The sequence below is a fragment of the Natrix helvetica genome, assembly GCF_964273705.1.
Source record: "Natrix helvetica genome assembly, chromosome: 9".
Classification (NCBI taxonomy): Eukaryota; Metazoa; Chordata; class Lepidosauria; order Squamata; family Natricidae; genus Natrix; species Natrix helvetica.
In genome coordinates, this window is record NC_138560.1 from 6,767,367 (window position 1) to 6,890,350 (window position 122,984).

At 44.9% G+C, this 122,984-nt stretch overlaps 1 protein-coding gene across 1 annotated transcript; it reads left to right on the plus strand.

Annotated features, from left to right (window-relative positions):
- Positions 1 to 12,657: 12,657 nt before the first annotated feature.
- On the plus strand, positions 12,658 to 98,809 carry IGLON5 (IgLON family member 5; the record flags this gene model as incomplete). The annotated part of the gene is made up of 8 exons (XM_081962266.1): positions 12,658 to 12,718; positions 74,873 to 74,951; positions 82,575 to 82,807; positions 86,804 to 86,923; positions 89,039 to 89,170; positions 90,269 to 90,389; positions 95,983 to 96,134; positions 97,455 to 98,809. 8 exons carry the CDS (start codon positions 12,658 to 12,660, stop codon positions 97,553 to 97,555), a joined length of 999 nt encoding a protein of 332 aa, XP_081818392.1. The 3' UTR covers positions 97,556 to 98,809.
- Between the last annotated feature and the right edge of the window lie 24,175 nt (positions 98,810 to 122,984).

Genomic DNA, 122,984 nt, shown 5'->3' on the forward strand with positions numbered 1-122,984 from the left:
GAGCAGGTTAGAAGTTTTATCGCTTAGGGCTTTTAGCTGACGTGTGTGTGTGTGTGTGTGTGTGTGTGTGTGTGTGTACCAAAGATGAGTTCTCATTCCCAACTCCAGAAAGGAGTCGGAGATGATAGAGGAAGGGGTGGAGAAGAGGCACCACCAGACTTATATCTGTCTTCTCTTGAAAGCATCAAAATGTTTTGAGTGATCTCCCAACCTCTTGCTCAACTCCTGTTGGTGATCCTCAAATCAGGTAGACTTCAACAGGATGATTTCAAGATTTAAGAGAAGATTGGACATCAACTTGTGAAACCCAGGTTGATTGCATTAATTAATTTGATGATGATTTTCTATTTGGACCACACCCATCAATATGTCCATCTTGAAGCTACCTGGTGATCCTCCATCCTGAAAAGGTACCTGTGTTTCAGAGAAAAATGCATCTGTGGCTTTCCAGGTGTACTAGGTTATATTTCTCTGCATACTTTTAAGAGTGGTGCGGTGGTGAGAATGCAGTATTGCAGGCTAATTCTGCTGACTGCCTGTACTCTGATTCTCACCAGACTCAAGGTTGACTCAGCTTTCCATCCTTTCAAGGTTGGTAAAAAAGAGGACCCAGATTGTTGGGGGCAATATGCTAACTTAGAGAGGGTTGCAAAGCACCAAGAAGCGGCATAAAAGTCTAAGTGCTATTGCTATTTCTATACTTCAGCTGACTGGAGAATTCTGAGAGTGGATGTCCAGGTGTCTTTAGTTGCTAAGATTGGAAAAATCTTATTTTAGAGAGATGTTTTCCCCAGGGGAAATGGGAGAGAGGTGTTCAGTGGATGAGACCAGCAGCATAAGCTAGTGTTTCTCAACCTTGGCAGCTTATAGGTGACCTCAACGTCCAGAATTCTTTAGCCACAATTATTTTATCATTCTTTTCCCCCTATAAGCTACCTTGATGCTGTTGGATTGAGCAGCATATAAATAAAAATAAATAAGCTGGAATTGCTAGCTAGCACAGCCAAAGGGAATTCTGGAGCATTTTCAGCGCAACGCATCTAGAAGGTTAGAGAGCCAGTGTGGTGTGGTGGTTAAGGTGCTGGCTTAGAAGCCAGTAAGTTCTAGTCCCGTTTTGGCCATGAAAGCCACCTGGGTGTCTTTGAACCAGTCAGCCCAGCCCACCTGGCATGGTTGTTGTTTTGGGAAAAATAGGAAGAAGGAGGATTGGGTAAATTCGCTAACAGATTAACAGAGTTGGAAGGGACCTTATAGGTCATCTAGTCCAACCCCCCTCTCAAACAGGAGACCCTACACCAGGGGTGTCCAAACTTGGGAACTTTAAGACTTGTGGACTTCAACTCCCAGAATTCCCCAGGCTGGGGAATTCTGGGAGTTGAAGTCCACAAGTCTTAAAGTTCCCAAGTTTGGACACCCCTGCCCTACACCATTTCTGACAAATGGCAGTCCAGTCTCTTCTTGAAAGCCTCAAGTGATGAAGTTCCCACAACTTCTGAAGGCAACTTCTGTGCCATTGGTTGATTGCTGTCACTTGCAGAAAATTCCTCCTTATTTCTAAGTTGAATCTCTCCTTGGTTAGTTTGCATTCACTATTCCTTATCTGGTCTTCAAGTGCTTTGGAAAATAGCTTGACCCCCTCTCTTCTCTGTGCCAGCCCCTCAAATATTAGAACACTGCTATCATGTCATCCCTGGTCCTTCTCTTGACTAGAGTAGCCATGCCCAGTTCCTGCAAGCGTTCATCCTATGTTTTAGCCTCCAGTCCCCTAATCATCTTTGTTGCTCTTCTCCGCACTCTTTCTAGAGTCTCCACATCTTTTTTATAGTGTGGTGACCAAAACTGGATGCAATACTCTAGGCTACCTTGAGTTATTTATAAAAATAATAAAGGCTGGCTTTTTCAACAAATAAACAAACGCAAACCCCACTTGTTTCGTACATGCACCGACTTGCATTGGGATACTGGTCTTGCCTCCTTGCTCGTTTCCTTTTTCCCCAGACGCCTCTGCTGCCTTATAACTCAGTCACAGTTCTCCATCCAGAGAATTTCTCCCAAACGCTCCTTTCCCTGGAGAACAATTCTGAAAGCCAATTCTCTTCCCCTCCGATTGAACGAGAAGGTTGGGGGAGGGCGAGAGAGAGAGAGAGAGAGAGAGAGAGAGAGAGAGAGAGAGAGAGAGAGAGAGAGAGAGAGAGGGAAAGGCAGAATAGCTTTGCAGAGCCCTGCTGGGCCAGTGGGCCAGGCCAAAGCAGGGAAAGACTTCAGGGTGCACGGCTTGCACTTTAAAATGCCTTTCAGAAGAATAAGTTCTTTATTCTATTTATACAGATGCCGGGGCTGCCTAACTCCTAACAATTCTGGGCAGTATACAATTTTTTTAAAATAATAAAATTACAAAAAAAAAAAAAAAACCAGAAAGAAATCACAGGAGTCCCAAAGAATATCAGTGTAACCTCAAACCCTTGTCCACAGGAGGATTCTGTAGATCCAGCCATCGCCTTGCTGGCTTGGGGGGATATTATTCCACAGGGAAGGTGCCACAAATCAGAAGGTTCTTCTCCTGGATCCTGTTGGATTTGAACCCCTGCCTAACCTCAAACCAGTTTGCCTACCTTACAGGTTGTCCTCGGCTTACAACCACAATTGCAACCAGGATTTGCATTGCCAAGAAGGGCCATTGTTAAGTGAGTTTGGAGCAGTCTTATGATGATGATCTTTTTTGCCACGGTTGTTAAGTGAATCACGTGGTCGCTAAAAGAATCTGGCTTTCCCCATTGACTTGACTGATTGGAAGCTGGTTGGGAGGGTCTCATACGGTGATCCCATGATCTCGGAACACGTCAACTGTAGTAAATACATGCCAGTTGCCAAGAGCCCAAATTCTGACCCCATGAATGAGGATGTTGCAATGGTTGGAAGTGCAAGGACCAGTTAGAATCATTTTATTTCCCAGTCGCTTAAATGAAGGGTTGCATGTTGAGGACTCTCCGCACTGTTCTCAGGTTGCTCTCAGAGATAGCAACTGAAGGAACGAATGTTTCCCAGGGAAATCCTTATTATTTATTGGTGTCAGGTTGATCCTACATGCTTTTAATGCAGGAGTGGGCAAACGCTCCGTTCCCCAAAGGCCGCCTGGAGTGTCAAATCCTGGTCTGCTCACTCATGCATTTATACATGCATGCAACTCAAGCACATGATCAGCGCCTGCAGCAGGGACATCCTTCTATATTATTCCCCACAACCTGGTCTCAAATGAAGCAGATTCCCCATTATGACCGAGAGCTATGCTTAGCCCAGCCCTCTGAAAATTCAAACCAAACCAATAGCAATAGCACTTAGACTTATATACCACTTCACAGTGCTATTTAGACAGTGTCTAAATAGTTTACAGAGTCAGCATATTTGCCCCCAAAAATCTAGGACCTCTTTTTACCCGGCCTCGGAAGGATGGAAGGCTGAGTCAACTTTGAACTGGTGAAAATTGAACTGCTGACAGCTGGCAGTCAGCAGAAGTAGCCTGCAGTACTGCATTCTAACCACTACGCCACTACGGTTTCCTTCCTTCCTTCTCATTTCCCTTCCTTCTCTTTTCCCTTCCTTCTCATTTCCATTCTTTCCTTCCTTCCTTCTCATCTCCCTCCCTCCCTCCCTTCCAAAGCAGTGGCTCGTAGATTTATATACCGCTTCACAGTGCTTTACAGCTCTCCCTAAGCAATTTACAGAGTCAGCCTATTGCCCTCAACAATCTGGGTCCTCATTTTACCTGACCTCAGAAGGATGGAAGGTTGAGTCTCCCTTGAGCCAGGGTGAATCGAACTGCCAAACAGCTGGCAGCCGACAGTCAGCAGAAGTAGCCTGCAGTACTGCATTCAAGCCACTACGCTACCACTTTGATAATCTCCTTTCCAACTCTCTGAAGTGGTTGACCATCTCACAGAATAAAAGGAAATTCTTGACTGAGCTATGATTGTAAGAAGGAGTTTAGGCTAGATGATTTCTGGAGTCCCTTTTAACTCTACTATTCAACAATATTAATTGTCCTCAATGGGTGCCTTATGGATGCTGACTCTTTGGCCCACTGCTGTACCTTATCCAGGTAGTGCCTTAGACTATGGGGAGTGAGATGTGTCTCCAGCCACTGTGTGAAAAGGCCTCCTTTCTAGCATTGTAATACAATGCATTCTTAAAGTCTTTTAACACTAATCTCATTGTTTTGTATTTGTTGAATTTCTTTAAAAAATGTTCTTTATGGTTTGTTGTTTGCTGCCCATTCCTGTCTCACCAGATGGGTAGCCATACAATGATGATTTGTAAATAAATATAGGTAGTCCTCGACTTACAACTGGTCACTTAGGGATGGACCCCCCAAAAGCTACTTAGGACCTGATTTCAAGTTATGATATGGTGTACACACACACACACACACACACACACACACACACACTTCCCCATAGTCATGTGATTGCATTTTGGGTGCTTGGAAACCTTTAGAGTCACATGACTGCCAATTTTGAATGTCATTTTCTAGTTTCTGACATTTACTTCTGGTTTCTGACAAAAAAAAAAAAACCCCAGCCATTGTGTAAAACGGGTACTTTTAAACAACTGTGGCGTTCGCTTAATGACAGCGGTGTTTGCTTAACGACCTTAGCATTTGCTTAATTACTGCACAAAAGGCTAAAAAAATTGGTCGTACAATGCTTCAATGTACAAGTGCAATGACTTACAACCTAAATTCCGGCCCCATTATTTTCATAGGTGCAGGACCACCTGCAAATAAAATTGCGCCATTCAAGCAGTTGTGAAAGGTAGACTATCAGAAGCCCCCTCTCTTTGTATCTGTGTCTTGCTCATTTAACAGGATGTGCACAGATGGATTTTCTTTGAACGATGGCGCTTTTCTTGCCTTTTAATATCTTGCTATCCTTGCTTCCTTTTTTTAAAAAAATGCTATAAACATCTGTCTTTCTGGGTCTCTCTCTCTCTCTCTCTCTCACACACACACACACACACACACACACACTTCATTCTCCTCTTCCGGAAGATGAGAGGAATGGGAAGGGAAGCTGCTGATGGAACCGCAGGGCACGCCCTCGGTGACAAGGGAGGTGTCAGATCTTTTATAAACCATGCCCTCTGACCTAATTTCAAAATTAAAGGAGGGGGTTTGGAGAATATTTGCCAGCTGCTGCAGACAAAAAAAAAAGCACTCTTCTGTGCATGCTCAAAGATACAATTGTCTTTGCTGGCAGCACCTCTGGGGCGCTGTTTGCCAATTTGAATCAGGTTGCCACCTCTTCACAAGGTTTTTAACTCATGTGCCTTTAGGAGCAAGGCAAGCCTATCAGCTGGGATTGTCAGGTTGGTGCGTTTATCACTGTGTACCAGGAACCGTGCCTACTGCTCTTTCTCTGCATATTCTTAAATGGTTAAAAGGCAGATCAGAGCGATAATCTCACCTCTCCTTAAGTTTCAATTCAAGATCTGGATTCACACAACAGGCTGGGTCTGGAACAACACAGGACAACAGCAGAGGTGGCCTATGATGCTCACAGAAATAAATCATTCTATGTCTGATGGAGACCTCATGCTAAGGCAATGGCTAGAGTATCAGAAGTTATCCAACCAGGAACTGGGCATGGCTAGTCTAGTGAAGAGAAGGACCAGGGGAGACATGATAGCGGTGCTCCAATATTTGAGGGGCTGCCACAAAAAGGGGGTGGGGGTCAAGCTGTTTTCCAGAGCACCTGAAGGCCAGACAAAGAAGAATGGATGGAAGCTGATCAAGGAGAAATTCAACCTGGAAATAAGGAGGAACTTTCTGACAGTGAGAACAATCAACCAAGGGAACAGAAGTTGCCTTAGGAAGTTGTGGGAACTTCATCACTTGAGGCTTTCAAGAAGAGAAATAGTGCCAGAAATAGTGTAGGGACTCCTGCTTGTGGGGTGGGGGTGGGGGTTGAACTAGATGACCTATAAGGTCCCTTCCAACTCTGTTAATCTGTCATTCGATCCCTTTGGAGACTAATCCAGCATATTTGTGTCGAACGGCCACTCTTTTATTTATTTTTTTAAGCAGCATTTGGAAATGGAGATAAGTTTCCGTCTGTTCCGTGATATTTCATTATTGTTTTTAAATACATTTGAAGGCACAGCTGCTGTAATTATCCTAACAGTATGGATTCTGGTCAAAGTGAGGGAAAAGTCATATTTGGGATTACGAAGGAGATGGAGGCCTTTGAGACGGCCACTAAAAACAGAGTTGCGTTTAAAGGAAGCCCTTGATACATGACCAATGCTAAGCAACTATTTGGAGTTATGACGGGCCCCTCTAGGGCTACTTAGAAACTGGAGTTGAAGTTCTGGTGGCTACATCCCATACCACTGTGGTCAGGTGATATTTTGTGCCCATATTCAATGGTCTCATGGTCAACCGTTTTATAACAGGTTTTGCTGAAAACAGGTATTTATTTCCATTTCCATCAAAAAAAATGTCATGATTTGCTTAATGATGGTGGTACAGGTAGTCCTCAACTTCTGACCACAATAGAGCCCCACATTTCTGTGGCTAAGCAAGACAGTTGTTAATTTTGCCCCGTTTTATGACCTTTCTCGCCACCATTGTTAAAGGAATCACTGCAGTTGTTAAGTTAGTCACATGGTTGTTAAGTGAATCTGGCTTCCCCCGGTGACTTTGGTGGTCAGATGGTCACCAAGGAGGATCCCGTGACCCCCGAGACACTGCAACAGTCCTAAATACATACCGGCTGCCATCCCAATTTTGATCATGTGATCATGGGGGGGCTGCAAGGGTCGTGTCACTTTTTTGGGTGCCATTGTAAGTTTGAATGGCCGCTAAACAAATGGTTACATGTCAAGGACGACCTGTGCTAGTCGTTCCAGACTCTAGGGGGCGGTGCTCATCTCCATTTCAAACCCGAAGAGCCAGCGCTGTCCGAAGACATCTCCGTGGTCATGTGGCCGGCATGACTAAATGCTGAAGGAGCACAGAACGCTGTTATCTTCCCACCAAAGGTGGTTCCTATTTTTCTACTTGCATTTTTACATGGTTTCGGACTGCTACGTTGGCAGAAGCTGGGACAAGTAACGGGAGCTCACTCCATTATGCGGTGCTAGGGATTTAAACCGCTGAACTGCCGACCTTCTGATCGACAAGCTCAGCATCTTAGCCACTGAGCCACTGAGTCCCCTTTATTTCATTTAAAGACCATTGCAAACAGGTAGTAAAATCGGTGCAGTCATGTGGTGACCCATTTGACTCTGGGCATGACTTAGGATAGTAATTCTGGGTTCAATTACGCTCGTACGTCCACAGGGCTACCTATGCATTGTAATCCTTCTGCACTCTGATTTGAGACCGTGGCCAGCTGAAATATGAGGCCGGTGGAGTGAACTTGTGTAAGAGAGCCTTCTCTGTACAGCTGGCCACAAATCGGCTGGGAAATGCTCCTGAAATTTTGGGAGACACAGAAGCAAAAGGTGGCATGCTTCTCCCAAATTTCTACAGGGAAAGGAGAAATTCCCCCCATCATTTCTCAAGGGAAAGCTCCCCTTCCCCTTAATGACGACGGTGGTTCTGCTTCCTTGCAAAGCGCCACGGGAGGCATTTCCTCCTAATGAATTCTCTTGGGGTTTAATGGAAATCTAGGAAGCTGCAAACAGCTGGAATGTTTGCATGTGCTATGCAAGGCAGGCCACAGATCACTCCAGGGGACCAGCCTCATGGATCTGGGCTGTAGAAATCGGGACCAAGAAATACACTCTTTGGTATTGCTTAGCAGTCATCTGGATTCTTGCAGTCCCAATCTGGTCACCCTAACGTAGGTGAATTGAGCCAGCGTGGCAGTAAACCACAAACTACAGCAGAGTATTGTGTAAAACCTGAGCAGTTATGCACTATACTTGCGATGGCGAACCTATGGCACGCATGCCAGAGGTGGCACGCAGAGTCCTCTCTTTAGGCACATGCGCCATTGCCAGCTGCTCTTTTGGGCTCTGTCGTGCACATGGATGCCAGACAGCTGGTCCATCGTGCATGCACACTGGCCAGCCGCTCTCCTCTGTGTTCCAGCACACGCATGCATGCTGTCTGGCTGGTCTTCACGCATGCACATGCCAGAACCCAGCAGAGAGGAGCTAGCCAGTGCGCATGGTGGTGACAGAATCCGGAAGAGCAGCTGTCCACCACACACATGTGCACTGGCCAGCTGCTCTCTTCCGGGCTCTGGCGCACATGTGCATGCTTGCGCACACTCTCCAGTTTCGTCATTGGGTGCTGAAAAGGTTAACCATCACCGCACTATACTATGCTAAGCCAAACCTTCATTTCTTAAAAATGTGTGAATTCAGTGAGCCAGATTGGGTCTCTCTAGCATCTTGGACATTAGAAGTGGGGAACATGTCCAACTATTCTCAAAGCTCCGTTCTACTCACAGCGAAGGATGCTGGGACTTGTAGTTCAGCAACCCTATGAAAAGGGACTAAGCTCCTTCCAAGTCAAGAGAGTTTCAGGCAGTTTTACGGTCCTGCTTGGAGATGGTGGGGACTGAAATGGAGGTCTTCTGTTAGCCGACACGTGCCCCTTAGCACTGAGCCGTGGGCCCCTCCTCTTGGCTGGTTAAGGAGCAGCAAGGTATGAAATGGGCATCAGGCATCCTGGAGAGAGATGAAGTCAACAGAGCAGAGCGAAGAGACGGAGGAGAAGCTGAGGACTCCCTCCCTCTTGCAATTCAATTCCTTGGGAATAGCTCATATTAATGACTCTCTCCCTATCCCAGAAGCTGAGTGCTTCACCGTTAATGGTGTAAAGAGGAACAATTAAATCCTTGGTAATTAGCATCCATCACCACCTCACCAGCATCAGGGGGGCTGCAACTATGCTCTCATGTTTCTGGAGAGCCAGCCTTGCTAGGGGGCACCCTTGACACGGCTACCCTTACCCCCGACAACCACTAGGCAGCTCTCTCTGGAAGGGAGAGCTTGCAATGGGGCAATTGCTGGTGGGAAATACAGTAGGTTTTGGGCGGGGAGCAAAAGTAAGGTTTGCCATGAGCCATGCAACAATGTTTGGATATTGTTCTCCATTGGCAGGAATGGAAATGGTTAGCTAGGCAGCTTCAGGGCTGAGGAAAGGGCTGAGGCTGGTGTCCTGGAAGACGGAGTTTGGTCTATTCTCACATTCACAGAGGGTATGTTTAGATGGCTGCATAACGTATGAATTTCTTCATATGTAGGCAACCGTTAGGCATGGTCAAGAGTCCCTGTGGATCATAGATAGATAGATAGATAGATAGATAGATAGATAGATAGATAGATAGATAGATAGATAGATGGATGGATGGATGGATGGATGGATGGATGGATGGATGGATGGATGGTAGGTAGGGATAGAGATAGATAGATAGATAGATAGACAGACAGACAGACAGACAGACAGATGATAGAGATAGAGATAGGTAGGTGGGTGTGTGGGTAGGTAGGTAGGTAGGCAGACAGACAGACAGACAGACAGACAGACAGACAGACAAACAGATATAGAGACAGACAAACAGATGGACAGATATAATGTAAAGCTGATATTCTACCAAATGCCAGACTCTAACATTATTAATTGTTGTTCCTATTGATTGATCCTCTGCCTTTTCTCCAGGAGCAAAATGAGGCTTTGCAAGACAGATTGAGCTGTGAGAGAATGATTAGCCCCAAAGCCCCAGGTTGTCCCAAGTCCTAGTCCAATAACTCAACCATTGCCCCACGCCGGCATCATATTTCTTTCCCTCTGGGCCTATTTTGTATTATTCAGTCAACGGATTTACTGCGTTTTTCTGTCTTTTTTATTTTTCCAGCAGGAATGAAAGGGCTGTATAAAATATGGGCATCTTTTATTTCCCTCCATCACAACAACTTTGCGAGGTAGGTTGGGCTTCCACGGTTGAGGATGAATTTGAATCCAGGGCGCAGTATCCTCTGATGTCAACACAGTGACATGACTCGATGCTGTCTTCACCAAATCCCACAATTGTATCATTGTACTACGAGGTTTTAGGGGGACGTGGTGGCTCAGTGGCTAAGACGCTGAGCTTGTCGAACAGAAAGGTCGGCAGTTTGGCGGTTCCAATCCCTAGCGCCGCATAATGGTGTGAGCTCCCGTTACTTGTCCCAGCTTCTGCCAATCTAGCATGTAAAAATGCAAGTAGAAAAATAGCGACCCCTTTGGTGGGAAGGTAACAGCACTCCATGCGCCTTTGGCATTTAGTCAGGCTGGCCACATGACCACAGAGACGTCTTCGGACAGGGCTGGCTCTTCGGCTTGGAAACGGAAATGAGCACCACTCCTAGAGCCAAAAACAACTAGCACGTATGTGTGGGGGAACTTTTACTTTACTACAAGGTTTAAGCATATGAATTATAGCATCTGTGTGATGATGTCATCCTACTTGTGTCATCCTTGGCCCCGCCTTCTCCGCCCCCGCCCCCCTCCTCAGGGGCCATGAATCTATCTTGTTTTTCTTCCCATCATAAACCTGATGCCAGGGTCGATGGGCCACCTAGATAGATAAAAATTCTGCCATGGAAATAGGAGGTACTGATGGCAAAGACTGGAGAACATGCTATGGCACTGACTTTCTCACCTTCTTCAGGTAAATCCTGAGTGGCTTCAATTAGCTTTTTCTTGATAGATCTTTTATGAATAAAAAAGCCTCACCAGAAAGGCTTTTTTAGGTTTGAAAAATGAGTTTTCTGGAGTAGTGAAATAGAATGGTCAAGGAATCCCCAAAAGGTACATTACACTGTACTTATGTAAAACCAGTTTTGCAGACAAAGCTGCTATATTTTGGGGGAGATCTCTTATTCTCAGAACTTCCAGGTATGCATTTTGGAAGGTTATGGGGGGGGGGTGAGGGGGGGCAACTGAAGATTTGGGTGATTATTCAACAAAAGCACCAACTTTTGGAAGCCGGATCTCCAAAACAATCTGAAAAGGACAGATTATGATTCTGTAAAAGTGGGATGCAGAGATTGGCCTTCTCTTGCTGCATCTGCATTTAAACCTTCTGCTGTACCCCAGTTGGGATAACATGGTTTGTTCAAACTACATTTGTGAAACCTGCTGAAGCATACTATGGTTGGTTGGAAGCCTTGTGTGGCACATGAAGCTGGTTACAGGCTTGGCTAAGACCAACCAATAGTAGCTTAGCCAATAAACTATGTTTAAGCTAACCACTGCTTGTGGACAGAACGCCACCAAGACAGTGCACGGGTCAGCTTTCCTTCCGAAGTTGTGGGTGCTTCATCACTGGAGGTTTTTAAGAAGAGACTGGAACAGCACTTGTCTGAAATGGTAGAGGGTCTCCTGCCTGAGCAGGGGGTTGGACTAGAAGACCTCTAAGGTCCCTTCCAGCTGTTTTCTGACATATAGCTGGTCAAACAGAAGCCTCACCAGCTTCCTGATCAGAGCATGAAACCTGGTTCTTTAAGCTGAAATCTGTGGTTTGTTCCTGCCATGAATTTTACTCACTGTAGGGAATCTGTTAGGAAAGTAGCAGCACATATTGGACATATGACAAGGCTTCGGAAGGATTGCATCATTGCAGAAACTTAGCTTGAGTGAGAGAGAGAATTCAGAGATGCTGCTTAGTTGAGTACCATGCTAGAACTGGGTTGAGTAAGCAGGCAATGTTGGAAGAAGAACATCTAGCTTCAGCTCTATCTTGGGGCCCCCAGTGGCCCACTGCCTTTCCTTCTCTTGCGTTCCCTTCCCCGGTCCAGCGGTGACATCCAGAGCCTCACCCAGAACGAACATGTGCAGAGTGCTTTCCACCTCAGCGCAGAGCAGAGAAGGCAGCCCAATCCCGCTCTCCCCCTCCCAGCTCCCTCTTCTGAGCAGGACGCAGAGTCGATGGGTGGGATGGCGGAGGGACGGGGGGGGGGGAGAGAAAAGGAATCGCTGGCGAGGGCTTAGAAAGCGACCACGTTTGGGGAGGGGGCGGAGGAGACCCCCTTGGAGGCGACCCGGCTGGGGAAAGTAAAGAGGGCGGAACTGAGGCTAGGAATGCAAAGATTCCCCCTCCCCTCTCTCTCTTTTTCTTACGGAAGACCCCCTCCCCTCTCTCTCCCGGAGGCAGTTTTTGAGGGGGGGGGGCCTTCGGGAAAAGGGCGGCAGGGGGGATCGCTCTGGGTTTCCCCAGCCGTTTGCGAGGAGGGGGTTAGGGGGCGCCCCTTCTCCCCCCCACAGCCCTGCTGCAGTAACAAAGAGCCCCTCGTAAATCAGCAGCGCACCCCTTCCCTCCCCCCACCAGACCTTCCCATCATCCCTCCCACCCATTGGTGGTCCCCCATCGACCTCATTTGCATGCCCCGCCCTTTTCCAAGCCAGCCCATCTCTCGATTGGTCCACTCGGGGGCGTCCCTCATCTCTGCCCAACTGTCTGTCAAAATTTTCAAGCCCTTCGGTGGCTTTCTCTCTGTCCCCCCCCTCCTCCTCCCCCCCCCTTATGAGATGCAGCAAGGCTGGCGGGTTGAATGCGAGAGCCAGCCCGTACCTTCCTCCGCCGTCCCCCCCTCCCCTCTTTTCTGCCGCTCCTCCTGCCGCGGCTGCAGAATCCCCTTCATCTCCATCCAGGACCAGCCGGAGAGATGAACCACGTCCTGCTGGGCGCGCTGCTCTTCAAGATGAGCTGCCTTTTGCTCTCGCAAGGTACCGCCATCTCCATCGGCGCCGGGGCGGGAGGGGGGGACTGGGGGTGGGGTGGGGGATAAAGGAAGGACCCGTGGGTTGGGGGGGACCCGGCCGGGTGTTTGTGTGCTTGTGTATATACGTGTGGTGCGGGGTGAGGAGAAGAGGGTCCAGCCGAGCTGGGGAAGTGAGCGAAGTCGTGCGCGGACGGAATACCCAATGCGTCTCTGGGCACACGCGTGGGGTTCGTGGGGGGAAACATACGCGCGCGCCGCCGCCGCCGCCGGGAATCACAACAGGGTTGCGTGCCATGAAGGTAGCGCAACCGTACCTATGCACCTGGGAAGACGGGTTGCGCGGGAGGCGGGGGGGGGGAGTTGAGTCCCGGCGAGGCACCCTAGATATATACCCCTTTGCCCGCTGCGCTCTGGGGTCTGCTGCGCCTTTCCTTGAGGTCTCGCTCCCCGCTCTGCAGATTTGTGTCACGTTGGGTGTCACGGCTGCATGCCTTTGGAAACCCCCCCCCCTTTCCCCCTTCTCCCTCCCTCCCTCCCTCGGCGGAGATGTCACAACAACTGCAGGCGTGCTGTAGGAATGCACAATTGTGCCCCCCCTCCCATGAATATTCATGGGGAGGGAAGAGGGGGAGCCTCTTTCGTGGAAAGCGCAACGTGCCTGTCAACCTCACTCAGGCGCTTGGATGTGGCTCCCCCCCCCCCGCCCTCCCTGCCGTGGGCGGCGGTGGAAAGATCAGAACCCGGCTTGGGAGCGAAAGACCCGCAAATAAAAGGGAAGAGAAACGGGAAAAGGGCGCGCTTGCCGGGAGGAGAGAGAGAGAGAGAGCGCTAAGCGGAGCGCTTTGCCGTTGGTCTTGGTTAGACTCCCTGCTGGATGGAGTCGTCGGTTTGGGGGGAAAATCCAGAGCAAAAAAAAAAAAAAAAGGCAGTTGTGTAATGTGCGCAGGACTCAGGACTGAGAGTTGCAGGGAGGAAGCAGTGGAAGGAGGGAAGGGTATAGATAAGGCTTCTGATGCTTGGAGGATGTCGAGAAACAGACTGGAACCCAAAAGGGAGAATGGAAGATGGAAGAGGAGAAATCCAGCAATATGTTGCAAAGGGACATGGAAGATAGAGAGGGAGAGATCCAGTTATATGTTGCAAAGGGACTTCAAGGTCTGCAGAGCTCCCAGGAGAAGTGCTACACATGCTTACCTGGAAGTTAGGCCTGTAGTAGTAGTAGTGCCATCAGTAACGGTATTCACACAACACATTTAACCAAAACAATTGCAAACTTCCCAGCCGCAGTTGCACAATACCCGGCCCTGCTGTGGTTTTAACCTTGATGGGATTTGAAGGTTTGGGGGGCAGATGTGGTGTAGGTTAGTGTCTTGTGTGAACTCAGACCCTGGTGTCTCATGGAGTGTTGTGCAAAACCAGAAAATGAGTTATTCCGGGAACCAGGAAAAGTTTGCTATGTGAACTCAAGCCCTGGATTTCCTATCTCCTGCCCTTCAAGCTCCACATTTCCCTGGGTAAATCTCAAAACCAAGCATCCCCAAGGCCTTGGGAACCTGAGAGATCTGTTATCCTTACAGGCATGACAACAACACAAGGGTTGGCATGAACAATGGTGTGCCATGTATTGGTGCAGGTTCTGGGATTGCCTTACTGGCGTTGATAAGGCTGATTAGTTCCTTGCATTTGCTGAGGTACAGATCTCCCCAATTCTAAGGTCAGCTTTTTAAAATGCCAGGAGTGGCTTTCCTAATTTCCTAATTTCAACAGCAAAAGAAATCTGCTGGATCTGACCAAAGATCTATTTTTTTTTCTACCACTAAACAATCGTAGTGAGACATCTCCTGTTCTTTCCCCTGACATTTGTCATTTGAAGATAGAGCATCCCTGAATGGAGAGGTTCCATGGAGTTTTAAAAATCCAGCAGCTTTCAACTGATCTGCCTTTTCTTGAATCTCCCTAATCGTTTCCTAAAGCCCATTTAACCAAGTGGTAATCTTAGTCTTCTGCAATAATAATAATACCCTGTAGTAACGGATTTGAAGGAGTAATTCTGGATGATTCATCTTTGCTTTCTGGAGGCAACTGCCAAGCCATTTAACTCCGAGCATCTGAGATCTGGTCCTGGGAGAAAAAAATAAATAAAAAGGGGGAGGGGGAGAAAACAGAATGCTCTCTCTTTCCAGATTTACAAGTGGCGTGACAGCAAGTGTTGATATTGGTAATGTTTTTTCCTGAGCCTCCTTTTGACGATTGCTCAGCTTTGCCTGGGCCTCTGTTGATGCTGAAGTTCTGTTTTTAGCATTGCTCAGTTTTGAGCACCCTTGCAGATGGTTGATTGGCATTCTTGGCATGCACGAGCAAGAGTCTTGTGGAACCTTGAAGATGAGCAAAATTCTTCTTGGCATCTGCTTTCCTTGGCTGGCTCTTATGCCACCAGCTGTCAGATCCATCTGATGGTGGAGTTGCTTGCCTTTAAGAGGCCACTGGGATGTTTGCTGCTGCTCTAACTCTTTTCTGGAAAGTTTAGACCAGAACAGAAACGTAGAAGGTCTCCTTCAATAGTTTCCTTGTTGAGCCAGAGAAGCTCCAAGGGGCTTCGTTCATGGACAGAATGAGTTCTAAAGCCCACCTCCTTTGGAGAGCCGAGGGCTCTCAATTGGCTGGTTGGGTGGCAGGCCTTTTTGTTGGTGTCACATCAGTGGTGTCATCACACTGAGCAGTTCTATTGGCAGAGCTGGATCTGGGGAGCTTGGATCTCAGTATGATTGGCAGCGCAGGGAGCTGGTAAACCTGGAAGTGTTGTGGTTGAGTGCGGAGGACTGGCATCATTGGGCTGAGACAAGGTAACGAGAAGTCCAGGTGTGGGATGACCAACCCTGTTCTGCCTACTGGAGCAGCAGATGATTCTCTAGCACAATTTCAATTCAAAAGCCAGAATTGAAAGGCTGCAGGTCTTGGAGACGGAGAGGTCAGAAGGATGTCAGCATGGGCCTCAAGGAAGGCTTGAGGGTCAGTTTTGGGCTTCAGTAGAGGGCTACTTTACAGAGGGGGCCTTGAAGAAGGAATGTAGGAACGGCAATGGGAAAATAAGGAGGATCTTGGTTTTAGGAAAGGGCCGGGAATGATAAAGGAACTCAGATTTGTTTAATAGCCAGGTAGTTTTTGATTTACGTCTGAAGTTCAATGGAGCCCCCCCAAAAGATACTTATGACATGACTTCAAAGTTATGATCTACACACACACACACACACACACACACACACACACACCATGGTCACGTGATTGTATTTGGGGCGTTTGGCAATCTGATCAACTTTGTGGCTATATTTGCAGCATCCTAAGATCACTACCCCACACATCCCTGCGGCCAATCCGCTCTCACAGAGAGGGACTCCTCCGGGTACCATCCGCTAAACAATGTGGGCGGGCGGTGCCCAGGAGTAGGGCCTTCTCTGTGATGGGCCCAACCCTCTGGAACGACCTCCCCCCCCCCCCCCCCGATATTAGAACTACTGTTGATCTCCGCTCCTTCCGCAAGAAACTCAAGACCCACTTGTTCAAATTAGCTGGCCTGGCACAATTGAAATTGTAAATCAGAAATATAATATAATCTAATCCTGACCCTCCTGGATGGCATTTTAAATTTTTAAATTTTGGGGTTTTTAATTGGTTTTAATTGGAACTATTTTAACTATCGTTAGTTTGGTTATTGTACGGACTGTTTGTTTAAGTTGCTTTGTCTGGGTTTGGTGTTTTGCTTTGTTGTTTTATTGTATATTTATTGTCTGTACACCGTCCCGAGTCCCTTCGGGGAGAGGGGCGGCTTATAAATTTAATAAACTAAACTAAACTAAACAACCAATTCTGGGCTCAGTTAGGAATCGTAAGTTGAGGACTACCTGCGAGAGGAGGCAGAATAAAACTGGTAGGCTTTCAAGATTCTGTTATTTAAGTCTCCAACAATTAAGCAGTTTCTGTCCATCTTTGCATTGTCTTGTTTCCTAACCTGCCCTGCCCCAAAAGGTTGACAGTTTCTTGAATGGAAAAGGTCAAATTGGAGGCGGGGAATGCTATTGTCACTTAGGAGAGGGGTCTCCAACCTTACCAACTTTAAGACTTGTGGACTTCAACTCCCAGAATTCCACGAGTCATAAAGTTGCCAAGATTGGAGACTCCTGACTTAGGAAGACTTCTTACGGGTTGGAGGGAACAAATAGGAGGATCCAATAACATTCTATTTGCGAATGTTAAGAAGTGAAGCCTAACGTTCACCTATTCCAGGAGCTCCTTAACCTTTTGACATGACAACACCCCCCCCTCCATCCTTGAATCTAATCTTAAAATATACACCTTCTCTAAAACTCCCAAACTCCAAAATCAGGGGAGTCTCCAAATTTGGCAACTTTATGACATGGGGACTTCAACAGAATTCCTCATCCAGTTGGAAGTTGAAATCCACAAGTTGCCAAGTTTGGAGATCCCCGATGTCCAAACTGTATACAAATAAGCAACGGAAAACGATGCAATGAAAGGGAAAGGTTCTTCATCCCTCCCCTAGTCTGTCTCCCACTCCCCAAGGGAGATTCCTACCTCGTAGGCTGGGAACTGCTGTGCAAAATCCAAATTTTAAGTCTTGGCGATATTGCTGCTGTTAGAATAAAGAAAGCCATTCGAAACACGCGGGTTCCACCGAATAGGCAAGCATGTGATTGGGACAGGCTGCTTACAAAACAGCCAGCAGGATTTCTAAGCTGTGCTTTCAACCCTGATTTGGTCAAGAAGGGAATCCAGGGGTGGGATTCAGCCGGTTCGGACGAACCGATAGCTCTGACCATCAGTTGAGAGCGAACCGGTTCGCCCCAATGATCAGGTGGGCCCGTCTGCCTGCCCCTGCGCTAGACTGACCTATGTTCCCTTTTCTGAAGCCCCGTGTTTTGTACCAGGGCTGCAGTAGAAGGTAAGTGTTTAAAGGGATGCGCAAAGTGGATGCTCAGCAAGCCAGTTGTTACACCGGTTGAATCCCACCCCTGGACTAGCCAGTTCCATGCCACCCAGGGCACGAAACGCAGAAACGCTTGAAACCAATTCAGATTCAATTTGGTGACAGGATCTGAGCCCAGGTTTGCAGATGAGGGATCCCTTGATCAGAAGATGTGGAGACTCTAGAAAGAGTGCAGAGAAGAGCAACAAAGATGATTAGGGGACTGGAGACTAAAACATATGAAGAACGGTTGCAGGAACTGGGTATGTTTAGCTTAAGAGAAAGAAGGACTAGGGGAGACATGATAGCATTATTCCAATATCTCAGGGGTTGCCACAAAGAAGAGGGAGTCAAGCTATTCTCCAAGGCACCTGAGGGTAGAACAAGAAGCAATGGGTGGAAACTAATCAAGGAGAGAAGCAACTTAGAACTGAAGAGAAATTTCCTGACAGTTAGAACAATTAATCAGTGGAACAACCCCCCCCACCCCTCCCACACACGGACACATCCGTCAATCATGTCCTAATTTTACATTTACAATTTACCGCGTTTTTGAGCTCCACGTTTTGGAGATGGCATTTCACCACCATTCATAAACTGAAAGGAAATATGAAATGTGTCCATAAATGAAATGACACTAAACTTGCAAACTTAAATAAATAAGTAGTGAAATTAAAATTCAATAAATTAGGTAAATAACTGTTCGCTGTTTCAGATTAAGGAAGGTGATGTCTAACAAGGCTGCAAGGCGGTTTTGTGCTATATACACAAAGTATAGAGAGTATGAAGTATATATCCCATATTGGTTTGTTTGTTTTTTTTAAATGGTTTTGTAATTTTTTAAAAAAAATTCCCCTTCATGGGCCATGAGTTCCTTGGGCCCTGGAATAATGTAGGGGCTGCACCTCATTCTCCTCAGGCCTTCAAAACAGGTTCCTTGAGAAGACTTTGCTTTAACTCCAAGGTTACCCTGTTCTGACAAGAGGCAACAACAACACACCGGAGAGGAAAAATGTCTTTTCAAATAGTTTAGGTCACGAGAATATTTCTTAAATCTCTCCAGAGAAAGCAGAAAGTACATTGCCCAACATTTAGTTCCTAATAGAGCCTGGGCAGATGTTTTGGGGAAGTAAATAGGACCAAAAGTTGAGAGCATTCCTCTGTTATTGTCAGGTAACCCCAGATGGGCATTCGGCATCCGGCATGAACTTAACAATGGTTGAGATGTCTTGGGGGCCGTGGGGTGTGTGTGTGTGTGTGTGTCACAATTTGTGACCTTCCCAGCTGGCTTCTGAGAAGTAAAGTCAATGGGGAAAAGCTGAATTCGCTTAACGCTCAGGTGTTTCACATAACAACTGCAGGGATTCATTTAACAACTGTGGCAAGAAAAAAAAGGTGATAAAATCGGGCATGACTATTGTGGTTGCAATTTGAAGGTAGGGAGGAGGAGAGAGGGGGATAGAGGAAAAAGAGAGAGAGAAGGAAAAAAAGAAAGGAAAAACAGAGAGGGGAAAAACAAAGAGGAAAAGCAGAGAGAGAGGAAAAAGAGAGGGGGGAAAGAGAGAGAGGAAAGAGAGAGGGGGGAAAGAGAGAGAGAGGAAAGAGAGAGGGGGTGAAAGAGAAAGAGAAAAAAGAGAGAAGGGAAAGAGAGAGGGAGGGGGAAAAGAAAGAGATTTTGTTCATTTCATCACTATAAATAAGTATAAGAATCTCACCTTCCAAACATGAAAATTTCTCCAAAACTGCCTTGTTCCTTAAACAAATTCCGCAACTTGATGCCTTTTGGACACACTAGCACTCCCAGCTCCCAGAATTCTCAGTCATCCTGGCTAATCCTAGCTGAGAACCTGGAAGTTCTGCTCCCAGCATTTCTGAATGGCATGAGATTGGAAAAATTAACTTGTTAGGACCAGCTGGGGATATTCACCTGGTAGCTATACGAAACAACATCTTGTAATTAATTAAGATATAATATATAAATATGTAAAGGTAATATATATATATATCAGGGACATGGTGGCTCAGTGGCTTAGATGCTGAGCTTGTTCATCAGAAAGCTCAGCAGTTTGGCGGTTCGAATTCCTAGTGCTGCATAATGGAGTGAGCTCCCGTTACTTGTCCCAGCTTCTGCCAACCTAGCAGTTCAAAAGCACGTAAAAATGCAAGTAAAAACATAGGAACCATCTTTGGTGGGATGGTAACAGCGTTTCAGCGTTTAGTCTTGCCGGCCATATGACCACAGAGATGTCTCCGGACACTGCTGGCTCTTTGGCTTTGAAACGGACATGAGCAGTGCCCCCTAGAGTTGGGAACGACTAGCACTTATGTGCGAGGGGAACCTTTACCTTTACCTATATATACTGTATATTTGAGAGCTGAATAAATACTAGAACATCCAACTCATGAGACTGCAACAACATTCTCTTTTCCTTGCAAATAAATTTGGGTAGCCAGTTGTCTTCACGGTACTAAATGAGAACTGCTTGGGTAGGAGGAGGGGAGAAAGGGTCAAGAGAATTTTTCTGCAGTGCACTAATCTCACCAACCAATATTTGTTTGAGCGGTGGGAAATGAATAGCAGAGCTGAGCAGGACGTCCGTATGGCAGAAGGTGGAGAGAGAAAGAGAGAGAGAAAGAGAGAGAGAGAGAGACGTCTCGTTGCTTTATTTGTTGAAGTGGAATAAATTACACGTTGCAAACATGTTGTTGTTTAAGCTGGCGAAGAGTTTGGGGAGTCCAACCTAGCCGGGTGGATTCAATGCATTCCCATGATTCAGTTTTAGGGCCTTAGGATATTGCAAGCTACAGAAACCCACGATGAAAATAACCAGATAAGCTGATCAGCACAATTTAGATCGCCAAGTGGAACAAATGGGACTCCTTGCAATTAATCAGATTGCCTGGTACAGATTTGTGATGATACCGATCAACAGCACTTTCTCAGAGAGATCCCAGGTTGTTGGCTAATTTAATTACAAAGCCTGTGTGGGTTTTTTTCCCCCTGCCTCTCTCTCTCTCTCCCTCTCGCTCTCCATTCTCTCTCTCCCTCTCTCTTTCTCTCCATCCTCTCTCTTTCTCTTCCTTTCTCTTTCTCTTCCTCTCTCCTCTCTCTCTTCTCTGTCTCTCCTTTGTCTCTCCCTCCCTCTCCTCTCTCTCCTCCTCCCTCCCTCTCTCCCTCTCCCCCTCTCTCTGCCCCTCCCTCTCCGTCATCTCTTTCTCTCACTTTCTTTCTTTCCCTCTCCATCCTCTCTCTCTCCCTCTCTCTCTCCCTCTCTCTCCCCCTCCTCCCCTCTTCCCTCCCCCTCTCTCCTCTCTCCCTCCCTCTCTCTTTCTCTCCCTCTTCCTCCCTCTCCCCTCCCTCCCTCCCCCTCTCCTCTCTTACCCCTCCCTCCCTCCCTCCCTCTCCCTCTCTGTTCTGTATTGGCTCTCGTGATTAAAGGCTAGAAATCTGGAGACTGTGAGGTTTAGTCCTGCTTTAGGCACGAAGCCAGCTGGGTGACCTTGGGCCAGTCACTTTCTCTCACCTCCTGGAAGGAAACAATGGCAGCCTCCTTCCAAAACTCTTGCCAAGAAAATTGCCGGGATTTGTCTATACAGCCACTAGAAGGCAAGATTGATTTGTAGGCATTAGAAAAAGAAAAGAAAAGAAAATCCATAAAATTAATACATTGAAATGCTGCTGTGCTTGAGAATCCAAAAGTCGAGTATGAATTAAAAAGCTGTATTCAAAGACTTTGGGTTTGTTTTTTTAAGGCCAGGTTTGAGCAAGTTTTCCTCATTGGTGATACGTTCTGCCTAATGAATGGATGCTGTTTCTGTGGACGGGGCACAAATGTATGTTTTGATCCCATTTCTTGACCTTTTGGCCTTTTTTTGTGTGAAGTTTGAGGGAACAGTTCCAAGCTCCTCTGGCCAAGAGTGTTTAGAAACTCTTTTCAGACTTTCCCAATGAACAAAGGAAGATCAGAGATAACCCAGGAGGGTCCTGAGAATGTTGGGTGTTAAATTTGCAGATGGCCCTGCTCCAAGACTTATATGATTCAGTTCTGACTCCTGGGATCAAGTTCCACCTTAGGAATGAATCTTCCGTTTCAAATAGGGGGGGAAATCACTTTTCTGAGATGACTTCTGGAAGAGAAATCTTGTCAAAGAGAAAAAGATCCTTTGGGAGGTTTAATATATTTTTGTAGGATATCCTCCAACATAAAAAGGGACGCGGTGGCTCAGTGGCTAAGACGCTGAGCTTGTCGATCAGAAAGGTTGGAAGTTGGGCAGTTCGAATTGACACTCGTTAAGTGAATCATGTGGTCATTAAGCGGATCTAGCTTCTCCTATTGAAGCTGGTGCTCATCGGAAGTCAGCAGGAAAGGTCGCAAATGATGATGAAATGACCCCAGGATGCTACAATTGTCTTAAATACATGCCAGTTGAAAGGGACTCAGTAGCTCAGTGGCTAAGACGCTGAGCTTGTCGATCAGAAAGTTCGGCAGTTCATATCCCTAGCGCTGTGTAACAGAGTGAGCTCCTGTTACTTGTCCCAGCTTCTGCCAACCTAGCAGTTCGAAAGCATGTAAAAATGCAAGTAGAAAAATAGGAACCACCTTTGATGGGAAGGGAACAGCATTCCGTGCACCTTCGGCGTTTAGTCATGCCGGCCACATGACCACGGAGACATCTTCGGACAGTGCTGTCTCTCCGGCTTTGAAAAGGAGATGAGCACCGCCCCCTAGAGTCAGAAATGACTAGCACATATGTGCAAGGGGAACCTTTACCTTTACCTCCAACATAGTATGAACTAGTATTTTGTGAATGGGTACCATCAAGAAAATAATTATCATTGTTTGTATCCTCTATCCTGGTTTAACCCGCCTCATCCATGCTACTATGCATGTACTCAAGATGGTATAGTCAATGAAGGGATTAGAGTCCATGAAGGTGATTGATTGATTTGATTGATTGATTGATTGATTGATTGATTGATGATGTGTCATCAAGTAGGAGTCAGCCCTCAGCAATTCATCAGCATGAATGCCACCATGAAATATAGGTAGGTCTTAACTTGCAACCATTCATTTAGTGTTTACTGTTCGAAGTTACAATGGCACTGAAAAAGAATGACTTATGACCTGTTCCTGCTCTTAGGACGGTGGCAGCATTTCCATAGTTACAAAATTTGGGCACTTGGCAACTGGCATGTAAGGTAAAAGTAAAGGTTCCCCTCGCACATACTGTATGTGCTAGTCATTCCTGACTCTAGGGGGCGGTGCTCCTCTCCATTTCAAAGCCGAAGAGCCAGCGCTGTCCAAAGATGTCTCCGTGGTCATGTGGACAGCATGACTAAACGCCGAAGGTGCACAGAATGCTGTTTCCTTCCCACCAAAGGTGGTTCCTATTTTTCTACTTGCATTTTTACATGCTTTCGAACTGCTAGGTTAGCAGAAGCTGGGACAAGTAGCGGGAGCTCACTCTGTTACACGGCGCTAGGGATTTGAACTGCCGAACTTTCTGATCGACCAGCTCAGCGTCTTAGCCACTGAGTCCCTTTCAACTGGCATGTATTTAAGACAATTGTAGCATCCCCGGGTCATTTGATCATCATTTGCGACCTTTCTTGCTGACTTCTGATGAGCACCGGCTTCAATGGGGGAAGGCAGATCCTCTTAATGAGCACATGATTCACTTAAGGAGTGTCGTGGTTTTTGCTTAATGTAACAGGTTGTAAAATTGGGCGTGCCTCACTGAACAATTGCCTTATTTAGCAATGAAAATTGTGGTCATAAGTTGGGGATTGCATGTAGTCATTTTAATAGGCTGTTGAAACTCTGCAGTGTTAGTGAGATGACTGCTAGAGGTGTGGTTAGAGGGCAGGAGAAGGGAGGTCAAAGGTCAGGATGGTCACCATCTTGACCTCCATGGGAGCTGCTGTCATTCATCAACTTGCAAATATAGGAAGGAGATTTATGCCTCGCCTTTCTCATCATAGGTTCTCCTGCTTGAGCAGGGGGCTGGATTAGAAGACCTCCAAGGTCCCTTCTCTTCTCTCTTCTCTTCTCTCCTATCCTATCCTATCCAGCTGTGGTTGTGCAGTGGTTAGAATGTAGTACTGCGGGCTACTTCTGCTGACTGCCAGCTTCTTGCAATTTGGTAGTTCAAAATCTCACCAGGCTCAAGGTTGACTCATCCTTCCATCCTTCTGAGGGGGCTAAAATGAGGACCCAGATTGTATAGGGCAAGAAGCTGACCCTGTAAACTACTTAGAGGGGGCTGTAAAGCACCGTGAAGCGGTATATAAGTCTAACTGCTATTGCTGTTATCTCTTGTCTCTTTTGTGTATCTTTTTCATCAGTAGATCGCTGATTTAAACAGGCATTGCAACAAGTTAAGATGACTTCAATTTAGTAACAATCCCAAAGGCCAAAGTTAATTAGCACTAAAGCTTGGCTATGGGGTTTTTTTATTATTTTGAGGAACGAGTCTTATTTAATAATCCAGGCATGGAGGGAGTCTTATGGATTGCTGTCCATGCCTTGGGAACGCTGAGCAAATAGGGAAGGATTGCCAGATTCAAAGAATTCACAAAACGTGCTTAAATGAGGGGGCATCCTGATCTTGGGGGGGGGGGGGGGGGCTCATTACAGAGAGCCAATACATCTACAAATAAGGCATGATTTCGGGATTCTAGTAGATGACATTGCTAATTGAAGGAACCCAGAGTGTGCCATTTCTGCAAGACTGAAATGCCCAGGCAGATGTTTTGGGAATGGAATGCATTGTTTTGACCGAGGCTTCCCAAGAGCATGAAGAAAGCTCCTTATCCTGATAAAAACCCCTTCTATTAATTTACTGTGAATTCTGCTCATTCACATACGGCAAAGTCGGATTGACAGTCACAGACCTTATCTGGCTTGGAGAGCTGCCAGGCCGATATCTGCAAAACCTGGCAAGGAGAATTAAGGGAACTAATTGTCTCCTGCAAACTCCACTCCCCTTTTACTCCTCTTTTATTTTCTCTGGGAAGGGCCATTCATTGTTCACCTGTGGCCTTACTCCCAAGCCGACCCCTCTTCTTTAGCTGCTCCCTTCTTCTGGCAACTCTGCGCATGTGCACACTGGGAACAGGCTCCAGCTGTTCTTCTGCCTCACTGATGTCTGACTCTGACAACAGCTGATAACTGGCATACGGCCATGGCCCCCTCTCTGCCTCCGACACAGAGCCCTCATCCGAGCCTTCCCCAGACTCCAGGACTGGCCCATGTTCCTCCCCAGCCTCCTCACTGTTCGAATCTGATGCCGGCTCTGCTGGCGGGCCACAACATGCAGGTAGTCCATGATTTATGATCGCAATTCAGCAGAATTTTTGTTGCTAAGCAAGGCGGGTTGTTCAGTGAGTTTCAGCCCTATGACATTTTTACTGCGGTTGTTAAGCGAATCTCTGCACTTGCTAAGTGAATTACAGGGCCGTTATGGCAATGTGGCCTTCCCGTGACTTTGCTTGCTGGAAGCTGATCCAGGAAGGTCGCAAAAGAGGAATCACGTATGGCTGGAATGCAGCGACCATCCTGAATGCACAACATTTGATCATGTGGATGCTACGATGGCGGTAAGCGTGAGAAGCAGCCATAAGCCACTTTTTTCAGCGCTGTCGCAACTTCTAACGGTCTCTAAATAAATCAAAGACTACCTGTAACCTCTAAGGCAGGGGTGTCCAAACTTGGCAACTTTAAGACTTGTGGACTTCAACTCCCAGAATTCCCCAGCCAGCTATGCTGGCTGGGGAATTCTGGGAGTTGAAGTCCACAAGTCTTAAAGTTGCCAAGTTTGGACACCCCTGCTTTAAGGCCTTGTTGACCAACCAACCCTGAAGGTCACTGCAGTCCATTTCAGGAGGAGTCAAATACCATAATCAATCAATTCAACTGTTTTTGTTTGTTTCTGGAAAAAAAAGATCTATCATATTCTTGGCTCCTTCTCTCCTTTTGTCCCCTAGGGGGAAAATAAATAAGGACACTGAAGATCTCAAAACGTTGCACTTGAGCCATAGACTGCAGTTAACCATTCTTGGTTTAATCAGGGCTTATTGAAATGAAAACAAAGTTACTGGCTTCGCAGGATAGGCGAAACAAAGAAACTGGGGCTTAAGGGGCTGGGTGAAGTTTGCATTTGTGACCTGAATGACTCCTTGGTCTGACCCATTTATTTTTTGCCCATCTATTGCTATTTGTGTGCAGTGGTGGGTTGCAGGTGGTACGCCCCGGTACGGGCATAGTGGAGCCTGCCCGGAGCACCGGATACCGTTCCGGTACGGTGCTCCGGAGGGCCCAGCCGCCCGCCTGAGCTCCTTACCTGTGTTTTAAAGCTTTCGATGCTTCCACGCATGTGCATGGCGTGTACAGCGCCTGCGCAAATGCTCCGCCGAGCAGCTGGAGCATCGCGGAGGCTTGCGGAAGCGTTGTTTGCAGCTACAATGCATGCGTGCGCCGTGGGCAACACCGGGCCCATGTAGGCAACACCGGGCCCATTCCAACCGTACCAGTTGGAACGAGATCCGGAACCCACCGCTGCCTGGGCAGAGTTCTCATATCTTGGTATGGCTTTTGTCCCTCACCTGGAGTATGTGGCCATAATAGTAATTCCTGCTAAATCGACCTGTTTCCATTTCTTTGTCCCTCACTTCAAGCCTGTCTTGCTTGCAAGGAGTGATTCGGAGATCAACTCTTGCAGGATGCTCTCTTCTTATTCTTATCCCCGCAAGAAATATCACTCTGCTTGCTTCTGACTTTGGAGGCATCGTCAGATGCGATAGAGTTCAAACATGTCTCTAAGCCATCATGTCGTTTCCTTGCTCCTGTTTCAGCATAATCTACAAAACCCGCGCCCGGGTTCTAGGATTTATGGCGAAATGCAATGTGTGAACCAGAAAAGTTGCGGCTGACTTAATTGGGCTAATATGATGAACAAGAACTGTGGTTAGCACCTTGGGGAAACTCAACTCGGCTGCTCGTGACCTTTCAAACCATTAAGCCTTGGAGGGAAAAGCTGGGCTCCCAAAGCTGCGTTTGTACAAAAACACTCATTTGAGGCTGCGTAGCTTGCGGTTCAGTGCGTTGTGTCTGTAGATCATGTTCCAAAAAGACAACTCCTCAGCCGCTTTGCAGTCGCCTCAGCCACTTCTGCATGCTGCTAAGTAGGTGCTACACAGGACTCTTAACTGCTAAAGAAAGCTTAGAGGAGGCTTGTCTTCATTTAGTACTCACAACACCTACGGAGCGCTCTGATAACACGCTCTGAATGGGCCAAAAACTTAGGAGCCAGTGCCAAAGGTGCTTTTCCAAGACAAAGTCGACTTCCTGGTTTTTCTTTGAAGACGTTTCGCTTCTCCTCCAAGAAGCTTCTTCAGCTCTGACTGGATGGTAGAACCAAGGAGTATAAATCTTTCCATTCCCCATTTCCATCCCGTCAGAGCTGAAGAAGCTTCTTAGAGGAGAAGCGAAATGTCTTCAAAGAAAAACCAGAAAGTCCAGTTGCCTCTTGAAAAAGCATCATGGGGACAACGGTGACCTGGATGACTGAGAAACTTCAGAGATGTTTAGGAGCCGGTTTTGTCTAGTCGGTGAAGGCACCGAGCTTGAAACTGGGGGATGGTGAGTTCTAGTCCCGTTTTAGGCATGAAAGCTGGCTGGGTGACTCTGGGCTAGTTCCCCCCTCTCAGCCCAGCCCAGCCCACCTCACAAGGTTGTTGTGGGGAGAATAGAAGGATGAAGGTGAGTTGGATAGATTTGCCTCCCCCCTTCCCGGTGTTATTTGTCAAAAATAATAAAGGTGGGATAAAAATAAATAAATGCATAAACTTAAAAATATGCAGCAAACACAGGTAGTCAGGCAGAAGCTCTTGAGGTGCTAACCTTGCTGAAATGAAGATCTCAAACGACAATGTACAGGTCAACCTTGGCTTGCAACTATTTGTTTAGCAACAGATCGAAGTTAGAACAACATTGAAAAAAGTGACTGAAGACCAATCGTCACATGACCATCACAGCATGACCCCAGAGTCACATAAACTTGGGGACTTGCCAACTGGCATGTATTTTCAGATGGTTACAGTACATCATCTTTTAACCACCCCATAATCCCTTTTTGGGGTGGAGTCTGGGCAACTGAATGGAGCTAGCCGAGTGTTTGAATGGCCGGATACCCTTCCTGTTGCCCATGCGGAGTTTTGTTCAGCAGATATATTCTCAGTGTGCCAATGTTACAGTACTCCTGGATCATTTGATCCCCATTTGCAACCTTCCAATCAGCTAAGTCAATGTGGGAAGCTAGTTTTGCCTGCGTATTTCCCTTAACAACTGCTGTTAAAAGTTGCTCAACTGTGGCAAAAAATATGGTAAAATTGGGCACGACAAACTTAACAATCACCTTGCATGGCAAAGGAAATTCTGGTCTCCATTCTGGTCATAAGTACTACCTGTAGTTTGGTTGGTGTAGAAGGAATGCAGAGTCCAAAGAGGGATCAGCTTAGAATTCTGTGATAGCCACAAATATACTAAATTCTACAAACCGTGAACTCAGTTGACGTCTAACTTCTAATCTTAACTCTTAGTTGAGAATATTTCTGTGCATAAGCGTGTTTCACTGGAATTTCACATGTGGCGCTAGTGTTTCTATAGGTTGTGAAATCCCAGTTAAACAGCCCGATGTGTTATGAGTACGGTAAGGCAATTGTGTTTTCTGAACCTGGTTTCTAGTGTGTTGTGCGAATCGATGGCTGTGCGAGTCTCTGTTGCACTCGGATAACAGGATGACATAATGCACGAGTCCGATCTGTCACTGCATTGCAACTAGGTCTGAAGTCAGTTACAAATGTGGAAGGCAGATGACATAGCTGAAACCAGACAAGTTAAAACGGCCAGCCCCAGGCACAAAACCCGAGTTGTCTGCTCTTGTTCCCTTCATTTTTGGAAGTTCCCCTGTCAGAATGTCAGCCTTGTGTGTTCCACGCGCCCCTGATTAAATCCGTGGAGAGCCAGCCAGCCTCCAGACTGAAGGCAGAACAATTGTGGGCTAGGAATGAAAGACATTTGCCATCTACAGCTTTATTCATGGATGCCCCTGATTAGCTGGTTAGGCTCACCGTGGTCCAGAACTAACAGACCACACAGCTTGGGTTCCCACAATGCACTAGCCCAAACCAAAGAAATAACTATGATTGAGCCTAATGTTCGAATGCTTTTAGTGAATCCTAGAAGGCTGCAGGTACCTTTGGAGAATGCATGATTTCAGGATGGGCGAAAACCCACGGATTACCTAGCTGGGAGCCTGCTGTGTTTTCTAGTTGGCATTACAACTTTGATAGGCAGCATAAATGTGCCTTCCCTACTTGTCTCTCTGTGCCCCATAATCCTCATCCAGTATGGAATTGTCCTATATGTGAAGGGCGCGAAGCCAGAGATGAAAAGAAAGGCCCGTCCCATTTACATTTTTAATCATCTCTGCATCCCGCCATTGATAAAATTTGACCCATAATTATTCTGTTCCATTTTGAATGAAAATAAGCTAAGAAGACCTGCATTATGCAGAGAACCTAATATTTTGATGGAAATTGTTTCTTCCTGTATGGGGGATAATGGTTGCTTTGTTTCTTCGTGCAGCTCATTAACGCCATTCTGATACGGGGGGGGGGGGGGGGATGAAAATAAACAAAAGAGGGAGGGAATTAAGTTTCTAGCCCTTAGGAATCACGAGAGAAAACAGGCCTGCTGCAAAAGACGCAGGGAAACTGTGAGCTACTTGTCAGCAATCCATGATTTGAATGTTCACATCACTGACTTGCGTGGCAAGTTAATATCAGCTTGGACAAACCGGATTGGCGTCCTCTAATTTTTGATTTGTCACTTGAGTAGCCTTCCTTTGAAGGAAAAAGAAAGAAAACCGTGTGTTTGGAAAACTTGTTTGCAGCATTTTGAACATTGGTAGGTACATGAAACAAGGCACTTTGTTATGCTTTGAGGCAAGAGAGTGTGTAAATGGGAGACCTTGGAGTCTTGCAGCTCTCCTTGATTGACAACAGGTTGCTGGGATATCAGACAGGCTTTTTCCAGCCTTGGTGTCTGAGAAATCCCTTTAAAACAACAAAAAAGAGACACACAAAGAGAGAGAGAGAGAGAGAGAGAGAGAGAGAGAGAGAGAAAACACTGGAGATCTTACTGTGTAAAACATGATCTCTCTTGTTCGGCGATAAAGCAGAGAAGATCTTGCAATGAGCCTTGGGATTGCTCATATTTTCTGATCAGTTGTTTTTCCTTCAACAGTTGCTCTCCATGGAGTGGCTCCTAAGAGATTCATATTTTGCCAATTCCACTTTTTGGAAAATCCAGTTAAACTACAATTCTGACAGATTGGTGTTATTCTCTCTCCTCCCCCCGCCTGCTTCCAGGGTGTTTTGAATGGTGCGTCTAGGCCCCAGCTCCTTCAAGTGGATAGAGCCAAGACAGAAACAAAATTTGATTTAATGGAAACCTACATGTAATTAAAACCCAAATCAATTAATTAGAGTTAAGAAGATTACACCGTGAGCATTGGATTGTTTCCCCCCCCCCTTCTGCTACATTAGGAAGGGGGTGAGAGGGCAAATTTGGGAGAGATCTCCTTTAGAGGCGCTCCTTTTCCATTTCATCTCCCTGCGCCTAGGTGTCAGGTCTTTTAAGGAGAAGGGTGGCTGTGATGGGTCTGCAGCGCTTCCTCTGGAAATGATGTGTGGGTGTGGGTGTGCATGACCAAATAATGCACACTGCAAAGGGCATGGATCAATCTCGTTCTCTTTTATGTGGTGGAGATGAGAGGAGTTTTGTTACTGCAGAACAAAATGTGCTCTTTGATGGCAAGTTTGAAGATGATTGCACATGATCTGCAAAGTACTTTGGAGGGCCTGGGGAATGGAAAACAGTAGCAACATGGGACTACCTTTAGTTGTAGCTTTGCCTTGGTTTTCTTCCAGCTCCCCTTTTAATTTGCCAAGTCTCCTCTTGCTCTTCCCCCTTCCCTCTCTTCCTCCTCCTCCTCTTCCATTTCTGAATTTCATTACCAGCAATGCTATCCTGCAAACCATGGTGTCTATCTCTGCTCTTTTGGAGACCACCTGTTGTTGTTCTATGACAGTGGTTCTCAATCTGTGGGTCGGGACCCCTTTGGGGATCAAACGATCCTTTCACAGGGGGTCGCCTAAGACCATTGGAAAACACATATTTTCGATGGTCTTAGGAATCGAGACACCAATTTTATGGCTGGGGGTGACCACAACATGAGGAACTGTATCAAAGGGTCGGGGCATTGGAAAGGTTGAGAACCACTGTTCTATGGTCATTCCAATGTTTGTCCTTGATTAACTATGGCACGTTGTCCTGCAAGAGACTGCATAACCTCTCTACTCAAGCTGTCTATGGAGATTCTCAGTCATCCCAGTCCCAAAGGGGCTTTTTCAAGAGGCAGCTGGACTTCCTGTTTTCTTCTTTTTGCTCCTCCTCCAAGAAGCTTCTTCAGCTCTGATTGGATGGTAGTGGGGAACGGAAGGATTTACACTCCTTGGTTCCACCATCCAGTCGGAGCTGAAGAAGCTTCTTGGATGAGACGCAAAACGTCTTCAAAGAAAAAACCAGAAAGTCCTCTTGCCTCTTGAAAAAAGCCCCTTTGGGATACCTAATCTGGCTCTCATCCACTGATGATCCATGGATCACCCCCTCCCTTCGCTGACCCTCCAAAAGCCCTCTAATGCCCCTCAGCTGCTGTGGCTTCCTATTTGCCTGTTCTGCCCTGTGATGCAGATGGTAACAACACCAAGGAGAAAGATCAATGGCTCCTTGAGGACACATACTACCCCCTCCCCCTCTCTTGAACACAAGCCTGGAGCTGCTGATCCTGTTCAAACACCCCCTCCCTCCCCTTTGGGGTGTTGCCGCCTTAGGTGTAAGACTGCTCTGACCAGCCTGGGTTCGCTCCAGTGTTGAGATGAGCTTTGGGTTGGGAATGCAAGGCAGATATAAAATGTCTTGGCATGAGCCCTGGGGATGTTGGAGTTGGCTTAGTTAGGTTAGTGCCGAGTCAGGATTCCTTAAACAGACTGCAGGAGAGAATCAATAGGAAAGGTGGAGGGGGGAAGGTAGAGGGGCTTTTGAGGGGGAAGGGGAGAGGGAGGAATAATTTGATGAGCTCTGAGAAACAGCAATGTAAGTTGGCTGGTTTTAAAGTAGCAAGATTGGCAAAAAAAAAAAAAAATGCCAGCTTCCAACTGCACTTTAAAAACAATAAGCACAGACTTTAGGGTTCTAAAAGCTTCCTCAGCAGGAAGGGCATTTGGATCGTATTTTGCAGCCCCCTCTCTCCCCCCGCAGTGCAAAGTTTATGCAGGCTTTCACCATATAATTCCTCCAGAGCTCCCAGCCTGACACAGGTTTGCTTGAAAGAAAGACCCGTGGTTTTTCCATGGAGTTGGCAGAAGGATGCAAGTATTGGGGGAGGGAGTCAGGTGTGTTTGTGTGTGTGTGTGTGTGTGTGTTGTTTTTAAATGCACAAGTTAGGATGAAATAGGTGGATTCCAACGAAGCAAACATTATTAGCCTGAAGAGGGTTATAATGTGGCGGGAACCTATATACTTTGCATACGAAGTGGCCCAGGGAAGGAAGTGATTGAAAAGGCAGAAAATTGCTGTTGTGTTATCAATTCGTAGCCTTGCAGCTCATGTATTTGTCACGTCCCTTTTTAAAAACCATCTCAATTTGTAGCCAGTAAATTCTCAGCCGTACAGAAACTGGCTGGCATACTCTGCACCTGAAGTACAGCATGCAGGCTGGAGAAAAGTACCATGGACAGATCATAGAAGTTACAGCTACCGTATTTTTCAGAGTATAAGACGCACTTTTCACCCCTTAAAAGAGGGTGAAAATTTGGCTGCGTCTTACACACAGAATGTAGCCCCGCTGAGCCACCGGCTCCCACCCTTTGGCCTCTGCCTCCCAACACGTTGCCTTCTTACAGCAAACAGCCTGTTTCAGTTTCAGCTTCAGCACAGCCTGATTAACACAAACAGCTGATTGTCATTTGGATCAGCCTCCCGACCACCAGCTATTTCAGGCTGCACTACGTGTCCCATTTTCGGCCTCCACGTCCCATTTTTGGCCTCTGCGCATCCCGTTTTCAGCCTCTTTGTGCCCCATTTTCTGCCCATTCCGATTCCCGCCGCCTGGAACAGGAAGAAAATGGGCGTGCAGAGGCGAAAAACGGGGAAGCTGAAAATGGGATGAGAGGTGGCAATAGGCTATGGCAAGCCCTGCAGCCTGAAACAGCTGATCATTGGGAGGCCCAACAATCAGTTGCTTGTGCTAATCAAGCTAAACTGAAACTGAAATGGGCTGTTTGCTGCAAGGAGGCAAATTTCTGGGAGGCAGAGGCAGATTTCCCCCCCTTGTTTTCCTCCCCAAAAGCTATGTGCGTCTTATATTTCGGAGCATCTTATACTCCAAAAAATAGGGTAGTTACCTTCAGCCATTCGTTCAGCTGCCCTTCAGAGTTACAATGGCATTGAAAATAGTGACATACAACCAGTCCTCACACTTACAACTGTTGCAGCATTCCTCCTGCATCTCAAAAATAATAAGACCTCCCCAAAAATAAGGCTAAGCGCTTATTTCGGGGGGGGGGAGTGTCAAAAGAAAATAAGACCCCTGTCTTATTTTCAGGGAAACACGGTAGCAACTTTACAGCGTGTGGCCTTCAACTCAGTTTGTTGGCTGGGGAATTCTGGGAGTGCAAGTCCACACATCTTAAAATTGCCAAGGTTGAGAAATACTGATCTAGAATCTTGGGATTTCCTCTTTGCTTTTTTTTTTTTTTAAAGAAGTAAAAATATGTTTCTACTTCACAGCTGCAAAGGTGATACAGCTGATAAACTCAACGGACATGGCAGTTTTATTTCAGGTACATGCTCTTTGGCTTAGTTACAATCCGGTATGAGGAGCCAAAAGTTTCTGGGAAAAGATGGGTCTAAGGACAGATGAAACAGAATATTGAGGAAACGCTTTGGAATAATAATAATTAAAAAAAGGTCTACTGAAAACATATCAAAGAACAGATCGTTGGCTGGGGAAGAGCAGAGAGGATTAATGAGAGCTCACAGGATGATCATAAGCATAGAAAGGAGTGTGAGAAAGGGCCATAAAAATGTTAAGCCAGGTAAGGAATTCACATGTCAGAATAGATTTGGAAGAGACCTTGGAGGTCTTCTAGTCCAGTTTCCTGCTCAAGCAGGAGACCCTATACCGTTTCAGACAGATGGCTATCCAACATCTTCTTAAAGACTTCCAGTGTTGGGGCATTCACAACTTCTGGAGGCAAGCTGTTCCACTGATTCATTGTTCTAACTGTCAGGAAGTTTCTCCTGAGTTCTAAGTTGTTTCTCTCCTTGATTAGTTTCCACCCATTGCTTCTAGTTCTACCCTCAGGTGCCTTGGAGAATAGCTTGACTCCCTTTTCTTTGTGGCAACCCCTGAGATATTGGAACACTGTTATCATGTCTCCCCTGGTCCTTCTTTCTATTAAACTAGACATACCCAGTTCCTGCAACCGTTCTTCATATGTTTTGGTCTCCAGTCCCCTAATCATCTTTGTTGCTCTTCTCTGCACTCTTTCTAGAGTCTCCACATCTTTTCTACATAGTGGTGACCAAAACTGAATGCAGTATTCCAAGTGTGGCCTTACCAAGGCATTATAAGGTGGTATTTCCCAAACAGAAGCTTGTAGAACAAGGGGAACATGTTTCTCAGCTGTACTTCTGGCATCTGTTCCATTCAGTAGGATATACGGAGCATGCTAATGGCCTGCAAGTGAATATGCAAGTGGGTGGGGACATGCCATCTCACACGGGCTTCGGTGTGCAACAGTTTCTTCCAATTCTGGAATGCAGTCAGGGGCACTGCGGGCAGGGGGTTGGGTGGGCAGATGACCGTCAGACAGTGGTGGTATTCAGCCAGTTCGAACCAGTTCAGGTGAGCTGGTAGTGGTGACCTGCACGTCCTCTTCCAGCCTTTATTCTGACGGATCGAACCTTTGGGACTTGAAAGCGAAGCTTTGCACCAGCCTTAATACCAAATCGTGAGGACGGCTGGACAAATAACGCAGCGTGGGTGATTTATGTCTTATTTTGACTGCAGCCTGCTGCTTTCCAGACATGCTAGGAGCTGATCTGTGAAAAACAAATCCAAAACAACACACACACACACACACACACACACACAGGTACAGCTGGCTCTGAGAAACGATTTTCTCAGATCTGGAAGCTTTTTCGTAAGAACGTTGGCTCTTTTCCCAAGAGATGAAGGTGGTTTTGTGCAATGGCTCACTAATGGGGCAGGAGAGCATCCAAACAGTTAGTGGTAGGAAAGCGCATTGCAAGCATTCCACATTTGAAGCCCCAAGAAACCATATACAGATAGTCCTCGACTTACAACGGTTCACTTAGTGACCGCTCAAAGTTACAGCCGCACTGAAAAAAGTGACTTGTGATTGTTTTTCACACTTAATGGCCACTGCAGCTTCCCCGTGGTCATGGGATCAAAATCCAGACCCTTGGCAATTGATTTGCATTTATGACCGCTGCTGTGTCTTTTGATCCTTTTTGCGACCTCCTGACAAGCAAAATCAATGGGGAAGCCAGATTTACTTAACAACCGTGTTACTAACTTAACAACTACAGGGTTTCGCTTAACAAGGGTTTGCAAGACAGGTCGTAAAATGGAGCAAAACTCACTTAACAACTGTCTCGCTTAGCAACAGGAATTTAATAATAATAATAATAATAAATTGAATTTATTAGCCGCTCCCTTTCCAAGTAGGACTCGGGGCGGCGTACAATGGAGCATATAAAACATAGAAAATGTATAAAAAACAAATAGACATACATACATACCAAACACATATACACATACACGGACACGGACACGGAGGAGGTAACAAATTACATCATATAGACAGTTAAAATTAGCATTAAAATACCCCAATTGTAAGAACTCAATATGTAATTAAAAATTTAACGTTTAAAAACAATTTAAAAAACAGTTAGGAGGAATAAGAGAAAAATTACGATTGAGCCAGGCCAGATAATTGAAAGAGGTGGGTCTTCAGCTGTACACGGAAGGAGCGGAGATCGGACGTAATCCTGATGTCACGGGGGAGGTCATTCCACAGGGCTGGGCCCATCACAGAGAAGGCTCTGCTCCTGGGTGTCGCCCCCCGACACTGTTTGGCGGACGGCACCCGGAGAAGTCCCTCTCTGTGTGAGCGAATCGGTCGTAGGGATGTGTGGGGCAGGATGCGATCCTGCATGTAACTAGGCCCTATGCCATGAAGCGCTTTAAAGATCATAATCAAAACCTTGGGGCTCAATTGTGGTCGTATGTCAAGGACTGCTTGTAAATCCCCTGAACCCTTGATCGCTGCCCCACAATTTCTCCCCCCAAAAATTTATCCCCAAGTTGGAATTCGCCCTGTGGAAAACATAGACTACCCAGGAAACAATCCTATGAAATGTATTTAATTGAGCCTAATTTTTAACTGCAGTTCAATGTAAATTAAATCTCTCCTTTTTTTCCCTCCTGGCTTCGTCCCCTTAAAAATGCAGCTCTTGGTTTGCTACTCAAAGACGGCCTCATGTCCTAAAAGAAAGAGGATGTTATAAAACCCCTACTTTAAAGATAAGGTAGAGAGAGAAAAAAAAGGATTGACTCTCTGTGCAGCTTTTCTGTGGCAAATACTTTTAGTTTTTTGTTCTGGCCTAAGCCATTTCTTTGTCATTGCTCCCTTTGGTTTTATAGAATCCAGTCCCTGGCTGATCTTGAAAAGCTCAGAGTTTGTCCTTGGCCCTGAAAAAAACACCACACACTTCACACATCCCTTGTGTTTAGTTGAGGGACAGAAACAGGATAACAGCAAGAACGATCTATTTGTGGAAGTTACAGGAGAGCCGTGTTCATCTATGGGAACAAAAAGAAAGAGAAAGAAAGAAAGAAAGAAAAAGAAAGAAAGAAAGAAAGAAAGAAAGAAAGAAAGAAAGAAAGAAAATCTGCTAGTACTTTTTCCGCCTAATGAATTTTATTAAAAGGCTGCAGCTCGTTTCACAAGTTGCACAAAAAGCTCCTGCTTTTGAATGAAATCTGTAAGTTGCAAAAGATGCTGCCAGGCTCTGGGTATTTTTTTATTTGTTTTTTGTCAGTTCGGAGTTGGTGGTTAGAAAAAACAAAATCTTGCATTTGTTTCCTCGCGGGTCTCATTCATTTTTAGATGAAAGAGAATTGGATTTGGGAAGGCTTTCAGAGGAGAACTTCAGAGAATACAATGCATGGGGTACTGTAATATTTTTAGTTACACAATGGCCAAGGGACGTATGTATGTGTAAATGTACAGTTTTTTCATTGCACAGTCTATTCTGGTTTATAGACTCGCATTCAATCCCGAGGGAAAATATCAGGAATTAATTTTATATCCTGCTTTCATTATTATTTTTTATAAAAAAACTCAAAAGTGGTGCACATATCTAATACTCGTCCTCCCTCCTCCTATTTTCTCCACAACAACAACCCTGTGAGGTGGGTTAGGCTGAGAGAGAGAGAGAGAGAGGGACTGGCCCAAAGTCACACAGTTGGCTTTCATGCCTAAAGTAGGACTAGAATTCAGGGTCACCTGGTAAATTCTGGGGAGCTGTTTTCTTTATTTGGGAAAGTCTGGATCAAGATGTCCTTTATCCATGAATTGAATTTGTAGGGGGGGAAAGCAGCTAATATTTCCTATCTAGTAAAAAATTAAGACGTTCTTGTAAGCATTGTTTTCAGGTAAAGGCGTCTAAAATAAAATCTCTTTTGAGATTTTATTTTGAGTAGGATTTTTGAGGACTTCCTGACATGTAATCGTGTAGTTTCATTAGTAGATAGATGTGATTTATGCCCCCTTGATGCAAGGATGTCTCCAGGAAGGGAGCTAATCCAGTTAAGGTCATCTAGCTGCTCCCATCGGCTGTTTGAGCAAGTGCAACCATGGTTTCCTTTAGCTTTTGAAATGCTCTTGACAATCTCCTTTATAACTCCATTCAGGTCTAGTAAACAGAACTGAGGAGAAAAAATGTGAGGCAAACCAACATTATTGAAAACAAAGGTTCTGGCAGTTGCTTCCCAGACCAACCACAAGACACAATCACAAAAGCCTATATCTCTGAGTAAACATTGGTCATAGTTCTCATCAGCTGACAGTGTCCCCAAATTATGGAAATGATGTTTGGGATCCTCTTTAAGTATAGTAGGCCTTCCTTGGAGGACAAGCACTCATCCTTCTCATCCTTTTGAATAGTGAGCTAGACTTATAATCATGGAGCCCTTTGAGTGGTATGGGGGCCTAGAGGTGGAGCTCTCACCTCACAATCAAGAGGCTGTGGGTTCGATCCTAGATAGAGGCAGATATTTCTCTCTCTGGGCACCATGAGAATATATCTGCTGAACAGAACTCCACATTGGCGACAGGAAAGGCATCTGGGCAGTAAACACTCAGCTCCATTCAGTTGCCCAAGACTCTAACCCATAAGGGATTATGAGATCTTTAAATGAAGAGGATTACTTACGATGGGGCCTTTCCATGTGTATAGACTTCCCACAGCCCCACATCTCAAGGTTTGCACGGATGGGTTGTATAATAAGCAGGAGGTTGGAAGAGAGAGGCTAAGACAAAACCTGTAGCTAATGTGTAAAAAAACCAAAACCCTGCTTTTTAAACAGTGGAAAGATGACGTCTTTCCATAGATCTTGTCTGCGGCTCCTGTTGGCAATCGTCTTCCCACTGGTCAGATGGAGGCCTGTGGAGAAAGGCAAGTCCAGAGAGCCTCAAGCGAGGCCCGAGGAAGGCTGTCGGAGACATATATTCACCGCCGTTCCCTTGCAATTGAGTGAACTTTTAGGGGCACTGAGACCAAGTGTACGTTACAAGGCCTTCCGGGGGCTTTGATTTATGATTACAGCCTCTGTGCCCACAGCTTGGATAAAAGCTGGTTGCTTATTCTTCCATCTCGCCCTCTCATATTTTTTGTGACCGTGGGTTATTTTACAGGCAAGGATCTCTCACATCTCTGACTCCTTTTTGGGGCCAAGGGCTCCCGGAGGAGCATTGATTTGTTTTGGCCAGGTATAATTTACTTAGATGGGATTTCCCTGGGTCGCACCACTCTCTTTTCTGCATCCATCATTCTACAGTGCGCACGTCCCCTTCGGTGCCTGCCTATCATCTCGAGACTCTGTGGTCCATGTGAAATATTTCTTGTTTGGCTCTCTTCCCCAATGTGCTGAGCTGACCTGTTTTTCAAGCTTCCAGAATTTGCTCTATTTCTTTCACATTAGCTACTGACCTGGACACCATACCGGGTTAATTGGTATCCTCCGAGTTTACCCTAATTATTTAATTAACTCATATTTTTTTCAGTTTTGACCAGTGCGTTGAACTGCACATGAATCCAATGGTTCAAACCAAATTTGAAGGCGAAATCCCCAAACGTAGCTAACCAAGATTAAATTTAACTGCGATTAGCACGTGGGGCAAAATGCAGCCGTTAGTATTTGAAACTGATGGATTGCAACTGGTGATTTAAAACAAATAATCTTTTAGTTTAATATGTTCTTCTCATTCAATAACCTCAAGCAGGGGAAACAATACCATTTAACAAATAGGCTCACCAATGAATCATATATACTGGGGGAAAGAGCAGTAAGAAAGATACAGCAGCATAGATTCAGCCATTATAGAGCTCTGAACTACAGTTCCCAGAAATTCTTTCCCTTGACCGGGCTAGCTGAGGCTGCTGGGAATTGAAGTGTGTCAAATTAGCGGCCCTCAGGGCGGATGCGTCACTTGTAGGCCACGCCCTCCCCACTTCTGGTAAAGGGAAAAAATGACGCAATATGTCACGTGACAGCAAAATGACGCCACGGGTTTGACACCCGTGCCTTGGGTGAAGAGATTCACCTCAGGATGATGGTCTTTACCTACAAGTGGGAATCTGGGAAAGAATTCTAAGAGGCCACCCTGGAGAAGGCCCTGCAACTGTCCTGAGGCGCCCCACAGCTGGGTCATATGTGGGCTTTGTATCCATAGGATTGACAGCTAGTTTGATGTTGTGGTTAAGGTCCCAGGCTGGATATTATAAGTTCCAGTCCTGTCTGAGCCGGACAGTCTCTGTCCTCTCTAGGAAGGAAACAATGGCAAACCACTTCTGAAATCTTGGCAAGAAATCTGCAGGGAGCAATGCAGGGAGTTGCTAGGCGTCAACCTTGACTTGATAGCATACAATAAAAATTAAAATTCTGTAATACTGTACATAGGGCCCATAAATTGAGCAACGCTTCTCTAACGGCCTAGGGAATTCTGGGAATTGAAACCCACCCATCTTAAAGTTGACACGGTTGAGAAACAATGCCTTGGATTTTACATCATTTAGGCCTTCAATAGAGGGATGCAGTGGCTCAGTGGCTAAGAAACTGAGCTTGTCGATCAGAAAGGATGGCAGTTCGGCAGTTCGAATCCCTAGTGACACGTAACGGAGTGAGCTCCGGTTACTTGTCCCAGCTTCTGCCAACCTAGCAGTTCGAAAGCATGTAGAAAAATAGGGCCCACCTTTGGTGGGAAGTAACAGTGTTTCGTGCGCCTTCAGCATTTAGTCATGCCGGCCACATGACCACGGAGACGTCTTCGGACAGCGCTGGCTCTTCGGTTTGAAATGGAGATGAGCACTGCCCCCTAGAGTCGGGAACGACTAGCACATAGGTGCGACTAGCACATAGGTGCAAGTCCTTTAGGCCTTCAGTGGTGGTCTGCTGTAGTGGGTGCAGAGAAACATATTGTGAACTATCCGGGGAGGGGGGGTTGTTGTGAGGCCCATCCCTGACTTACATTGTGTTTTTATTGATATATTTAAGTGCTGCCCAATTCTTGTTGTCTTGCCCATAGACAAATATTTTTGTGGGAAGGATATCCCCCTGCCAGAAAAAATAGCAGAGCAGACAGAACATCGATGAATATAACCTAATATGTCTGCCCTTTTTTCTCCCTTTTTTTTTCCATTTTAATTGCATTACTCCTTGGCAAACAATCTCGCCTTTACGTTTTTCAATATGTCTTCACAAGTTAGAAGTGGCAGTCTGACAGCTTTCAGATTGTCAGGAACATTGCATCCTGGGAGATGTAGTCTGGCACACAGCTGAAGGTCACAGGGGTTTCTGGGAGATGTAATCTGGTACGTAGCTCAGGACCACAGCAACCAGTGGTGGGTTTAAATTTATTTTAACACCAGTTCCTGCACGCACATTCACACAACGCTACTTCTGCTGCCTGGCAGCTGCCTGCAATTTGGCAGTTCAACTCTCACCGGGCTCGAGGTTGACTCAGCCTTCTTCCATCCTTCCAAGGTGGGTAAAAATGAGGACCCAGATTGTTGGGAGCAAGAGGCTGAGTCTGTAAAACCACTTAGAGAGGGCCGGAAAGCATTGTAAAGTGGTAATAAGTCTAAGTGCTATTGCTAAGTGCTATTCTGACCCATGCCCAATAAACAAGCTGTGTTTGCTAGGTTACCATCACCTTGGGTTACCCTTGGGCTCTTCAGCTTCTCCAGTTTCCATACTGAGTCAGCAGCTAACCCCGGTTGAGTTCACACCACACGCTAAGCTAGAATGTGATTGGTTTGCAGTTCAGAAGGTTACTTACCAGTGGTGAGGGCTTGGCTTGATTCCAGCCACCTCTGATTTGAAATCTGCAACATTGTCCTCTGAATCTTGATTTGCTTTACTGCAGGGGTGTCCAAACTTGGGAACTTAAAGTTCCCAAGTTTGGACACCCCTGCTTTACTGGATATTTTGCTTTCCTCTGGTTGTGTCCACACAACGCACTAGTTCAAGTTCTTAAGGTACGGTCTGGGGACCCCTGGAGACCTCCGAGACTCTTTCAAGGAGTCCAAGAGGTCAAGCAAACAAATATTTTAAAATTTCTCGGTTTTAAGTTCTAAGATAGCAAATAGGTAACACACAGATCTTTGGGGTCCTCTTAAAGTAACTTTTAAGAATGCAAAGGGGCCCTTGGACCAAAGTATCTGAGAATCGCTCGCTTAGATTAAAAAGAGAGAAGTTTGTACATCCGTAAATTGTTGGAATCTAACAACTTAACACGAAGTGAGCAAGTATCGTATGACTCAGGCTCTCCTGTATTAAACCAGAATATAGCTCATTTGTTTGGATCTAATATTGAATCCACTTTTGGTCGCCACGATGTAGAAAAGATGCGGAGACTCTTGAAAGAGTGCAGAGAAGAGCAACAAAGAGGATTAGGGGACTGAAGACTAAAACATATGAAGAACAGTTGAAGGAACTGGGTATATCTAGTTTAATAGAAAGAAGGACTAGGGAAGACATGATAGCAGTGTCCCAATATCTCAGGGGCTGCCAGAAAGAAGAGGGAGTCAAACTATTCTCCAAGGCATCTGAGTGTAGAACAAGAAGCAATGGGTGGAAACTAATCAAGGAGAGAAGCAACTTAGAACTGAGGAGAAATTTCCTGACAGTGAGAACAATTAATCAGTGGAATGACTTGCCTCCAGAAGTTATGAATGCCCCAACACTGGAAGTCTTTAAGAAGATGTTGGATAACCATTTGTCTGAAGTGGTGTAGGGTTTCCTGCTTAGGCAGGGGGTTGGACTAGAAGACCACCAAGGTCCCTTCCAACTGTGTTATTCTATTCTGTTCTGTTCTGTTCTACCTATACTATCCTATCCTATTCTAGATGCAGCAGTGGAGGATTCTCATGCGTGTGCGGGGGTTGGGGTGGGACTGGATTAGATGATCTCTTGGGTCCCTTCCAACTCTTTCATTTTTTTGATTCTGTGTCAGCAGAAGAGCTGTGCTTTTTTTTAATAAGCTTAACCACATCAGCTCTAAACCTGCTAAGCTTGATTAGTTTTAACATTAGTTCAATCTATGTGCAAACTCAGAAAATAAATTAATTGAATAAGCAGGCTAAACGTGCTTTGCGAACACAGAAATTATACACTTGCTATTAGAGCATCATCTCTCAACCTTGGCAACTTTAAGATGCCTGAACGTCAACTCCCAGAATTCCCCAGCCAACCAGAATTTCTTCTGGGTTTGGTCAGAAAAGTCAAGATAGCTGCTGCAGCAGCATCTCTGAAGCCCTTTTCATAGTTAGTTTACTTTATTATCCTTAGCCCTTCTTGGCTGATATCAAAGTGCAGAATTCCGGACACAAATTATTACTAAAATCTGATAAAAACAATTGAAAATGGAATGAGATAAAATACGATTTAAAGTGACATTCGAATAAAATACAGTTTAAAATGAAATTGGAATAAAAGACAATAATTTAATACGTAGATAAATAAAATATGATATAAAATACGGTGTCACCCCTACAATCTACCCCAATCGGTTCCACATATGCCAGGGGTGTCCAAACTTGGCAACTTTAAGACTTGTGGACTTCAACTCCCAGAATTCCCCAATTCCCCAGCTCACGCTGCGCGATCCTCTTCATGTTGACTTAGGAAGGCGGGGAATGGGACGTGCACAGGAGGGAGGCTGGAGGGATCGCGGAGGAGGGATCGCGCAGCGTGAGCCGCGGGACAGTGGCTCACGCTTCGCGATCCCCTTCATGTTGACTCAGGAGTCAGGAAGGAGGGGAATTCCCCTGCTTCCTGACTCCTGAGTCAACATGAAGGGGACACGCTGCGCGATCCCTCCTCTGCGATCCCTCCAGCCTCCCTCCTGCACACGTCCCATTCCCCGCCTTCCTAAGTCAACATGAAGGGGACCACGGAGCGTGCTCCGCGGGACCGCGGCTCACGCTCCGCGGTCCCCTTCATGTTGACTTAGGAAGGCGGGGAATGGGACGTGCGCAGGAGGGAGGCTGAGGCTAGAGGAGCCTCCTGCACACGTGGTCCCATTCCCCTCATTCCTGACTCCTGGAGCGGACCACGGAGCGCTCCCATTCCCGACCACGTGTGCAGAAGGCTCCTCAGCGCCTTTTCCCTTTTCCCTTTTCCCTTTTTTTTTTAATTTTCATGATGAGAGCGATGCAGCTCTGCCTCCCCTGCCTCCCCTGACCGCACGTCCCTGCTGGAAAGAGACTCCTGTAAGGGAAGGAAATTTTTACCTGCCCTTGACTAACAATCAAAATTCGGACCAGAATTTCTGTTAATAAAGCAACACTGTTGTTAAGCAAGTTGTGTCTTACTTTACAATCTTTTTGGCCATGGTTGTTAGGTGAATGACCACAGTTCAATGAATCATTTGGTTGTTGAGTAAATGTTTGGAATCCCCAAATTCTCCATAATGCTTCAAGATGTTTGGACTTCCACACACCTCAGCTTGCCAGCTGGGGAATTCTGGGAACTGAAGTCCAGGCAACTTAATTTTTTTAAAAAAACCCAACAAATAAATAAATATTTTTTTTGTCGGTAAATTTTTTTTTTAAAAAAAAATCAACATAAAATAGTTTGTCGCGGAAGAGACTGCCTGCAAAGGCTCCTGGATTGGGGCTGAAAGGTGAAAGCGGATGCAGTATGCTCCATCTCATATTTGGGTTGACCAGTTGCCCTGATAGACCAATCTCACCGGAAAAACACTCTAACAAATTAAAGTTGCCAAGGTTGAGAAACATTGGGCTGGACTGAGAAAAAAAAATCTTGTATTATAGATTTGGCACAGTGGTTAGAATACAGTACTGTAGGCAAACTCTGCCCACTGTCAGAAGTTCGATCCTGACCAGCTCAAGGTTGACTCAGCCTTCCATCCTTCTGAGGTCGGTAAAATGAGGACCCAGATCGTTGGGGGCAAGATGCTGACATTTGTAAACCGCTTAGAGAGCTGTAAAAGGACTATGGAGTGGTATATAAGTCTAATTTGCTAGCGCTATTGCTATTACTGGAAGGAAAACCATTGTGGAATATGTGCACGTCGTCATGGGCTTAAGAGAGAGTTTACCTTTTAATTTTATTTCTGCTGCAGAGGAATCCTTTAAGCCACTGACCTGCCAGATGAGAGACAGCATCCCCCTCCTCAAATTAGTTGTCAGATTCAGTCCCTGTCCCCTTCCCCCACCCCCTTGGAAATGCACAGCCTCGGTTGATTAGCAGGTGATTATATTTCTCTTCTGGCTATTTGTTGAATTGCTCCTATCGTACAGCTGGCATTGAATTAATTAGGCCAGATTTCAGCCTGTCTTTTTCCAGATCATCTGACATCAGGCTAGAAAAGGAAAAACCTTGGAGGTGTGCAAAAAAACAAAACAACCCCCCCTTGGCAGGGATTAAATACAGATCGCCTTTTTTTTGGTAATTCTCTACCAAAGCATTTTTCCCTGTGATGCCACACATCGCCCGACTACCCTGCTTCCTCAAAAATAAGACCTCCCCGGATAATAAGCCCAATAGGGCTTTTGAGTGCATTGGCTAAAATAAGCCCTCCACCCAAAATAAGCCCTCCCCGAAAATATTGCAACATAGCAATATTCACAGCCATGAAATGACCATGCTCACCACCTCCTGCACCCCGAAAATAATAAGACCTCCCCAAAAATAAGGTCAAGCGCTTATTTCAGGGGTCAAAAGAAAATAAGACCCTCTCTTATTTAGGGGGAAGGACAGTATTTGGGTGGGTTCTAGATGAGGTCTTGGATGACACTCGCCCACCCCTGAAAAGTCTGTATTTAAAGAGTTAATGTATCCAATGATCGGGGGAGGGGAATGGTCTGGCTGCAGGCTACTTGGTTTGTGATGGCTCTTCCATCCATGCAAATCATCTTTTGATGATTCATCACCGCAACCCATCAGGAGAAATCACTGCACAGTTGCTGAGAGATGATCAAATTGCAGCCTTCAGAATCTCCCCTTCCCTTTAAATCTGCACAAAGAAAATCAGGCAGCCCTTCCCACTTCCTCTCCCACCCTCACCCCCTCCCCCAGCTAAAGTGTCCTACTTGCTACAGAAGGAGAGGGGGAAAGAGAGAGGAAGAAAAAAAATAGGGGGGAAACCTCCCCCTCTATTCTCGCCTTCCCTGTAATATAGAACAGGGACAAAGTTCAACATGAAGTGGATTTTTGCCGCATTGACTGCGATTTGGGAACTTTGTAAAGTTTCTTTTGTCCTTCCCTTCCCATGGCTGGTTCATGCTAAACCCTAAGAACTGGGTTAGCACAGCACAGCTCCCAAACAATGGATTCCTGTCACAAGCTAATCCACAAATGGTAGTAATTCATTTCAAGCTTGGTTTATTGCATTAGGTGAATCTATCTATCTATCTATCTATCTATCTATCTATCTATCTATCTATCTATCATCTATCTATCTATCTACCTACCTATCTACCTACCTATCTACCTATCTACCTACCTATCTACCTACCTACCTACCTCTATCCATCCACCCATCTCTTCTGCCATCTGCCTGCCTGCCTCTCTCTCCCTCCCTCCCTCCCTCCCTCCATCTCTTCTGTCATCTATCTATCTATCTATCTATCTATCTATCTATCTATCTATCTATCTATCTATCTATCTATCTATCTATCTATCTATCTATCTATCCATCCATCCATCCATCCATCCATCCATCTATCCATCCATCAATCCACCCATCTCTTCTTTCATCTACCTACCTACCTACCTACCTACCTACCTACCTACCTACCTACCTACCTACCTACCTACCTACCTACCTACCTATCCACCATCTGTCACCATCCATCCATCCACTCTTTCAAGATACTAGTATTTCTCTTAGTTGATCAGAAAAGCTGGCTGGGGAATTCTGGGAATTGAAGTCTGCTCATCTCAAAATGGCTAAGAATGAGACCCATTGATTTAAAGGCAACGTGTGCATAACAGCGACTGGGTTGTTCAAATTTCAAGACTTTAAATCTCTCCCCCTCCTCCACCATTCTTGCAATGATGATATTCGCCCAGATTGTAAGCTTAGTCCTGGTATGTTTTAACTAATGCTTGATTGAATTATAGTTTGCAGAACAAGCATGCCGGCAGGAGGATTGTGGGAGTTGAAGTCCACCCAATTTAAAGTTGCTAAAGTTTGAGAAACTATTGGCCTCTTTGATGGGAGCTGTCCAACATCTCTGGAGCTGATCCCCTTTGCTGATCGGAAGAACTAACCTACCATTTCTGAATCAGGAGTACATTATACTGGCATGTAATCTACTGTCCCCATTACAGTCTCCATCCTGCCTCTGTTCCAATCCCTGCCAATCCCTCATTTTCTCTCCAGGAAAATGGATGATGAAGCGTAACAGATTTCATCCCTGTTTACCCCTGTTTAGGAAGCTCTCCAGGGTTGCTGCAATTATTATTTATTATTTATTTAAACCTATTGGCCACCCAACTCTGGTGGACTCTGAGTGGCATAAAAACCAGGAAAACACACTCACATACACACATAACAACAGCTAAAAACATGAAATCAAGCAGACAGCCCAGGCTAAAAGGATCTAATAAATATGAAATCAACCAAACAAAACGGGGGCCAGTAAACCTGTGGGAATAAGTGGGAAAGGACTACTTGGAAACTGGGATAGTGAAGAATGACTTGGGCAGAGGAAGGCAACATCCTGAGCACAGAATTGTAAAAAATCAGGGTGCATCATTTGTGCCGCGTTTAGGTGCAAGACTTTTGGTGAGGGACGCTGGGGCTCAATGCAGCTAAGATGCTGAGCTTGTTGATCAGGAATGTCGGCAGTTCGGCGGTTCGAATCCCTAGCACCACGTAATGGAGTGAGCTCCCGTGACTTGTCCCAGCTTCTGCCAACTTAGCAGTTTGAAAGCACGTTAAAAATGGAAGTAGAAAAATAGGAACCACCTTTGGTGGGAAGGTAACAACGTTCTGTGTGCCTTCGCCGTTGAGTCATGCCGGCCACATGACCACGGAGATGTCTTCGGACAGCGCTGGCTCTTCGGCTTTGAAATGGAGATGAGCACCGCCCACTAGAGTCGAAAACGACTAGCACATACGTGCGAGGGGAACCTTTACCTTTATCTTAGGTGCAAGTGGGGAAAGGACCTTGATGGGTGTTAACAGGATTCAGCCAATGAACCGGGAGGATCTGCCTGCAGACAGAGCCAAGTGCTGAAGTGCTGAGCAGCTATATTCTTCTTTTAGCCTCCCTAATTTGTAAGAAATCAGAAAGGTTGCCCTTTACTTTGAGGTCTGTTCTATCTGCTTCGCCTGGCAAGAAGTTGATGCCGGGAGAAAATAGACCCAGCCGAGCACAATCGGTGGAAGAGAGCATCCCTTTTGAATAAAATGTCAGCTTTCTGGCTTCATCCCTAAATCCTTTCCATTATTTCTGGGCCGAAGAGGGAGGGAGGGAGGGAGGGAGGGAGGGAGGGAGGGAGGGAGGGAGGGAGGGAGGGGATGCCACGGTGGGTGGGTAGGTGGGAATTGCCGTTGTTCTGAGTTCTTTGCTGCATTACATCCAGGCGAAGCCAGCAGCTCTGTTGTTGCTGCCGTCTCTTGCAGCGCGTGGAGATTAACTGCAGCTCCCTTCCACCGCAGTGGCCCCCCAGCACAGCATCAGGAGGTGGGCAGGTGTAGTGAACCGGGAAATAGCGCTAAGGCGGTTCTGCCGCAGACTTAGGCTACACGGTGATCAGATCAGCTCCCTCGGAAAATGCCAGCTTGGGAAAGGGGGGGGGAGAAGGAAGGGGGAGGGGGCCAGATCCCTGATTCTTTGTATGTAAAACAAAGGAGCAGAAAAATAGTACGGCAGAGGTGCAGGTCAAGAGGCCTCTCTTCCTTCCTTCCTTCCTTCCTTCCTTCCTTCCTTCCTTCCTTCCTCCCTTCCTCCCTTCCTTCTTTCCTCCTTTTCATTCTTTTTCCTCCCTCCCTCTCTGCATCTCTTCCTTCTCTTCCTCCCTCTCTCTTTCCTTTCTTCCCTCCATCCATATTTCTTTTCCTTCCTTCCCTCTTTCCCTCCTTCTCTCCAATTTCTTTTCCTCCCTCCCGCTCTGCATCTCTTCCTTTCCTCCCTCTTTCTTTTCCTCCTTCCCTCCATATTACTTTTCCTTCCTTCCTTCTTTCTCTCTTTCCCTTCATTGTTCCTCCCTCCCTCTCTGCAACTCTTTCTTCCCTCCGTCCCCTCCACTATCTTACTTTTCCTTCCTTCCTTCCCTCCCTCCCTTCATTTTCTCCTTTCCTCCCTCCCTCTCTGCATCTCTTTCTTCCCTCCCTCCAATTTCTTTTCCTCCCTCCCTCTCTGCATCTCTTCCTTCCTCCCCTCTCCACCTTTCTTTCTTTTCCTTCCTTCCTTCTTTTCTTCCCTCCATTTTCTCTTTTCCTCCCTCCCTCTCTGCATCGCTTTCTTCCCTTCCTCCCTTTTCCTTCCTTCCCTCTTTCCCTCCTTCCCTCCAATTTCTTTTCCTCCCTCCCTCCCTCTCTGCATCTCTTCCTTCCTCCCTCCCCTCCCTCCACCTCTTTCTTTTCCTTCCTTCCTTCCTCCCTCCCTCTTCTTCTTTTCCTCCATCCCTCCTCCACCATCTTAACCTAAAGCCTTTAGAGTGCAGTATAATTCTAAGTACCGCAAGCTTTGTTGGGGGGGGGGTTGAAAGACAAGCCCACGTCTCTTGGACAGAAAACAGAAGGCAGGGCATGCAGATGGCTGATGCTGCTCCCAGCGCCGGAAGGGAAGCATCCTCTAGAGGTTGGATTAAAATGCTTTTCAGAGGGATGAACGCCTCTCTCCCATCCAGGCTGGATTAAAGCCAGCCATGCATTTGTCAGAATCAGGACGACCTCTATCTCCGGGGCCTTCTGCCTCCCTGCCCCCGGCTGGCTCCCTTGTCCTCCCTGCCCGAAGCAAACCAGGTTTTTCTGGCTGGCAGATGTGCTGTGGCCGAGGTGATTCTTATTTCCCAGGAGGACGCTGCAGGCTATAAAAGCATTTCTCCCCCCTCCTCCCCCCCGCCACACTCCCAAGCAGGGTCTCTCCTAAGCATTTGGAAGCTCAGATCAGGAGACAGGAAACCCTGGAGTAATTAAAGTGCTTTTCCGTTGCTCCTGTTGGTTTCCCCTGCTGTCTGTCAGTTTTCCACTGGCATGCTCTCTCCAGCAGACAGTGGCCAGTCTGCAAATTGATGGGCAGTTAGTCTATCTGGTGTTAGCTCCGAGATGAGAGAATTTAGTACAGGGGACAACCGGGGTTTTATATCTGGCTTGGCCAGATTGTGAGAACAATGGTGGTCTACCTGACAAGCTGTTCCAGGGCTGCTTTCCCCCCCAAAGTGTTGGATAGAAACTCTGATAATTTCCAGTTAATGGGCCTTTCTGGCTGTATCCCCAATCCCCATGCAGTTGCTGTATGTTACACGCCAATCCTTCTGGGCAACCGCCAGGCTGAGACTCTGCTGTAAGGATGGCAGAGGCGATGCCGGAATTCACACAAGACGCTTTAACCTGGGTCAGAGACCTGGGCCTGCTTTTGCACAACCTATTGATCGGAGCTATTTTTTAATCTTGGGTCAGGCAGGAGGAGGAGGAAGAGATGGCATAGCAAGGGGTGTGAATGACCTATTTGGTTAGATTCATTCATTCATTCATTCATTCACTCACTCACTCATTCATTTATTCATTTTTATCTCACTATTAGGAAGCAAACATACCTAATACTCCTTCTTTCTCCTATTTCCCCCCCAAACAACAACCCTGTGAGGTGGGTTGGGCTGAGATGGGGGGAGGGAGGGATTGGCCCAAAGTCACCCCGTCGGCTTTCATCACTAATGCGGGACTCAAACTCGGTGCTGATTGGGCCAAAGTCACCTCAATGACTTTCATGGCTCAAGCAGGACTAGAACTCACAAGTCTCCTGCTGATTGGCCCAAAGTCACCCAACCTCATCCAATAAACACCTCCCTCCATTTCCCCTGGGGGAATACGCCTCTCTGAAATAGGGTTTTCCAAACATGGAAACTTTAAGGCGGGTGGGCTTCAACTCCCAGAATTCCATGCTGGCTGGCTGGCTGACTGGGGGATTCTGGGAGTTGGAGTCCATCTGTCTTAAAGTCACCAAGGTTGGAAAACCCTGCTTTCAAACGTTGACTGGGTTGGCAAGCAGGGCCTAGGGTGATGAATGAAGAGCAGGGGTGTCCAAACTTGGGAACTTTAAGACGTGTGGACTTCAACTCCCAGAAGTCCACACGTCTTAAAGTTCCCAAGTTTGGACACCTCTGATGAAGAGCTAGGAAGCCCCCTCCCTTTCCCAGCACTCCCCTTCTTCCTTTTTATCTCTCGCTCTTCACCCTTCCCATCCTGACTTGAACTGCTGCCTCAGCGACTGCGTGAGCAGGCCCATTTCTTCCACTGGCTGCACCCTGCCAGTAGCTTTTTCACAATCGATAGGCTTGCAAAGAAGCCTATTTTCTTATTAAAATCCAAGCGTCTCATTCCATTTCCCATCGCTCCCTGTACTTTTCTTCGCTCTGCAATGATGCAGCCGCTATCCACTCTGTACTCCAGAAGAGACCGGCTGAAGGGGGATGGAGAGAAGGAGAGGGATAAAAAGGAAGAAGCTGATGAAAAATACATGAGGGAAAAAAAGGAAGACAGAGGAGAAATATGGGACACAAGCGTGCAAAATGTCTGGCCTGTAATTCAAATGATCTTTTTTTTTTCTCTTCCTGGCTCTGGGAAACTACAGGTAGTCATCAGTTTACAATCCACAATCAGAATGTCCTCTGCTGAGCAAGGCAGTTATTGAGTTATGCTCAACTTGACGATCTTCCCCCCACCCCCCCGTGTGGTTGTTAAATGAATCTCTGCAGTCATTAAGCGAGTCGTGCACTCCTTAAGTGAACTCAGCTTCCCTCAATGATTGTGGGAAACCTACTGGGAAATTCAGAAATCACATGACTCCAGGATGCTGCAAATTGTCAGAAATACTGGTCAGTTTCCAAGCACCTGAATTTTTTTTGTTTGTTTGTGTGTGTGCTTGTGTGTGTGTGTGTGTTGACTGTGAGGATGCTGTCGTGGCCATAAACGTGTATATCCATCTGGTTCAGTTCCAAGACAGGAGAAAGACACTAGAAACATGGAGGCTGATTGGAAAGATGGTTTAATGATGAAGCAGGACTGCATGTGATTCTGGGCAGCTGACCACATTGGAGTTGAGAGCGAGGGGTTTTTATACCTTCTCTTGGGGCTTTGCACTTGAGCTTCCTGTTGCTGTACAAGAACATGTATTCTATTTGCTGTTGTCAGACTCCCATGGGGCCAAGTACAAATCCTAGGAGTTTGCCTGAGCTACGTTTGGTTGATGTTTTCTGGGGGTGACGCAATGCCCTTAGGAGATTGTGCAATGTAGTGAGCTCTGTATTTTAGTGGGTTAATCCTATTACGTCCTGGAGAGTCAGGTCTTAATCCCATCATCCTGGACCTGGAGATAGCAAAGCTGGCTGAGGAACTCTGGGAGTTGAAGTCCACAAGTCTTAAAGGTGCCAAGGTTGGAGACCCCTGGGCCAGACAATGTGGTCAGAGAAATGATGCCCAGGTTCTCTGAAGAAATGGGGCCGGGCCAACATCTGAGCCGAGACCCTCCTTGGACTGCAGAAGAGAGGGGCAGAGGTGTGCTTTCAAGATGAATGCTGTTAATGTAACCTTAAAGGTAGCATTTCTGGGTTCTGCTTCTTGTCTAGACTATCTCTCAAAGCTGACAGCAGGCTAGACGCGAAGGGGAAAAGAAAACCCTGAAAGAAAGCGTTGCCAAAGTTCTCACACACGGTTGCCAAGAAGACAGCATGGAAGCATCGCAAAGTTGCCAGGAACGGAGCTGGATTGGAGGAACGTCTTTTACTTTTTACTTGACTTCTCCACTTTTGAAACCAAGGGGCAGATCATGTGTTGCTACTAATGCAAAAAAGCCGAGTGGGAGATAAGGGGAGGTTTTACCTTTGGTACAGGGTGGAGGTTATTTATTTATCAAATTCATAGAGCTGCCCAATCGCGCCACCGGTGTGACTCTGGGCAGCTTACAATCCCCCACATAAAACAATAGTATATAAAAACAGCCATGCTAAAAAATAAAAAAAAACAATAATTGGGTAAATAGCAACAGTTAAAAATCAAAATGCTATTTAAAAAAGCAAAGTAAAACCTTGCACTGGGAAAGGAGGTGTGAATTTTCCACAGTGTCAATCAGGAAACATTGGAAAATCAAAACCATTCTATGAAAAGTTAGGTAGTTTCTAAATGTAATATACTGTATATGTATACGTAAATACACACAAACACCCCTCCCATCTTTTCCTGAGCAGCAAGGGCTTCCCCCCTTCTACCTGTTCATTATATATGCTCCCTAGAATAACAGAAGGGACCTTGAAGGTCTTCTAGTCCAACCCCCTGCTCAAGCAGGAAACCATATGCCATTTCAGATAAATGGTTGTCCAATCTCTTCTTAAAAACCTCGAGTGTTGGATCACCCACATCCCACAACTTCTGGAGGCACTTGTGAGCTGGAGATGTCCAGCTTTAGCAAATGATGCAATGATGTGTAGGTCAAACTGGACAATCAAAATTAGACAAATGGAAAGTTTCTTCCCCAATACTCCATTCCATGTAGAAATAGAATAATAACATAATAGCAATGACACTTAGCTTTATATACTGTCTCATGGTGTTTTACAGCCCTCTCTAAGTGGTTTACAGAATCAGCATATGGTCCGCAGCATCTAGGTTCTCTTTTTACCGACCTCGGAAGTACGAAATGCTGAGTCAATCTTGAGCTGGTGGGGATTGAACTCCTGGCAGTGAGCTGAATTAGCCTGCAATACTGCATTACACTATGCCACCACGGAGAGATCATTCCTTCCCCATCCTACCCACCCCAATGATGGGAAAATTCTCCAACTCTTTCTCAAGGCCAAGACTCCATCTACCCCAGCAGTAGAATTCCACAACTGGAATACTGAATCCAAGTTTGGTTTCAACACTATAAAAAAGATGTTGAGACTCTAGAAAGAGTGCAGAGAAGAGCAACCAGGATGATTAGGGGACTGGGGATTAAAACATACGATGAACGGTTGCAGGAACTGGCCATGGCTAGTCTAGTGAAGAGAAGAACCAGGGGTGACACGAAAGCAGTCTTCCAATGTTTGAGAGGCCACAAAAAGCAGGGGGTCAAGCTATTTTCCAAAGCACCTGAAGGCCAGACAAGGAATAATGGATGGAAACTGAACAAGGAGAGATTCAACCTGGAAATAAGGAGAAATTTTCTGACAGTGAGAACAATCAACCCTGGAACAGAAGTTACCTTCAGAAGTTGTGGGAGCTTCATCACTGGAGGCTTTCAAGAAGGGATTGGACTGCCATTTGTCAGAAATGGTGTAGGGTCTCCTGCATGGGCAGGGGGAGGAGGTTGGACTAGATGACCTACAGGGTCCCTTCCAACTCTGACAATTTGTAATCTGTAAATTCTATGGCTCTTTAGGGAAAAAAAAAGCTTCCCTTGAGATTGGATTGAATTGAAGGATGGGAAGCCAGGAAGACCACAAGCTGATAGACACAGGACATTCACACCCACCTTGTCATGAAATAAGCCCCGCACTTCCAAATCCCGCTGTCTTTTCGAAAGAGCTTAGAAAGCAAATTCTCTTCCATCATACTGAGTGAGAATTGGCAGAGGAAAAAACACAGGAGAATTTCTCCGCCCGCTACAGGTGTGAGAGTTGATTCTCACACAGGCAGGAGGAAATGACAGGAGAGCAAAACTGATGCTTAGAAAAACTCAGGAGAGGCAGAAACAAGCATACCCACACCGAAGAGCGGTACAAGCAGTCTGATAGATAGGGTGGAAAGGAAAAAAGAGATATAAGACTCATGTTTCTCTAGATAGAATTTTTTAAAAACATAGGCATTGCTGAAAAGTTTGCCCTTGGTTTCCTAATGTTCTTGAGTAACTACAATTCACAATTCAGCCCAAAATGTCTATTGGTAAATGAGACAGTTTAGGACAGGGGTGTCCAAACTTGGGAACTTTAAGACTTGTGGACTTCAACTCCCAGAATTCCCCAGCCAGCACAGCTGGCTGGGGAATTCTGGGAGTTGAAGTCCACAAGTCTTAAAGTTCCCAAGTTTGGACACCCCTGATTTAGGAAGATTCTCACTCATCCAGGTCACGGTTGTCCCAAAGATGCTTTTTTCCAAGAGGCAACTGGACTTTCTGGTTTTTCTTTGAAGACTTCAGCAGAGCTGAAGAAGCTTCTTGGATGAGAAGCAAAATGTCTTCAAGGAAAAACCAGAAAGTCCAGCTGCCTCTTGGGGGGAAAAAAAGCACCTTTGAGATAAATGAGACATTTGTTAAGTGAATTGTGACCCATTTTACGATCTTCCGTGTCACGGGTGTTGAGTGAATCACTTCAGTTGTTAAGTCAGCAACACCGTTGTTAAGTGAACCTGCCTTCCCCATTGACTTGGCTTGTCAGAAGGTCAGAAAAGGGGATCACGTGACGCCAGGGATGCTGCAACCGTCGTAAATATGAGTCAGCGTCCAGATTTTGATCAAGTAAACATGGGGATCTGCAACAGTCGTAAGTGTGAAAAATCACCATAAGTAACTTTTTTCAGTGCCGCTGTAACTTTGAACAGTCATTAAATGAACTGTTGTAAGTTGAGGACTACCTGTATTACTAATCAGGGTTACTGGATTTCTCGTGAGCTTCTTGTCTATGTGGATCAATCCAACACCCGTGAGATGAAGGAAAGAAGTAGAAAGATGGTATCGCAAGCTTGAATTTTAGTATGTTGTGTTGTTCCTGGAGCCAATATTTCTGAGATGACACCGTGGTCCAAATTTCGGATGTGACACTTAAAATGGATATGCTGCCCCCAATCAGTGCCGGACAGATGGTATACAGGAGTTAATTATGAGGGCATCTTGCTTGGCTCATTTCCCTCAACCTCCTTGAAATTTCCAGACGTTGGTTGGTTCTCCACCACTTGTCTTGATCCAGTGGCTGAATCGGATCTGAGCTGGTGCCCAGAGAATCAGGGCAGTGACACGTATGGCCTGGGTGAAGAATGACGGATGGGGCATCGGAGGAGTCAGGGATTAATTGAGTACAGTAATTGGGGCTATTTACTGACAGAGAAGGATGACAAAAGGAGCAGGATGGGAGAGGACACTTGGCTGAACAGATAGCTAGTGAGAGGAAGATGAAGTAAAAAGGGGCACCATTTCTGGTCCCAAGAAAGGTCTCCAAGAAACTGGTGGAGACACACTTGGCATCTAAGCATAGGTATTGCTGATAATATCTATGGGCTACCAAATCATGGGGTGGGGGGAGGAAAGACCTCCTACATTTGTTGTCTATGGAGATTCTCAGTCATCCAGGTCACGCTTGTCCCAAAGGTGCTTTCTCAAAAGACAACTGAACTTCCTTTGTTTTATTTCATGAAGAGGTTTCGCTTCTCATCCAAGAAGCTTCTTCAATTCTGACTTCAGTAAGAACCGGAGAAGCTTCTTGGACGAGAAGCGGAATGTCTTCAAGGAGAAACAAAATGAAAAGGAAGCCCAGTTGCTTTTTGAAAAAAAGCACCTTTGGGGCTCCTACACTTGCAGCTTCTCTTGTGCTTTGGACAACAGCTTGACCTCCAGAAATTAGCCAACTTAGAGGCTGATATAACACAACCTGATGTTCCGTGTTCAGGAGCAGCAGGGGACAAAGAAGTTGGCAACCCAGTTTCAGAGCTCCTGAGAAGTAAGCTGAAGCCGTTGCAAGTACATAAAATCTAAACGGAATGCTACTTAGGAAGAATGGTTGAAACCACACGAGAGAGTGACTTGGAAATAGCTGGTTTTCTACGCATGCTCCTAGCTTTAAGTACTGAACAATTAACATTATAACTAATTAAATTTCCTTGATATGCACGCCTAAGGCAACACTAGGAAGAAATGCTTGTAGATAACAGCACTGTAGCTACAGAGTATTTAAGCAAGGTAAGGGAAACATGCAGTGTGAACATCTGGAATTCTTGCCCGGCTGGAGTCACATGATCACGCCACCAATATTCTGAGCAGCTACCCAAACAGCCCCTCCCACAGAAATACATTGGGGGATATCTGGTTTTTTTTCCCCTTTCCTATACACAATTTCAGATCTAATTGCCATTTAATTGTTTTTAGTAAGTTTTAACGAGATGTGTTGTTTTGTATTAACCACCGTGGTCTTTCTTTCCCTATGCCGCTGAGATTCCCATGGCCTAAGTTTGGCAGCAGGTCTGTAAATGCTAAAATAAATAAATCAATACATTTTGGGAGAGGGTTTTTTTTCCCCCCTCTTAGCCCCATCTGGCCTATTTTTCAAGCGCAATCTTTTTTGTTAGCTTCTACTGCTCCCCCCCACTTCCTGTGTTAAAACTGGCCCTTCCCTGTTTGGCTTTGAAGGAGTGATCCTACTAATGGACACCAAGAAAGATGAATGGAATCTGGACCCGTTTCCATAATTTATTCCCAGCGCTCCTTTGGGTGGGAAAGAATAAAAGGAATCTCTAATGAAGAATTTTGGAGTATAATTATTGTGATGGGACTGTGTGGTTTTGGTTTGCAGGAATTAATCTAAACTCATCCCCGAGTAAATGAGGCTAAGAGCACAGGAGTAGGACAAGAAGCAATGGGTGGAAACTAATCAAGGAGAGAAGCAACTTAGAACTAAGGAGAAATTTCCTGACAGTGTGAACAATTAATCAGTGGAACAACTTTGCCTCCAGAAGTTGTGAATGCCCCAACACTGGAAGTCTTTAAGAAGGTGTTGGATAGACATTTGTCTGAAGTGGCGTAGGGTTTCCTGTCTAATCAGGGGGTTGGACTAGAAGACCTCCAAGGTCCCTTCCAACTCTGTTAATCTATTCTATTCTATTCATAGGAAGTACAGGTAATGCAGAATCCAATGTGGGTCGGTCAGCGAGACCAGAGGTTTTGCCTTCCGAGCTTTCGGACTCAGGAACAGGTAATCCTCAACTAACAACCACCTACCGACTATTCAAAGTTACAATGAAATCCCCCCCCCCCAAAAAAAAGATATTTATGACTTGGGTTGGGAGTCCAATTTCTCCCCGTGGTTATGTGATCACATGTGCGTGGTTAGCAACTGGTTCTCGTATGCGGCTGAACGACTTCAATTTGCTTCCAGCACAAAACACCCATTGCGAGCAATGGGTCGGCTTAATAATTGTGGCGTTCACTTAATGACTGTGGCATTTGCTTTATCATTTGGGTGGGGGGGAGGGTCTCGACTTAACGATTGTCATGACATAGAATAGAAATTCCAGGCTCCATTCTGGTCGTAAATCAAGGATTACTTGTACAATATCTTTCCCCCTTAGTGCTGTGGGAAGCTATCCCCCTCCTCCTAGAACAGGGGTGTCCAAACTTGGGAACTTTAAGACTTGTGGACTTCAACTCCCAGAATTCCCCAGCCAGCCGGCTGGGGAATTCTGGGAGTTGAAGTCCACAAGTCTTAAAGTTCCCAAGTTTGGACACCCCTGTCCTAGAAGAACGAAATATTTTGAGAAATATTTAAAAAGGAGGCAGGCTGAAATATTTCCTCTAAAAGAGAAACAAAGATCTTAAGGGAGACAGAAACTCAGAGCCACAGCTCTCTCCCCCCACCCCCCACCCCCCACCCGCCAAGAAGATACTGAGCTGGGCCAGCTTTAGAAATGCAGATTTGATAATCCATTACTGGCCTGACTCCCAACAAAGATAGAGTTAGCCTTCAGCCACAATAAGAATCGCCCAACAAACCCCTTCATTGCATCAGCAGACCAAACTTCAACCAAACCTAGCTCAGACAAACTCAGCCAATAGGATACATGTTCTTGCACAGGAACAGGAAGCTCAAATGCAAAGCCTAAGAGAAGGTATAAAAAAAAGCACCCACCCTCAACTCAGCTGCACCAGAGGTGGATTTCTACTGGTTCAATCCAGTTTAGCCGAATAGGTAGTAACTCGGCCAGACACGTGACCAAACTGGTTCTATCCTGGGCACCGCCATCTTTATTTTCTGTTCTGCATGTGCGCAGAACAATCTTCATTGAAAAAAATGTATTTTTTTCCTTTTTTAATGGTGTGCACATGCGCAGACCTTTTAAAGTGCAAATATGCATGCGTACGGAGGGGGGGGGAACCGAACTGGTAGTAATGCCGACAGGAACCCACGCCTGACCAGAACCCATGTGCTTGATGGTTCTCCTTCATCACTAAACTATCTTTCGTATCAGCCTCCATGTTCCAGTGTCTTCCTCCCAGCTTGGAACTGAACCAGGTGGATATTTCTTACAACTGTTCCATGTTGGAGAAAGTACGATAGTCAACATTCTCCTTCTAGGCCAAACTAGCAACTTTTGTCATAAAACAGCCCAGTGTAGTTTTCAGTTCCCACGCTAACTTCAAATCCGCCTTTCCCTGTACAGAATTGCAGGATCTATGAACCTATTAAGGGCAAATCCTTGCTGCAGTGAACAACAAAAAAAAAACAACAACAACCCAACAACACCCAGATTTGATTTAGGAAGGTTTCTTTTTTTCTTTTCTTTTCTTTCTTTCTTTTTTAAAGGCGTCATTAACTTGATTTGAAACCTAAACCCAGCCCCCTGCCTCAGTTTCTCTGGCGGTGCCGTGGAAGGGAAGGAGGTGCCGAATGAGATTGCTGCGTGAAAAGGAGATGAGAAGGACGAGAAGGCAATTTCTGAAAGCTTGCCAGGAGATTTTGCTTCTTATAGTTTCTTTGTAGGATTACTGCAGTTTTAAGGAGGAGGGGCGGTTCAAAGTTAGGGATTTATCAGGCTTAAGCCATTGGGTATGGGGGATGCACGCGCGTGTGTGTGAGAGATACAAAGGGAGAGAGAGAGAAAAAACCTTGGGTATCAGTATTTCTTCAGTTGTGACATTTATTTCAACACACACACACACGGTTGCCTTTCGTTTTGAATGCATAAGTGGCTGCGTACTACACCTCATAATTTATTATAATACCACGGCACCAATACATGTACCGCTTTACAGAAGAATGAGCTTGAAAATTGAGTTCTTTTGCCCCCCCAAAAAAACTTCGAAGATCGAAGCAGGGGAGCATCGAGCAGACCTACCAGGACACATTTATAGGTTTTGAGGTAGTCTAGGGCAAGGTCAGAGAGAACATTAAAAGGTAACGGAGAAAGGTGGGTTTCTATGCTCCCCTGCTTCCATAGAGCAGAAGATATCTGGGGAGGCATCTCAGAGCTTCAGGGAAAGGGATTAAATTTGATGGGGGAAGTTTTTTAAAGAAAAAAAAAGGGCAGGGAGAGAGGAAGGCGATGATGCAATTAAGCCATCATCATCATCATCCTCATTATCGTGGCGATAATGTCCCAATTATCGTGTTTGCTCTTTGGGGAGATGAGAAAAGCTTTAATTCCGCTGCAGTCAAGAAGATTAATGGAAGGAGAACAGAAATTGCCAGCTGCCAGATATTTTTACCTGCCCATTCAGAATTGTCCTTTGATTTGAATCTCAGGTAGTTTTGTGTGGAATAAACGAGGTAGTTACGGTAGATTTGTGGGTTTAAGTTATTTGTATATTATTTATATGCGATGGCTTAGTTGCTAAGACACCGAGCTTGTCGATCAGAAAGGTCGGCAGTTCGGCGGTTCGAATCCCTAGCGCCGCGTAACGGAGCGAGCTCCCGTTACTTGTCCCAGCTTCTGCCAACCTAGCAGTTCGAAAGCACGTGAAAAATGCAAATAGAAAAATAGGAACCACCTTTGGTGGGAAGGGAACAGCGATCCGCGCACCATCTGTGGAGATTCATGGTTGTCCCAAAGGTGCTTTTTCAAGAGGCAACTGGACTTTCTGCTTTTTCTTTTGAAGATGCTGAAGAAACTTCTTGGATGAGAAGTGAAACATTTGCAAAGAGAAGTCCAGAAAGTCCAGGAACCTCTTGAAAAATGTGGACCAATGTGTGGATAATTGGTTCAAGTGTAACATGTTCCTTGAAAGGATACAGGCATCTTTCCCCCTTAGTCTGGCTTCATATGTAGCGTGTGTCAGCCCTTGGAGAAGGTCCCCATCTTCTTCACAAGGAAACCTGGATGAGCTTCTGAAATCTTCCTTTGCGTCTTCGACCCCTCAAAGCAAACCTTCCTTTGGTCCTTTCTGTCTTTTCCTGAGCATCTTGAAGCAAATCCTCCCAGCTCAGCTTCCTTGCCCTGCCATGTCACCCACTTCCTGATGCCTCTCCAATTCACCTCATTCCAATTTGCATAATTCCCAGCCACCATTAATCATTCTAATTAGCTGCAGCCAATGAACTGGAAGAGGGCAGGAATGCAGCATTTGATGTGGAGAAAGGGATTCAGTGTTGATACTCGGGCTAGGGAGAAACCAGCTTCTCTATAGCTGTGTCATGGAAGGCAAGTAATACCTACAGGTGTGTGCGTCTGTCACTGGTCCAACATCTCCTTTTCCAGTCTCATTGCAAGGGACATCTTTCTCAATTTCAATTGCACCAGTTTTGCATGGGATCTTGATTGAAGTTGTGTAGCGCGGCTGCTGGCTTGTAGGGTTGGCGTCGTGTGAATCCAGTTGGGGTGGGTAGGTTGGGGTTCAGTGCATCATGTGTTCTCTTCCTTCCCCCAATCCAAGTCAGAGGTGACATTCAACTGGTTCGGACCGGTTCGCCCGAACCGGTAGCAGAAATTGCGAGTGTCCCCGCCCACCCTGGCTCTACGGCATCCTATTTAGGCCCCCCTTTTTTTGCCAAAAAAGCGCATGTGTGGACAACTGTTCTCATGCACGGAGGTGGCGCATGTGAGCGAAGGTAGCATGCGCACACACGCTCACATTTGCAAACCGGTAGGGAAGGTAAGTGAATACCACTCCTGATCCGTGCGTGTAAACCAGGCTAAGTCAACTGTGCAAATCAAGCTTCTTGCTTTAACGGAGTTTCCACAATTGCTTGCCTTAATGTTTGTTTGTTTGTTTGTTTGGACTAAAGAAAGGCTGTCTAGAAATACCATACCTGAAAGAAAATTCCTCATCAACCATATTTTCATCTTAGTTTGTGGTATGAATTCAGACCGCACTCTGACACAGAACCGGTCCATAAGAATCTTAGCAAATGGATTCTCCCAACAGGCTAAGTAAGCTTTGTTAATATTTTGTGAGAGTGGTAGTGGCAGAGTGTATGTGGGAGGGGAATCTTTACCTTTACCTTTAAAACCCAGGAAATAGATGAAGCCGTGGACTAGGTGAAGCAAACTGCATGAATGTTGTGTAAATGGAGGCAATTGACAAGCCTGTTTATTTACTAACCACATTTATAACCCACTCTACCCCGACTGTGAAGTTCTCAAGGCAGTGTCCAAAAATAAGCCAAACATTATAAAAAGAAGGGATTCTAATACTCAAATCACCATATAGGATCGGCATAAGCAGTTCATCAGTTGGGATAGAGGGATAACAAAACAATTGTTACTTGTCTCCAAAGGTTAGCTAGACTGGGACTACCCATAACAAGGCAGGGAAGATGTTCCAGAGCATAGGTGGTCCTTATTTAGTGACTGCTTCATTTAGTGACCATTTGCAGGTGATGAAAGATAATAATTTTATGACCAGTCTTCACTTTGGCAGGAATAAAGGAAGGAATTTGTTCTCTTTAATGGATATTAACAAACCCATCATTTCCCTCCCTCTTAATTCTTCCAGAAATCCCTTCAAATCCCTTCTTTAACTCCCATATTTTCCATAATAAAATGCAAAAATTGTCAGTACAATTTTTTTTCTCCTTCTTTTAGCAATTGTCCCCAAAAGGTTTCCTGTCCTTTTTCTTGGGCTTATTTCTTAGTCAATGCTTAACTTTCAAAATGGACTCTGGGTTTATCTCTCTAAGGCTTCCGAAGCAGAAGCATGTTGCATTTACGATAGATTGTAAGAATCATTGTAAAATGCCATTTCCCCAGCATGCTTCCTTCATTCACCCTTCAGCAGTTTTGCGTCTCCTGGATATCTTATTCGCATCGACTACGATTGCTGAGGACTGAAGTTCTAATGCATTTGGATGGTACCAAGCTGAGGAAAGCTGTTTCAGCTTATGTCCTGTCAGGCCTTGAGGCTCCCATTGCTGAAGTCAGATTGTCCAAAACATTTTTATTTCAAAATAACTTGAAAGGGAAGTTTGAGGGCATGAAACAAAGCTTCCCAACCTATTGTCTTGTTCTGCCTTTGGAGCAAACTTTGGCTCTTCCAAGCCATGGAAATGGGGAAAAATGGAGAGAGGGGGGCACTTAAGAAATATGAAAACTAACTAACCAACTAACCAACAACTAACTAACTAACTAACTAACTAACTAAATCCATAAATCCATAAACCAATAAACGAATAAATAAATAAATAAATAAAGGTAGTCCTCAACTTATGACCACAATTGGGCCCAAAATTTCTGTTGCTAAGTGAGACATGGGTTGTGAATTTTGCTCCATTTTTTTGCCACAGTTGTTAAGTGAATTTGGCTTCCCCGTTGACTTTGCTTGTCAGAAGGTTGCAGGGGGCGATCCTATGACCACCAGGACAATGCCACCGTCATAAATATGAGTCAGTTGCCAGGTATCTGAATTATGATCGTGGGACCATGAGGATGCTCCGACGGTCATAAGTGTGAAAAATGGTCACGTCACTTTTTCCAATGCCGTTATAATGGCGAACGGTCACTAAATGAACTGTTGTAAGTTGAGGATTACATTACATACCCCCCCCAAAATGGGCTGTTGTAGCCTTGGAGATGGGTTGTCTTAAGGATTCGGAGAGCTTTATGGAGAGGTGAGAATGAAACAAGCTTTTCGGGATATTTTTGTTCAGTTGTAGATTACTCGGAATATTCCAAGAAAAAGGAATTAGTGCAGCGGTCATCAACTGGTGAGAAAATTTTGGTGGTCCGGAGAAAAATTATTTTCATTTTTTATATTGCACTAAATCAGGGGTCCTCAAACTATGGCCCCTGGGATGGATACGTGCATTGAACGTTTGTGTTGCCGCAGAGAGTCTCCCACTTCGGGGTCTTTTTGTGTGGGTCAGAGGTGGGGGAGAAATTCTGACTTGGGGTTTGCTTCAGCCTCCCGGTGCGGGGCTTTGGGCGAAGGCTGGAAGGAAGCACTGCTGGTGGCAAAGAGCCGGAGGGCCTCGTTCCAGTGGGACGGCATCATGGCCTGGAACTGGCTGATCATCTCAGCCCGCTGAGCCTCCAGGCGCCGGCACCTGGCCTTGCACTCCCTCAGGACTTCCCTCTGCTTGGAAAGCCTATGCTGGTAGTCCTCAATGAGGTGCTTCTGCTGAGCCTCCTTCTCGGTCAGATTCAATTTGAACTGAGCTGTTTTGCCATCTCTTTCTCATGGCCCGAGTCTCTTCTGGGAGAGGGGCGGTCTAGAAATCAAATAAAAGTTAAAAGATGGCGGCTGCTTAGCTCCAGCAACTGCTTCCTGTCGGGGCCCTAAGGAGCCCAGGTGGGGAGACGAGGAGTGGCCAGTAGAGGCTAGCAAGGCATCCCTCAATGTGAGTGACACCGAGTTGGCCATGCTTCCTAGCTACATGGCCACCTTGCCACGCCCACCCACCCGATCATTAGGCAGATCATATTAGTGGTCCGTGGGATTTAAGGTTATGAATTTCGTGGTCCCTGAGGTCCAAAATGTTGGTGGAGCTCTGCTTTAGTGGATCTGTTGAGTCCTAAGCTGGAGAGAAAGCACACTTCCCATTTAGTGCAAGCTGTAAGATGAAATGCACCAAGGCGTTTTGCACACTTACACTTTGTATAAAAACTAATTAATTCTAAGGTTTTTTTTTTCCTTTTTACATAAAAGAGCACCTGCTTTCCCTTCCTCGGGAGTATTCCGACAGTCAGATGGCTCTTTTCAAACACGGCTATGTTTGAAAACATAGCCTGGGGTTCAGAAAAAGAGGGAGAGAGATCAAGATGTGGAGGTCAAACTTACCCTGGCAGGTTAAAGGAGGTATTTGGGAGCAAGCTGATTAGTTCGCCTTCTGGCGAAGGGCTGATTTGTGCTTAATGTGCTAAACGTTGAGCTCAGAGATCCAAAGCAAGTGTGAAGGTGTTGAGCTTGGCAGAGGGGAGACGGTGAGAATGGCTGACAGTGATTGGTGGAAAGGAGCCTTGTGCTCTGAGGCATGAATTCCCATCTCCACAGCTTTGACCTTCCCGACTCCTTCAGGTAGAAAGGAATGGTCTTGACAGGCTGGTGGGAAAAGAAGGCAGGGAGCTGGGATGCACAGCGAGAGAGAGAGAGAGAGAGAGAGAGAGAGAGAGAGAGAGAGAGAGAGGAAGGGAGAGGGGAGTCCTTAGGAGTAAGCTGTTGCCCCTAGTTGGGGCATAGCTCTTCCTAAGATGTGGGCACCAGCTTATCCCTTTCCTTTTAAAACTTAGACATTCAAAGTTGGCGTAGAGAGATTTCTGGCACAAAGTAAAAACTCAGGTGGGGCACTAGAGAAGAAGAGAAAGAGAGAGGGGGGAGGGAGGGAGGGAGAGGGGTACAATAAGTTCTGGGAGCTTTAAAGAGATAGGGGGAAATCTTAATTCCTTGCTGGTATCTAGTGAGAACCTAGATTTTGACCATCAAGAAATGGCAGTTCTAAAAGTTGGCCATTATCTCTAAAAAACCAAATCTAATAGGTCGATGTTTGGCTTTGCAGGCTAATGTGAAGGATCGACTTGGTGAGATGAAGGGTGTGTGTGTGTGTGTTGTGTGTGTAGACAGATGTTGATCTAGAGCAGGGGTGTCAAACACAATTTCATTGAGGGCTGCATCAGGGTTGTGTTTGACCTCAGGGAGCTGGGGTAGAAGTGGCCAGCATGTCACTCATGTCGGGGGAAGAACCTATGATGGCTGGAGCGCTCTGCCAGTGAAAACGGCCTCCTGAGCTCCATTTTCAGCTTCAACAGCCTCCTGCAACTTCTCCCAGAGAAAACGGAGCTCGGGAGGGCTGCGCATGGCCCCAAGAGCTCTGTTTTTGCTGTCAGAGGCACCATGGGCTGGTCCTTCGCTGTTTCCAAGGCGGCCCCGTGGGCCAGATCTAAGCATCCCCCAGGCTGGATCTGGCTTGCGGGCCTTGAGTTTGACACCCCTGATCTAGAGAATGTCTATCCATACCTATCTATCCATCCTACCTATCTACCCATACTGCCTATCTATCCATCTATCCTATCTATCATCTATCTATCCATCCTACCTATCTACCCATACTGCCTATCTATCCAACTATCCTATCTATCATCTATCTATCCATCCTACCTATCTACCCATACTGCCTATCTATCCATCTATCCTATCTATCATCTATCTATCCATCCTACCTATCTACCCATACTGCCTATCTATCCAACTATCCTATCTATCATCTATCTATCCATCCTACCTATCTACCCATACTGCCTATCTATCCATCTATCCTATCTATCATCTATCTATCCATCCTACCTATCTACCCATACTGCCTATCTATCCATCTATCCTATCTATCATCTATCTATCTATCTATCTATCTATCTATCTATCTATCTATCTATCTATCTATCATCTATCTATCATCTATCTATCTATCTATCTATCATCTATCTATCTATCTATCTATCTATCTATCTATCTATCATCTATCTATCATCTATCTATCTATCTATCTATCTATCTATCTATCTATCTATCATCTATCTATCTATCTATCTATCTATCTATCTATCTATCTATCTATCATCTATCTATCTATCCATCCATCCATCCATCCATCCATCCACCCACCCACCCAGCCACCCATCCATCTATCTATTCATCCTATCTGTCTATCCACCCCATCCATCCATCCATCCATCCATCCATCCATCCATCTCAAAATTAAACTAAATCTAACCTGCCTTCCCCCCCCCATCTTGTTATATATTTGACTCACTAATCAATTCGGCACAAGAAACCACTGGCTGCCCTCTGACACCACTGGGTGAGATTGCCAGATCTCGCTGCTTTAGCAGAGTAAGGAAGATACTCAGAGATGATTCACACCCTGGTCAGTGTTTCTTTGCACTTCTACCATCTGGCAGAAGACATCAAAGCATAGCCAGCCGAACAAAGAGGTTTAAAGATAGTTTCTATCCTTGGGCTGTCAGACTTTTAAATACAACCACAATCACTCCTACGCTATTTTTTTCTTTTTCTTTCTTTTTTCATTTCTGTTATAATTTTGCACCAGTGAGGTTAAAACCAATTTCGTTGTATTTAAGTACAATGACAATAAATATTATACTTATACTAATGATGGGTCATTTTCCAGGCAGGAAGGATACAGAGGACCTCAATTTTTGGGGCTCCTAATTTCCTTACAAATCCCCATAAGGAAAACTACATTTCCCATAGTCCCCAACCTCTGGACTTTGTAGCATTCAAAGAGTGTCTACAGTAGAATAAGGGAAGCGAACAGCGGTGATGTGAGCCAGAGACAATTTTTTTGAAGGACAGGACCTCTCCGTGTGAGTGTTGTGGATGGAAAATGTTCACAGGCCCAGCCAACTAATTACCAACTTTGGCACCATCTCTCCTCCTCGCTGGTCACCGCTGAGTCACATTTCCAGCTTGTGGTTCTTCACACCAGCAGCAGTCGGTACAGAAGCCTGACAGAAGATGGAGTTGAGGAACTTCTTAGCGCCAGATAATGGTAACAAGGCCGTCAGTTGTTTTTTTTTTAAAAAAATAAAACAGAATCAGTTATGATGCTTTAAACAGCTTGGATCTTGGCAATCAGAGAGAGTGTCTATGCCAGTCTGAACCTGCCCAGACATTAAAGTCAGCAGCTTCAGGCCCTCTTAAAGATAGACCCACTTTCTGAGATTGTTTGTTTGTTATTCCCAATTTATGGAGTTAGGCTCAGCCCCTACTCCCTACTACTTACAGGAAAGGAATCAGGACTTTTATTTTATTTCAGTTTCATTTTTTTAAAATTTTATTTGGTTTGTCAAATGTGTCCAAGATAACAGGTATAAGTATAAGCATGGACATGAACAAGGGAAATGAGTACAAATAAATGGGGATAGTAAGACCGGGATGGTAGGTACGCTGGTGCGCTTATGCGCTCCCCCTTATGGACCTCTTAGAAGTAGGGTGAGATCCACAGTTAAAGGTTAAAGTTATGGGGGTTTGAGGATGTAACAACGGAGTCAGGTAGAGCATTCCAGGCGTTGACCACTCTGTTGCTGAAGTCGTATTTTCTGCAATCGAGTTTGGAGCGGTTTACCTTGAGTTTGTATCTATTGTGTGCTCGTGTGTTGTTGTGGTTGAAGCTGAAGAAGTCATTGACAGATAGGACGTTGCAGCAGACAATTTTGTGTATTGGGTCAAATTGTAGGCGGGGTATTCTAGGTCAGGGGTGTCCAAACTTGGGAACTTTAAGACTTGTGGACTTCAACTCCCAGAATTCCCCAGCCAGCCATGCTGGCTGGGGAATTCTGGGAGTTGAAGTCCACAAGTCTTAAAGTTCCTAAGTTTGGACACCCCTGTTCTAGGTTGTCCAAGCCCAAAATTTCGAGCCTGGTGCAGATAGGCCTTGTCAGTCTGAATTATGGGCAGTGTAAGAGCCCGTGGCATGTAGGAGTCAATGTGTTGATCATGGAGACCCAGGTTCACCCAAAACCACTGGTTTTGCGGGTCAAAATTGGACAAAGGAGTGCTTCTGGAGCTTCTAGAACAGGGATCTCCAAACTCAGCAACTTGGATGAGGACGGTAGGTGCAATAGATTTCAGAAGCACAGGGACTATAAAAAAGGGATGGGAGGAGGAGCTTACTCCTAAGGACTCCCCTCTCCCTCTCTCTCTGCCTCTCTGTCTCTGTCTCTGTCTGTCTCTGTCTCTGTCTCTGTCTCTGTCTCTGCCTCTGCCTCTCTGTCTCTGTCTGTCTCTCTCTCTGTCTCTGTCTGTCTCTGTCCCTCCCTCCCTCCCTCCCTCCCTCCCTCTCTCTCTCTCTCTCTCTCTCTCTCTCTCTCTCTCTCTCTCTCTCTCTCTCTCTCTCTCTCCAGAAGCACACACACATACTTTCCTGCTGATTGGTGGCTAGATTTAAGAACAACCAAGGTCAACCTGGCCTCACCATCCTTGAATTACCCAGGCACACTCAAGCACAAGAGATCAAACCATTTCAATGTTCAAATCTCTTTGGGAATGGGCGATGGGATCGAAGAATATCCACTCTACGTTTCATGCTTTCAGCCCTTAGCAACATTTCCTAGATCGGTCTGTTTTTTTTTACTTCTTTCTTTTAGTCTTAGGTCACCAAGAGGGATTGTTACAAGCAGAACATTTCCTGGGAGTAGAGCACAAAAGGGGGAATTGCAATTCCGTTTCCACTGTGGGTTTCCTGTAAGTTTAAACACAACTCAGGAAGAAGCTAAGTTAGCATTAATATGGATTTTTGTCTTTCTGCGTGGGATTTTAACGTGTTTTGCAAAGCAGGAGCTTTTTTTTTTTAATTGTGCAGAAAATGGATTAATACAATAATTAGGCTTAATGTGCAGAGTGAAAAATGATTAGGATCAGCCGGTGAACGAGGCAGTGACTCAGTCCTTCAGGGATTTTGCTGCCTGGAAATATTGTCCTAGTGATTGAAGTCAGAGGTCAAGGAAAAAAGGAGGCACTTAAAGAATATATATATAAGGAAACACCAGGGGGGAGAATAACAACACCCCCCCCCCAATCAATAGGAGAGGGAGATGTATGCTGACAGTGTTGAAAATGAAGGATGTTGTGTAGTTTTATTGTGCTTTGAATTTCTACTCCCACAGGACTACTTCCATTGGGAAAAAAAAGAAAAGACAGGAATTCATTTTTTTAAAAAAATATGTTTTATTAATGCATTTTTTAATAAACATAAAAAGTTCCATATCTTATTGAATAGCGTGTTGTCTGGACACAGTAGCAATCCAACAATAATAATCATAATAAACGTGTCAATATTAATCACAAAGTAGTAGTACAATTAGTTTACCCATTGCAAAATTTTCAATACAATTTTTTTAAAAAAATATTTTTTATCTTTTTAAATTTCTAAACTCTGGTTTCTGTGAGTTACCCGTTGGTAATACAAATCCCGTATTAACGAGTATTCGGTTTCTTCGTTTTCTTTTCTTTTAAATGTCAACCTATCCATCTTGGCACATTCTAATATATATATTTTATATATGATTTTACGGAACTGAAATTTTAGTTTGGAGCCTTAACCGCTTCTTGTTTTACTGAATTCTGTATGAACAGCAATCCTGGATGGGGTTATACAGTAATTTAGTCTACGGGTAGTTCTCCATTTACGACTGGCCATTTAGTGAGCATTGAAAGTTACGATGGGTCTCCCTGGTGATACGTAGGAGCTGGTTCTGAAGTTCCAACTGCCGCTCTTCCTCCGTGGACACATGAGCACATCACCGACCATTTGCAATGTCCCATAGTTACGTGACTGCATTTTAATTATTTCCAGTTTTGGGCAAAACCAGCATGTTGCAAGCTATATTCTCCTATTACAAGAGGCAACATTGGCTGAGGATTCTGGGTTTTAAATTAGAGAAAAAACTGGGTTTTTTTCCCCCATGACATCAATCTTCAATTCTGTTGCTCCCAGCAGCCCACACAATTCAGCAGAGGATTGGACTAGAGGACCTCCAAGGTCCCACCTGAATCTGCTATTTCTGTTTCTATTACAAATGTGTTGCTGAACTTTGATGACCAAATAATATTTGGGGCAAGGTGATTCTTTGCTCTCTTTTTTTTGAAGACACTACGTCCCCACCATCAATTGTTTGCTTCACATACTTATTATGGGGGAAAAAGCCCCCTCCAATCTACCCCTCTAGAAAACCTCAATAACCACTACCACCCCTCCTCCCAATGTTACTGCAGGATTATCAGAGACAAAGGAAAGCTGACGGTTTAATATCTTTGCCAATAAAAGGCATCTTTCCTTGAAAAGGAGCATGGGAAGTCTAAGCTAAGATGTAATCATCCTAAACAAGTATTTCTGAATCCCTGCGGAATAAATTTTCCCCACCATTGTGCAAATTCAGCTGTCCGGTGAATCACTTGGATTGGGCATTCCAGAAGGGACAGTGCAGCTTTCTGAATCTTGGCATATACCTTTCTTTCTTTCTTTCTTTCTTTCTTTCTTTCTTTCTTTCTTTCTTTCTTTCTTTCTTTCTTTCTTTTCTTTTCTTTTCTTTCTTTCTGTCTGTTTGTCTCTCTTTCTTTCCTCTCCTCTCCTGTCCTCTCCTTTCTCCTTTTCTTTTCTTTCCCTTTCCTCCTCCTTCCCCTCCTCTTCTTCTTCTCTTCCTCCTCCTCCTCCTCCTCCTCCTCCTCCTCCTCCTCCTCCTCCTCCTCCTCCTCCTCCTCCTCCTCCTCCTCCTCCTCCTCCTCCTCTTCTTCTTCTTCTTCTTCTTCTTCTTCTTCTTCTTCTTCTTCTTCTTCTTCTTCTTCTGTTTCCTCTTCCTCTTCTTCCTCCTCCTCTTCCTCTTCCTCCTCCTCCTCTTCTCTCCCCCCCCCCAGCACTTGATGGGGCACATCCAGACCATCTAATCATCATCGGATGCCACAGTCATCACATCAAGTGTCTGACATGCCTGGTTGAGCCAGACCTTGTAAAGTACAAATAGTGCAGCTTATCTCTTCTGCCACAAAAGCCTTCTGGGTCTGAACTTTTGAGATTGCCTTCAGAACAGGATTTTGACTTGATTGGCTGGCCAGCCAAGTTTGGAGGGTGGGGCTTGTATATTCTTTCCTTCCCTTCTTTCAGCGAAGAGCCTTCAGCAAAGCAGGTAATTTAGCATCTCCATAAGCAAAAACAGACCTTAATTCTAGAGTATCCCATCGCATTATCCCTACAGCCAGATTTGGCTTCTGGGTCTTCATTCCATTCTTCAAACCTGACCTGCTCACTTACTCTTGCTGTCCTTACTCCTCCTTTGAAGTCTTCTCACCTTCAGGCTGCAAGGAGCCTTGTGTAAGAAAAGCAGAATAGAATACGGGGTAGTTAGGTACTCAACTGCTTTGAAACTCATCTAATTTGATCATCAACACATTTTAACATGAAATTTTTGTCCCAGTACTCGTCATTTGCTTGGTATTCAGTGCAAAAGCTAGCGCTTGTCAATGTCAACTGCCTAGTGGACTCACTAAGTTATAATCTTATGGGAAAAAATTGTTTGGTGCTCATCGTTTTTCGTACTCATCGTACCGCCTGGAACCAATTAACCTTGAGTACCGAGGTACCACTGCAGTGCTTCTCAACCTTTGTGATATGTTGAAGTTCAACTTCCAGAATTCCCCAGCCAGTTGGCTGAAGAATTATGGGAGTTAAAGTCCAAATAACTTCTGGATGTTGAAGTCCATATAAATCCACATACAGATAGGCCTGGCCTTACAACCACTTGTTTGGGAGACTGTTCAAAGTTACAATGGCACTGAAAAAATGGATTTACATCCTGTCCCCATACTTGCAACCATTGACTTGATCCATGCAGTAATCGAAAACAAGGGTGGGGAACTATGGCCCATTTAGGACTTGTGGACTTCAGGAATTCTGGGAGTTGAAGTCCATAAAAGGGCCATAGTTCCCCACTCCTGATATAGAAGATACCTACAGTGGTGGGATCCAGCCAGTTCGCACCTATTCGGGATAACCGGTTGTTAACTTTCTAAGCAGTTCAGAGAACCGGTTGTTGGTAGAAATCTCCTTTTGTTTTTGTCCCCACTTTCCAGGGCTAATTCTGTAAGGAAGGCAGGAAGGAAACGTTCTGGTGTTCTTTCTAGCCTAATCTTTATTTCCCTGCTTACAGAAACTGCCTCTCCGGTTAACCCTTATTACATTGTCACAGCTAAGGCGAAGTGCCCATCGACGTGAGTGACGTTGAGTTGGCCACGCCCACATGGTTACATGACCAGCGAGCCATGCCTACACAGCTGGCCATTAGGGCAGAGAACCAGTTGTTAAATTATTTGAATCCCACCACCTGTACCTCTCATTCTTTCCAACAATCCAATTTGGAGCCAAGCTTCATTTGGGATTGGCTTCATAGACATACTCCTGCCATTTATTTATTTTTTCAGCAGCCATGGGCAAATGTTTTTGCACAGCTTTCCCGCAGAGTTTCTTTTTCTTTTTCCTCTCTTTCGCTTCCCAGTTTAGCCCACAGCCCTGAGATTATCTAGAAGTCTCTTATTTAAGCATTAGCCAAGCTTGACCTGCACTTTTCAAGAGGTATCTAATTAGTCATTGTCGGGGGGGGGGGGGAAGAGAGATGCTGGGTAGCATTATTTTGATCATATTTCTTTATAAATTAACCTGATTTGCGCTTCCAGGAGTTACATGAAAATGAGAGCCTGGCTTACATGTAATTTTGGCAATCTATTCTGAGCTAAAAATGCTTATTTTTAGGATCAGGTTTGTGTGTGTTTGTGTGCCTGTGTGTGTGTAGGGGGAGGTGTATTACTTGTTACACTCCTATCCGAGATACCTATATTTTGGAATAGTGTGCTACTCTAAATGCATATTTTAAGGAAGGATATGTGCAAACGTCTGCAGCTTTCGGGTAAAATTCCTCCAAGGTTAACTGTTTCAGATAAAGACGTATGAAAATGCAAAAAGGGGAGGAAGATAAAAATGTTCAGGCATCAGATTTGAACGGCGACACGAAGCCGCGGGGCGAGAGCCTCCATCGCCATAGGGCGCAATATCATCAGTACATCGATGGCGCCCAATTATATCCTTCTGCCCTCGGCAAATTAAGCAATGCTGTGAACGTCTTATCCCAGCGCCTGGAGGTTGTGAAGGCTTGAGTCGGGGGGTAGCAGGCTTTAACTGATTGCTGGCAAGGCTGAGTAGCTTTCATTTGGGGGGGGATTTCCTCCAGTTCAGGACCATGCCAAACAGACCCATTACACCAGGGGTGTAAAACTCAAGGTCCAGGGGACGGATCCGGCCTCCAGTGAAAACGGAGCTCGGGAGAACCACCCGAGGCCCTCTTGAGCTCTGTTTTCACTGGCAGAGGGCTGCAGGAGGCCATCGTAGCTGAAAACAGAGCCCGGGAGCCCATTTTCACTGGCAGGTTGCTCAGGCCACCCTAGGTGCCCCCTGACATGAGTGACATTGAGCTGGCCATGCCCCACAGCCCCCCCAAGGTCAAACACAACCCTGATGCAGCCCTCAATGAATTCAAGTTTGACCCCCCTGCATTTATACGGTCTGGGGGGGGGGGGTTCCTTCTTCACTTGTGATTCATGTTCAAAGAGCAAGTGACGGTTGTGGCTAGGTGGAATGGGGCAACTCACCTCAGCCAACCTGACACTGTCAACTCGTCCGTCAACTCGGCATGGCCCTCCTTTGGTTTCCTTTCTTTAATAGCAATAGCACTTAGACTTATATACCACTTCACATTGCTTTTACAGTCCTCTTTAAGCGGTTTATAGAGCCAGTATATTGCCCCCAACAATCTGGGTCCTCATTTTACCCACCTCGGAAGGATGGAAGGCTGCATCCACCTTCAGCCTGGTGAGATTTGAACTGCCGAACTGCAGTCAGCCTGCAGTCAGCAGAAGTAGCCTGCAGTACTGCACTCTAACCACTGCACCACCTGACTGTATTCCGCTATTTTTTTGATATTAGTGCAATTCTTGTCCCACAGCAAGTTGTCTATGGTGAGTTGGCCATGGTGATTAGGCTATGGTGAATTCCCCGTGGCACGTTGTCGTAGACCTGTGGCTAGGAGGGTTTTTGTAAAGCTTCGTGTTACGCTCCAGTTGTACCCATTCAAAGCACCAGGAGGCTTTGTTCGTGGTCCTTCATGGCGTGGTCACATCCCGGATAGACTGTTGCAATCTTACCCGTTTCTGTGTAGCTACCCAAGCTTGCATAGTTTCACCTCCCGTGAAAATTATCTTTGTGAAACTTTCTGCTTTTGCCATCTCTTGGTGGGGTGGAGGGGGGGGGGAGACAGTTCTTCACAGCCCAATGTTCACCCTGTCTTCTGATGTTGTGTCTTTGCCTGCCTAGGGTTGCTGGTTCGAGGTGCAGATTTCAGTCAGCCAGCTGACAATTACACAGTTTGCCAAGGGGACAACGCAACGCTAAGGTGAGCTTCTTCCTGCGACACCAAAATTGCATGGCGTAGGCGTGGGCCTCAGATTTTCCCTGCTGGAGTTCTGCAGTGAGCTTTTCGTGTGGGTTAATTAGTTTGGTTCCTTCGGAGTCTGTACACTTTTGCACATAGGAACTTCACCCAGTATTCGAAACTTACTGTCAGCATCCCAAGTATCATGCAAAGTTAAATCAGAGTCCAAGGCAAAACTTTCCTTAAAGTTCCAATTTAATAAGTCAGACATCTTAGCACATCGGTGGAATTCCAACTCTGATTTGCTTCCTGGAATTCCACCCAGTTGAAAGTTCATGATCTTATGCCCACACCCCATAAATCCGTCACATGGTCCAATCTTCTTCTTCCACGCTGGCATCTACATCCCTCTGGTTCCAGTCAGGTGTCAAGGTGCGGAGACAAAAGATGACCTTGGCTTCGAGAAAAGAATGACAACAACACATTCCACAATTCTACTCCTTTCTATTCCCCCCTCCCAACTACTACACTAATGAAACAGCATAGGAGAATAATAGAAAGTGTGGCAGGCCAAAGATCCTAAAAGGAACATAACTACAGGCCTGACACTTACTTGACTACATCACAGTCTGAAATTAGATGAACAGAGTTGGACGGGACCTTTTAGGTCATCTAGTCTAACCCCCCGTCCAAGGATCACATGTCCTTGGGGATGCTGCCATGGTTGTAAGTGTGAAAAATGGCCATAAGTCATTTTTTGTCAGGGTCATTGTGACTTCAAACGGTCCCTAAATGAACCGTTGTAAATTGAGTTCTACCTGTAGTCAGCCATCAGTGAGGCAGGCAAACAGCTGGAGCCTGTTCTCAGTGTGCGCATGCGCAGAGTTGCCACAGGAAGGGAACAGCTTAAGAACAGGGGTCAACTTGGGAGTAAGGCCAGACGATGAGTGGCCCATCCCAGAGGAAATAAAAGAGGAGCGAAAGGGGAGTGGAGTTTGCAGGAGACAATTAGTTCGTTTAATTGATTCGTGACTCCCCAAGATTCCTTGCCAAGTTTTTGCAGATCTCGGCCTGGCAGCTCTCCAAGCCAGAGAAGGTCTGTGACTGTCAATCCTCCCTTGAAAGACTTTGCTGGCTGCGAATGAGCAGAATTCACAGTCAATTAATAAAAGGGTTTTTTGTCGGGACCAGGAGTTTGCTTCATGCTCTTGGGAAGCCTCAGTCAGAACACTGGTTTCTGTTTTCTGATTTAGCCCTCCCTTTCCCCACCTGTGTTTCACCATAGCGTCTTGCCTCGGTTTAAATAAAAGATAGCCCTGTGGCCAAATGCATGATTACCTGCCTATAATGCATTAATAGCAGCCAGCAATGACTTACAAAATGGCTAATAACTCTGTCAAGAGCAACATAAATTTACCTGGCCTTGATTTTAATACTCTTGCAATCTTTCAGAATGAGAACCGTTTCCCGTGTCTGGGGGAATACAATTCCCTCAGCCCGCACGACCGTCACCATTATATGGTGCTTAGCGGAGCTTTTATTTTATCCATTTAGCCTGCAACCCCCTTTCTGTAAGTGTTTTCTGTTCTTCTTTGTTTTCCCCCCAACCGCATAGGATTGGTTTCTACAGGCTGCCAAGCCGTGATGTGGTTGGTTTATAGTTTAATACGGTGTGAGAAACGTCCGCTTGGAGAATTCTGGGAGAATTCTGGGAGTTGAAGTCCGTACATCTTAAAAGTTCCCAAGGCTGGAAAAAACACTGTCTTATAGCTATCAGAGAAGGATCCACAAAAAGGATCCTCACCTAGAATAAGAGAATGTTTAGATTGAATTCTCTTTGATGGGTAATCTATCCTGTCAGTCATCCGTTCCACAAATCCCAAGTTCATTTTAAAAAAATATATATGCAAAAAGTCCATAAGGGGTTTCCAGTCATCAATGTCTTTTCTCTAATCAAATAAGTTAGTTTATTCAACTCAGCAAAATCTGTTAATTTCACCAATTAATATCTCCATGGTGTGTAGTGTCCTCCCTCCCCCTCACTCTTTCTAATGGACCAGACCCTTCATCTGTTCAGCCCTAAACAATGAATGAATTAGAATCTTGGTTCTTTCCCCAGTGGGTGGGTCGGTCCTTCCTTCCTTCCTTCCTTCTCAATCCATATCAAAGCTCTTTATTGCTGGATTTGCCTCAAAGTCATGGAGATGCAAATAACCAGGCCACTCTCCTCCTCCTCCTCTCTTGATCTTCCTCAGAATGGTCCCGGTGTTTGTCAAACTCAACGGCTTTAAGGTGAATGGATGTCAACTCCCAGAAATACCCACCTCAGCTATGCTGGGATTGGAAGTCCACCCAGTCTAAAGTCACCAAGTTTGAGAAACATGGTCTACACAAGCAGGCTTCTTTTTAAGCTCTCAGAGGAAAATGTCACCATGATATCTTGACCTCAGGTGTGAGGTCTTCCAACACCACCATTTTTTAAGGGGCAGGATTTCTCTACTGTATTTTCTACACGGCATACTGTGTGGTACTTTATTTAGTGCCTCCAGATGTCTCTTCCACAAGGCAGTTATCCCACCTCCACCCACACTAGAAGCTGTGAGTCAGCATGCCAACATCCTGTCTCTTGCCATTTTTTCATTGCCCGGTTTTTTTCCCCCTCTTCTCCTCTCCCTCCTTCCTTCCCTCTTCCCTCTTCCCTCTTCCCTCCCCCTCTGCCCCGCCGTCCCTTTCAGCAACCTGCACTGTACTGGATTCCCCAGCCTGAATCCGTGGCGACTCTGACCTACTTCCCAAGACTTCTCTGATCTAAGGGGTTTTGTTTTTTTTGCGGAATAAAAGAAGGAGGAGGAGATGAAGTCTTGAGTTTGTAGGAACGGAAAAAGGGGAAAGTGCTGTGTCGGTGGCTTTCAATATTCTATGAACCTCAGGAAGAGAGGCGGGAGCCCTTAATCCCATTTCCCAGGGAAGACTTGCCTGGTTCAGTTAGATCTCAGATCATCCTGCTGTTGAAAATGGATGAAGACCGTAGATGCCAGTAGATTTCATAAATGCGAGGACTATACAAAGGGGCCGGAGAGGCTCTATGTTGCCCACCCTGGTTTAATCCATCATTCTGTGTGTCAACACAGTGTACCAAGTGCTGCATAGATCACCTGTCTCCAAACTTGGCCACTTTAAGACTTGTGGACTTCAACTCCCAGCATTCCTTAGCCGGTCATTCTGGCTGATGAATTCTGGGAGTTGAAGTCCACAAGTCTTAAAAGTTGCCAGGTTTGGAGACCCACTGCCCTAGAGAAACTCACACTATGACGGTGTCATGAAAATAGCTATTCCAGCCATCTTCTTTCTCCAACTGGTGTTGATATTTAGCAATATCCTCGCAAGTTCCATAGTGGTGCACTAGGAGAAGAAGCTAATTTGCCTTTTGTCAGTGCCAGAGTAGCTGCCCATTAAGGAAACTGGATATCCCTAATTTCTATGATAGCTTGTTGCCTCTTTGTCTGCCTGACTCCTTATTTCACAACCTTAGCCATTTTAAAGTGTGTGGACTTCAACTCCCAGAATACCACAGTCAGCAGAATTGAAGTCCACTCATGACCGAGGTTGGGAAGCACTGCTCTAGATCAGTGTTTCTCAAACTTGGCGACTTTAAGTCCTGTGGACTTCAACTCCCAGAATTCCCCAGCCAGCTATGCTGGCTGGGGGATTCTGGGAGTTGAAGTCCACAGGACTTAAAGTTGCCAAGTTTGAGAAACACTGCTCTAGATTAACGCATATCCCTTTAAAGACACTGGAATAAAATGATTGAGGAGACAGTCAGACCCTCTGACTCAGTTCCTCCCCTTCAACTCATCTGCTCTCCTATGGGGCCTCCTATGGCAACTAAGCTTCCATCCTTTGCCCTCTGTCGGGAGCTAGAAGATAAATGGTGTGCCAGGATTGGTTGGGCAGAGGAGTTGGATTAGGAGAAATCTCACAGCCCCCTTTCTTGGTACTTTAGAAGACATGTAAATGAGTTGACAATGGGTCTGGTCAACCCTCTATCCCAAGGTGTCAAACGCAAGGCATCCAGCCCGCAGGGTGCTTAAATCCAGCCCATGGTGCCAGCCTGGAAATATCAAAGCACCTGCCTGCGGTGCCTCTGCTGGCTAAAATGGGCCTCATGTGCCCCCCGGGGGGCTGGCAGAGTGCTGCAGGAGGTGTCTACCCCATCTCCCCCCCACCACTCTCCCCCCCACCAGCCCACAGAGAACTACAATGCTGATCCAGCCCTCAAAGAAATCCAGTTTGACACCCCTGTTCTATCCCATTGTTTTTCAACCTCAGCAACTTTAAGCTGCGTGGACTTCAGTTCCTAGAGTTCCCCAGCCAGCATGACGAATTCTGGGAGTTGAAGTTCACGCATCTTAAAGTTGCTGAGGTTGAAAAACACTGCTGTATCCACTAGGTTAGAGAAATCTTTGAGAAAGGGCAAGACTTAGAGGAGGGAAATACCTGTGGACCTACCTGTCATCTAGCCTGACATTAATACCTGAGAGAGTTCTAGAGCTGAATCATAGCGCAATGTATCTCTCGGCGCTGTGAAAACCATGTGGTGATTTTCAGAAGTCAGCATGGATTTGTCAAGAGCAAGTCTTGACAGATTAACTGCCTTTCATTTATTTATTTTTTTGATTGAGTATCTCCCTGAGTAGATAGTGGGGTTGTTGGGAACGTAATATATCATGACTTTGGTAAAGCATTTGACAAAGTACCCCATGACATTCTTAGCAAGATGATTAAGTGGGGTTTGAATGGCATGGCAATTATATAGAGCTGTAACTCGCTAAAACTCATACGTGCTCATCGGTGGTTACTCATCCCGTGTGGGAGGAATCAATTGGAGATATTAAAGGAGTGCCACAAAGTTCATTTCTAGGACCAGTCATCTTCAACATTTTCATTCGTGACTTGGATAAAGGGGGTGAAGAGAACACTTTTCAAATTTCTTGGAACAAGGAAGATATTGTGGACGCACACACAACCCACTATTCCAGGATTCAATAGACATTTGTATTCAAAATGAGCACAACGTTGCACAAATACCTGGAGGAAGGGGAGGAATATCTTGGCTTTGAACCAAAAATATTGGTGGAATATTTTTGTCCAAGTGATGGACATTAAGGATCCACAGCTGAAAAGGCCTGTTCTTTACTGTACAACTGCCTCAGTTTGCAACACTGAGTACATGGTAGTAGTATTTGAGGATAACTGTAGGAGAGGACCAGTCTGAGACTAAGGGAGACATCAATGCATTATCAGTCTCGAATCCCTTCCTATCCCCAAGAAATCTAAGTCCATTCCACCTTGCATTCCATTGACTCTTATCTGCCGCCAACTTGCTTTGACCATTAGTAGTTCAGATTCTTGCAGAGAGCTTTAGCATACAATAAACTTGTGTATTCATCTGATCTACCTGGATTTCCTTGGGGCTTGACAGTGACCAAAGAAACGAGGCAGATAATAAAGCAAGGGCCTCCCTTGAGATAAAACTTATCTTTAAAGAAAAGGAAGTGGAAAGAACTGCATGATTTCCCTAAATGGCTAAGTTTGAACCTGTAAGGTCTGGGACTCTAACCTCTTTTTCTTCAAGGCACACTTCTGGCTGGGTGCTTGGCTTTAGAGCTGCGTTGTGTCACGAGAGAGCAGCAGCAATAGCGCTTCGGTCATATTTGGGGCCAGCCCTGATTGGAAAGGGTGAATTCCACGTCTTTTCTCCTTGAAGCTCTTTTCCCATTATCTTTACGGGTGTTTGTCCAATCTGCGTCTGACAGTTGTCAGGGACCAAGAAATCAGATGACTTAGTGCCCTTTGCCTTCAAGCAAGAGAAAAAACATTTAAATAATTAAATCTTCCATCTCGGAGCAGCAGGGCAGTGACAGCGTGTCTGTAGAAATTAGGGGGCCTAGCCGGCTGGTGAGAAGCCAGGCCACAAGGTGGTTGGGAGGGTCAGGGGGAGGCGGTGGGAGGGAGCATCCAAAGCCTGGTTGAAAGAGGTTGCATTTGAAGGAGTCCTTGTAGACACAGCAGGTTCACAAAACGTTAGGACATTGTCGTCTCCTTTTTATATTGTTGCCTTTTAATTTTGTTGTCACTACGATCAGCGGTGGGTTTCACCTTTTGTTACCACCATTTCGGAAGCGCTCCTTCCACACATGCGCCAGCTCTTCCATGCCTGTGCTTTGCTGGCGCGTGCACCTTCTGCGCATGCATCCGGCCTCAAAGACATGCCTAAATAGGATGGGAAAGAGCTGGAGTGGGTGGGCAGGGCCACCCACGATTTCCGCTACCGATTCCGGTGAACCGGTCCAAACCAGGCATGAAATCCTATTTTCTTGGCTAGCGGTTTGGAGCACATGCACATTTCTGGGCATGTTCAGGACCTTCTGCGCAGGCGTGATGACATCAGCTTGGCCACCACTATGGGTTCGGCTGAACTGGTGATGGCGTCAGTGCCATCACCACTGCCGGTTTGGCTGAACGGGTGTGAATTGGCAGAATACAACTTCTGGTCCGAACCGGCTCAATACCACCTCTGACTACAATGTAGAAAAGATGTGGAGACTCTGGAGAGAGTGCAGAGAAGAGCAACAAAGAGGATTAGGGGACTGGAGGCTAAAACATATGAAGAACGGTTGCAGGAACTGGGTAGGTCTAGTTTAATGAAAAGAAGGACTAGGGGAGACATGAGAGCAGAGTTCCAATATTTGAGGGGTTTCCACAAAGAAGAGGGGAGGGGTGTCTTCCTTTCTTTTTCTTCTCTTGCACTTTGAGCTTTTCCTTCACTGACTTTGTTGTTCTTTCCTTTTTTCTCATTTTATATTAGTTAGCATTTGTTTTTATCTTGTTTTTTAAATCATTAATAAAATTAGAGAACAGATGCTATAATAACATGGGTTTGGGGACTTCAAAGAGCATGGGGGAGGCACCCAGAGGTTTTCCCATGCCCTGAGAAGAACCTGGAGTTACGATGCTCTTTTCTATTCCTTCCTGTCTTTCCTAAAGGGGGAGAGATACATCCGTCCCTCAGGGCTAAAAATGGGCTGATTTTTACAACTGATTGTAAGTGGAGTCATGTGTAATTGAGAAAACCTTGCCCCACTATGATCTACTACATTTTGATCCATGATAGGACGGCTATGATTTGGGGAGGCTAACTGAAGAAGTGTGTTGCACAAATTAAAATAATTGTGGCCGATTCAGCTATGGCTTACACGATTATTTCACAAGAGATCCTTCAATTAAACCATGATTCAAAGCATTTGAGGTGGAAAGCCAATCTGTTTGCTTTTTCTCTTCTGTTCTCCTGGTCCTCACTCTTCCACCCAAAGATGGTTCTTTTTCCAAAAAATAATTGGAGTTTCTTGTTTCTTTTTCCTCTGAAAACATTTCACATCTCATCCAAGAAGCTGCTTCAGTTCTAACTCAGAAGAAGCTTCTTGGATGAGAAGCAAAATGTTTTCAAAGACAAAAAACAAACAAACAAGAAAGCCCAGTTGTCCTCAGGAGAAACAAAAACACCTTTGAGACAAGCATGACCTGGATGGTTGAGACTCTCCATAGACACTCACTCTTGTTCCTTCTGCCTCCCCTTCTCTACAGCTGCTACATAGACCAACAGGTGACGCGTGTGGCTTGGCTGAACCGTTCCAACATCTTGTATGCTGGCAACGACAAATGGTCCATTGACCTGCGAGTGCAGCTTCTCCAGTACAGCCCCTCTGAGTTCAGCATCATGATCAGCCACGTTGATGTGTATGACGAAGGGCTCTACACGTGTTCTTTCCAGACCCAGGACAAGCCTCACACCTCGCAGGTGTACCTCATCGTACATGGTATGGGTGCAAGAAAAGGGGGGGAGGGTCTGGAGCACCTCCAGGCAACGCTTTGCACAAATCACCTCTCGGATGTCACCCTGTTGAGAAACTGAGCTAGCTTGATTCTGTCCAGCGATGCTGTTCATGAAATTGCAATGGGTGGAAAGTCTTGTTTTTTTAAGATGTTTCCTTGCAATATTTCTTCTGCCAACCTAGCAGTTCGAAAGCATGTAAAAATGCAAGTAGAAAAATAGGGACCACCTTTGGTGGGAAGGTAACAGTGTTCCGTGCGCCTTTGGTGTTCAGTCATGCCGGCCACATGACCACGGAGAGAGCGCTGGCTCTTCGGCTTTGAAACAGAGTTGAGCACCGCCCCCTAGAGTCAGGAACGACTAGCATATACACTATATTGCCAAAAGTATTCGCTCACCTGCCTTTCCTCGCATATGAAGTTACTGTAAGTGACATCCCATTCCGAATCCACAGGGTTCAATATGACGTCGGTCCACCCTTGGCAGGTATAACAGCTTCAACTCTTCGGGGAAGGCTGTCCACAAGGTTCAGGAGTGTGTTTATGGGAATTTTTGACCATTCTTCTAGAAGCGCATTTGTGAGGTCGCACACTGATGTTGGACGGGTTTATGTGGCCTACCGCTTCGTGGCTGAGTTGCTGTCGTTCCCAAACACTTCCACGTTCTTATAATACAGCTGACAATTGACTGTGGAATATTTAGGAGCGAGGAAATGTCACGACTGGATTTGTTGCATAGGTGGTATCCTATCACAGTTCCACGCTGGACTTCACTGAGCTCCTGAGAGGGACCCCTTCTTTCACAAATGTGTGTAAAAACAGTCTGCATGCCTACGGACTTGATTTTATACACCTGTGGCCATGGAAGTGATTGGAACACCTGACTGTGATTATTTGGATGGGTGAGCGAATACTTTTGGCAATATAGTGTATGTATGAGGGGAACCTTTACCTTTAACAATATTCCCATAAGGTCTTCTGCTCCGGGCAACAAGGGTGGCTGGCATGCTTGGCAGATTGTTCTCATCGCTATCCGCTAGGTATTTCCTGTGCAACCAGATCAATGTGCATATGGGAAAGGATGTGGTACCTTCTCTCTCTTTTCGCTAGAGTGGTGGTGAGGCCGTTTTTGTTATTTTGAGAGGAGCAGGAGTTCGAGATATGACATGCTTGGCAAGCACTTATGCGTCAGCCAGAGGAACCCTGACTAACTCAGATAAGTTCTCCAAATTTCAAAGCCGGGGAAGGCAAAGAGGATGAGGGATTTGCTTCAAGCTGCTTTTGAGAGATTGGGGAAGGGAAGCGGTGTAATGTGGAACTGCCCCGATTCCAAAACTTGGAAATGTTGTGTCCAGATAAGACTTTATGGTGCAATTGTCCTGTTTTGTTTCATGGAATTTTACTACCGAAGGGAGAGAGAAAAATATTCCAAATGACATTGTCTCTCATATCTAACTGAGCATTCTGAGAGTTGAAGTCCACAAGTCTTAAAGTTGCCAAGGTTGGAGACTCCGGTCCTAAGGTGTGATTCACATCACAGGGTAAACTCTCAGGCCAGATCCGCAAAACCGATGCCTATATCGTTTTGGACTCCTCCCATAAACTATATGATGAGGTGGGATTCACTTACCTTCCCTACCAGTTCGCAAATGTGAGCATGCTCATCTGCTCATGTGCACCGCCTTATGTGCATGTGCAGTGCTCACACATTACGTCGGAGTGAGTGGGCAGAGCTTCCCGTAGCCACCACTCACCCGAACCGGAGAGAACTGGCTGAACACCTCTGGCATAGGCTCATCTGACTGGCCAATCCAAATTAGCCAGTTCCAAAGTAGTCTAGTAAAAAAAAAGTTGTGTGAACCCAGACAAAGGATCTGTAGAGAAATAGCTCATCTCCATCTATAAATTCCCAAAGAAGTGGGTGTGTAGTTTGGCCTCAGAGAACTCAAGTCTCTTCCCAGCTGCCAAAACCATCTAAATTTCTTCTTCTTCTTCTTCTTCTTCTTCTTCTTCTTCTTCTTCTTCTTCTTCTTCTTCTTCTTCTTCTTCTTCTTCTTCTTCTTCTTCTTCTTCTTCTTCTTCTTCTTCTTCTTCTTCTTCTTCTTCCTCCTCCTCCTCCTCCTCCTCCTCCTCCTCCTCCTCCTCCTCCTCCTCTTCTTCCTCTTCCTCTTCCTCCTCCTCCTCCTCCTTCTTCTTCTCTGTCTCTCTCTCTCCCTTTTCACTTTCTTCCACGATTCCAGGCGCCTCCAGCCTTTCTGCCATATTAGCAAAAGCCACAACTGCAACACTATGCACCCCCTAATTATAGTCCCATGTGTCCCCCTTTCTCCTAGTTGCTGTCAGCCGGGAAGCTGCTACAATACAAACTGATTGGGCCCAGTCTGGGATAAGCAACCTGCAGATTAAGGAAACAGCTGTTCTCCTTCTCCCATAGCTCTGCCACTGCAGACACAACCCCAGTTTATCATGAAAACAATGTGGATCGTTAGGCCCAATCTGGGGAAGGGGGATGTATTTTTTTTTTCATTGACGGAGGGGGGGGAGTCTTCTTCCGCTGCAACAGGGAGGGGAGCCCAAAGCATCCCGTGCTGAGATTTGTGGAGGAAGAAGTCCAAAAATCAGGCAGGTGGGATGGTGATTTACGTAATGTGGGGAGTGCAGTGCACCTGATGTTGACTCCACATCTCCAGTGCTTTTGTATTTTCTCCTGGGGTTTTTTCTGTCAGGAGTGGTGAAGGCTGGTCACTAGATGTCAGAAGAGTTGGCCGAGGGAGATTTTGGAATTCCCTTCATCAACCAAGTGCAAATCTTTACATTTCCAACAGTAACACCTCCTTTCAGTCACATTTACTTGGTGCCCCTCCCCCCCATTTCTGGAGAAGTGGTGATCGTGTCTAATTACAGGACAAACAAAAGCGGAAGTATAGAGAAAATGTGTACAACTCCAGTTGAATTCAACCTCCAGTTGAATTTAAAACCCAATCTTTTTCCTCCTCTTTAAGCCCGTTTGGGTGGAGATTATGCTGTTAAATCTCTATGTATGCATCTCTGTGTGGGACAGCTCTATTGAACAGACTACTCCCCCTCCCCCAAAAAATCTAGTTATGTAGTTATGGTTTAGTTGTAGTTATGGTTTACAAGTTCCTGCAGTTGCCTTGGTAGCATTTTCAGAAGTGGTTTGCCGTTGCCTTCTTCTTCCAGAGAAAGAGAGAGAGAAGCAGGGGAGGGCTGCTGTGGGTTCGCATGGATTCGGGAGAACCTCTAGCTAAGAATATGCCCATTTCGGAGAACCTTCAAATCTGACCCCTGGCTGGTCCCACGCACCCTGTCCCAGCCCACCCACCCACCCCACCTCCTAACCCTAACCCTTCCCAGGAGTCCCCACATGGCTCCTTTGGGATGCCAGGTAAGTACAGGATCTGCACGGATGCTCAGGAAGGGAGAAAAATGGGCCTCCTGTAAGTTCCAGAAGACAGGAAATGGGCTCATTTCCAGCCCCTGAAGGGTCTCCGGAGCCCAGGAGATGACGTTTTTGCCCTCCCGGAGGCTCAACAAAAGCTTCCGGAGCCTGGGGAAGGCAACCCCCCCCACACACACACACACCATGGTTCAGGAGGCCGGTTAGGTCATGCCCCGCCCACCCAGCAACCGGCAGAGAACTCGTTGCTAAAATTTTTGAAGCCCACCCCCGGAGAGAAGCACTGGTCCAAAGTCACCCACTGGATTTGTGCCTAAACCAGGACTAGAACTCCCTGTGTCCCAGCTTCTCATCCAGCATCTTTAACCATTATTCCAATCGGGACTCTAAATATCTAGTGATCTCCAGTAGCTCTTCACTTGTTCTCTTCTTTTGAACCTTGATCTCTCCCTTCTTTTGTGGGCGGAGGCCTCTTTTTTTCTTTGTCCCACTTCCGCTCTTCCTTCTGTCTCGCAAGGTCATTCCCCCATGCCATTATGCCGCCTCTCTCTTTTAAACTCCACAGTTCCAGCTCGGATCGTGAACATTTCGGCCGCTGTGACGGTGAACGAAGGAAGCAATGTGAATTTGCTCTGCCTGGCAGTGGGGAAACCGGAACCGACGGTAATTTGGCGACAGCTGAAAGGTGAGGAAAACTGGAGGAGGTGCTGCCCACCCCCACTGCAAGCCACTAATTGCCAGCATGGGTGAGAATGGGTGGGTCAGGGAGTTGTGTTCACACCACATGCTAAACTTGATTAAATATAAACGAGCCCATGTTCAGAGTTTGCAAGATATCCTGAGTCATCCACGGATCAAATGGCCTGGGTTCATCTAACCACTAATCGAACCAAGATTAAAATAGACCAAGTTTAGCATTTGTATGACATCAACTGCTCATTTTAAACCCCTCCAGATTGAGCATGTCTAGACACAGCTTGGGTTCCTGCACAGAGGTGATGTCTGCCGGGTCCCAAGGCATCTTTTAAGCAGATGGAATTTTAGTCCTAAGTGCAGAAATCTGCCTTTTTAAATTTTTTATCTTTTTTTCTCTCTCCCTGATCTCATCCTTTATTCCCCCATTTAAATAAATCAATGAAATTCCTTTTTTTTTTTAAGGCTGCAAAAAATCCACTTGAAACGCTGTGGGCAATATGTATGAAATCCCAGATACTGCGGGGCGGGGGGCTGGGGGAGGAAAAAGTAGCGAGCTGGAATGAACAGACAATATTGACGGGCGAATGAGATTTTACACGTCGCATAGATCAAACCCTCCTTCTGGACCCCATAATGAGCAGGAGACAATGCCCTTTTATTTATCTATTGGCCCGGTTTGTTCCTGCCGCACGAAAAAAAGCCGCCTTCCCTTCGTGCAGAATTTTGCTTCATTCATAAAAGGAGCACAGCTGCAGCAAAGCGACGCTGCTGAAGATTTGAATTGGAGTTTTGACATTTTGCATGAAATGTTGTGAATGGAAGGGAAGAAGGCGAGGTAGCGAGTGATGACATCCTAAAAGGAACACTGCATTTCTGACTCACCAGAAGATGGAGCCTTATTGGAGAGCTTCCTTTCCTACTTCCCTTCCTGCATTGTGTCAGAGGCAGCTGACTATTGGGTTCATTGCACACACCAACAATTTAACCTATAGGTAAAGGTTCCCTTTGCACATATGTGCTACTTGTTCCTGACTCTAGGAGACGGTGCTCATCTCCTTTTCAAAGCCGGAGAGACAGCGCTGTCCAAAGACGTCTCCATGGTCATGTGGCCGGCATGACCTAATGCCGAAGGCGCATGGAATGCTGTTACCTTCCCACCAAAGGTGGTCCCTATTTTTCTATTTGCATTTTTACATGCTTTTGAACTGCTAGGTTGGCAGAAGCTGGGACAAGTAATGGGAGCTCACTCCATTACGCGGCACTAGGGATTCAATTGGCCAAACTGCTGGCCTTTCTGATCAACAAGCTCAGCGTCTTAGCCACTGAGCCACCACGTCCCTTCAGTTTAATCTATAGATAATCTTAAAATTGGAGGGGCCCCGCGATGGCTCAGCGGTTAAAGACGCTGCGCTTGGAGAGCTGACAGCCCGGTTGAGACCCAGGTTCTGCGCAGCAGGGTGAGTGCCTGTTCTTGTCCCAGCTCTTGCCCAGCTAACAGTTCGAAAGCATGCAAATGCAAGTAGATAAATAGGTACCACTTTGGTGGGAAGAGAACAACACTGTCCACATAACCATGGAAATGGCCTTCGGACAACGCTAGCTCCCTCGGCCAAGAAACAAAGATGAGCATCGTGCCTTAGAGTCGGACATGATTGACAGGGAAATCTTTACTGTAATCTTAAAACTAGGCAGGCAGTAGCTTTACCGTCCCCATCGCCACCCCTGTAGAATATGGCAATTTCACAACAGTTATGATAACCACCACTAGCTCTGAATTTGCTTTCTGCACTCCAACTAGCTCGCCCTGGGACCTATGTTTCTTCTCCTTCATTTTTGCAGTAGTGCAAGATATTCTTTGAAAATCAGTGTGTGCTTTGAGCTAAAAATCACTTAAGGGTTGGTTGTGAGAATGCCCATTTGGGGCATCCCTCCCTCCTCTGTCTGCCCCTTATGTCTGCCCTGTGTGGGGCAGCCCCTGCACGGAAGAGGCCTGGATAACCGTGTTGTGTCATGTGTGTTTTCTTGTGTGTAAGTCTGTTTGTGTCTGTCTCCCTGCCACTCGCCCTGACCCCGTTCCTGCCTCCCTCCTGCTCCCTCCTCACAGATGGATTCACCAGTGAAGGAGAATATCTGGAAATCTCAGAGATCAACCGAGAACAAGCTGGGGAATACGAGTGCGTCACAGCAAACGGGGTCTCAACACCAGACAGCAAACACGTCCTTATCACAGTCAATTGTGAGGCGACTTTTCATTTCCTTTCTGCCCTGCATGCTCACCAGTTTTTATTTTCATTTGCATCTGCAATTCCTGGACCTGAGCAAGATGGTTTCAGCCGAGATCCAATGATTGGTGGAGGATCTAAGCTTAAAAATCAGCTTTAGGCTTGTGTTGTGTTCACCCCTCATGGTCTCAGCAGCTCATTTATAAGCAGCTACCTTTCCACCATCTGTATACGTTGATTAGTTAACCTTAGTTAGGTTTATTGTATATTCGATTCTCTTTTCCCTTTTCTCTCTCCTCTCCTCTCATTAATTTTTATTCCACCATTATCACTTTATAAGTAAGGCAACATACCATGTTTCCCTGAAAATAAGACAGGGTCTTATTTTCTTTTGACCCCTGAAATAAGCGCTTGGCCTTATTTTGGGAGGAGGTCTTATTATTTTTGAGGTGCAAGAGGCGGTGAGCGTGGTTACCTCATGGCTGCTGCTGCGTTGCAATATTTTCAGGGAGGGCTTATTTTGGGGGGAGGGTTTATTTTAGCACATGCGCTCAAAAGCCCGATTGGGCTTATTATCAGGGGAGATCTTATTTTCAGGGAATCAGGGTAAATAATACTCCCTCATCCTTCTGTTTTTTTCCTCACAACAACTCTGTAAGGTGGATTGGGCTGAGAGAAAATGACTGGGCAAACTGATCCAGCTGGCTTTCATGCCTAAAGCAGGACTAGAACTCACCATCTCCTGGTGAATGGCCCAAAGACACCCAGCCAGCTTTCATGCCTAGGGTGGAAATAGAACTCCCAATCTCCTGGCCAGTATCTTAAACTAATTTGCCATTCCATTCATTTGTCTGGCAATATGAGGCGGAGGACTGATTTAATTTTCTCCTTCCCTTCTTGGAATGAACTCAGCTACAGGGGATGATGGGAGAAGTTATATTTTGGAGTTAGAAAGATCACTGAATCCAAATGGGGGGAGTTTGAGACCCTTCTCTGGCCCTTTCAGAGCTTTTTAAGATTCTCCCTTGAAGGTCTTTTCTGCCTATCGTTGAAGGGCTGCAGGGAGATAGGCTTACACAGTTGACCTCCAATCCGTTTCTGTCTTTTCCCAGATCCTCCGACCATCACGGATGTCAAAGATTCCCGACCCTTGATAGGAAAGACAGCCCTCTTGCGCTGTGAAGCCATGGCTGTGCCCGCTGCGGAATTTCAGTGGTTCAAAGACGACAAGCAGTAAGTCTGTGTTTTCCCGTCTCCTTCAGTGTCGCCCATGAGAAGAGACACTGAATGGCACTCTGCCAACTTTTTAGTGCAAACTTTTCCACATGTCTTCAATTCCTAGAGTGCCTTGGGATAGGTTGGATGGGAGTTGTGGAATTGAAGTGCCCACGTATCTTGAAGGATGCTTGGAGAACTCTTGCCTTAGGCAAAAAGGACAGTGACCCTAGGATACATGAAATAGGGAAGGATGGACTTCACACTTTCTTAAACAAATTCACATTACAACCGAGCACAGAGGAATTTAGACAATCTCCACCAGGAGAACTTCTCAATGGCAGGAGTCCTCTGAGTGGTGACAAAAACATTGCTCCTGAGGAAAAATATCCACAGGTTGGATTGTCTCTTGATGAGTTCCTGTGAGATTTAATGGAAGTGTGAGAAGATAATTCAGGAAGATACAGACTTTTAGAAACTGTTCTTTCTTCTTGTCCTCTGTGGAGTTTTGTTGTATTTCATTTTGCCTGGCGCTGCATTTGGGACGTGAATGGCCACAAAAATCCAGTGAATAGATACGTACAATATATGCTCACTCTTTTCTCAGATGGAAGGAAAACTCTTTAAAATTGGAAGATAATTTTATATTTTTGCTCTAATCCAAGCAAAGGATTTGTAGATCAGGAATGTCCAAACCTGGCAACCTTTAAGATTTGTGAACTTCAACATGGCTGGTTGGGGAATTCTGGGAGTTGAAGTCCACAAGTCTTAAAAGTTGCCAAGTTTGGACATTAACAGATAACTGATTAACAGAGTTGGAAGGGGCCTTATAGTTCATCTAGTCCAACCCTTCCCCCTGTTCCACTCAAGCAGGAGACCTACACCATTTCTGACAAATGGCAGTCCAATCTCTTCTTGAAAGTCTCAAGTGATGAAGCACTCACAAGTTCTGAGGGCAAGCTGTTCCATTGGTTGATTGTTCTCACTGTCCTCCTTATTTCCAGGTTGAATCTCTCCTTGGTCAGCTTCCATCCATTATTCCTTGTCATGTCTTCAGGTGCCTTGGAAAATAGCTTGATCCCTTCCTCTCTGTAGCAGCCCCTCATATATTGGAACTCTGCTGTCCTGTCTCCCCTGGTCCTTCTCTTCACTAGACTAGCCATGCCCAGTCCTGCACCCATTCATTGTATATTTTAGTCTCCAGTCCCCTCATCATCCTGGTTGCTCTTCTCTGCACTTTTTCTAGAGTCTCAACATCTTCTTTTATAGTGTGGTGACCCAAACTGGATTGAGTACTCTAGGTGTGGTCTAGCTTACCTGTTGAAGATGCTTTAATTTGTCTTACAAGAGAAGGGATCCTTCAGGTCACCCCTCCAGGGTTTTAAAACTTAATCTGCGTGTTCTGAATTGGGCTCAAAAACCAGCTGGAAATCCATGCAGTTAGTGAAGTACTGGCTTAAGAAATGATCGGATCATCTCGTATAATAGAGGGGGGAAACAGTCTGGCGCAGCAGACAGACAAATGGCACAGGGTGAAGGAACTGTCTGTGCGGCCAGGATGTGTGTCTCATTAGTTCAATGACATCCCTTGCTTCTCCCCTTCCCGAATTGCAGTCGTATTAAACAATCGTGTGGCACATAGTTGCGATTGTTTAATGCAGATTAATTTGTGATCCACCAAGCAGAACGAGATGCCTCGGTCGTGTGTGGTACCCTATCCCTCGGGCAAGGCGGGTGCCTGCATGCGGGGGGGGGGGCAATAAATCTCCCATTTTGGCTGCCTGCCTGGGATTGCAATGCAAAGGGCTTGTGAGCACCTGGCAAGCCCCAAACAGTGACTAAGCTCATCTGGGAGGGGGTGGGAGAGCAGCTGCCACAAGTAGGGCAGATCGATGGCTTTTCTGGTTGCACATTTTGCTAAACACTCTGATTGTGCCTGGACATTATTTCTGTAATCCTGACAGCCATGACATACCCATCAAAGTACGTTGCACCAAAGCTTCCATCATCCTTACTTAGATTAGCAAGCCTCTGGAGATGAGGACTTCCTAGGCCAATAAATCGGGAGGGCAGCTGTGAAGGCCATAAAATCATGGAGTTTATTTATTTATTTATAACTTGACTTTATTATTTTTTATGAATAACTTAGGGTGGCAAACATATCCGACACACCTTCCTCCTTCCATTTTCCCCACAACAACAACCCAGTGGGATTAATTGGACTAAAATAGAGTGACTAGCCCAAGCTCACCCAACCAGCTTTCATGCCTAAGGCAAGACTAGAATTCACCATCTCCAGGTGATTAACTCAAAGTCACCCCAGCTGGCTTTCATGCCTAAGGCAGGACTAGAATTTACCATCTCCTGGTGATTGGCCCAAAGTCACCTAGCTAACTTTCATGCCTTAGGCAGGATTAGAACTCACTGTGTCCTAGTGATTGGCTCAAAGTTACCCAGCTGGCTTTCACTGATAAAGTGGGATTATAATTCATGGACTGCAGCTTTCTATCTTGGTACCTTAACCACTAGATCAAAAGGATTCCTGTTGCATTTAGTTCACAAGCCAGGGGCTCTTAATTTAGTGCTTGTTTAGAATGCAACTTGTTGGAAGCTTAGTGTGCCCATCTCTTTAATCATATCGTATTTTCCACATCCCATCTCAACTTCTCAAGACCCTCTGGAAGATCTCTTGATAAACAGGGGTTAGTTGGGAAGGAAACAGAGGGCAAATACAGATGTGATCTCACAGTTATGGGCTAGCAACACCCATCTTCAATAGGTGCACGGTTGTATAATGTCCCCACACTTGGGAAATCTAAATTTGTTTGACAGTACCGTCACAGAGATTCTATCTGAAAGCAGAACAGCTATTCCTGGGTGAAGAGAGGTATAATTGTGCAGGGAAGAAGTTATTATTGTTCTGTCTTTCTGGGCTCCTGAGGGAATAGAGCCCACCTGATTCTCAGGATCAATTTTCCAATTTTGCCAAGACTGACACCTGACAATGTGATTTTTTGATGGCTTCCAGATCAGCCTCTCTTCCATTTCTCTTCCCGTGTTAGACTGGCGATAAAAGTTCATGGTCCAATTTTCCTGGGTCTTTGGGGTGCTGTTTGTGGTTAGAAGCGCTTAGAGAAGGCAAACTGCCACTCTTTATCTTCTTTTATTAGGAAACAGTGACAGGTCCGTGGGTGCGTGGGAAGTCAAATACCAGAAGAAAGGGAAACACTTTAACCACCACACATTAGGAGGTGGGAGGGAAGAATTCAGCATTGCGAGATGAAAAAACTCAGAAATCTGACAGTTGTCAGGTTGTAGAAGGTGCTTTATATCATCCCAACGGCCATAAAATCCTGAAGTTGCCCTTAGTGCACAAGCAAAGGGCTTTCCACAGAAGTGGTATTCAGCAGGTTCTGACCAGTTCTGGAGAACCGGTAATGGAAATTTTGAGTAGTTCGGAGAACCGGTAAATACCACCTCTGGCTGGCCGCGCCCCTATCTATTCTCTGCCTTCCAAGTCCCAGCTGATTGGGAGGAAATGGGGATTTTGCAATAACCTTCCCTTGGAGTGGGGAGGGAATCAGGAGTGGGTTAAATAATGAAACCTGTAGCAGAGTTACACAGAAAAGGGGTTAATGGTGAATCCCTCTACTTTTATTTTGTCATATTTCTTGTGAGATGGAACAAGGTTTTGGGAAGCCCATTTCTATCAAGAGAAATTTCCTCCCTTCACAGTAGCCTTGATTTACTCTAATCTGGTGTTTCCTTGTGTGACCTGACATTAACCATGGGCCTGAAAATGCTTCTGATCCTATTTTCCAAAATCTCAAATGATAACCCAAAGCGAATGAGCATTGGAACATATTCAGAGACTCTCACGCTATTGAAGAATAGTTTCTCTATCTGGGCTATGAATAAAAATCTTTGAGGTTTAGCAAATCTTCTAAGAAACATTAATCAACACTTTATAGGTTTTCCCTACTGCTTGAAAATTATCCAGTAAAACGAAAATGAACGACTGTGAGATATTGAGTTTTATATTACTGGACAGAAAAGTCTCTGCATCTCCCCATCTTTCTAATTCATATGCAATTGGAGGAAAGAGAAATGACTCTAAAAATTGCTTTGAAGGAGAAGAGCATTTCCACAGACCCATTTGGGGAGTGGCGTCTCTGATATTATTTAGTGATAAAGAGACTGAGGGGTATGTGTGTGTGAGAATATCTCAGGGGTGTCAAACTGGATTCCTTCGAGGGCCGCATCAGCAATGTAGTTCTCCTCCACGAGCTGCCTGGGGCTGAGGGTGAGAGATGGAATGGATGCCTCTTGCAGCACCCTACTGGCCAAAATGGGGCATGGGGGGCCTTGCGTGGCCCCTGCATGTTTCATTTTTGGACTGGACAGCCTCCTGCAGCACCCAGCTGGCCAAAACAAGGTGGGAGAGCCTCGCACGGTCCCCCATACCCTGTTTTGGCCAGCAGGAACTGCAGGAACCCTTCTAGGCCAAAAACAAGGCATTCAGGGGCCACATATCCCCATGCCCTGTTTTGGCTGCCAGAGGCACCACGGGCCAGTCTTTTGCTATTTCCAGGCTGGCCCATGGGCCAGATTTAAGCACCCCATGGGCCTTGAGTTTGACACCCCTGGAATATGTTGTTTTTGATTATTCTGTAATCAACCCATCTCCCTAACCTTCCTTAGTTCCAAGAAATCCCAAGGGAAAAAAACATTAGGAATTAAGTAAAGATAGTCCTTCACTTGAGGGATGTGGTGGCTCAGCAGCTAAGACGCTGAGATTGTTGATCAGAAAGGTCAGCAGTTCAGCGGTTCGAATCCCTAGCGCCACGTAATGGAGTGAGTTCCTGTTACTTGTCCCAGCTTCTGCCAACCTAGCAGTTCAAAAGCATGTAAAAATGCAAGTAGAAAAATAGGAACGACCTTTGGTGGGAAGGTAACAGCGTTCCGTGCACCTTCGGCGTTTAGTCGTGCTGGCCACATGACCAAGGAGACATCTTCGGACAGTGCTGGCTCTTCGGCTTTGAAATGGAGATGAGCACCGCCCCCAAGAGTTGGGAACAACTAGCATGCATGCATGGGGAAACCTTTACCTAATCCTTGACTTACAGTCTTTGACTGTTTGATGTTACGACACTGCTGAAAAAAGCGACTGATTGTCACTCTCACAACCATTGCATCATCCCCAAGGTCACATCATAAACATTTGGGCACTTGACAACTGGCGTGTATATAACAAGTGTGTCAGTTTCTTGGGGGGGGGGTGTCATGTGATTTGTGAACTTCCAGCAGTCTTCTGTCAAGCTAAGTCAATGGGGGAAGCCATGTTTGCTTAACAACTGCTACAATTCTCTTAACAACCGCAGTGATTCACTTAAGAACCATGTCCAAAAAAAAAAGGTTGTAAAATCAACCATGATTCACTTAACAATGGCTTGGCTTAGCAATGGAAATTCTGGTCCCAGCTGTGGTTTGATGGCGAGATCTACTTGTACAAATCTCCCTCCCTCACGCTTCCAACACAACGGTCCTTTTTCTCCCTCTGACCACGATACTTTAACTCTTTACTTTCTCGTTGTCTCCCTCTTCCTAGCAGATTAATTAGTGGCTCGGATGGACTGCAGATCCAGAACGAACGTACCCGCTCCATATTGCTCTTCACAAACATTACCGTTCGACATTATGGAAATTACACCTGCCTGGCTTCGAACACCTTGGGCTCCTACAATGTCAGCTTAAGGCTTATCAGTGAGTCTTTCCTTCGCCTTCTCTTCTCACGCTTTGCAAACGGCTGAGGGGGGGCGGGGGGCTTACCGTAAATTTTGCACCACCTACAGGACTTTTTAGAAGCCAGAACTCCTGGTGGTACCTGGAGGTCCTTTGGATAGATTTGTCCATGGAGATTCTCAGTCATCCAGGTCATGGTTGTCCCAAAGGTGCTTTTTTCTTTCTTTCTTTCCAAAAGGCAACTGGACTTTGTTTTTTTCTTGAAGTGGTTTCGCTTCTCATCCAAGAGGTTTCTTCAGTTCTGAAGAAGAACTGAAGAAGCTTCTTAGATGTGAAGCGAAATGTCTTTAAGGAAAAACAAAGTCCAGTTGCCTTTTGAACAAAAGCACCTTTAGGACCCCGGTTAGATTCAGTGGTGGGTTGCCAATTTTTTTTACTACTGGTTCAGGCGTGGTCATGCATTCGCAGAAGCATCTGGACAAATGGGTGGAGCCTCCCGCCACCGCTACTATCAGTTCGTCCGATCCGGGTCAAACCGGGAGCAACCCATGTCTGGTTAGATTGTTGTCCTTTCAAGCAGAGGATGTGGGAGAACAGCAAGAAGGTAGTGAATTTTGGCATGTTTTCACACAGGAAAAAAAATCAGTGTATGCAAGAAATCTGAGACCTAAGACCTATTGAAAGAATAAGCAGTATCATGACAAGGTGTATGAAGCTCTTAATTTTAAGACTATTCTAAGGATGCTTTAAGGATTTGTATCCGATTCTGAGTTGAATCAGTTTACAGGATCCTTGGTGCTTTCAGAGTTTGGTTGTTTTTCCTGCAGACGTTTATTTTCTTAACATCCTGTGGCTCGTTAACCCAAAGCTGAATGATATTTTCAAACTTTTGGGAATAATTAGTCGTCTCCGAGAGCTTTCCGTCTAGTCTTTCGTCATAGAATATAATTGCCCACAGAGTCTTACCTCTTTTTTTCAGACTACAAGTTGTCCTTGACTTATAACCAATTGCTTAGTGACTGTTTGAAGTTACAGCAGACTCAAAAATGGTACTCATGACCCAATTTCAAAGTTGCAACTTTGAACGGCTACTAAATGAACCGTTTTAAGTTGATGACTACCTATATTGAAGTCTAACTCTGCCCACAGCCAGGAGTTGACTCAGCCTTTCATCCTTCCGAGATTGGTAAATTGAGGACCCAGATTCTTGGGGACAATATCCTGATATTGCAAACCGCTAAGGCCTGAGGAGTGGCGCATAAGTCTAAATGCTATTGTTCGTTGCTCATTGAAACCAGAACATCTACAATGGCAACTTCTTGTTTCTCTTTTTTTCCCCAGGACCAGGTTCTCTGGACAATGTAGCAGTGGCCAGCACAGAACCTCCTGTCCTTTTGGGTTTGCTGTCATCTGTTTTTGTGACTCTGTTGTTTAAGATTTAGGGCACCAGGGAAACGATGCAGAACAAGGAAATGGAAACAGGTGAAAGGGAAAGAATCCAAGAGAGGGGGAGAAAGAGAGAAGGAAGACATCTCTACTTTCTGGAGAGAGAAAAAAAATGAAGAAAGAAAGAGGGAGAGAGAAATGAAATTTATCAAGAACCCATCACTGTGAGGGATAGAAGAAAACAAACAAAACAACGACAAAAAATATGCATTCGTTTCTACCGCCATTTCTCTTCACACTTCATCTCAGACACTTTCGGTTGAACTACTTGTGGTTTAACACAACTGCAAAAGACACAGGGCTCTAACAGTGGATGGCAACGCAACAGTCCCCCTTCTCCTCAAGCTCTGTGGTTTAATAGAGAGATCTCCTCCTCTTCCTTGGGCCAGTTGGCCTTCTGAATGCACGGAACCTGGAATGTTGATTCCACAAAGGGTTGTTTGATTGTTATCTCTATTATTATGATTATTAATTTTCTTTGGGGTTGTTGTTTGTTTTTTGCTTTGGTCTTTTTTTTTTTCTGGTGGACATTTCTCACCAGGAGGCTACATTTGAGAGGTTCCTCTTTTGTTGTTGTTATTTACTAGGTTGAGAATCTTGACATTCATTTAACCAGGTTATTTCAGGTGGTCTGGGCCAGTTTAGCAGCCAAGGACCAGGCAGAGGCTCAATAATTTCAGTAGGTCTCGTAGCCTGGGCTTCGAAGCTCTCCTTGTCCAGTGTCTTCACGAGAAACATTGGCATCAAGTTCAACTCACTGCATGAAAGTGGTCCAGTGCCCTTGAGCTGCATCTCACTGACCCTCAAGATCCTCTCTGCTGCCATCCCAGCGTCTTTGGAAGAAGGATGAAAGAAATCTGAATTTTTCAGGCATGGCATTTAAGCTATCGGGGTAAGAAGGACTTCTGCCAATGAGCATTAGAGGTAACTTTCTGTTGTCTAGAGGCAAAGACTAAAAAATAGGAACCAATGGTTTGGCTGTTTGATCATCCTGGAAATTTCCTTGTTTTTTATCTTTGGGGTGGTTGGGTCTATTATTCGCTGGAAAACCGTGGCTTGGAACATCTGCCAGCTGTTTAATTCGCTTCTGTTTTCCTTTCTTTTCTTTTGCACTTTTCACAAAACCCTTTTCCCTACTCCCCGACAAGTCATGTTGCTCCTTCACACAACCGGCTGGCTTAATGGCTTCTCTCTTGGTGGTCAATTTCTTAACGTAACAACCATGCCCTGAAAGATTTTCCTTATTTCTGTCTCTGTTCTGATTTTTAAAAATTTTTATTTTCATGTCCTTGAGAAGGTTCTTTTTATTGATTGCACTTTGGAACATGGGATCACAGGTGTGCTTATTCAGTACTTCTGCATTTTTCAAACAACTGGGGGTGTACAGTAGAGTGTAGAAATCCATATGTAGAGATAGCGCATGCGAAAATTTAACTGCTCATCATCCTTCTAGTGGCAAAGATAAACTTAAGAGGGTGTCCACCGATTTTCTGCTAGCATAACAAGCCCAAACACCTTTCTTATCATGATAGATTACTTATACTTATCATGGTAGGTTTATGAAGTTACAGCATTAAGGTTGATAATGGCTGTATTCATACCATCTCTTTAACCAGGTTGTTGAATTTATGCATATTCTGATATTGCACAATATATCAAACCCTAAACATATCCAAATGGCTTGGTTCCACACAAGATCGAAAAGATATAGCCAGGCTTGAAACTCGTGAAGCATAGCATGCTGTGTGAATGTAGACAATAGGTCCTTATCAAACTTGGTTAAATATGTTGTGTGAATACAGCCAACATGTTGCCTTCCCCAAGAGAAGATGGTTGGAAGTGGAAGATATCTAGTGGCAAATGTGCTTATCCTACTTTTGCATCTGGATATAGTTTGACAGGTTTCTGCCTTTAGAGATTGACATTCCACATAACAGAAGACAAATGGTTGCTGCTAAAAACTAAAGTAAGATGCACGAGACAAGGTCTGTCAAGCAAAGATGGAATTTCTTCCATAAATCTTTTTAGTATTGCTTTCCTCTGGCGCTCCGTTCACACAACATAGGTAGCCTAGTTATAACATTTATCCATTTTCTGGGTTTACGCTGCAAGTGAACCAAGGGGACTGGGTTCGTGCAATGGGCCCAATCATTTATTCTACAAACAAACCAACAAACCACTAAACAAGGTTAAACATTACCAAAGTTGGCATGTTGTGTGAATACTATCCACTAGATGTGTAAACTGAGCTAGTTTTGAGTGTTGGGTGGAGTCAGGCTCGAAACTCTCATGTTATATTTCTCTCTGTGTGTGGAAAGGAATTACCTATCTCCACATGGAAAGAAAATGAGGTAGGGAAATTCTTCCCACAAGTATGAAGCTCTGAGAGGCAGGCAAGTTTGGGAAGAAGTAGAAAAGTTTTTCTTGAGGTCTTTCTGTGCTGGATGGGTGGATATTTCTCACCCTGGACCACTTTCAAACTTGTGGGTTTCAACTTGCTAGCTGGGGAATTCTGGGAGTTGAAATCCACCATCCGAAAGGGGCCAAGGTCGAGAATTAACTGCTTCACAGGCCAGCTCTGTCGATAGGCCAAAATTTCTCTGCATCCCAGAGAAATTTTACATCTAAATCGAACGAATTAAACTCACCACCTCTTCCAGTTCTGTCATCGGAAACTGTTATTTTTCTTCAACACAATATTATACGTCCTCCTAACAGAGCACAAGTAGTAGAAGAGCATCATTTCTGAATATGCCAGGAGGATAAAAATGCACCAGGAATGGCTGATTGAATTATAAAAAGTGCAAAAAAAAAAGAAAACGAAAGGAAAAGCTAACGTGCAGAAATATACGGATGACTTCCATCCAGCCTTCATTTCAACAGATAATTGCAATTATTATCTCTTCTCCCTCTTAAATGTTGCATATTTATAGTAGCATCTTCTTGGCCTTCCCTCTGGCATCTTTTCTATGATTTTTGCGCCTTTCGATAGGTAGTCCTTGATTTAAAACCGTTCATTCAGTGACCATTCAAAGTTAGCGGCGCAGCACTGAAAAAAATTGAGTTGCTAACAGTCCTCACATTTGTGAATGTGGCAGCGTCCCTTCCTCTCCTCCTCCTCCCCTGGTTCACAAATCACGTGATCAAAATTTACCAACTCTATGTTTATGACTGCTGCAGTGTCCTGGGGTCATGGGATCCCCCTATGGCAGGGGTGTCCAAACTTGGGAACTTTAAGACTTGTGGACTTCAACTCCCAGAATTCCCCAGCCAGGGAATTCTGGGAGTTGAAGTCCACAAGTCTTAAAGTTCCCAAGTTTGGACACCCCTGCCCTATGGGTTCTCCCCAGCCAGCCTCTGACAAGCAAAGTCAATGAGGGAATCTGTATTCGTTTAACAACGATCAGGTACACTTAACAACCACGGCAAAAAAAAAAAGTTTGTAAAAATCGAGTGCAATAAGCAATGAAAATTCTGGTCCCGATTCTGGTGATGAGTCGAGGTCTACCTGCATTTCTTTTCTGGCACTGAGAAATCCCATGTTTACAGGGGAGGTCTTTGTTCTCGTGATGCTGCTGTGAGAAGAAATTCCCATCTGGGTTCCAAGCGGGGAGAAAGACACTGGGGACAAAACGGAGGCTGGTTGGTTTAAGATGGAAAGATGGTTTAATGATGAAGCAGAAGCACATAGGCGATTCTGCTGCAGCTGACCACATGGAGTTGAGAGCGGAGGGGGGGAGCTTTGAACTTGAGCTTCCTGTTCCTGTGGAAGAGCATGCATTCTATTGGTTGTTGTCAGACTTCCATGGGGCCATGTACAAATCCTTGTCTGAGCTAGGTTTGGTTGAAGTTGGGGCTGATGCAATGAAGGGGCTTGATGGGCAATTCCTATTGTGGTTGAGGGCTAACCCTACTTTTGTTAAGACTGTGCTGCAGGAAGTAGTGGATTACCAATTCTAAGAGCTGGCCTTAGCTTAGTATCTGCTTGGGGGCAAGGAGCTGTGTTTCTGTCTCCCTTACAGTTTTTTAATTCTTTAGGGGAAATATTTTATCCTGCCTTTTTAAAATATTTCTCACATTTTTTTTTCATTCTTCTAAGAGAGGGGTGGGTGCTACACTGCAATAGGAAAAACAGGAAATGTTATGCTATCTTGTCTATGGAGATTCTCGGTCATCCAAGTCACGGTAGTCCCAAAGATGCTTTTTCAAGAGGCTTTTTCTGGGGTTTTTTTTTGGGGGGGGGAGATTTTTGTTTCATCAGCTCCGAAGAAGCTTCTTGGATGAGAAGTGAAACATCTTCAAAGAAAAACCAGAAAGCCCAGTTGCCTCTTGAAAAATGTACCTTTGAGGAATTGCAGGGGAATGCACCTGTGCATTTTCTGGAAAGTATCCTCAATCCTCTACCCATCCTGGACCAAAAAGTGAAGAGATGTGTGCACATATTTTATTTTGACAGCATTAGGAATGAAAGCTTCCAGTTTTCCTAACAGGTTTGCGTCTAGATAAAGGGTGCGAAATATGCAAAAGAAGGAAATTATGGGAACGTACTGTATTTGCAGCATTGATTTAAGTTGTTGTTACACCTCCGCTTTTCTCGACCTTAACATTTGATTAGCATTAGGCAGGTATCCGATGTTCAGTTCATATTTAAAGACAGATTATCTGCAGCTCAAATGCAGCTTTGTAAAAACCACCGTAAGAGAAATGTCATTGGATGTGATCATGACAGTAGAAGTCAGCTTCTAAGCTCTGGGCTTTTCCTTTGGCAAACTATGAAAATAGACTGAGGATTTTCATGCTGCTGAATCTCCAAGGCACTGATAGAGAATTTTTGGTGGGGCTTGGCGTGCCCAAAATTTGGAAAACGCCTAACTCGACGCTCCTTCCCCTTTCCCCTTCAAACATACGAGATATACAGGTAGTCCTTGACTTACAACTTTCCTTTATGACTATTCAAAATTACAACAACACTGAAAAAAGTGACTTATGATCGTTTCTCACACTTACGACCGTTGCAGCATCCCCATGGTCCCATGATCAAAATTCAGACACTTGACAGCTGACACATATTTACGACAGCTGCAGTGTCCCAGGGTCATGTGGGAATTTTTACGGACTTCTGACAAGCAAAGTCAAAGCAAGATTTACTTAATAACAACCATGTTACTAACTTAATAGTGGTTCACTTAACAACTTGTGGCAAAAAAGGGGGGGCAAAACACACTTAACTGTTTTTTAGCCATATAAATTTTGGGCTCGTGAGTCGAAGACTACCTGTGTCAGATGTACATATTTGTTTATTTTTAAAATATATAGAATCCAATCAGGAGTGATGTTCCTTATTATATGAAGAAATGTCAAATTTCTACAGAAACGAAATGCAGGTAAAATAAACTTATTTTGGGAGGTCCCAGAGGCCGTGAAAGAACCAACCTCATTCTTACACAGCCTTTAAAAAGATAATACAAGAACAGAGTATGCTTTCAAGAATAGTTGTCTGTCGAGATTCTCAGCGATCCAAGTCATGGTTGCCTCAAAGATGCTTTTTCAAAAGGCAACTGGACTTCCTTCGTATTTTTTGAAGACATTTCCCTTCTCATCCAAGAAGCTTCATCAAGGCTTCACCCAATGAATTTTCTTGGATAAAAACCAAAACATCAGTTGCCTTTTGAGAAAAGCATCTTTGATTCAAGAACAATTGTCGTTGGGCTTGGTCAAGGGTTGGCAACCTTAAACACTCAAAGAGCTACAAAGGTCCTAATTGGACACCCACCCACCCCCGTTCAATTCTGGAGCCAACCGGAAGTCCGGTTCCCCCACCATAGAGTCTCCTCCTAGCGTGGCGTCCTTTTTCCTCTACCTGTCCTAACCGAAAGCCCTATCAATGGTGGAGCTCACCGGAAAACCCACCCCTTGCCATAGAGTCTCCTCTTGGCATGCTGTGCTTTCCCCTAAAGAAGCTTTTGGAAGCCTCTCTCAAAATTGTGGCACTGACCAGCAACAGGGAGCCACAGCAGAGGAATGAAAGAGCCGGGTTCATGTCACCCAAAAACATGGCATGTCACCTTTGATATATGAGTCATAGGTTCACCATCACTCCCCCAAGCCCTGTCTCCTTGGCTCTCTCCTCAAGTAGCAAAACCTATGCGAAGAAAGTTGGCTTTTAAAATGGCGTACGTTATGCAAAATGAAAAGGAAACTTGGTTAGTTTTGCAGAGTTGATGGAGGTAGCGAAACCCAGCTTTTCCTGCTTCTCATCTGGTTACAAATTTCCAGGTATTTGGAGAAGCGGATAGTAGAAGGAGCTCTAGAAATAATCAAGAACACTTTCCCAGGAAAAGCCAACCATTCTCTGCAATGGATGGGCTGTTTTCTTCAGCCTGATGGCACTACAGAATCCGGTTCTTCCGGGAGTTTGGCAAATGCATGTCCAGCTTTCCCTACTCTCTTTATTATTACCTTTATTAGGCAACTATTGTTCTTCAGCTTTCCTTAGCCTGCACATGTTGATTGAGGCAGATGAGTCTTATAATGGAACACATCTGTAGAGTTTCAGATTTAGGAAAAAATTCTTGTGGTTTCAAGATATACTGAAGAGCAGCGTGGAGAGGAGAACAGAATCCAGAAAGGAAATTGCGGTGAAAATTGGGGATGCTGTAACTAAAGGTAGTCCTCAACTTACAAGATTTTATTTAGTAACTTCGGAATTACGGCGGCATTGAAAAAAGTGACTTATGACCATTTCTCACACTCAACAACCATTGCAGCATCCTTATGATCATGTTCAAAATTCAGACACTTGGCAATTGACTCATACTTATGACGGCTGCAGTGTCCCCCGGGATCATGTGAGCCCCCCTTGCTACCTCCTGACAAACAAAAGTAATGGGGAAGCAAGATTTACTTTGCTAACTTTGCCACGTAACAACTGTGGCAAAAAGGTCGTAAAACGGGGGGAAACCCACTGAACAACTGTCTCACTTAAAGAGAGAAATGTTGGACTCAATTGTGGTCGTACGTCGAGGACTATCTGTGTGCTTTCAGCACAAAGGGAAATATATAGCTCGTGGCTCCGTTGCTTAAGTCTCAGTATTTTTTCTAAGGAAAAAAAAAAGTCTGGTTTGAACTGGCAGCTCTCCAAAATGATGGACATTTGCATACATAAAGATTAGGTCTGGATTTGCTGATAAAGCTCCAGGAGATTTGCAATAGGTCACAGGGATTTCTGACTTCAGCATTTTTAATGCTAGAACATTAAAGAAAAAAAAGACAAAAGTGACAGTAAGGCAGGCCTGAAGTTAAACTGATCCAATAAAGAAAGTTTGAAACCAACATGAGGATATTGGGTGTGTGGGGGTAGTAGGTACTTTATTCAGTTCAGAATATGTATTTTGCCAACACAGGAGTCTTTTGCTCTGATGCCTGGATCTTGTTGTTTGAGGACGAGAGCAAATAAGACTTGTAAATCTGACTACTACCATATAAGTTGTCCTCACTTAATGACCAGTTTCTTAGCAATGGTTCAAAGTTAAAGACAGACCCCGTGGATACTTACGATCCAATTCCAGAGTTTCAATGGCAGCGTAGAGACACACTGGTGATCTCCTCACCGTATTTCAAGTGCTTGGCAACTGGCTAAATTTTACAGCCAATTGCAGGATTCTATGGTCACATAACTGCGATTTATATAATTTTCTTTTTCTTCTTTTGCCAGTTCTGCCAGTTGGTTGAGTTCTGATGAAAAATGTCTATAGGAATGAATGGGCTTGCTTTACGACTACCACTTTTGTTTTACAACCGCTGCAAAACAGGTTGTAAAATCAGGTCAGTTAGGTGGGTGCCTGGATTGACAGCCGTTATGACTTAACGGTAGAAATTCAGTAATTCACCAGCTATTAGCTGTGGGGGGGAAACATGAAAATTAAGCTCAGCTTCTGGTAAAGGCATTCATGTGCTTATCTTGGCCACAACACAGAAGTAGTTTATAATTGCCTTCTTCCAGAATTCAATGTGTTTGTTTATGGTGGCAGAACAAAGAAATCCCCCTATTTTTCTTCTTCTTCTCAGCCTAACAAATAGCCCTGGAAATCTCAGGTGGTCCTTCATTTAAGTTCTACTCAGGAACAGCTTTGCTTAGCTTTGGAAAGCATCAACTCACAAGAGAGTTAGTGCTGCTCTTTGCTTGAGGAATAGCATGGATTAAGAAAAGCTATAATCTTAAACATGTCTATGGAGATTCTCAGTCATCCAGGTCATGGTTGTCCCAAAGGTGCTTTTTTCAAGAGGCAACTAGACTTTCTGGTTTTTCTTGGAGGAAGTTTTGCTTCCCATCCAAGAAGTTTCTTGGATGAGAAGCAAAACATCTTCAAAGAAAAAAAACAGAAATCTTAAGCGTGCATACTATGGGGTTACTTCTGGACAAATATACATATGTTTATGTTATAAGGGAAGGTGCAGAGTGTAAGTAAGAAGGAGAACAGTCCAGGTGGATTATCTTCAGATAATCATGTTTTCTCCCATCACTTCCCTCCTCCACGAAGCTTAACTAGATATGAGAAAAGGAGACAATTGTTCTGTGACTGGTTTTCCTTGAGGTTAAGTCTTTCCTTATGTTGTTTTTTGAAGCCAGGTGAAGAGGCAAAGCTGTCATGGCAGGAAGGTGTGGATCCTCACCTTAGGCTAGTATTTCTCAATCCACCCATGCAGAGGGAATCCAGAATCAGAACGGAGCTGGAAGAGACCTTGGACTAGGTCTTCTAGTCCAACCCCCTGCTCAAACAGGAGACCATATACCCTTTCAGACAACTGGCTGTCCAGTCTCTTCTTAAAAGCCTCCAGTGATGAATCACCTACAACTTCTGGTGGCAAGCTGTCCCACTGGTTAATTGTCCTCACTGTTGGGAAGTTTCTCCTTAATTCCAGATTGCTTCTCTCCTTAATTAGTTCCCATCCATTGTTTGTCTTGCCTTCCAGCGCTTTGGAAGATAAGTTGGAGTACAACTTAGACAAAGGGATGTGTTTTATACCAGATGTGATGGAATATAAACTTGAGTCTGGGAATGAGGAGCAAGCCGTTAAGGGCAAAGGAGTTCAGAAAAGTTCACTCACTCCTGGGAAAGAAGAAAACACGAGCAAGAAGCTCAGACTAGCCCTGCCTTGATTTTTTTATTTTATTTTTTGGTTTAAGATGGTGTAGAGAAAAATCCTGGCAGCCTTCAAGATTCTGCATTACACCCCGCAAGTATTCCTCAAAGCTCTCCCTCCCCTTCCTTGGTTTCGTGACCTTCCCTAAGTTGAAGGGCTAACATCAGGCACCACGGCAGCTGCCTGGATTTATGTTAGCAAGTCAATAGTGTTCCTTAATCACAGGTCTGTGATTGAACTGCCATGGCTCGTAACTGTTGGCAGGTTTGCTTCCATCTCTCAGAGGAGGCAAAAGGTGTTTTGCACAAAAGCAATGAGTAGGACAAGCATCTCCTTGATCAATGGCAGAATCCATAACTTCCTTCTGAAATAGTCTCAGTGCTGTGAACGTGTTTATCAATAGAACCTGGCTTAGCTTGCACTGATGGGACGTCTTGGCCATTTTTTTAAAATAGCGTACTTTCCCTATGAAATGTAACCTTCTTATACTTTCTCCACCATTGATTGATGGGAATGGAGAAAGAAGCCCAGATTTCCTCCATTGGAAAAGTACTCAGGTTTGAAGGATGATAACTAGGATGATTACAGTGAACAGCAAGATGTGATGATCTCCTTCAAATGGAGGGATTCCATTGGCAATTTGATGATATTTCTAAGCACTGTTATATTTTGTGATCAGATGGGAGGCTGTCCATATTTCCAGAGAGATGCAAGACTTTAAAGGGGAATTGGCCCTTCCTTCCTTCCTTCCTTCCTTCCTTCCTTCCTTCCTTCCTTCCTTCCTTCCTTCCTTCCTTCCTTCCTTCCTTCCCTCCCTCCCTCCCTCCCTCCCTCCCTCCCTCCCTCCCTCCCTCCGGAATGGTCAACTGTCTCTGTGGTTTGAAATCTATCTCCAATCCCACCAGCCTTGACAAGGTGGGCCTGCTCTAGGCCTCTTCCTTGAAGCAGTGTCACCTAAGGGACCCAGGAAATGTCCCTATTCTACCACAATTCCTCTTGGATGAAGGACTATTTCCTCCTGAGATTTAGATGGCCTAACCCTGTTGGCTTTCCAAAAGACTTTAAAAACTTGATTGTTCCCTCAGCTAATCGGTCAGGATGCTAACTGAACTGGATGGTTTGGTTGTGTTGTTGGATGAAAGTCAGCTTGAGGACAATAACTGCATTATATTAATGTTATCATCATATTCATTTCTCTCTTTTTTTCAACTGTGGAGGTTTATGGCTATGGATATGATGTATTGTTAGCTGTCCAGACTCCCAGATGTACTGTATATTTCCTTTTAAAAAATTAAAGTGGAGCAGATCTTTCCACTAAGATGTGACTCTAGATTTTCTGCACAACATTTTTGAATGTTAGGTTCTACTGGGCTCCAGAGTAATTGGAGTTATTTTGCTATTTAAAATTGATATTTTAATTGCCATGAAAGCAAAGTTGATTAGGGAGAAGAGAGGATATGAATGAATGGTGGTGAGACCTAAGGACCCAGCTCTGGAGGAAATAGAGTTCCAGTGTCACTTCCTCACAGTCCTATCATAGAAGTAGATCCTCAAGAAAGGATGATACTTAAAAACCCCTTTATCAGAAGCAGGCACTGAGATTTCTGGAGAATAACAGAATAACACAGTTGGAAGGGACCTTGGAGGTCTTCTAGTCCAATCCCCTACAGGAGACCCAGACAAATGGCCATCCAGTCTCTTCTTAAAAGCCTCCTGTGTTGGAGTACTCATAACTTCTGAAGGCAATTAACCATTTCACTGGTTAATTGTTCTCATTGTTCAGAAATTTCTCCTTAGTTCTAGATTGGTTCTCGCTTGGATTGGTTTCCATCCATTGTTTGTTGTCCTCTCTTCGGGTGGTTCAGGAGATTAAAGCAGAGTTGTTGAGTTTTCCCTGGATGATTTATGGGTGTTCACTCTTATTTTGTGGAAAAAAAATAGTTTTGCAAATCTCAGGGTTCCCACCAATGCAGTGTTTCCCAACCTTGGCCAGGTGGGTGAACTTCAATTCCCAGAATTCCATAGCCAGCATATAAACCAGCATGACTAGGAAATGAACATTCTGGGAGCTGAAGTCCAACATACATTATATTTTGTTACATTAGAATCAGTACTCACGGCTAGATTAAAGGAAATAAATGGAGCAGTATAAGCTATGCAATTGACACTACTCATCCCATAACTGTAAGAGAATTTTGCAGCATTGCAATGTGGCTACCGCTACACTTCAAGACCTAATGAATGACCTCTAGGATACCCCCTTTGTTTTGTGGCTTTCCTACCTCTGGCCCATTGAGATCATGTTCTTGCTGTATAAAAATGCACAAGAGCTTTGGGCAACAGAAGGACACAAACTAAGCAGTTGACTGTCTCCAGAAGTCCTAGCATTGTGCTTGCTTTAGGAACATGGTGAATAATTGGGTGATCTTTGCTGTTGGTTGTTACTTTTAACATAGAGAACTTTTAGGGTTCATCAGTAGGCTTAAGAAATTGAGTCAAGCAATTTGCTGCCGGCCTTGTGAGTGTGTAAAAACCAGGGCACTTGAGAACTTTTCATGTTGTTGGAAGAGCTAAAGTTCTTATGTGTCTCTCCAGATCACGTTTATCTCATACAAATCCTCTTAAATTGCAGGCTGACAGAGAAACAATAGAGGAAAGTGAGGCAGGGGTCTTGTCTGCTCAGAAGTTATGGTTTTAAAAAATGTTGTTATCTACCTAAAGTGCTCGCCCGAAGAAAAGAACGCAGGGGGGTAGTAAGCCATTAGTAAACACGAGAATTACAGAAAGCAAGTGATATTGGGATCTCGATTTGAAGTGGTGAATGGGTGGCATATCATGTCTGTTTGGTGGTAAATTTGGGACAATTCATTAAAATCATGGCATTTATATTATCTTTGCTTTCAAGGGCTGTTGCTTAATATGCTTATGTTTGGATTCAGATACTGATGTTTCCCTCTTCTTCAAGCGTTGGCCAGTTGGATTCTAGATTCTCTTGTTCCTTCTAGGGCAGGAGTGAGCAACGATGGCCCCTTTACAACCTGTGGACTTCAACTCCCAGAATTCCTGAGCCAGCCGTGCTCAGAGTTGAAGTCCACAGGTCATAAAGGGGCCCCATAATGGCCTGCCTCTGTTCTAGGAATTTGTGACATAATGATCTCCTCTTGCCTCAGTGCCTTGAATAGTTTAAGATATGAATGGAGAAATCAAGGATAGTTTCATGTTTACTCTGGAATCAAAACCACCAATAGTGATCTGTCCACTCAACTATGTGGCCAAAGGGTCCATTGCGACCAATGTCCAAATCTAATGCACTGTCTAACTCATCATGCTATCAATGCTAAAACTGAAAGAGTTAGGGATTGCGCAACACTGATATTTATTCTCAGATTAAGTATCCCACCTTGGTTTCATGAGAGAAGAATGAGATGGCCAATTTAGGAGCAAACTGTAGCTCTTCAGTTGAGATGCTTGCTTGCTTGCTTTTCAATTCACATATCCTTTCCCCATCTTTTCATTTTGCCTTCCAGCTACTACTTTATCTCATTAGACTCTGGGGCCTGCTGAGACCTATTCTCTTTAATAGGACAATTTGTAAAACGGATTGAGCCTTTCTTTTTTTTTACTGGTAATCCTTACTGGAGTCCTGTCATAACTATAGCAATTCACTTATCTTTTGCCATAGTGTTTGCATTTCTGGATCTTTATTGATATCCTGTCAAATATCCACCTGGGCGGATGGGTGATTGTGTTTTGATGAGCCGAGGAATAGCCAAAGGGAGGTATTTCTTACTCTCCCTGCAGGAGGGTGGACAGCACTGTGTCTCAGCAGCCAAGACTCTGGGTTTTGTAGGCTGGAAAGCCAGCAGTCCAAAGTTCAAGACACAAGTTCCATGTGATGGGAGTAAGGTCCCATCCTTGCTCCAGCTCCTGCCTGCCTAGCAGTTTGAAAGCATGCAAATGTGAGTAGATAAATGGGTACCACTTCAGTGGGAATGTAATAGCGTTCTGGCATCATGCTGGTCACATTACCACAGAAATATCTTTGGAGATCACTGATTCAAGGTCTTGAAACAGAGATGAGCACTGCCCCCTATAGTCAGCAACCAATGGAGTAAAATCCACAGGGATTCCTACATGAAGATTAAAAAATACAGACTCCTCCCCTGTATCGCCAGCTCGCAAACATGATGATTTACCGGTGTCGATCAAGGCTTATTTGGTATGAACAGAGTTCCCCAAAACATTGAAGCAAGTACTCTGAAGCTTTTACACAATGGAAAGAGGAAAGTTGCAAATTTCCTGGGACATAAAGTCTATAAAAATCATGACGATGAGATCCAGTCAGTATAACTTTGACGAGGCAGTAAAAATTGGCGTTGGCAGGACAGTCAGACGATGCTGTAAATCTCAGCTGAATTCTAATTCATATTCTCTAAATATGGGCTTTAAAACATTTATTCTGCAGTCCTCTCCGTAATCCAGCAGAATCGGAGCTGGGGGGGAAAGCGCATGCATAAAGAGGATACCAACAAAGCCATCATTTCAGAGCAACTGAAATGGGACCACAGTTCCAATGAAGTTCCTATTATTAATATTATTATTATTATTTTAATAACGATCTTCTGAGCAATGCCATCAGAGTTGCATTTACAGAAAGTAAATTCTAACAATTTGAATTTAACTCCATACTTAAGTGGTCAGTAGAGGATGCCTATCGCCCCTGTCATTGTATTTTGACTCCCTTATTCTTGTTCTCGTTTTGTGTTTGACACACTCCAATAAGTAAATAAATAAAATAAAATAAATTTGAGGAGTGCGGGATCTCCTTCTGTTGGAGACTTGGCTTCCTCCATCCATGCCTGTTCTCACCCTTTGAGGACAGCAGAATCAATGGATGAGTTGCACACCTATTATCCTGAACCCAAGACAGAGGTCAAACCTTCTCATGGTAACTCAAAATGCCTTGCCTTGTAACAACTCAGTCATGTTGAGCTGCAAACGGGGAAGGAGGGAGAGAATATATGGAGGGGAGGGGGTTAGAGATGTGAACCCGCTTTTAGTTACTGTATTTGTCCCAGGCCTGACACTTTTTCCAAGAAGACTGAATCGCAACGGGGAGGGGGAGAGGGGGAGCTGTGGCATCCCACAGCAGAAGAGTGGGCACTATGCAATATTTGCAGCTCTTTGGTAGGGCCCGAGTTTAATTTTTAAAAAGAAACAAGAAACGTGTTTTTTGTATTCGTTTTTAATCCGTTGCTTCTCTCGAAACTCTCAGGGGAGAAAGCTTGGAGACTTTGAAAAGGGTCTCCCCAACCCCCCTTCTTTTCTTTTCTTTGGTCTTTTAGTTTTTATTTTTTGCTTTTGTGAAATCAGTGCAATAAATAAAGAAACTTGAACCATGCAAAACCAGTATTCACCACCACCACTGGCATGAAGTCCCAATTGCTTCTAACAGTAACTTCCCCTGCTGTTAGTCAACGTAACAATATCATCTTCACCCATGGTACTGTTTCATGTTTGAGTAATAACATTATGTCCCCGCTACCCTCCAAAGAATGTCAGATGGGTTGGGTTGTGGGTTTGTTTTTTTTGGCAGTTATGGATAGAACAGGTCCAATAGGACCTCTCTGATGGTCCAAGCTGTTTGTATCCCTGATACTACCCTGAGGAAAAAGAAACTGTGCTTCTGACATCTTAACAAGCCCATGCAAAGTTGACAATGTTTTCATGAGTTTAGAATCCTGCTTTACACACACATATCTTCTTCAGCCTTATGGGGGGGAATGTCTCAAGAACTGCATTTTGTAGGATGTCTGTGTCAACCGTGTGCAATTTACCTGCAGAAGTATATAGCCATGTGTGTGAAGTAAAACCTCAGTTCGGATTACGGTCATGTGTATATTTCCCGCCTGGAGTTGAGTGGTACATGTTGCGAACTTGGAAATCAAGCAATGAATGTGCATGCATGTGTTTTGTGCATAAGTCACACACCAGAAATAAGTGAATAAGCCTTTTGCAAGCCATTAGTAAGTCATGTGCAAAGCATGAGTAGACAATGTGGTAGTTGCGAGGAAGTCATGTTCAATTTGCAAGTTCATCACAAGCAATTAATGTAAAGCATGAGAAATCCAGTGAGTAAAGCAGGCGTTAAACCATGAGTAAAGCATGTGTTAACTATGTGTGACATTTAACTTTTTGAACAATTCTGTGTACACTTTCGTGCCAATCACAGTTACTCTCTTCCAAAAAAAATGTGTCTCACGTGCTAAGCATGTGAATACCAAGTGCAAAAATTACCTAAATATATGTGTCAACCATGTGTCAACCCATGTCTACACCATGTGTAAGTCACATGAAAATCCACATGTAATACATGTCAATACTAATTAAAACATACACACACATGAGCCAATATTTGCTCATAGTGATGGAAGTGTTTTATGATTTTCAGTCATTATGCCTTGTACCGGAACAGCATATCTTGGCTATTATCCTCCAGTTATTATTCGTTTAGTTAAACTGGTATTTTCAGATCAAGCCACGAGATTTTCTCAGTCTTTATCTGAATGGCAGGTACACATTCTAAAGTTTTGGAGTGTGTCAAGATCATGTACATTTCTAATGCCCGTGTGAAATAAGGATCTTTTACAAAAACAAAAAAAAGTTGCAAACCATGTATAAACTATGTGTAAACAAGGCATTAACTTTGTGTAAAGCACTTGTAAACACTGTGTAAAGTGCATGCTGGACAAAGTGCAAACTCATTAAAAAGCATATGCAAATTCATTATAAAGCACAGGCAGACCAAGGTGTGAACTTGGTGTAGATCACGTGAAAAAGCTCTGTAAAAAGCATGTGTAAGCAGAGTGCAAACTATTTGCCAACTATCACACCATGATGTCAAGTATGTGCAAAACAAAAAAACAAAAAAATGGATGTAAATGATTTGTGAAGCACATGTAAGCCAAATGTAAAATAGTTGTAAAGTGTGTGTGTGTGCTGCAGAGAGTCTGGCGTTTTGCAAACCAGATGTAAACAATTCATTAAGCATGTCGAAACAGAGTGTAAACTCTATGGAAAGCATGTGGAAAGTCATTGTTAGCTGGGCATAAACACTGGGTATTATAAACCCCGAGAAGTTGTTAAAATGCTGTTGGAACAAGATGGTTTTAACAGAGTTGTAAACTCCCCCTTATGTTTATGTAAACCAAATGCAATCTTTGTGAAATAAGAGTATGCAAACAAGGAGCAAACCTATATTGCAAAATAGGAAGAGATGGTAAAAGGTGAATCTCCAGGCTTTACACAGACTTTACACCTTGTCTGCACATGTGACTATTTGTGCAAACTGCTAATTACAATAATATGCACCATATCAATCCTGTAAAACTTGAGGGAGGGGGAATGTATTATTATTTCTCTCCTCCTCCCCCCTGCCCCCGGGGGAAGAGTGTGAGTGATTTCTGAAGGAGTGGGTGGCCCAGATCTGAGGTCTATGCTCTTCGTTGCCATCAGGAATCATCAGAGAAAGGAAGACTTGATATTTGGAGTACAGGTAGTCCTTGACTTACAACAGTTCGTTTAGTGACCATTCAAAGTTGTAATGGCAGTGGGGGGAAAAGTGACTTATGACCATTTTTCTCAACCGTTTCAGCATCTCCGGGATCAAAGTTCAGATGCTTGGCAACTAGTTCGTATTTATGACGGTTGCGGTGTCCCGGGGTCATGAGATCCCCATTTTGCGACCTTCCGACAAACAAAAGTCAACGGGGAAGCCAGGTTCACTTAAGAACTGTGTTACTAACTTCAACAACTGCAGTGATTCACTTAACAACTGTGGCAAGAAAGGTTGCAAAATGGAGCCAAGCTCGCTTAACAACCGTCTGGCTTAGAAATTTTAGGGTCAACTCTGGTTGTAGTACAAGGTCTACCTGTATTCTCATTCATTCTCTCTCCCTCTCCCTCCCTCTCCCTCCCTCTCTTTCCCTCTCTCATTTAAAGAGCCACATTTAAAGCAGCCTTCTCCAACCTAATGACCTCCAGAAGGACCAGGCTACAATTCTGAAAGTCTAATAATGGGAATTCTAGTCTGCTATTTCTGGAAAATGCCCAGTTGGGGAAGGTTTGGTTTTAACTCTACATTGTTGAGTGATTTTAGAGCATATCTTCTGTTAAAGGTAGAGCTTGTCACTTCCATTGCCACAAAGACTCTGGAATCAACAATGGCCTGATTAGACGAAAGTCCAAGAGGTTCAGTTTTCTAGAGCACCGAGAGGCAGGGAAAGGCCCTGTTAAGTTAATGTTTTTGCCTGTTGCTCTACGAAGGGCACCCTAAAGCAGGGAGAAAAGATACAACTCACAATTAGAAGCACATATACGGTAATTATTGAGAGCCGCTAGTGAGTTGATAGTTTTAGCAGAGAGCACCTTATCTAAGCTAAGCAAGGTCAGGTCTGCTTCATTTCGGGATGGGGGAGTCCTCTTTTCAGGTGGCCAACTCGCCGCAGCCATCTCGCCATGGCTAACTAGCCACGGGAACTAACTAGCCACAGACAATTCCCCATGGGATAACCCAACGCAATAAATGTTATCCGCCACTGTTCCTTTGATATCATTTCCATGGACAAAAAATGCAAATAATGTCCAAGAAACAGTGGCAAAATAAAATTTAGTGGCATCGCGTTGAGTTATCCCACATGGCCTTTTCCACGGCAAGTTGTCCTGTGGTGAGTTGGCCGTGGCGAATTGTCCCTTTCCGATGTCAAAACCACTAATGATTAAGTCCATGAAGATACCACGAGTTGAGCTTTCCTTGAATGTTTTTATTTTTTTAGAAAATTGATGAGGACCTAACAGGAAAGTTGAGAACTTGGTAGGCCTTTGTGGTTGAACCTCAACCACCCACCTTCTTCACCAGCTCTTGTCTGGATCTATATTAGGAGCTCTGATTCAGCAGCAGCTCCGAAGTTGTAAGATCTCCAACAATGATCATTTGGCAGCGATGCCTGTCATCGTTACTCACATGGGTGGTTGGATCAAAGTCATGGGCTGGACTTGCCTACCAATGTGGAAGAATGAGACAGAGGTGTGCAGATGCTATGAGGAAAACCTCTACAACGGAGACCATTGGTCCCCTGCTGCAAAGCATGCAGAACGGTCTGGAAACCGTTGTGATGATGTCAGAGAGAGATACATAGAAGGAACCATTGTAAATGAGCAAAGCATTCTGGGAAATAGAGCCAAAAACTAATAATCCCCCCACCCCTTTAGTCGCAGATTCTCTGAACGGAAAGCATCAATAGCATAGCTGAGCATGAGGCACGGTAGACTTGCTCCTGCAGGATAAGCTCTCCTATGCCATGTTCTACCAGGTCCCCAGCTGTTTCAATGGCTTCGAACCATCATCACAGCAAAAGGAAGAATCCTAGATAAGAGACCTGCAAAATTGCACTCAGCACCACCTTGCCATGGTCAGAGTTCTACAACCCAGATATGGCATGCCTAGTAGATGAAAAGCAGAAGAGTAGATGCCTAGTAGATGAAAAGAGAAGAGACCCGATAGAAGGGAAGGCAGGGAAGGCAGGGTATATATATATAAAGGTTTCATGAACATGCTCTTAAGATGCAGTCATTGGGCTGATTCATAGAGGATAGATGGGTGCCTAGTAAGGTAGGAAATTGCAGTGATTACCAGATGATAGCAGAAGTTTAGAATTCCACTCAATGTGTCTTTGCAACCTGGTTCTGATAGCCCCAAAGTCTATGGAGGTGTAGAGCAGCAAGACAGTACGGGAATCACATCTTCATGGCCATTGCAGGAGCTCCAAGGACAATGTGGCTGGTGCCACTATTAGAAGACAAGAAGTAGCAGAGAGATCTTGATCTGATTCCAGGAAAGCAATTGGCCAGGCAGAGGTGCAGAAGGAGAGGTGAACCTGGAGAAGGGAATGGGCAGAACTATGGAAGGGCAACCATGCTTGATGGCGGGCTAATCAGTGGTGGGATTCAGCCAGTTCGCACCTATTCAGGAGAACCGGTTGTTAACTTTCTAAGCAGTTCAGAGAACCGGTTGTTGGAAGAAATCTCCTTTTGTTTTTCCCCCACTTTCCAGGGCTAACCCTGTAAGGAAGGCAGGAAGGAAACATTCTGGTGTTGTTTCTAGCCTGATCTTTATTGCCCTCCTTACAGAAACTGCCTCTCCAGTTAACCCTTATTACATTGTCAAAGCTAAGGCAAAGCGCCCATCGATGTGAGAGACGTTGAGTTGGCCACGCCCACACGGTCACATGACCAGCGAGCCACACCTACCCAGCTGGCCATTAGGGCAGAGAACCGACTGTTAAATTATTTGAATCCCACCACTGAGGCCAATGGAGTCAACCCCCTCCATCGATGGTCCCACACTCTGTTACCGTCACAAACGTTAGAGGGGTAGGACAGAAGGGCATCCGGACAGGGGTGGGGGGCATGTTAGTGGATGCTGTACCTCAACAATAAACTATAAAAAGAGAGAAAATATTGTAAAAAAAAGAAAAGAACTTTTATTGCAAGCAAAATGAACAAACCACCTTGTCTTCCATCTCATGCAGGCCCGCCGAGGGCCACGCCCATCGCAGGGGAACCGTACCCGTCCCAAAAGGCGTGGGATTCGAACACACCTCAAGCGAAGGGGCTCGAATCCAACACCTTAAGAGGGGAGGGAACTTTGCGGGAGAATTCCTGAGTCTTTGGGTTATTTTTTTAATTTATTTATTATTTTTGCCAAATCCATGAGGGAAAAAAAAATACAAATGAAAGTACTAAAATAATCCTTTTTTTTCAATAAAATCATAGAAAACCATGAAAGCGAGTCATGTGTTCATGTCGAAGTATAAGTTGTGGTAACCTACATGGCTTACTTAAGTGTGACCTACTGAGTAAACTATATTTAGGTGGCTTCATACCAAACGCTAAGCTAACAAGCAACCCATATTTTGGTTAGTTGCTTTTTATGAATCTAGCCTCCACTGCAGCAGCTATGGAATCCTTACAAGAATGAATTATTTTTTTAAAAAAATTGAGTAACCACGTCTACGCATGCACACGCACAGACACACACGGGCGCTGGGGGGGAGAGGGAGAGAGAGTTTGAGTTATGGCCATCCCTTTCAAAAACTTGAATTTATAACTACTTTGATGGCTGTTATTTTCCCCTAAATACTTCCTGGAATATGTTCAAACTAAGGCTGGATATATTTTTTACTTCTGCCAAGACTCGTAAGAAAAAATGATATTGGATCTTTATCATTTATCATGCGCTGGAAAGGATCGTTACATTTTACACCGAACGAAACATAAAACATTTCTAAAAAAACGTTTCTTACATTTCTTTAACAGCTGGTACATCTATTAAGAGGGGGAAACAGATTAGGTGAAAATGTTGAGACAAGAGAGTGGGATATGCTGAAGTGAGAGAGAGGGATAGCTTGATCTTCTTGTGGAATTTTTTTTTTTTTTTCTCAGTGGATCTTCTGCAGAACTTTCTTGCGGGGACTATTTGCATATTTTTACCATCACAAAATTCCAATTCCATCTACTGCAAGTTTACACTCATGTGATACACCTGTGTGGTTAAATACCTGATCTCAGACCCACTAAACCACGAAATAACCACATAGGGTTGACAAGATAACCCACATGTGCTAGACTAGAATATGGTAATTTCCTGATAATCCTTGATTTAAGTCCATTCACTCAACAACCATTTGAAGTTACGACAGCTCCTCCCCAAAAGTTACTATCCAATTCCAAAGTTCAAACAGCTGCCCTATCCCCCCAGTCATTTGACTGCATTTTGGGCAACTGGCCAGCCTTGACAGTTATTTGCATCACCCTAAGGTCACATGGGACACGATGGCTCAGTGGCTAAGACGCTGACCTTGTCGATCAGAAAGGTCAGCAGTTTGGCGGTTCAAATCCCTAGTGCCGCGTAATAGAGTGAGTTCCCGTTACTTGTCCCAGCTTCTGCCAATCTAGCAGTTCAAAAGTATGTAAAAATACAAGTAGAAAAATAGGAACCAAAGGTAACAGCGTTCCATGCGCCTTTGGCGTTTAGTCATGCCGGCCACATGACCACAGAGACGTCTTCGGACAGCGCTGGCTCTTTGGTTTTGAAATGGAGATGAGTGTCGCCCCCTAGAGTCGGGAATGACTAGCAGATATGTGCGAGGGGAACCTTTACCTTTACCGAAGGTTATATGAGCAAGATTTCATGGTGTTTATTTCTGAAAACTGGCATTTACTTCTAGTTTCCAGAAAAGAAAAAAAACACCATCCCATTAAGCAATGGGATTGCTTAATGACTATTTCAAGTGCTTAAGAACTGCTCCCCAAAAGGTTGCAAAATCAGGTCCAGCCACATGATGACTTGCTTTACAAATATCACAACTTATGACCGTAATTGTGGCGTCCAACTACAGAGGTAAATCAAGATCTACCTATATATATATCTGCTTGTTATACAGACAAACACTGCAGCAAACACAACTGTGCATATCAGAAATTCTTTTTTTTAAAAAATCACAGTTATTTCTGTGCTGCATAGTGTGGTGAGAGTTGGTCTGATAATAGCCATTTTACCCAGATTTGTAGGTTGAGAGCTCCTGTAGACCTCAAAAGGGGATTGAAAAAAGAACACGTACAAATGAGAAATGTAATTTGGGGATTTGAGAATTAAAGGATGGGAGCACAGGATGGTGGGGAGAATTCCTGATCGAAGTTTTCAACATTTCATTAACTACACTTCCCAGCGGTGGTAAAATTGGCATGAAAGAGATAACGTGTTTGTTGTCTTTAAAATGCCTTTCAAATCCAAAAGGGGGAAAAAAAACCCAAGCTATTAACAACCTAAATAATGCAGAAAGTCCAGGAACGAATGTTGAGTTATATCGCTTCATCAAATCAGATCTCTTTAGGGTCAGATTGGAAAATGAAGTTTTAATAAGGACATTAGCCATATAGATAGATGCCTGGGCATTTAACTACAACGGGAACACAAGACTTTTATTCCCCTTTATCCTGGACTTCTCCATATGGATAAGGAAGAGAAAATGTACTCATACTCGGCTAAATATTACTTGTCCCATAGGATGACTCCTGAGTATAAATTCCCTTTCCTTTCTCATTCATAATACTGAAACAGAATGATAGATATATGGCAGGTGCTATTATTTTTCGGTTAATCACATCCTATAAATGAAATTCCTACAGCGGGTAACCTTGGCTGACCTTAAAAAGCTAAACAAGGTTGGATTGAATTAATAACTTGATTGGACAAGGAAATTCCTAGATTATGGAAGAAAGTGTGTGTATATCGAAAGAAAAAGTGATAGAGATATAGAGATATATGTCAGAGGAAACAATTTTCCCAGAAGGTCGGTGTTCTCCTTGATAGGACATTAGCAAAATGGGTTTTGCAGTGCAAAGAATTAATCTTGGGTTGTAATTTATTATCCAATCTTGTTGAATCAGTGGAAGAAGATTACTATTCCTATACCACACACAAGGATACACACATGCACTCCGAGATGAACTCTTCTCATTTACTGCCAATTTAAAGCTGGCAAAAATAAAATGTAAAAAAACAACAACAACAACCCACACCCCATTTATTCATAAGGATTTCAAGAAACATCTTTGCCGGCAAAGCAATTGGAGGAAATCTTTCAGCAGTGGTTTCTGCAAAACACAGGTCTTTTTCCACAAAGTGGAACTTTTTGCATGTATCTTAACGATCCGTGAGACTTTCTGATCAGCAGTTTTGGGCTAATGAAGGAAAACGTTTGGGAAGCCCTGCGCTATGTCCTCTGTGCGTCTCCAGAACAGAAGGAGTCCTATCAGTCTTTCTACACCTTTCCCTCGACTTACGTCCAGCTGGACCTGTTTTTTCTCTTTTTCTGTCTCTTTTCTTCTCCCCCCGGGTTGCCTGCAATCAGAGCAATTGCCCATTGCAGAGCAGCCGTTCATTTAGCTTTCAACTCGGTTCCCATTTAAAAGCAACAAAAAATGATTGAAGAGCCAGGAGGGAGTCAGCCATCAGGCCAGATTAGTAGGGCTAAATACCGAAAAGCTCATCTTTTGGAGGTGAGGGAGGAAGGAGGGGCCGGACCAAACAATAGGTCACTATCTCATGAGGAGAGAGCATCGTAGGCCAGCATTTGGGCTCACAGCCTCCTGCCATTGTTTTGGTCGGCCTGGTACACCCACTGCGGCCTATCAGTTGTGCTGTGTGTATATGGGCAGAAAGATAAATAGAACTGGTGCCAAAAGGCAGGAAAGAGGAAAAGCTCAGGTAGCATATGTAATAGCAACAGATGGGAAGTAATCAAGGAGAGAGGCAACCTAGAACTAAGGAGAACTTTCCTAAGCGAGAACAATGAATCAGCGGAACAGCTTCCCTCCAGGAATTATAAATGCTCCAACACTGGAAGTTTTTAAGAAGAGATTGGACAAACGTTTGTCTGAAATGGTACGGGGTTTGCTGCCTGAGCAGGGGTTTGGATTAGAAGACCTCCAAATTCCTTCCAACTCTGTTATTATATTATATCTCACAATGGTTTGTTTTTGTTTGTTTTGTTTTGATTGGATTTATATGCCGCCCTTCTCCCAAAGGACTCAGGGCGGCGTACAACATTAAAAAACACACATCCCGAAAGTTAAAAAGAAATTAAATACATATCCAAAAAAAAAAAAAAAAACCAAACCGAATTTATAGGACAATACATTTTAAAAATGAGTTAAAATTAACAGGCCAGGCCGGCTTGCTGGAAAAGCCAACTTTTTAGGGCGCGTCGGAAGGACCGGAGGTCAGGGATTATGCGAAGCTCCGGGGGCATCTCATTCCAGAACAATGGTCGGCTAGCTGCAGCCATCTTGCTGTGGCCCACTCGCTGCGGAACTCACCACGAGATACTTCCACACGGCATAACTCAACGGGATCAATATTATCTGCCACTGATTCTTTGACATTATTGCCATTCTCACACATACACACACACACACACACACACACACACACACGGAAATAATGTCGAAGAGACAGTGGTGGATAACCTTTACGGCACTGAAGTTATCTCACATGGATTGTCTCGCCGCGAGTTGACCATAACGATTTGTCCCACAGCAAGTTGAATGCACCGGGTTGTCCGCAGCAAGTTAGCTGCATTGGAAATTTAGCCATGGAAAGATGGCCATGGCGAGTTGGACACATCAAGATGGCCGTGGCAAGATAGCCATGGTAAGTTGGCCACAACGAGTTGTCCTAGACCCATTTGACATCAGAGACAGAACGATGGCCAGTAACCTGCTTCTCACCTCTCTTTGCCACATTCTTCGTTCGATGCATTCTTTCTCTCATGCCTCCCTTCCTCATTAAGCTGCCCTTTTTTAAAATAAAAAATTCACACAAAAATGAATATGTTAAAATATATTTTATTCCCCCCTCCCCCCAATACAAAATTCAATAAGTACCTTTCTAAAAAAATACACGCTTTGATTTTTAAAAAAATAGATGAAAATATCCTTGGAACATTTAAGATAAGTCAAAATTAGCTGAGCGCTAGTTTGCATCTTCATTCAAATGTTCGGAGTTCAGCTCAGTTTGTAATACTATTTGCAACACTGTCGTCTTAAAAAAAAACATTTCTCCATGGATATGAACCGCTACTTTGTCGTGATAAAATCTCCACGCAACAAATAACCGCACCAGAGCCACGGACCCTTCTCCACACCAAGAATGCTGCTAGACTTTAAATACGTTTGTTTGAGATTTACTTCCCAAGTCAAGATGGTTAAACTGGATGACGGATGTGAACTTTCCATTTGCTTCTTTCTCCTGGGTGTCACCTGATGTGTTTCCTTCATTGCTGGGATCTATTTTATTTGGTAGACCCAATGTCTCTCAACAATTTTAAGCTGTGTGGCACTACAACTCCCAGAATTGAAGTACCTGGCAACCAGTAGGTATTTATCAGGTTGGCAACTTCCTGGGGGTCACGTGATTGCCATAAAGTGACCTTCCCAGACCTTCCAATCAACAAAGTCAATGAGGAAAGACCTAAACGTTGTGTGATTCACTTAACAACTGTAGTGATTTCCTTAACAATGTGGCAAAAAAGGGTTTTTAAACAGGGCATGTTTCACTTAACAACTGCCTTGCTGAGCAATGGAAGTTTTGGTTACAATTGTGGTTGCAAGTTGAGTTTCTGTACTTCCGTTGGGCCCTGTCCATCTGTAGGACCCCCA